The sequence below is a fragment of the Leucopleurus acutus genome, assembly GCF_964270905.1.
Source record: "Leucopleurus acutus genome assembly, chromosome: 13".
Classification (NCBI taxonomy): Eukaryota; Metazoa; Chordata; class Mammalia; order Artiodactyla; family Delphinidae; genus Leucopleurus; species Leucopleurus acutus.
This window is the reverse complement of record NC_139155.1, coordinates 57,484,809-57,628,987: the sequence shown is the minus strand read 5'-3', so window position 1 is coordinate 57,628,987 and position 144,179 is coordinate 57,484,809. Positions and strand designations below refer to the sequence as shown.

General features: G+C 43.1%; 1 protein-coding gene across 15 annotated transcripts; it reads left to right on the top strand.

Moving 5' to 3' along the window:
* Positions 1 to 47,601: 47,601 nt before the first annotated feature.
* Positions 47,602 to 131,155, top strand: EPB41L3 (erythrocyte membrane protein band 4.1 like 3; the record flags this gene model as incomplete). Of its 15 annotated transcripts, none has more annotated exons than XM_082853178.1 (21): positions 47,608 to 47,790; positions 50,666 to 50,863; positions 82,699 to 82,803; positions 84,328 to 84,370; positions 89,540 to 89,615; positions 91,625 to 91,843; positions 92,199 to 92,286; positions 97,856 to 98,008; positions 102,271 to 102,368; positions 103,072 to 103,247; positions 106,514 to 106,680; positions 110,392 to 110,955; positions 115,835 to 115,888; positions 118,772 to 118,807; positions 119,516 to 119,707; positions 127,634 to 127,756; positions 128,375 to 128,758; positions 129,550 to 129,681; positions 130,164 to 130,262; positions 130,691 to 130,771; positions 131,045 to 131,155. In XM_082853178.1, the coding sequence occupies 21 exons, from the start codon at positions 47,608 to 47,610 to the stop codon at positions 131,153 to 131,155; spliced, it is 3,282 nt and encodes a 1,093-aa protein (XP_082709304.1). The 15 variants fall into 15 exon arrangements, with proteins under 15 accessions (XP_082709303.1, XP_082709304.1, XP_082709297.1 ...); XM_082853171.1 differs by having other exon boundaries at positions 106,460 to 106,680; XM_082853181.1 differs by lacking the exon at positions 110,392 to 110,955.
* Positions 131,156 to 144,179: the final 13,024 nt, after the last annotated feature.

The window sequence follows — 144,179 nt, the reverse complement described above, 5'->3', positions numbered from 1 at the left end:
AGGAGTAAATGCAGAGGCCCTTAACATTTTAATAAATGTGCCTTGGTTACTTGGTTAGAGTTTAGATTCTGTGAGAGACCAGGAATAATTTCTTTTGCCCGCAAGTCGTTGTGCACCACCCCGCCCTCCATTTCAGTGGGAAGCGTTATCAATAATGACTTCTCTTTAGGCTGGGAAGCCCAGGAGACCACCTGTAACTGCAGGTTTAGGGTGGGGAAGGGGGAGACAGTGGGGAGGCGGGGGCTGCCCAAAGACAGGAAACCTCCTCCCTCAACCTTCAATTCAGATCTTCTCCATTAATTTAGTATTTCTGGGGCACCCACCCTGTGCAAAACGCCGCCAATTTGATTTCTTTTTTTCTTTCAAAAAGGGGGGGAAGAACCCCTGCAGTCCCTAAGCCAATAAATAACTCACCTGAAGGTCAGAAAACCCTCCCCCCACTCTCCCGGGGGTGCCTGGGAGGGATAGAGAGCCGGGCAGAAATCGCAGTGGAAATCCAAAGGCTAACGCGATTGGCAACGGTCTGGAGGCGTCGTCCCCGAGCGCGACCCTGCGCCACGATGGGGAAGGCAGCCGCGGCGCGACGGTCCTGAAGTCCCGCGGCGCCCCCTCCCCCGCGGCCGAGCGCCGTCCCTGGGCGTGTGCCCCGCCGCAGCCCGCGGAGCCTCCGTGGCTCCTGCAAAAGGGGGCGGGGAGCGCGGCGAGCGGCCCGAGTCTGCGGCTTCCTCCCCACGCCCGAGCCTCCGCGCAGCGCCCAGAAGACGCGCGCCCGAGCCCGGTCCCTACGCCGCGGCGCGCCCGGGCCCCCGGCCCAGGCCAGGTAACTTTTCTGCCTGCGGAGCTAGGGGATCCGAGGGGGGCTTGGGGTCGCGAGGTGCGCAGGGCGGGCCGTGGGCGGGCGCGGGGCGGCCCGGCGGACGCGTGGCTCCGGCGCCGCTCGTCCGCCTGAACCGCGGGAGCCTGGCGCCCGCCCCGCCCGGACCCCCGCGGGGACCCCCGCCGGGCCGAGCCCGAGCGCCGCGTATCGCGCCCGGGGACGTGCCCGCTCCGCCGGCCGCGCTGCAGCATCGCGGGGCCGGCGCGCAGCCTGAGCCCTGGCCTCCGGCCTGGGGTCCTCCCTCCGAGCCATGGCCGAGAGGGGCGGCTGGCTCCCCACGCCCCGGCTCTGTCAGTTTCCTCGCCCCCCACCCCCCCACCGTCCCGGGCGCCATGTTTTGAGTTACCCCTCGGGGTAGGGTGGGGGAGGGGCGCGGGGGCGACATTGCGGCGCCGCCCGGGGCGGGGGCCGGCCGGCGGAGGGGCCTGGGCGCGGCGGCTGCAGGCTCGGCGCGGCCGGGCGCGGCGCGGGGCCGGTAAGGTGTGCTCGCACAAAGCATCCCCGTTCGGGAGCGGCTGGCCGCTTTTATGTAACTTGTCCGCTTCCCCGAAGTGGGGCGGCGGCCCCCGGACGGCGGCAGGGGCTGCAGCCGGGCGGCCGGGGAGGAGGGGGCAGCGTCTCAAAGGGTTGGTTCGGGGCTGGGGCACCTGCGGGGCCGAGGGGCCAGGGGCGGCGCTGCTCACCTGGCGCCCACGAGGCTCCGCTGCCTCGGGAGGCGTGTGCGCGGGCGGCTCTGCGGCGGCTGGGGGCGGGGAGCCCGGGGGGTGGGGGCCGGGGCTCGGAATCGCGGGAGTCGGGGTCTCAGCCAGTTCCTGGCGGGTGCTTCCCGGCTCCTTGCCGCGGGGGCCGGCTTTCTGGGGTCTCCCCTCGTCTCTCGCCCTCCTTTCCCTCCCCCTTTTCCGTCCCCTCTCCAACTCGCCCAGCCATCTCACCGCCGCCCCCCCCGCAACCGCCAAGTTCACGGCTTCTGCAATGCGGTGGGTGTGGTTACCTAGTAAATTGACACTGTGGTCCTTTGCCGCCGGAGCGTTCTCTCCTTTTCGGTTTTCAGATTTCCGGATACAAAGTTGTCTAGGGGTTTCTTCTCCAGTTCCAGCCTAGGGTTAAAGTTAGGGAGAGATTGTTGCAGAACAAATAGAAAGATAAAGAGAACATGTGGTTTTAATTACGCGTGGAGGCCGGCCTGAGAAATCCTGAGAGGGTCAGTCACTCCTGCTGATGCGGCGCTTGCATTACGTGTTTAAGTTGGGGTTTCAGATTTTTTACATTAGGCTTGCGGAATTGCTTTTGCAGATATCCTGCCCGTCCCTTTTTTTTTTTTTTTTTTTTGGCCCATTTTAGGCTCTCTGGGGCGGCCAGGTGTGCGTTGGAGTTTCTCCTGGTAGCATTAACTTTCCTAGCAGTAGAGTCAACAAATCCAGTGCTGAAAACGTTCTTTTTGAGTTTTACACTGATTTTTAATGTCTCAAGGAAACAAAAATGATAATTTATGGTCATCCATTTATGATCTGGGAGCCCTGAACGCAGCACCAATTGCAGAAAATTAAGCAGAAAAGCCCTATTAAGAAAAAAGAGCACATCAAAGCTTGAGTGAACTCTGGGGAATGGGAGGTGATTTGCATCGTGGCTCAAACAGTGTTTTTAAAAAATGCATGTTAATTTTGGTAGCAGACTTTTAAAATTTTAATTGGAGTAACAAAGTCCTTGTGAGAGGAAATAAATTCTACATTGAGAAGGCTGACTTTATTAACTTCAGAAGGCATTGATGAAAATAAAATAGCTGAATAGTAAATAGTCTCATTTGCATTATGATTTTCTGGTGGTTTAGAAAAGCAAAATACCAGATGCACCAGTTACTGCATACAGTTTATGGAACTAATACACTTTAGGCAAATAATTTTGGCAACACAGAACATGTTTTGTGAATGATTTATCAAGAAGCAGAAGAGAAGCCACTTAATTTAATTTGTAGACCCCTTTGAGGTGAAGGATTGAGAAGATAGAGGTCAAAGGTCTGTCACAGGGAACTGTTTACATTTAATTTTTTTTTTCTTTTTTTGCTGCACGCGGGCCTCTCACTGCTGTGGCCTCTCCCGTCGTGGAGCACAGGCTCTGGACGCTCAGGCTCAGCGGCCATGGCTCACGGGCCCAGCCGCTCCGCGACATGTGGGACCTTCCCGGACCGGGGCACGAACCCGTGTCCCCTGCATCGGCAGGCGGACTCTCAACCACTGCGCCACCAGGGAAGCCCTACATTTAATTTTTAAGTCATTTCCTCTGCACGAATGCAACTTAGGTTAAAAGTAGTTTGTGTCATTTCTTGCAAAGTGCTTGGACTTGGGCCAACTTTGAATTGTGTTCAAATAGATCTGGGATTTTTTTACTTGATCAGATGCTATTTTATCTAGACATTGGTCTTGAAACATCGGTTGGTCAGATGCATCCAGGGGCCACTCAAGTAGAAGAGGGGCAGCCCTTCATGTCCCATGAGATGTGATATTGTCAGTACTTTGTGAATCATTCTGGATTTACTGTTTGTTGGTTTAGGACAGGCATATGCTGTCCAGTGTATTGTCTTCCATGTTGTAAAACATATTTATCTTTTAAGTTAGTGATTTTTTAAAAAAGCCCTAAAATTCACGAATTAGAATTCAAGTCCTCTCCAGTAAAATAGAACTCCAAGGGTAGGCTGAAAAATAAATACATGTTTCTTTTCCATGAGAATTTGACTGTAATGGAGAGAGATTTCTTAAGTCCTCGAGTACCCTGGTCATCTTTCCTCCCCCGCCTCTTCCAAGTATCCAACCACAGTCTTCCTCTAAATGTCAGCTTTATTATGGAATATAGACTTACTATTGAAAACCATGACTCAGATTTCTCTTTGGCACGACTTCATTTGGAGAGAGATCTTTGACGGTGCCACTGCAACATCTCTCTCTTTCGAAAGGCTCCGTAGCTACTAGTTTCTTGGGAATTCATCAGGCACTCCTGGAGGGCTCTGCTGTCATTTGATTTGCCTGGGCTTCAGAGAATTGTGTGTTCAGAAGCAGGGGCTGGAGCAGTGAAGTCACTACCCTGCCTGGTGTTGTGACATCACAATGGCTCCAAGGAAACAAGGGTGGGGCAGGCAAAACCAGACCATCTGAAGCATCTTGCTGGCTTTAACTTTGCCTGATAAATGAATGAGACTCTCATTTCTCAAGTTGGACTGCGCAGTAAGTTATTGTTTGGAGAATTAGACGTGGATGCAAGCCTGCATGGGAAAGTGCATTTCATAGATCAGGGAAGAGGAGGTTTTTTTGTGTGTGCAGTAGTAGAAATCATTGGATATTCTTCTTACTGAGGAAAATATTGTTTAAAGGGCTACTTAAAAATTGTATTTAAGTAACGAGTCTATATTGATGCGAAGTGTCAGTATATTTCTTACTCTCCTTTGTACCCAAATATCTTGCTATATTCTCGGTTTAGGTTATTGGTGTTGTCTTTCAAAAGTATGTGTTGTCTGTCAAGATACAGTCTCTTCTGGGTAGGCAGTGTTCTTTCCGATTTATTTTTAAGTGATGTGTTTGCAGTTGGCAATTAGAAAAAATGGGGGGGGGAAGCGAGAGGTTTCACAAGTGTAGAAGATATCTGCAGTGATTTGGGGTAGTTGATTTCTGTTTACGTTTTTGCTTTATTTGCAAATTATTTTATAATTTAGCATTTTAGAATTCTCTGAAGTGAGAATTCTAGTGCAGAGATGATCACAGACACGTTGCACCCCAATTAATGATGAGTCAGTTGCAAAAGGAAGTCTGAAATTCGGAAGCTGTAAAGCAAATTTCGTGTTTTGAGTCCAGAATTGAATGTGACGTGAGCATAAAGAAGACCCGAGAACGGCCGCAGCCCGAGGTCTTCTCTCCCCCTCCTTGGTTGGATGACTGTCCTTTTTTCACATGAGTGTATTATGTATGTGGGACCTCTGGGCACTTCTCACTTAACCATGTCACTGTCCCAAAACACATTTCCAAAGCAAAGGGAAGGAAAAAAGAAAAAGGGAGGAATGGCACAAATAGAGAAGTTGAAATTAGGTACCAGACCTGCAGCTTGCTTGGTTGAAATGTCTTCGGTACTGCGTTTTTAGACTTTACAGTGATTGGTTAAATTGCACACTTTAGAGTTGTAAGCTTCTATTAGCACCAAACCCTTAATTCTTTGGTAATTTGCAGTACAGAGAAAAAACCGACAACTTAATTTTTAGGTGGTTGACATTTTGATACACTGTTCTTTTAACCCTTCCTTATAAACTTAAAAAAGAGAAAGAAAGAGAAAACAGAAAGGTTTCTATTAAATCTAGAAAACAGATGTGATGTTTACTCTGCCGTGTGTGCTTGTTTTGCTCTCCACTTACATTGAGCGAGTGCTTGTTGTTTGGAGGAAATTATTTCCCTTGGAGTTAGATCCCCAGACCAGTATGGGTCTCAACACTTAGGGTATTGAGTAAATATTTATGGAATTGAATTAAAAAAAGAGGCCGTGTGTGACTTAGGCTTCACTACAGAAAATATTTGAAAAGGCTTAAAAAGCACGGCCCCTTATTTAAAACTGAGCGTTATCGGACTCGCGTATGCAGTTGTTACTTTTAAGGGCACCATCCTCTTCATAACAAGTTTGCTCCTCTGTCCATAGCTCAGATTAGACAGATTCTAGAGGTTTTGTCCGATCCGAGAAGAGAATACTGCAGGTTCCCTGAGAAGAAAGAATGGGATCTTTGAGAGAAGATGTGCAGGCGGGCTGCTTCCCTTCCTGCCAGCTCTAATTGGTGTCACGGAAGACATCAGTAGAGGGGAAATACTCAGAAGAGGAGGAAAGGGATCAGATTGGGGAGTGACAAAAGCTGAATTAGGGCTGGGCCGTGATATTGATCTTGACGTTGAACTAAAAAGAGAAAAACTATTTTCCCTTGTAGATCTCTCTTCTTTGGTCATTTTCTATGTAGTGTTTACATTCTCCAACAGTGACTTTCTGTGTGTTTTAGTCAAGCCCCACATTTCATCCTTTCTAAAACAAACCTATTTTTTTTCACATTTGTACATCTCTGAAATTGGGAAATGTCTTACAGTTGCTCTCAGCCATATGGCAGAGAGAAAGCTGGCAACAGAATTCGTTGATGGGGCACACGCATCAAAAATTGGAGATTGGGTGTCAGTTGGTTGGAAGAAAATCTTGGAGACAGTAATGGAGCACTCGTAAGAAATAGTGCATCACCCATGAAGAAATATAGATGGGATTGTGTAAAAACATAGAGCACAGTAACTGAGTCGGCATGCAATTCAAGAGAGTTGGATTCTGACCTTGTAAAGAATTATTTTGAATATCTTGGCCAGTATGTTTTGTTCCTCTTTTCTTTTGCATGCACAGAATATCTAAATAAATCTAAAAGAGTTCTCTAAATAGAAAATTAAAATTGCAACATTTGAGTTACCTCTTAATTAGCAGAGTGCTACATATCTCGTTATTTCTTACAATTAACGGTATCATGAATTTTATGAAATATGGTTTGTCACTTGGCTATGCAAATTTAAGAAATGTTTTATAATGTTCAGTGCTTATTCACATGGCCCCTTCTATGTATTGGTAACTATGTTTCTTATGTGCATCCCTTTGTAGGAAAAATCGATTGAGCGGTCTTCATTTTCTGTTTTGGCTTTTCCAATTTGGTCCCTGGAAGATGGTTGGACTTTGACTAGTCATTGAGCAGACATTCCAGATAGAACACTCCAGAAGTCAAGAGACCTACATTTAACTGGAATGTAGCCTTTATCCTGGGGAGTACTAGGAGATGAGTCTAAGGAGCGTGGGGCTTGATCGTGGATATGAAGCTAAGGGATATTTTGGACTTTGCTAGGTACTGGGGAGCCATTGAAAGTAGTGGAGTCGGAAAGAAGATGCTTGGTGATAAATGTAGGGTGTATTGGAAGAACAGGAGTCTGGAGACAGATGGTCTTTTGTTAATGGAGTAATCCAGAAAGTTTCAGAAATTGTAACGCTAACTCCTCTCAATGATGGATATTTTGGCAATTCACTACATATATTTTTTGTGGTCATATTTAGTTGAAGGTTAAATATTTCTTAAATATTACTAAATACTTCATATTTAGTTGAAGATTAAATATTACTTTTGGACCGTTGAGGGTGGAAAAGGAGATGTTCAGAAGATAGAATGATTTTCAATCCTGTTTATCCTTCCAGTTAAAACATCTTTGTTATTTCAGGTGTTAAGAATAATCCATACTCGCTGTAAAATATTTTCTAATATCGAAAAACAAGAAGAAATCTTGTTGTCTAGAGACAGCTACTGAAGGTATGTTGGCAAAAATCCTCCCAAAGCTGCCTCTTTGAGTGTGTAATAGACTCTAGCGGGTCTTGGAATCAGACAGACCTGGGTTGGGCTCCCAGTCTTCCTATGTGGTTGCTTTGTGTCATGGGTCAAGTCTCTTGACTTATTTTATTATTTTTTTTTTGCGGTACGCGGGCCTCTCACTCTTGTGGCCTCTCCCGTTGCGGAGCACAGGCTCCCGACGCACAGGCTCAGCGGCCGTGGCTCACGGGCCCAGCCGCTCCACGGCATGTGGGATCTTCCCGGACCGGGGCACGAACCCGCGTCCCCTGCATCGGCAGGCGGACTCTCAACCACTGCGCCACCAGGGAAGCCCTCTCTTGACTTCTTGAGTCTAATCACTTACAAAATGGCTGCAGTGCCTAAACCTCAAGGACATGAGGATTACATATATAATACACGCACAGCACTGGGCATAGTACCTGGTACATCACAAGTACCTAGTTAATAGCAATAGCTTTGTTCAACACAAGTACAGATTTGTAGACAGTTACATATTTGGCATGAGGAGACTTCTGACTTAAATACTAATATGTAACCTTTTTCTTTTTTATGCAACAGTATGTTCTGGGGAGCTTTTTCATCTATACCAATCTTTATCTGCATCATTGTTTTTAATGGGAGATAAATACTTTCTTTGGGTCCTGTGCAATACTGGTAAAGCATCATTACCTTGACGATGACGATGGGAAACCTTGTCATCCAGTCCCTCCCCCTCCCGCTATGTACTGCCTACACTTTTCATCATTGTCCTGCAGCACAGCCATCAGAGAGCTGTGGTGAAACAGGACATTCAAGCAAAATTAAAGTCCCTGACGATGATTGTGTACATCTCAATGTCGTGCGTAAATATTTAGTCTTAACTGAAACAACCAGCCTTTAGCCATCTATTTCCCAGTTTCTTAACTGGAACTGTTGTGTAGAGGCTCTTCATGGGGGGCTGGTGCCCACCGTTTCCCACGTGCCTCCTGCACGTCCCAAGGGGCAGCAGACACCGCAGCCTGAACCCAAACCAGCCTGAACTCAGAGTCGAGACGCTTCAGAGGCTGGGATATACTAGGAGTTACGGGGGCGCTGGCCCAGAGATAGAAAATACTAAGCTTCCTTTGGCCTTGTTCTGAGTTCCAAAGCCTCCCCTTCTCCTCTGCGGCAGGGGGTCAGCAGAGGTCAGGCTCACCTCACAGATTCCACGCAGATTCTCCAGGCGCATGAGCTGCTCTGTCACGTTCTTGAAAAGCACATGGTTTGGATGGACCTTAGATTTACCTGAAATCCAGTCTTGTTTTCCCCCACGTTCATGCAGTTGAGGAGGACAGCTTTATGAACCGAAGGTGACGCTGTGGGGCATGGTACCTGGAATTCTCCTAGCCCCCGCCGTTGTGGACTCTGAGCTTCAGCACGGGCTTGGGAGTGGCCGGCTTTTATGCAGTTTTCATATGGAGAATTACATCACAGAGATATAGAGAGGTTTTGGTAATATCCTTACAGAGAATTCCTGGTTTTTTCCCCCCCACTTGATACCATTCTTTTGTGCTATTAGATTTTGACTTTTATTGACTTGAGTTTAAGAGGGATACTCTTAGTGGAATGCGTATAAAGTTGGAAAAATAGAGGTTGACTGATTTGTCTGCTCAGGACATTTGGAAAGTTTCTCCCCTTCATTCTTAAACCCTGGGTAGCAGTCATTCATGGGGAGGAGCTGTGTTGTAGAACAAAGGAAATACAGCGATTTAGAAGAGATACATTGAAACGTCTGTCAACCTTCAGGTGTGTAACTTTGGACAGGTTACTCCATTTCTTTGGGCAATGAAATGGTGTTGCTGGTGCAGCCTCAAGGTTGAAAGGAAACTTCTGTGTTGGGAGACATCTAGAGCAGTGTGGAGTCCAAGTAGGCATGTCATAAATGTTCTGCCATTTCAGCTCATAACGTTTACCTGCTTTGCAAGTTCCTAGGGACCTACGTTGAATGTGAGGCTCTAAAGGTAAATCCTCAAGGGGAATATGGAATTTTGTAACATTCCACCACAAGCTCCATCATCCAAAAGATGACCCTCAATGAGAACACAAAATTTTATCAAATTTGAAACTGCAAATAGCAATAGTTGAAGTTTTCAGAGAATTAGCCACAAGCGGTTTTCAAATGTTCATGTGAAACAGTGTCACCTGGGGAATTTGTTACAAAGCAGTGTCCAAGGACCCATCCACAGTTCTCACTCAGTAGACCTGGAGTTGGGTCCAGGCACCTGTATGTCCAGCAAGTTCAGTGGGTTTTGATGCAGTGGTCCCTGGACCGCATCCTGAGATCACTGTCTTGAGGAATCATCTCAGTGACTTTCCAGCTTACTGGCTAGTGTCTGGTAAACATCTGGAAAGATAATACACTGCAAATAAATGGTACTAGTGGTCGAGAGAACGCTTAGCATAGAGGAAAGAGCCTTGCCTGGGTTTTGCTATGGTTGGTCCATCACTTACCACTTTTTTTTTAAATTTATTTTTGTTTTTATTTATTTACTTATTTATTTTTGGCTGCATTGGGTCTTCATTGCTGAGTGCGGACTCTGTCTAGTTGTGGCGAGTGGGGGTACTCCTCGTTGTGGTGCACGGGCTTCTCACGGCCGTGGCTTCTCTTGTTGCAGAGCACGGGCTCTAGGTGCGCATGCTTCAGTAGTTGCAGCTTGCAGGCTCAGTCGTTGTGGCTCGCGGGCTCTAGAGCACAGGCTCAGTAGTTGTGGTGCACAGGCTTAGTTGCTCCGTGGCATGTGGGATCTTCCCGGACCAGGGATCGAACCTGTGTCCCCTGCACTGGCAGGCAGATTCTTAACCATGGCACTACCAGGGAATTCCCCACTTACCACTTTTCTGGCCCCAGGAAATTATGTAAAATTTAAAAGGTTAAGGAAGTAGGATTAAAGGTTAGTTTTCTTATCTGTTAAATAGGGATGATAGTAATTATTTAGCATAAAGGTTGGGAGTATGAAATGAGTATCTTAAGTGAAAATATGTGGCTCTCTAATACATCTTCAGTTGGGGTTAGTTTTCTTTCCTTATGATTGATAATAGAAAAATGGAGTGAAATCAGTGAAGAAGAGATGCATCTATGAGTAAATGTGATTCTGCTGATCAAAATCATACCGAGTACTTTGGATCTTACAGATATTTTCAAGATATTATGAAGTTCTTAACTTTCATATAGGGGCTACAAAACAAAACCGTTAAATTGCCTCGATTTCTTAGGACCCAAAGACAAATTCAAGAGGGAGCTTCCAGTCTTTGGAGCTCCAGTTGCATTGCAGCTTAAGTCTTCAGAAGCTTTCCTGAGAGCATGGCCCTGTCTCGGTAGAGAGCCAGTAAGTCAGGTGAATTATCAAAACCCCATCAGACATTGCCTTCCTCCCTCTCACTGCACCTTCTCCAGTCACCTTCAGACACACATCTTGGAGTCACCTCTCAGAGTGTTTTAACATTAGGACAATGTATGTAAAAGGTAAAGGATGTAATATACAAATAGTAGGAAACTAAATTTCGTAATCTCTTTTTCTACTCAGTTTCCGGCAGAATGTTCCTCTGAAACAATCATCAGCTTCATCGGTTTACCGTCATACCTGTTATTTCTAAATGCTCCTATTTAAGGGTTGGATTGCAAGTTGGTGATCTCCCTGCCTTCGCCCTCCTCCTGGCTAGAATTGTAAACACCCTTGACCTTGCCGTTTTAGTCCTGAAGAGCTTGTGTTGCTGGTCAGATGGAGGACGTCCCCCCACCCTCCCTGCCTCAGTGACTGTTTTACTGGCCCCCAGGATGGATGCACATCTTCTCCATTCAGACCAGCTTCTGTCCGAATTCTCTCTTTTCCAAATGAATCCAGTTCCAGTGTCTCCCAGCCTCACAAAATAAGCAAAACAAAACAAACCAACCCATCTTTTTTTTTTTTTTTTTTTTGCGGTACGCTGGCCTCTCACTGTTGTGGCCTCTCCCATTGCGGAGCACAGGCTCTGGACGCGCAGGCTCAGCGGCCATGGCTCACGGGCCCAGCCGCTCCGTGGCATGTGGGATCTTCCCGGACCGGGGCACGAACCCGTGTTCCCTGCATTGGCAGGCGGACTCTCAACCACTGCGCCACCAGGGAAGCCCCCAAACCAACCCCTCTTTAACGCAGCTTCCCCCCAAAGCTTACTGCCAGTGTTTCTTATCTACTGCTTGGCCATGAGCGAGAGACTTCGTTGAAATTATGATTTTTTTTCCAGGCATGATATTCATTTGCCAATAGCAATAATTTATTTTAAAAGAGTCACTAACATATACCAAAATCCAGTTCTAAACTGGAAAGACTGATGATGTGACACCTTGAACCTTTGTAAAGTTTTCTTCCTTTTTTCATTAGCCATCTATCTGTTTATTCCACAAATACTTACAGAATGCTTCTTAGGTACCTGGCACCTTGCTCGGTGCTAGGGTTATAGCAAAGAACAGGACTTAACCAAGCCTCGGCTCTCCTGGACCCTGTATTTTAAGCTGGGCGATCAGCAATAAACAAATAAACAAATATGATTTCAGATCAGGATGAATGCTCTGAAGCAGGACTAGGTCACGGTGTCGATGGGTGTAGAGGGCTACTTCAGATACTGTCATTTGGGGATGTTTAACATTTTATTAAGTCCTTCCTTCTCGATTGTACCCCTCCTCTGCAAGTGTGACATCACACCTGGAAACGTGTTTTGGAAGGAGCAGTGCCCAGGGCTCCCGGGCACCCAGGCCCTCTCTGTGCCTGAAACACCTTTGGTTCAGCTGCTGTGATGGTGGTGGTCTCACGGTGAGGGGCGTAGAGTGCGGGACCCATTTCCCCCGGGAGCACCTGCTGCTTCTGCTTGCTCACTTTCCTGTGGTCCTTAGGATGGAGCAGACTGCAGGAAGTAGGGGAGCCAGTGCCCTCAGGGATCCCTCAGTGAAAAGCCCTGGATACACGGCTGCTTTCCCACACGCTGGTGAGCTGCGAAATACACATGTGTATATGATATATGATGTCCTTTTATCCATGGCATTTTATTTTTTTAAAGAAGTATATTGAGAAGCAAAGGTGACATTGCTAAAAATACCTCCCTCCTATGTAGATAAGGGGCTGTGTCTAAAATGGTGACAGGCAGCTCAGTTTAAAGCACTAAACATAGATTTGCCATTTTTTTCTTTTATGCAGCCTTTTCTGTAGACCCTAAACGGTTCTAATGTGTAGTTTCAGAGTGCTAGAAAAGTGATGACAGCTTTTTCATTCCGTTAATTTCTTCCCTTTTTCCTCGTACCAGAAATGATTCCACCGGTGGTACAGTATTCTTAATCACAGCGGAACAGAAATACTGGTGCCGCCTTGTCCGTTATGCAGAGGTCCATGTCAGGATGACCCACGGATGGTTAACTAAGAGACCAGAGGATGCTGAGATAGGGTTGAAGATTCCTCTTAAAAAATAGTGCAAAGTATTTCTGATACACGAAAGGTTGAAAGGTAGTATAATGACCACCTATGTATACAACATCCAGTTTAAGAAATAAAATGTTACCCCAAATTGCTTATCTCCCCAAGTTCTCCACAGTTGTACCTCCCTCCCTCCTAGAATCGGCCATTCTTCTGATTTGGTGTTTATCGTAACCATGAAATTTCTTTATTCCTTTCCCACTCACTCTTTATAGCATCACTAAATTATTTGTGGTGTTGTTTTTCACGTTTACGCAACTTTAAACGGTGTCCTGTACCTGTCCTCCTGCAGCTTGCTTTGTTCATGCAGCACATGCTGGAGTCTCCTGTCTGCTGACACCTCCGGGAGCCCACGGTGTAGTTCTTATGTGTGAAAACCGATGCTTTAACCATGGTTCGTGGCTTCCTCCCCAGGCCTTGAACAAGGTTGTGCTTCCCACCTCAGAATGTGGTGCAGCCGGCTGCCCTGTATCCTCCCATTCTGCATCTCTGGATTCAACCAACCATGGATTGAAAAATATTTTTTTAGAATGTTCCAGAAAGTTCCAAATAGCAAAACTTGAATTTACCCCATCAATTATTTACATAGCATTTGCATTGTATTTACAACTATTTACATAGCGTTTGCATTGTATTGGGTATTGTGAGTAATCTAGAGATGGATTTAAAGCAGGGGTCGCCAACACCCCGGGCCACGGTAGCAGGCCAGTTAGAAACTAGGTAGCACAGCAGGAGGTAAGTGGCAGGCGAGTGAGCGAGCAAAGCTGCATCTGTATTTACAGCCGCTCCCCATCAGTCACATTACTGCCTGAGCTCCGCCTCCTGTCAGCATTATGGTGAGTTGTACCATTATTTCATTATATATTATAATGTAATAATAATAGAAATGAAGTGAACAGTAAATATAATATACTTGAATCATCCCAAAACCACCCCCCACCCCGGTCCGTGGAAAAATTGTCTTCCACAAAACCGGTCCCTGGCGTGAAAAAGGTTGGGGACTGCTGATTTAGAGTATATGGGAGGGTGTGCAGGGGATGAAGCAAATACTACGCCATTTTACCTATGGGACTTGAGCATCGGGGACTTGCTACCGTGGATTTTGGTATCCGAAGGGGTCCTGGAACCAAGACACCAAGGGACGACCGTCCTTGCTGCCCCTCAGCCTGGACATCCTCCCCAGCAGGTTTACAAAGCTTGCTCTGCACACACGCACCCACCGCCTCTCACCCCGCCCAGCACTGTTCCCCTTCCCTGCTGCTGTTTCTTCATGGCACTACACATTTTACTTATTTATGTTTATTGTGTGCGTCCCCCAACCAGAATATCAGCTTCATGGGGACAGGACTTAATCTGTTTTGTTCACTGTGGACCCCAGCTCTGAGAACAGTGCTGGACACGTTGTAGGTGCTCAGTAAATAGTAAATGAAGGAGTCATTTAAAATGTGATGTGACCTTATGAAGGAGAATTCTCAGTCCACTTTTAACTTTCATTTAGTGGATATGATTTTGTGAAAAATGATTTAATGTCGAGTTGTAAATATAACCTTAACAAGTGAGACTCCCTGATGAGGTCACTTGTGTGGCCTGAAGGATCTTTCTGGGATGTGAGAGAATTGGTGTGTGCACCAGATCAAGACCTTCCTGCTCTGATCAGTGGTGAGTTCGGCCATGCCTCCCAGAGTGACAGCTAGTTTGGACTTGCAATTCTTTACGCTCGTTAGAGTATAGTAATTTTTCCCCTCCCCAGGAATTAACACTTAAGCATCATCAGTATCTTCCCAGACATGCCATCTGGCCTGCCCCCTTCGTTCCCTTCCATTTTTAGCACAGTCAAAGGTAAACAGGTTTTTTTTCCCTTCCTTACCAATGAATATTCCATTTTCTTGTAATTTGGAAGATAATTTGCACACCTCTCATTTTCACTCTTTGTATTCAGTGCTGGGAAAAATCAAAGCATGGTTGGTTTTCTGAGCTCTTTAAACATGAAGTAGATAAGAGAGGTTTTGATTAGGTGTGCATCCTAATTAAAGAAAAATGAATGATAAACGTCCACTTGGACCGCCGTAGATAATGACTCTGACATATAAGGATGGATAGTCGTGTTGTCCTACTGGCAAAATCATTTATAACTTGGTTTTGAAGAATTTCTTATCTAAAAGAAAGTTTTCATGACTGCCTTTTTTCTACTTCTTTGTAAAAAATGAAAATTTTCTCTAATTCTGAGTATTCTGCCTAGACTTCACGAGGGTAGAGGTCTGCAGTTTCCCTTTATCTACCTCCGGGTACTCAGGAAGCGTTTATGTACCTCCAGGTGAAATGGAATGGTTTCTCATCGTTGTTAAATTTGTTTTCACTTCTGTTCCTTTCTTCTCAGTGTCAGTGGTGACTTGTTCTTGGATGAGCCTTTGCGATCTGCGAGATGAGTTGAACGTGTCGGTTGATAAAGGGGAGTTGATTGAGTGGTAAAGATGATAGCAACTTAGATATTCTCTAATAACTGAGGATGTTGGACGCCTGTACCCCCGCCGCCCCCCCCCCCCACCATCATCCTTCCTCGTGACCTGCTTCAGTGCACGACCCACAGGCTAGTTCGGAGCAAGATGCACAGGTGCCCCACCTCTTGGGATCCGTCTGTCTTTGGCTTCTCTGACTTGAGGAGGTCTAATGACAGCCAGGACTCAATTTGAAGCCATTATTCCTGAGCGTGGGCAGTCAGGTTTCTGTCTCAGGCCCAGATCAGCAACTTTGACGTTCTGAAACTCCTTTTAAAGAGTCTGTAATGACGGAGATAATTGTTTTTATGGCTTTCTAGTGAAATGGATTACCTGACAGAGCAGTCTTGTTTCTTGGCATTCTTTATCTGATACTGGAAAGAGGATGAGGTGGAAAACCGTTTCAGTAGAAATACCAGCATCATTACAGTCCTCGTAAGCATTAAATGTGCACTGACTCTTTCTCCTATACAAGGTGTCTTCTTGGAGGATGTACCGAGGACAGTGCAATGATTTTAATCCAGACGTCTGATAAAGGGAGGATTGCATGGTAAAGTAAATATCAATTTGGGTGTTCTCTAATAGCAGAAGAGTTAGGAGGCTTGTATGCCTTCTAAAACCATTCTCCTCACGTCTTTAAGTTCTGAGAAGATATTTGTCAATCTTTATTTCATATATTTTTCTTATCTCTTACATATGTAAGAATATATAATAATCACTGGTATTTTGCATATATGTGTTACGATTATAATTAGGTGTTATAATCAGTGTGGAAGTTTTAGCTCAGAATTGTGATATGCAGTAAATTACCTTTATATGTTATATGATGATCCCAGCTCAGTCACTTTTTACAGTGCAGTCACAGGCAAGTTCCTTAATGTCTCTTCATCTCAGTTTCTTTGCCTATGAAGTGTGGCTGGTAATACTAGCCTCGCTGGGTGCATGTGAAGTTTATGTGCTGCAAAGTGCAGCTCCAACATGGGAATCGTGGTGAAGTTGACCTCACTGTGTTACTGTGAGGATTGTTATTAATATTCCTAATACTTTGCAGAGTTGGTTTCAGAATGCCAGTCCCCAGGACTGTGCTGGTCCATGTGAAAGCTTTCCTAGGCCATGGTGCCCCTCTCGGATACACTCCCCGTGGCTGTGGTTGACTGGGCCTTCTGCTGACCGCTCAGAGCAGGTGGCCCCAGGGCCGTCAGGCCTTCTTGGGCCCAGCAAGGAGCAAATGTAGGAAAGGGCACAGAATGGGGGGACTTCTGTTGCTTGGCTGCTCTCATGTTTGTGTCTCACTGTACATGGAATGAAATGAAATATGGCATATCTGGGTTAAAACTGGGTTTCCTACAATGAATGATTTAAAGGTAAAGAAGTGAAAAAAGCTGGGTGGTTGATCTCACACCGTCGACGTTCATGGTGGGCATCTTTCTTTCTGACCGACACCTCCTCCCAATGGCTTTGGAGAACTGCTCCTCACTCCTTTCTCGGTATAATTTGGGGCTGTCAGTACTGGCCTCCTGCTCCCTGGCTAAATGAGAGGCACGTGACCCAGGCCTTGGCATTGGGCTCCTTCTTTCCTGGGTATGTGATGTTCCCCTGGGATCTTCCATTTGGCTAGAGGAAGGTGGCTTTAACTTTCTGAGTGGTTGAGATCGAAGAAAGTGACATTATTGCTTGGCCAAGAGAGCGTGATGTCAACAAGAGAGGTGAGATTATGTGTTATTAGCAAAGTAGAATCCCCGAGGTGTTTGGTGAACTGCTCTGTTTCCTGCAAATGACCAGTGGAAATGGCCAAAACTTTTTTTGTTAATATCTGCTAAGGATAGTAGGAAAACAGCTGCTAACAGTATAATATAGTATACTATATATAATCATAATATATAATATTAACTATATAGTATAGTTATATATATATTATATATAGTATATGTACACTGTATATATGTAGAGTATATATACTATATATATATATACACACACACATATATATACACACATACACTCTACATATATATAGTATATATAATATAGAGCCCAGCCAGTTTCTATCTGCATGACCAGAGGAAAGTTAACCTCTCTGTGCTTCACGTTCCTTAATTGGAAATAATGGAACCCACATCATAGGTTTGTTGTGAGAATTAAGTGAGTTAACATTTTTAGGGCAATATGTGTGTGTGTTGCGTGTGTGTACACACACATATATATGTATATACATATTTCATATAAAGCACATTTAAAATATGTATTTAAATATTTGGGGGCATTCTAAAGATGCATGCATACTTAAAAAAAATTTTTTTTTTAACAAAAGGTTTTAAAATTAAAAAAGTAGTAAGGACATGATCTTGGACAATCCTTCTTCCAAATGTTAGGTTATCAAGCTTATACCAACAGGTATTAAAATTTTTAAAAGCTGGATATATTTTAAAAATTCAAACAGAAAAATTACATTCTATTTTGCAGCAAGATTATACATAATTTATTTATATCCGTTTTATAGTATTAATCCTTTTCCGATTTGGGGTGCTGGTTTATTGTTTCAGTTGACAAAAGCCCAATTTATATAGTTTGAGGAATAAAAAAGGAGAATTCACAAGGAGGAGGCATGGTAGCCCCGAATCAGAGGAGGATGAGGAGGGCACGGGAGAACTTGAAGGGACCCACTTCTGAGCAGCTTGTATTCGGAAACCATTACAGGTGACTTTTGGTTCAGCAGCTACATCTGACACCGTTTCATGTTCAATAATGGCAGTTTCCGATTTGTGAAATCAAAGTATGGAAACCACTGCTTTCATGACATTTGTGGCCCTTGTATGATGCGTATGGTATCTATGTCTGTCCTTATCAAAGATTTTAATGGGAATTACTCATTTTGTATGTCCCTGTTTGCTAAACCTATGATGTTTTTGACGCTCGGTCCTTACTATTACTTATCTTTCAATATTGAAATATAATGTGATTTATGATGCATGTAGTCAAATAGAAAACTTGCCTGTTATTTTGTATCTGTCGCTTTGCTTTGTTATGTTTCATTGTTTAAGATTTGGCCCCAGTTGGGATGACTTTTAAGAGCAATTTTAGTTATTCATGTTTTCAGATCACTGAAATTAGGCCCGGGTCGAAAACTAAAGGAATAGGTGTGTGCTCGGAAGGCTTTGAACTCTAGGGAAACTGTGTGATGAGAGGGTTGATGACTTTTGAAGCTAAGTAGAGTGCAAAACGACAAAATGTATACAGTCTCTGAAAGGTAGTCTGTTGAGTATACTTTGCATGACCGATACCTTCTTTCATCTCGATCACCATTTATATCTAGAGATATACATTGATTATTTTATTATACCGTAACTATAAACATCTGTTTGGCATTGAAAGGAGTATGTTTCTGCTCTACAAAGATAACTCTTTTACTTGTAAACAACCTCCTGAGGTCCCCTGTTTGATTGTTTAATTGCATTCTTGCTACAAGTTAATTTTTTAACTGTTAATATTGTATATTATGATTAAGGGGTTTTTTTATGGCTAATGTGAGAATAGTTGCCAGTATTTCAATATTTTATGACTAAGTTAATCCCAGTAATATTTTGAGTGCCAGCTGTGTTAGTCATCTACTTTCATTCACCCATTCATGGAACATTTCTTGAGTACCTATTATTTGCCAGATACTTTTCAACTTAGCAGTGAACAACGCAAACAAAAAACATAGCAAACAAACAAAAAAACAAACCCAGAAAATCTCTGCCTACATAGAGCTTATAGTCTAGTCTAATCTTCTGTTATCTCTAAGCCTGCAATACCTTTCTTGGACAGGTATTACCCCCTGTCTGTAAGTCTGGAGTGGAAGTTCCAGCTTTATACTTTTTTACCCTGGGGTGGGGGAGGGGTGCATGGGTGATGTTACGTGGAAGAGAAATAAAATCAAAGTTATTTAGTGCAGGATTTTCTAATTTTGTTCCCCCCAATAATATATGTCAAGAAGAACATCATCCTGTGTAACATAGTTGGGGAGGAGCTAGTTTAAAGTGTTTTGACCTATTTTATTATTAATCGGATTTCACATTACCAGTTTTTAGATATTTTTTTTTAAGTAGCATTTTGATCATGGAAACATCGGGTTTAAATTCCTGGAAGATATTTTAAGTGGAAGAACACTTTATTACTTATCTTTTCTTATTTAATGGGCAGTAAACTTAATAACAAAACAGTATTCTGATGGAAAACATATTACTATACCTGGGCATTTTCTAACCAGCAGAATTTAACTCCCAGGGAAGTGCTTACCCACCCTGACCTGGATCCGTCCTCTCTTTTAGGAGGCAAGCAGCTTGACTGTCTCTCCTTGATTAATACTCTGTGACTCGGTAACACGTCCAACTTTTTCAACTCAGGAATAAATCTACTGACCTAGTTTATTTGGCCTTGCTACTCTCTCCTTGAGTTAAAGCATATTTCTTTTGGGGGCATCTCTGGTTTGACACCTTTGAAACATCGTCGATTACTAGATAGTATTATTAGCATCTCATGATGCCCAGCCGGGAAGTAGGAGTTGCAGCCAGGGATCACGGACAGGACCCTTGACTTGCCTCAAAAGGCAAAATGATCCCATTACTGAGCCGCCTTTGCGGCTTTGATCCCTGAAGACACGTTAGGTTGGGTTGTGCTCGTTTGTAACATTTGTGGTGCGTGGTGCAGGGATGATACTCGCCCTCCCAGTGTTTCCCTGAAGACGGAAGAGCGAAGCTGGGGGATAACTAACCACGGGAGGAAGGGAATCAGGGATGCTCAGCTGAATCCACCTCAGTGCAGGGAAAGGAGGGTAAATCCTTTCTAAGGAAGAACAAAGACCATCCTGTGTGTCAGATGGACCTCGAGGTTGAAAGTAAGACGATCCCACAGTCACGTGCAGCAGAGGTCCAGCAGTAACTCAGCGAGGAGACACCTGCAGAGGCATCCTCCGAGGGGGGATGTCCCCGTGGTGCTCTGCAGAGCCTCCTTAGGGACCCCGAGTTGGGCAGGACACAGATAGTGGCTTCGGCACTTTCTCTTGACAAAGGCGGTCAGCAGTTCAGAGGCACCACCCTCTGCTCTTAAATGTATGTGGCGCTAGATTTGTTCTATTGCAGTTCTTGGTTATAAGTGACTGTTTTCCCCGAGAATGTTTGAAAAGGAAAACAAGGGGAAATGACATATCAGGAGTTAACTGAGATGTAAGATGGAGAGGAGAACAGGGCTGAAGAGGAAAGGGTTTCGTCATCATCAGTCCCCTCTTTACTGGAAGTTCTGGGCTGTGTTACCATCTTCCCAAGGACATACACGTGCCGTCTGCATCTGGACCTGCGGACGGGCTGCGCCGCACTGCCACATGGACTGGCTTTGCTAGGAACATGCTGTGTGCTTTCACCAGAAAACAACTGTTGAGGGTCTGTTGTTGTTTCACTCCGGTTTTCCTCTCTCAAAGCCTAGTGTGAGTCATCTTCCCTGCAATTTTTCTCTCTGATCAACCCTATAATTTTATTGTAATAATTCTCTGTGGGCTGTCACTTGACCCACATCTGAGCTGCCGTCTTGGCCGAGCAAAAACATTGCCTGCTCGTTTGCCCAACAAGTGGGTTCAGACACTTGAGCGAGCCTCTGCTTATTCGTGTTACCTTTTGAGATATTTGTACCAAAAGAAAAAGCTCAACTCTTTTCATTCTAATCTTCCTTTTAATCTGCAAATGTGTCCACATAGAAGGAAGTTTAATTTCTAAGTAGCGAAAGAATAAGACACCCTAAAGGTCCATCCAGAGGGGACCGATTGCATAATGCTTACCATCCCTGGGGGTGGGGAACGAGGCAGTGTTAAATGTTAAATACATGGAGATCATTTTCTCCACCTAATAAGAAAACTGTTAAGAAATAGTATTCAAAACATGTTGCTTATTCATTAATTCATTCAGAAAAGATTTACCGAGTGCCAGGCATTATTCTGGGAACCCAAGACAGAAATGGGAACAAGCAAATAAAAATTCTTGCTGTCCTGCAAGTTATACTCTAGAAAACAAACAAATTAATAAAGGGTATTCGAGGTCTGTTTAGTGTTACGGACAAAACACAGCAGGCGAGAGGAGACAGGAAGGGCGGGTTGGCATTTTTGAGAGAGTGCAGTACTCAGGGAAGGCTTCAGGGAAAGAGGTTGCATTTGAACAAAGCCTGAAGGGGACACAGGGAGGCCCGTGGGTGTGGAGGGAAAAGCATCCCAGGGTAGCATCCCAGGATGGTTGAGCTCTTCACAGACTGAATGTAGGTGGAGAAGAGCATATTTCTAAGGACTGAGCCCTGCAGCTCTCCATTGTCTGCAGACCATAGAGCAGTCAGAGAGGAAGGGCAAACCGGGAGCCTGGGGCCAGGAATCCTAAAGGAGCAAGTGTCTGGAGGGCGGGGGGGGGGGGGGGGGGGGGGGGGGTTGGGGGGGTGGGGGGGTGATGACTGTGCCCCTTGCGGGTGATGGATAAAGCATGGTGCAGAGTCGTGTGTACAAGATGCTTCTGTTTTGTTTAAAGGGGAGGGGTTTGTATCCATATTGGTGCTCCATTATGCCTAGAACATTTCTGGGGAAATACCCAAAAAACTTGACATTGTGTCCCCTGTGGAGGCCTACTGGGGCTCCAGTGAGGGGAGAGAGACTTTTTCAGTTTAAAAGTCATAGCTTTTAAGCCGTTTCCATTATAAGAACGTGGGAGTTGACGGCAACCCTTGGCTTTCTCTCCTCTTTTCTTTCCTTGGCTCTGCTTTGAGGTATTCTTCTTGTGGGATCATGCCAGACCCTCACCCTGTCAGACTCGCGGGTGCAGTTCATTCATTCACTCATTCACTCATTCACGCTGCCACAAATACTGTGTGCCTGGTATGTGCCAAGGACTGCTTGAAATGTTTGGTGATGGAGCCGTAAGCTAGAGGCACAGCGACATTTCTTGTCTTAAGAGCAATACCCAGCCCTCCTCCCCCATGACTCATCCCATTGGGTTTAAGGAGTCCCACGGGTCTTTGGGATTCCACCAAAATACAGTTCTCTTGCGTGTTCTGGCTTCAGACTTTTACAGGCAGTCCTTGAAGCCTAACTGTAATTTAAGACACTAGTAATCTGTGTGGAAAACAGGATTTGGGGCTTTCGGCAACCACTGAAACCACCACTTTACAGGTTACATTTTGGACTATAACTAACTGGCAATTGGGAAATGCCCGTACTCGAGTTTTAACTAATCTATTCAGCAGATTTTGTAAAACAATCCACTCTTGGTTATCTCTGCTTATAGGCGTACGTAGTAGTGTAAATGCATGAATTTTGACCGCTGCAGTTTAAAAAAATAAAATCTGTCTCAATTGTTTTGCTTAGGCAAATCTTTTTTTAAAAATTTTTATTGGAGTAGAGTTGCTTTACAATATTGTGTTAGTTTCTGCCGTACAGCAAAGTGAATCCGTTATACATATATCCACTCTTTTTTAGATTTCCTTCCCATTTAGGTCCCCACAGAGCACTGAGTAGAGTTCCCTGTGCTGTACAGTAGGTTCTCATTAGTTAGGTAAATCTTAAGCTGTGTTTACATTCCCCAGATTCACACGATCCGATACCCAGGACAGTAGTCTAGCCACATGCTGTGGAAAGGGGGTCCCGGCAGTTCAGTGTTGAACATTTCTGGTTTAGGGAGTCATGGATTATAAGGAACACTGAGAGTTCTTAACATCAAAGATGGTTTTAAAGCCCTTTTTTGGGACTGGAAGGAAAAAAACCTCAGTTTATGGAAACATTCACATGGGAAACAGCTGATAATGTCAGGAACCAGCATGGACATTCTAGTGTTTCCTTGACCATGTGACTTCCGGTCAGTAAAGTGAGTGGAACAAGAATTTCCAGATGCCTTCTTCCTAGAACAGAGGTCGGTAGCGGGGTCCTTGGTTGGGTGGGAGGGCTGGTCCTCACATCCATTCTTTCAGTACGTCCTTAAAGTATCCTTTTAATTTTGTCTTTGGCATTTCAAAAGCCCACAACATGGATGAGCCCTTGGTCTTAGTTGTTGTCTTCTCGTGCTTTCAAGTTGAAGAAGCCGGTAGTGAGGTGCGTTCCCAGTTGTGCCCGGGTGTCAGTCGCCCAGGAGGGATAGCATCCATAGATTGTGTGAAATCCACCCCTGGGCCTGAGGCTCTGAGGGTGGTCCACAGACCAGAGGCATCTGTAGCATCCGAAATGTTTGTGAGTGCAGAGCATCTCACTGCCCGGAGGACCCTGCCTGTATCAGTCATCAGCTCTTGGGGTATCTGACTGTTTATGGGCATTTGAGTTTCGGTCCATTGTAATAGTCATTTTTCTCGTCAGGGAAACAGTGATTCCGTGAGTTTGAGGCTGACCCTGGCACAGGTCTCCCTCTGCAAGGACAGCAGGTCCTTCTCTGTTGGGAAAATCTACTTCTGTCCCTCAGTTTCCTGGGAATATTGGAGTAGATCAGAGGGGGGGTGGTGGATGGTGCTCTGTGTTTTGAAAATGTTCTCATTTTCTTAAAACTCAGGCCGCTTTTTGTTTGAAAGACTTACTTCAGCTTAAAGCTTGCTGCCTTCCTTTACTTTTTGACTTACTATTCTCGTTTCTAATGCTGTTGGCCTTGAGGATTTTGAGACAGGGTGGGATTTTTGCCTGCTTTCTCTTAGTTCCTCCTCGCCGTGCTGTTTTGGTTAACCTTGATGATGGTGCCTGGAAAGGAGAATTACGTAAAAGGCCAAGGAAGCTGTCGCAGTGGGTTCAGTGCCGGTGCGCTCTGCAGCTTTGAATCAGGAAGTTTCTCGTATGGTTCCGCACTTCCCCATTTTTCATGCCTAGTCTCAAGTCCCTACCCACATGGCTGGCTCAGTGCATTTTAAAGCAGACCCCGCTCGTAGCACAGATCTGTCCCATAGCAAGCGGTGGAAGAATGCTTCCTTGCTCTCCAGACCGAATTCCAATCCGTGTTCTTCCAACAGCACCGTCTTGAAGGGGACATTTTAGGGACTTCTGTACGGCACAGCTCTCTGAGCTCCCCTCAAGCAGCCTTGAGGGCAGCAGCTGGAAAGTCTAATTATAGGCTGGGAAGCCCCTGAGGAATTACAGAAAGTATTAGCAGAAGGCCTGCATGTAGATGACAGCTGTTTGCCTTGGGCACCGGGGAGCCACAGTGCAGAGAGAGTAAAAATAAAGTGTCCTGTCCAGCAGATGTTGGCCTTAGACATGTGAAAATTACCCTCCTTAGTGATAATACATCGGTGGTCCATCACTGTAGTAGTTTTGCCTCAAACCCTGTGGGCAAGAGAACATGTCCCTTCCTTTGAGTGTCCAGAATTGTGTGTTTGAGACACTTTTCTGTGTCTGTTGGTTTAAAGATAGCGGAGGAAGTCAACATTCTAGACCTGTGATGTGGAATATCAGAATCTTCTGGGTGCAGCTGCGCCCTGCCTGCACTAATGGATTCTAGGACCGAGGAAATCCCACCTTCTTGTCAGAAACATATGGTGCGAGAAATAGTCCCTCTGTTTTTTTTAAAAACAACCCACCAGCACCAAAGTCATACCAAGAAAGTGCTAATGAGTCTTCGGAAGGAATACATTGCTTGGGCTTATTAGCATTTTTCATAGGAGGTTCATTTGAAAATATATTGTTTCTTTGTAACTTTCCTTAATGTGTTGACATTCCTTGATAAAAGTAAAGTGGATGTGTACATTAATAATGTGCGGTGCAAGTAAGGCTAGGTTTGTCTTTTAAAGAGGAGAAAACTACTTTGGAAATAAAAGGAATAATTATTTGCAGGTGGACTGTAATGCTTATGCATAAATGGAGGGAGAAGATGTATTTCAAGAGTGATCTTTTCCTATAATGTGTATTTTTACCGTTTACGTGAAGTGATGTCTTACTTTGGTTATGTTGTCAAATTACTCCTGTAAAAAGTGCAAGAACACTTACGCCATTTGTGATTGGCCTCAGATATCAAAACGCACATCAACCCCACTTCTCTTGTTGCTTTCTCCTGTAAAGGGAAAATGAACCTCGCAGTGTAATCAGTGGTGAGGATTGTACTGTGCCAGCAGCAGCTCTGGCGTTCTGTTTCAGTTAGGTTGGGGCAGGAAGGAAGAGTGCCTCATACTGAAATAATCAGCGCATAAGTGTCGGTGTCAGCAATGTCGCTGTAATTTAATACACAAGACGCACTGAGGGAAATGCTCATTTTCTTCCACTTTTGCAACCTTGTAATTATGCTTTTGCCTCTGCATTAACCAAACCAAAGTCATTATTACTTTTTGATTGAAGTAAGTTTCGAGTTTAAAAATGCAGCTTCAGTGTTGCCGTGTCTTTTCTATCATCCGATTTCTGCTAGGCCATACATGAAAATTATCTTGTTTTCTACTTGGGATCAGCTGTTATAACTGTAGATACTGTATTCTGTACAGATTGGGTTTAGAAATCTGAAATATAAATGACAGATAATGGCTAATGTTTGAGTACCTAATGTGTACTTATATGTGCCAGACTGTATAAATCGTATGAATTATCTCAGTTAATTCTCGTGAGCTGGTGAGATAGGCAGATCTGACTAATATTCCTATTTACTAAACTAAGACTCAAGGAGGTTAAGTAGCTTCCCCAAAGTCACACAGCTGATTAATCATGGAGCTAGTTGAACCCAGGTGGTCTGACTTTAGGGTTTTATACCCTCTCTGTTGTATTGTGTCTTCATAACGCATAGAGACCAATAAATGGTGTGAGCAGTTCCCTGCTGCAGTTGCAGAGGAGGTGCTCACCCATAAGTATTTGAATGAGGGAAAAGTTTTTCCATTTGCTAGGCTGCCACCTTCAGTTTTATCTGGTCATGCCACCCTTCCATCTTCCTGGGTCCTTGAAACCCAGCGCAAACATACCTGGCTTTCTCTTCCCTCATTACACCAGACGTGTGGCCTTCATGCTCAGACAGTTAGGGTAGGTAAGGTGATGCTGCTATAACAACCCCAGATCTCTGCACCTTAACGGAGCAAAGATTCACTTCTTGCTTGAGCTGTACGTGCATTGTGGTTTGGCAAGAGGTCTTTACTCAAGGTAGTAACTGAGGGACCCAGATGCACAAGGATATGCAGTCTTACTATGCACCTGGAAAGAGGTGAACGAGAGTTAGTTGGGAGAGAGCTCTGCTAACTGCACAACCAAGTTCCCAAACAGGAGCTCCACACGCACCATCCACTGAGGCCCGGGCACCTTGCCTGTTGCCGTTTCCCTTGTCCCACTGTATCTGTGGATCCCTTCTCTGCAGAATACACTCCTGTCCCCTGACTGGCGGCTCCAGCATTTTTATATTGGGGTGGTGTAACCAGGTACGCTCTTTGGAAGTGGGGAACTAGAAGATTTGTCTTGTACCTGCATTTGCATAGCCAGCCCTTTTCCACTTAGATTATTGGGGGGAGGGTGTGGCGGGAGGTGGCTTGTGGGGGGATTTGTAAATGATGGAGATGAGGGGGCGAGCTAAAGCTCCCCGTCCTTCCTGCTCTCCCCACCCCAGACCCTTCTCCACTTCCACGATGCTATTATTCAGGCCCTCCTCTTTTGCCTGGATCGCCGTTAACACGTCCTCACTGGGCTAAACCCCAGGTCTACTCCCTAATCCATTCTGCACCTTCTAGCCTGTGTGATGTGTCTAACACACCAGTCTGGCCTGTCTACTCCAAGCCTTCAAACCTCGAACTTGTCCTCCTTTGATCCTGATGCGCGCTGAGTCAGCCCCCTTTGTGCTCCTGGGGCCTCCTTAGCCTCCTCGGTTTCCTCACCCTCAACCCCCTGCCCAAACCCAGACACTCTTTTCCTGGCCTTGCTCTCTTCTTCGGGTGTCAGATTTCACTCTCCCTGGAAAGGAATTCCTGGTCTCTCATCAAGCTGGGTGCCCCTTCCCCACGTCTCCCAGCATCTGGGACGTCCCCACCGCGAGGCATTTCTCAGCTCTGTTTTAGAACTATTTGCTTGTCTGTGTTCTCTCTGGACTGTGAGATCTTTGGGGGCATTTATGTCCATGTCTTTTGTGTGTATCGTTTGTCCCCCGCGCGTTAGCACATTGTGCAGAACTGGTTGAAGGAGCTCTGAGCAGGCAGTGGAATCCAGTTGGCTAGCCCCCTCGTTCTTCTTCCAAAGCTGTGCCTCTTTTCCTGTATTGCGGAATTTGACTGAAAGAAAGTTCTAACTCCTCCAGGATCTCCTTGTCTTCCTAAAAGCTATTCTCAGATATTACTTTATTCAGGAAACCTTTTGAAATGATTTGGGTACAGATTAGTTTCCATACATTCTTCATCTCTAGCCAGGTGGCCCTGTCTGATTTTTCAGCCCTGTTCCTGGCATACATTTCTACCCGGGGGGCATCCTGTGTGGGTCTGGAAGGCTGGGATGTTGAGGGCCCTTAAAAAGTCAGCACTGGGAGTCACCACTTTGAAAATTAGTCAGTGTTTCAGATGGTAAATGTGAAAAAGAAACCTGAGAAAAGCTTCAGTGTAGTATTGCGAAATACAGATTACATATCTGACTAAAACGTATCCTGATTTTGTTAGAATCTTTGTGAAAAAAAAAAAACTCAGAAATCTCAGCCAGAGCCAAGTCTCCTCTCTTCAAAGACGGGAAAGACCAGAATTGGATCCTCTGATTATGTCTGCAGATAAGGGAACGTTGGGAATACATAGGGAAAAAAGCCATTGAAAGAAAAGGCGGGGACTTCTCTGGTTGTCCAGTGGTTAAGACTCCATGCTCCTGCTGCAGGGGGCACGGGTTCAATCCCTGGTTGGGGAACCAAGATCCCACATGCCTTGCAGTGCAGCCAAAAGAACCTAAATTAAAAAAAATAAAAATAAAAGGCGGACAGAAAAAAAAAAAAAAGGTGGGACTCAGTTCTTTTGTCTCTTACTGTCTCTTCAACTCAGTTTTTCTGAGGAGATATTGGAGAAAAGTCAGATTAATTCACTTGATTTTCACACACTTCCTGTTTTTTCCCCCCTCCCTTATAATGGAAGTGCTAGTACACATCAAACTCAACAAAAGGTCCACAGAAGGCAAGCACTGGAGGAGGCACGTGGGTGACAATCCACTGTCTGCCCCTGGGTTTATTAGGAGTGAAGGTCTTTGGTCAAAATAGATTTGTCAGTTCTTTGTACTTTCACTGTGTAAGAAAGTACAAAGTACAAAGTAAGTACACTGTGTAAGTACACTGTGTAAGAAAGTACAAAGTACAAAGTAAGAAAGTACATTTGGGTTGTGGACCCAAATTGTTGTCCACTTACATAAAGGGACAACACACAAGTATTGTCCCATCAGACACTCCTTTGTTAGGAGATTGATGCCTGCAATGAATGTTTCATTCCTCTCCTAAATGAATAGGTGAATGGAGTTAACATTTAAGAAAAAAATATTGATATATATTTAATACATTTTATCAGATAAAATTTGAGGGTAAGTCTACTTTAAAATAAAACAACTGGGGCTTCCCTGGTGGCGCAGTGGTTGAGAGTCCGCCTGCCGATGCAGGGGACACGGGTTCGTGCCCTGGTCCGGGAGGATCCCACATGCCACGGAGCGGCTGGGCCCGTGAGCCATGGCCGCTGAGCCTGCGCGTCCGGAGCCTGTGCTCTGCAATGGGAGAGGCCACAGCGGTGAGAGGCCCGCGTACCGCAAAAATCAATCAATCAATCAACTACTAGAATAATTTTCATTATACATTTACTGAACAAATACGTGATCTGGGTACGAAGCACTGGAATAAAAAGGTAAAGCTGCTTGTTCCTGCTGAAGAAGAGGCTGTGGTCAGGGTGGGCACTAGGTAAGGGCAGAGCAGTTGTTGTAAGTATGTGGGCGCCACTCCTGAGCACAGGGGAGGGGCTCCCCAGCTGCCTGGGAGTTGGGCTTGGTTTTATGTAAGGGCTGATGCTTCACCTGGGTCCTTAAGGAAGGAAGTTGGGACCTCTGGGCCCTCTTATCACTGTTCCTGAGCACAGTGTGTCAGATCTTAACCCTCCTTGGACTACATGACATGGGGCCTGTAGGTAGACCAGATAACCTAGAGATGCAAGCGTCCCCTAGGTCCTCAATACTAGTTTCGTAACAAAATCATAGTTCATATGTAGTCACATCACATTAACACCTTTCCTGATGTGAAAAAGAGTTTTTTTTCAGAAGTACAAGCCCTCAAATATTATTTTAAAACCGATATTACAATACCAGCTTTCCCTGGTTTCCATATTAAAGTACTGCCTCTGTATTAAGGGGTAAGTATGTGTGTTCTAGGAGTACAGGTACCTCCTGACCTAGGTCTAGGTTGATGATGGTTAGCTGTAAGTAACTTGTTTGATGTATTTAGCTGTTTTAACGATTACCGTGTATGTATAACATGTTGTTTAGTGGTAAATATAAACAATAGGCCAAATCGATATGAAAAGATGTTCAACATTGCTAATTACTAAAGAAATGCAAATCAAAACTGCAGTGAGGTACCACCTGACACTGGTCAGATTGGCCATCATTAAAAGTCTACAAATAACAAATGCCGGAGAGGTTGTGAGAAAAGGGAACCCAACCACACTGTTAGTGGGAATGTAAATTGGTGCAGCCACTGTGGAGAACAGTATGGAGGTTCCTCAGAAAACTAAAAATAGAATTGCCATATGATCCTGCAGTCCCACTCCTGGGCATTTATCCAGGCAAAACTATAATTTGAAAAGATACAGTGTTCATAGCAGCACTGTATACAATAGCCAAGACATGGAAGCAACCTTAAATGTCCATCGACAGATGAATGGGTAAAGAAGGTGTAGTATATATACACACTGGAATATTACTCAGCCATAAAAAAGAATGGAATAATACCATTTGCAGTTACATAGGTGGACTTAGAGATTATCATACTAAGTGAAGTAAGTCAGAAAGAGAAAGACAATTACCATATGATATCACTTACGTGTGGAATCTAAAATGTGACAAGATGAACTTATCAATGAAACAGAAACAGACTCACAGACATAGAGAACAGACTTGTGGTTGCCAAAGGGGAGGGGGTGGGGGAGGGAAGGATTGGGAGTTTGGGATTAGCAGATGCAAACTGTTTTGTATAGAATGGATGAACAATGTCCTACTGTATAGCACAGGGAACTATATTCACTGTCCTGTAATAAACCATAATGGAAAAGAAAAAAAATAGCCAAATCAAAAATAAGATATCAGTCTCATATTTTCAGGACCCAGCATATAGCATATAAATGTTGCTGAATGATAGACTGAAGGCATGAATGGTTCAGAATGAAGGGTGACTCTAAAGAGAATGATTAGAATAATTATTTTAGAAACAGAGCAGAATAATAGCAAAACAACAAAAATCCTATTAGTCGAAATTTGCCCAAAGTGCTCTGGAAAAGCAGGTGAGCAGAGCCATCTGAGGCTGTTTCGCGGTTTCTCTGTGTGAGTGCTGCCCCTGGTCTAAGCACATCCGGTTGGGGGCCTGCTGACTTAACTTGCTGATCTCCTTCGACTCCTTTCAGATTAGTGTGATTCCAGAGTAGCAAACCGTGCAGTAGGAAGATGAATGTCTCCACTCCCGTTTACATCTCCAACTGTTCCTTTCTTCCTGCCACATTTAACTCTCTTCCCTCAGATCTCTGCTGTCCTAGGCAACTGCCATGGCTCTGACGGACCAGGTGTCACCAGGAGGGGACGCCTTGCTGCGGACCCTCAGGACCCAGTCCTCCATCCGAGGCAGTGAATGCTCAGGAGGAGGTCGGGGGGGGGGGCGGGCTGCTGGGCCAGGTGAGGACCTGAGCCCTCCTCCGCCACTGGAACAGCCTCACGTGTCCTCTGGTTTATTTGCTCTCCTCAGAGTTAAAGCGTCCTCTCGGGCGGTTCGAATGTTTGTGAAGAATTTCTCAGCACGGCTGGTCTCTGATTATGAAATTTATTGCTTTTATTACCTTGAGGTATGTTTGCCTGACCGGACTCTGAAATCTGGCCTCTTCTAGGTTGGTCTTTGTGATCCTTCCATGGGCGACCTTTTAGCTCTCCAGGGCTGATGGCGCTGATTAGAATAAATATCATCATTGTTCTCGCGATTGAGCGCCGTGTGCTTTTTCATGTTTACATGTGATCTTTGCTTCACTAGTCTGTGTCTTGCTATCAGACTTAAGAAATGGACACATCAAATAGCTGTGGTTCTTCTTAGATACGGTTCTGCAGAAGAAGCAGAGACATGGTGATGGGGAATGAGTGAATGTATGGGGAAAACAGAAAGGTGGAAGACAGGAATACTTTGCAAAAATTTTAGAGCAAACGGAAGAGATTTTAGTGGGAGGTGTATCTTCCGCTGTGGACAGTGTTAATAAAAAATGATACTGCAGTGAATTGTTCTCTTTTCCCCATCACCAGGGGGAGAACATAGCTTGGAAAGTGGAGTACGTTTTTTTGTTTGTTTTATCATGGCGTTTGGAAGCTGAATGAAAAAGACAAAATATTTTTAGGACCAGATAAGGATTAGACTCTAGTAATTATGATTTCATAGTTGTGGTTCCTGGATACCCAGAACATTTATTTTCATCGTCTTCCTGGCTGACCCAGGGCATCATTGTTCTGTGTAACCTTTGTCTGAACTCCTTTTCCTTATCTCCCTCCTGAGAGAGTCCTGGGGTGGATAATTATCTCCCAAGCTCAGATTTGCAGCGGAGCTCATGTAAGCACATTACTGGAAATGACAAGTGCACAGAAGTGATAGATGCGGCTGTGATTTTTCTGACAGAGTAGCCAGGAGAGAATTGAACCTGTCCCTTAATTTGGTGTATTAATTATGAATATATTAGCACTAGCGACCCTATGAAACTGTGAAGGAGGAGATAACATTTCATAAGTTTTGAGGAACTTTGCCCAAATCATCGTTGGATTTTATTTAACAAAATGTTCATTTTTTTGCCTCACTAATATTGGAATAAATTCTAACCAGGAGATAGTAACAACAGGAATTGCTCGACTGGTTTCAAAATGATGGTCCATTTATTGCATGCTCTCTGTGTGTGTGGGACTGTATTAAATGCTACTCTATATGCATTATTTTACTTAATTCTCAGCAAGCATGAGAGGTATTTTACCTACATTTTACAATTGATAAAAATGGATTGTTAGAGAATTTGAGTAACTTACTCCAGTTCACGGAGCTGGTAAGTGACAAAGCTCAAATTTAACATAATCTGTTGGGTTTGAACACCTTGTAGGAGATCGGTGACGGATCCCAATTGGCCAGAGTGATTAATTGTGCTTATTAATATCTCTCAAAATATCTTAAATAATAATGTCCTTTTGCCTTTTATTGTTAATCCCCTTGAAAGAGAGGAGGCGTCTCTCAAACTGTTAATGCTGAATATGGGCAGGTGGGTTATATTCTGCCTCTTGGACCTCACATCGATATTCTCTGTGTCCTTTGTTTGCTCTGTGGTTCTTTATGAGTTTGGACCAGGAGTGATCTGCCTGTGTCCTAACCGAAACTGGGTCAGGACCTGGGATGGATGGCTCACTCTTTATAGCGTTTTTCTGGGTATCATGGACACTTTTGCCTTATTGATTTTACACAGACAGGAGTATTCCTCTTCAGATAAATGTGGAGCAGGTGGTACGTTCTGCATGAGATAGGGGTCATGGTTAGTGTACAAGGACACTTCGACCCTGAACAGCGTGGGTTGGAAGTACGCGGAGTCCACTTACATGCAGACTTTTTTGAGTGGTACATACTACTCTTTCAGCCGAGGTTTGCTGAATCCAGGGATGCAGGACTGTGGATGCACGGGGAACCAGGTATACGGAGGGCTGACTGTGGTTATGTGTGGGGTTGTTGTTCAACCCACGTTGTTCAGGGGTCAACTGTGCTTTTAATTCCAGCTACTCCCTGGGTTGTCCAGTGGCCTGGCCTCCTTCAACGCATCCAGACTGCCCTGCAGCCTCCAGGCATGTGGGGACCATCCTCAGAGATGGAATTGAGGAGCACGAGCGTCTCAGTTCTGGAGACCCTCATGCTGTCTCTCAGGCCTGGTCCAGAGGGGCCCTAAAGAAGGAACCCATGCCAGTCGAGGAAACGTCTGTGATTCTGCGACATGTCTGGAGGAACCGGCTCCGCTCCTCCAATTTCCAAGGTGTCGCCACTAGATCTAACAGTGACCGTGCTTTCTCTGGCTAAGGACCCAGATATATTTTTCTCTCACACTGGACCAAAGCTGCTTTTAAATCCAGACTTTTGTCCCACGCCCTGTTCTATTAAGGAGTAGTCCACAGTGGGTAATTTCCTAAGAACATTCTGAGAAATTAGTAAGAGAAACAACAACAATAGCTATAATGTACGGAGGATTGGCTGCACGCCAGGTGTTGCACAACCTCATAAGGTGGATGTCTGCTCATTTAAAGATGAAGAACCTGAGATTCGGGCGGCCATGCAGCCCAAGCACACACAATTCACAGGGCCTCGAGCTATAATCCCAGCCCATGGCTGGTTTTCTTGACATTCAGGCTTGGGTAAATAAAAGGTTTTTGGTTGTGGGGGCTTTTTTTTTAAAAAAAGACCCTGATGTATCTGTTACCTCTTCTATTAGATGACCAAGACCCTGACTCAGGGGTAAGTGCTCAGCAGTTTATGTGGAATTGAATTGAAAACACGGGCTAAAGGCTGGTAGGTGTCCAGATTCCACTACGGCGGAAACTGAAGGAGGCCTCTGAATTTTAATGAGCAGGGTTTTCCTTCCTCCCTTTTCTGTCCACTCCTCGTTCATCCTTTCCTCACTGGGAGCCCATTTCAAGTTAAGGGAGGTGCTTCTTTGGAAAGAAGAGGAAATAAGATTTACTCAACGTTAAGCAAGTCAGATGTTCTCAACCTTGTTTCAGTAATCGTCATCGCTAATACAGGTGGATAATACTCGTTCCATCAGTTACTGCTTAATCGTCTGTTAGGAAGAAGACTGCGTGTGACTGAGACGGAAGAACATAACTGTTGTGAAATAGAGCTTGGAATGAGCCTTGCTTTATTATCGAAGTGGAGATCTTAACGTTCAAAAGCATATAGTCTGCATATACCTTTTGAGTAAACTAGCAAAACCAAAATGGCATATACATACGTGAGACGCAAAACACAGTAAGGTTGCTGGGCCGATTCTGTGACCGTAATCAAAGTAAGCAGAAGCTGATGACCTTGACCAGGGCCAAGGAGTTATTGTGATCTACTGGTCATTTCTGTCTCCAAATGCAGTCGCTCAATGACTTTCGGGCTGTGAATTTCCAGATGGGCCATTGATAAGCAAACTTCAGTGCAATAATCACCTGGGTGCTTATTAAAAGTGCAGAAATGCTAATCTCACTCTTCTCAATCCAGTCTGCATTTTAGAATCCCAGGGTAGTTTTTAAAAATTAACGAGGTTTTAAGACCTGCCATCAGGGATTCTGGTTGAACTGTGGGGGTAGAACCCAGGCATCTGTGTGAGGAAGATTCTCTGTACCTGTGGTTAATTCTGAGGACTGTGGAAATTTACCAGAGCCCCAGGCGATGCTGATCCAAGTGGTCTGAGTACCAACCTGTGCAAACCTTAAGCCTTCACTGGTTTGCTCTCGCCGCTGAATGGTGGTACCAAGTTATATTAGTGACGGATAAATAGGCAGATTTCCGAAGTGTTGAAACAAAATTATATTAGAACGAATCCATTTTTTTTAAATAAACTAAAGATATTAGGATAGTCACCTAGATAAAAGAGTATTTTAAAGATGTCATAAACATCTCTTTAAGAAGCAATATTTTGTTGATTTGTTTTCTTCTGGTTATAAAAATAATACTGTTGTACAAAAACGGAAGAAGACAGAGTCACCCATGTAGAAATGATCTCTCCTAACATTTTGGTTTATCACTCAAATATGTCTTGTCTTGGTGAGTCTGGATGTTGAAAACCCCAGGCTTAACCCATAGCCTTACCAGGGCTAGTCATTACCGCTACCCTCCCCAGCTGTCTGGGTTCCACGGCTCGCCCACTCCTTCCATCAGAAAGCATTGTTACCTCCCCGACCTCAGAGAATACTTTATCTTCCTCTGTCCCTTCATTTTTCCTACTGTAGATCAGAAACATCACTGGGAGGCCGGAAAGCTCTCATTCCGTCCCGAACTTGTGTGACTCTTTCCAGTAAAGATAGAGCTTCCTGGTAAACGTGTTAGAACCAACGTCATCCTCTCTTCTTATTGGTCCATTTTGCTTTTGTACCCTGGCTTGAGACCTTTATCATCTTCACAGCCGGACCCTGGCAGAGTCTACTTTGAGGGAGAAAACACCCTTTCCCAGCCTATTTGAGTTTTAAAGTAAGGGCTTCCTGTGGCTTCTTTAACTGCATATAAAGCTGCCAGCTGGAGAGATTTATTTTGCTTTCATTTTAAACAGACAGGTTAAAGGATTTAAAAGTAATTTCATTGTGAAAAGTGCAGTCATTTTAAAAAATTATCAGTGTTTGAAGTGAAGCAGGTTCTGCCGTGATTAAACCTTTTCTGAAAACCTAGACCGTAAAGAATGTACGAAAATTTTTAAAGATGAACTTCATTTCAGCCTTTCTGTTTTTCTTCAAATTTATTTTTGTCTGTAAGGTTTTAAGTTAATCCCCACTGAACTGGAAATGTGTGGATTTAAAAATTGAAAGAGCTATTTGTTGGCTTACTTCCCCGTTAGAGAAAAAGAATATGAATGGAACATCACCCCTGTCATTTTTAGTACATTGGGTGGGAAATTCAACCCCCCAGTCGGAATATCTGATTGGAAGGCGGCTCCAGCAGGCTGCGTTTTTATCTACTGAGTCACCTGGAGCGGGGAGGTGGGGGATGTGTGCGGGAGGGGAAGGCGGTGGCTGAGCCAGTCTCCTAAAGCTTTAATTACACAGGATTTGTGGTGCAGATGGAGAACCCTTTCAGTGCTACAGGCACCCAGGGAACAACAGCCCTGGAGTAAAGAGAATCCTCTTTATCAGCACCTTCAGAAAACTGGACCAGGCACTGTCTCCAAGCAGCTCATTTGTGTGCCAGCGAGATCTTTTAAGAACGTTCTTTGTAATCTTCATCCATTGCTAGCATGGAGATAAAAGCTGATGCCTTACGGTAAAAACAGAATAATTAAATACCTGGCCTCACATTTGTATTGAAGGATGAAAAAACTCAACAGCCTGTCAGATCCCAAAGTGCAGAAGGATGCAGAATGCCAGAGGAGCGCCCATTTCCTCCTCCCTGTTAAGAGTTGGGAACATTTAGTTAATTGTGCGATAGCAGAGACTCCATGATATGGAGCTGTGGTGAAAACCGAATTCTATTAATTTGGCTTTGGAGTACATATATGTCCCAGAAAATGTGAGCATTAAAAGGGAAACTGATCGAATTTAGCATATTCTATGCGGGGAAGAGTTGAGAGCTTTTAACCTGTATTCGTTCCTGTACATTGCAGTAAACCGCAAAAGAGCCCAGGGGTTTAGGAGTCGGACTCAATTGGATCTGAGTTCCCAAGACATTATTTGTGGACACGTGACTTAGGGGACATTTATGTTAAATGAGGCTGATGTATTCAGTCATTCATTCATATACAGGCATTCCTCGGAGATATTGCAGGTTTGGTTCCAGACCACCGCAGTAGAGCACCATCACACAAGTGTTTTGGTTTCCCAGTGCCGATAAAAGTTATGTTTATACTGTACTGTAGTCTGTTAAGTGTGCAGTGGTATTATGTCTTTAAAAATATGTATAGGGCTTCCCTGGTGGCGCAGTGGTTGAGAGTCCGCCTGCCGATGCAGGGCACACGGGTTCGTGCCCCGGTCCGGGAAGATCCCACATGCCGTGGAGCGGCTGGGCCCGTGAGCCATGGCCGCTGAGCCTGCGCGTCCGGAGCCTGTGCTCCGCAACGGGAGAGGCCACAACAGTGAGAGGCCCGCGTACTGCAAAATAAATAAATAAATAAATAATAAACAAAAATATGTATAAAACTTAATTAAAAATACTTCATTGTTAATAAGTGCTAACCATCACCTGAGCCTTCAGTGAGTCATAATAGTAACATTAAAGATCACAGATCACAGCGTTACTGAACTGAGGCTGGGCTGTTTGCTGCTCAAAAGTCAATAATTCAAGAGGCAAGTGTCAATAGAAAGGAAACGTGCTTTAATCAGAAAAGCCGGCCCTCTGGGGAGAAGGTAGTCTCGTGTCCAGAGACCAACTCCCAAGATTCTGCTCAGCCATGACAGTTTTTAAACGGAAGGATGGTGGGGCGGGGAGTGGAAGAATCTCAGTGAATCATCCAGGCAAGAGGTTGGGGTCTGCATCATTCTCCGTTGCGCGCAGGCTGGCTGACCCTCTCTTCAGATGTTGTCTTAGCCATGTGATCTACCTGCAGATTGCTTAGTGGGCTGTTGGGGGAAGAGAGCTAGTCATTCCTGAACTCCTGAGTTCTTCATTCATCTTTTTATCTAGGAAAAGAATCAACAGGTTAATTAGGTTCTTTCAAGGTTAGAAGGGAATAGAAATGGGCAAACAGGAAATGGGGTAAAGGGCTGCTTTCAGCAGATCACCCTACAAATATAATAATGATGAAAAAGTCTGAAATACGGTGAGAATTACCAAAATGTGACACACAGACACGAAGTGAACAGTTGCTGTTGGAAAAATGGCGCCAACAGACTTGCTTGATGCGCGGTTGCCACAAACATTCAATTTGTAAAAAAACACATTTTCTACAAAGCCCGACAAAGTGAAGCAATACAGTGAGGTCTGCCTGTATGTAATGACCACGGGGCTGACAATAATGGTTACTTTGTATGATTTTGTAAGTATTGAATGGAAACAATAGTGGCTTGCCGGGAATTTTCCCATATGTTTGATTTCCTTTTCTCAGCACTGGAAATGCCTTTTTTTCTCCTTATGTCTTTATTGATTCGATCAAACATTATTTGTGCCCTGTGAGTCTTCAAACCCCTACCACCCAGGCTCCTTTAAAAGGCAAGATACAAATATTTACAGGCAGCTTACCTTCCGGGTCCTTAACAGCGTCTACTTTCCCCTTGGTTTCCCGTCTCATTCTCACCACGTGTCCCTCTGGTGACCATTCCCTCTGGTGCCTGCATGAAGCTTGCCATTAGGAACTAACCACAGAGATAAAAGCCTTGAGACATGCGTGCAGTTTGAGAAAATGAATCTGCCAGATCCGCATTCTGTTGCTCATCTGAGTGTTCGGGGCCCTTAGGTGAAAGGAAGGCCAGCCTTGTATTCACGAGGCCCAGAAACACATACTGTTCGTTCATTCGTTCATTTTTTCAACATCTGGTTGTAAGCATTTTCCTGGATAGACAGGCGATCAGAGCACAGGTTTTGTTCTCGGGTTGTTTGAGACAAGCCCTTTTTGTCCCAGCTGTCCTCAACCCTAGCCTCTAGAGAAGCCTGAACCCTGGCTTCTCGACCAGGTACCCCCAGATACCAGAGGGGATGCTGCCCCTCACTAAGGTGCAAAGGTTGGGGGTTTTGGCCATAACCTTGCCCCTATTTTGAAAATGAATGGTTCTGTGGGAGAGAGACCCATTTCAGAAAGAGCCAGGCAGCTCTTGTCGGTGGTGGACGACGACACAGGGTCTGACTCTGTTTTAATTTATTCACTCTCTCTGGTTCACACCTCATTTCTCACAGATGCAGAGTCAGATGCTGGGTAATAGAGAAATATGCTCCTGCATTAAGGTGCCAAAGATATATTTTTGCTAATAAGTTCTTCGCCAGAGGTAGAATTGGCCAGCAGTACAGAAGAAACACATCTTCTCCTTTTCTCTCCTCTTTTAATTTTAGCCATTGAATTCTTGAAAATTTTAAACAATGGAGTCGGACAGTTATAACTTGAAATGTATGTTGATGGCGTCTTGTCTATTTGAGGCCCTCCACAAACAACGCTTTTAAAGTTGGAGCTGGTAAAAATCTAGACATCCATTTGAGGCTTAAAGCCACCATCAGTGGGAAGTTATGATTGTTGAGGCTCTAGAAGCAGGGTAGGTACCATTCGTATTTTCTCTAGAAGCAACAATGATCATTTTGTTTGTTTTCCAGAAACTAGCTGGCAACCTGCTATAGAATCTCAAGGGCTTGCACTAGATGAGAAACTAGCATTGTGATGTTTTATATTTATATAGAGAGATAGAGAGATAGATAGATTAAGTAGTAAAGATAAGTGCATAAAAAAAGTAGGTAGTAGGGAAAATAGTGTGTAAAACAATATAATGTTACAGAAGTTTAAATTTACTCATGTTTGATTTACATTGAATAAAAGAATAAGGTAGCGTATCAGCATCGTGAATTATAGATGATCACATAAGACAGTGATTTTGAAAAGCTGTCTACTTCTGAAATAAGAACAGGAGGTTAAGAGTAGGTTTTATTGCTATTACCGAAGCACAGAACTTGCGTGGAAGAAAGAGCTCTGTTATCAGAGGCAGAAACTCAGATTTAATTGTTGGCCTGTGCTTGGACAGATGGACACCTACTGACATGGAGAAGACAGAAGTGGAGCAGATGGGGGGCTGGGAGGGCGGGGGCGGGGGTGGGGGTCAGTGCTTTGGATGGAGAAGTGTTCAGTGTTAGGTGCCTCTGAAATACTCAAGGAAGCGAGGAGAGCAGTGGAGTCCTATCTGTGGATCTGAAGCTCAGAGAGGTCAGAGTGAGGAACCTGTATCTTGGATGTGCCGTTGTATTTGAAACTGAGTGAAGGAGCTCTGATTCTAAAGACCTGCAGAGTTTAGAAACAGGATGAGAAGGTGGGTGTGAAGAGCAAATGGAAGTGAGGCAGAAGGAGGAGGAACATCAAGAGTGTGTCAGCAACACGGAGAATTCAGAGATGGGAAGGGACGTCACATGGATTTATTGCCGTATAGGGAGGTGGCCGGTAACCTTAGTAAGATTTACTGAATAATGGGGAATACTCTGAACGGTGAGTAGGAGGGAGGGCGTGGTGACAGCACAGGGAGGAAATTCCTTCCAGGAGTATGGCTGTGAGGAAGAGGAGAGAAGTAGGGCCATCCTGGAGGGGTGGAAGTGGGGGTTGTAGGAGGGTAGAAGGCAAGGTCAGGAGCAGTTGTTTGGGGTGTGTGGTGTGGTGTGTGTGTGTGTGTGTGTGTGTGTGTGTTTAATGGGTGAAGGCAAGGTCAGGAGCAGTTGTTTGGGGTGTGTGGTGTGTGTCTGTGTGTGTCTGTGTGTGTCTGTGTGTGTGTGTGTTTAATGGGTGATACTGGGGCTTTTTTTTAATGCAGATAGAATCCGGTAGAGGGGTCAGGGGATATTACTGTCTTTTACTTGCTTGATGTTGGTGGTTTTGGTGGATCAGTGGGTGATATCCAGGAGTCACAAATACTTAAGCTGAGTATATAAAGGTCTACTAGCCTCTCTTCTGTACATTTATGTTTGAAATACAAAAGGGGGGAAAAAAGCTTGTGTTTTTTTTTTAAAAAAGAATCGTCTGTTAGTCTTACAGTCCTCTAGGCAGGTGACTGGTGTGAAGGGTTTTTCTTTATGAAGTGCCTTGTTATTCTGTAGGAATCCTGTTTTATATGTAAAGGACAGAGATTTTTATGGAGCATTTTCCTGCACTAAAGTCCTAGGTCTGTGTCTTTTAATAGAATTTTCCTGTGTCACTGAATTTTCTTATCTGCAAGAGAGGTAGATACGTAAATTTGAATGCAGAAGCTAATTTAGCAGTCATTTTTTAGGAGATGTTAAATTTAGAGATGCTACTTCTAAAAGTGGAAAAGATGAGGATAAACTGACTTTTTTCTTCTGCAGAGTAAAAAATTAGAGCTGAAAAGGAACAAAGCCTGAAACGCATGCCAATGACCATTTTTTATAGGTGAAATGAATTGGGAATTGGGCATGATTTCATTCACACCTGCACAATGCCACCTTTTAAGCTGACTACCATTTCTTTTGGTAGTCATTTAATAAATACATCCCTGAGGAGAGGCATAATGAAATACAATTTATGTTTCTTGAAAAGATAAAGGACTCCTCTCGCCATTATCCCAGTACACGTAGTAAATGTCCTTACACCAGCTTTTAGGGTTTGGAGTTCCTGGGGTTCCAGACCTTCCTAAGCTGAAGCAAAACACAATTAACAAGGTAAGTTTAATATAAAGAAAGGGCACAGTTTAAGCCAAAGCTAAGCATAAGCATTTTGTGTCACTTTCCGTTTGTGATTGCAGGTGATGGTGTTACTTCCAGTAACAAATGACTGACAGTTATAGGTAGTCCAGAGTCAATCTATCAGAAGAGAAGGGAACATTGGAAAATAGTCACCTGTAGTGAGTCGGAAAGGAAAATGCGCAATTTCAAGTGGCAAGGGTCATCCAAGAAAGCAGGGAATGAGTATCTTAGAAAAAAAAAAAAAAAAAACCAAAACAATGTAAATATGAAAATCTCATTTTAAAAAATGTTTTGGCATTTGGGTATAAGATTGGAGGTGTACACTATAGAATTATTAAAGTAATGAGTTAAAGTAAGGACTGTATTTAGATGCTTATGATTTTCATTGTGTGCCATTTAAAAATCAGTTTATTGCTTGCTTATATCGGCCTGTGGGTAAGGAGGAAGATTATTAAAAAAAAATGTTTTGAAATTGAATTTACCGATTGAGGCTGTCGATACTGTTTACTCATAGGTAAACGTATGCCCTTTCAGATATGTGGAATTAAATATTGATTCTAGTGAGATTCCAGAATTTAAAAGCCTTACGTTTTTAAGGTTTCTTACTTTACTCTCTCTCAACATCAAGGGAAGTTTTATTTTATTACAATTAGTCAAAAAAACAGCAATGATTTTTATTCCTCGTATTATGCATATAGTGCTGGGGGAAATGATATACCTGGGAAATATTTGACAAGGGCATAGGATTTTATTTGAGGTTTGAGGTTCTGTGATTTATGTGATGTGTGACAGGTAAGGTTTTATACGGTGTATTCATAGGTAGAAAATAATGGTAGGTTATTTTACTGTTTAAGTAGTTGATAGGTGGCTCCTGGGCTACGTCCATTTTGCATTTTTATTCAGCGTTTGTAGAGCTGGCTCCCTGCCTTCGGGACGACGTATAGAATTAAAGACAAAAGCCAGGTACTGAATGGTTTTATAGTGAAAGTCAAAACTGGGATTATTCCTTTACTGATTTTGCCCTTCTATTTCATATATAGTGAATCCTGGGGCTAATGTCATGTTTAGAAAGATTTTTATTTTAACACGTATTTAACCACATTTTCAAGTTTAGAGTGCACTGATGTGAGATGTATAATACCACAACGACTTTTGTGTAAAAAGTCCTTAGGTTTAAAAAGTAGTAAGGAAATTGGGAGAAGATGGTGAAAGAGGCAACAGGTTTGTCAGCTTAACCAGAAAGAAGATCTCAAGTTTCCGGCCTTTCACTGCCCCCTGCACCACCCCCAGCCCGTCCCCTACCCCCACCTCACTTAGTCATCACTGATTTCTAGTCCGAACCCCTTGTTTTATGGAAGGGGAAGTGGGAGAGTAAAAAAAAATTAGTCACCCAAGACCATACATGGCAACTTATTTGCTGCTGATTATTTTCTTGTATTGTATCTATAAAGATTATACATAGATTTTAAAGTAATTTTTTAATTTTGAGATATGATTCTGGTTTTCTGCTTCTGTGACACTTTTGACATGTAATTACTAAGTTATAGCCATTATCTGCTGAAACACAGATAATAACAACAGAGAACCCTAAGTAGGATATTCATAGAAGATAGAAAATATTGAAGGTATTCAAATTTCTTCAATAATATGATTTATATGCTAGAACTGTCCTGTCTAGGAAAAACTAAGCATCTTCTTAAAATATGCTTTTTCTAATAGTCATTTATGTTTTACTTTGTAAATTCATGACCTAGTGGCTTTTAGGTTACTCTTTTATAGAGATTCTCTAAACCACCTGAACATTTTCTTTTTTGTGTTTCTGGAAGACCTTTACAACTACTGATAAAAGCATTAGACTGTGAACAGAACAATAGTGTCTATTACCTTGAGAGATTTGATTTTGAAAGTTGTAACTGAGTTCTGTTTTCTATTTCTAAAGAGTAGAAATATCTACTCTTTACCCATCCACTTAAGAGAGATCTTACAGTGGTTAAAAACTACAAGGAAGAGTTATTACACTTTTAAATGCATAGTTATATAATAAATGGGGTTGATTTTATTTAGGCATTCATTAAATTATTATTGAAATACCCACTATGTTCTAGCTTTCAGATATAAACAAACATGATTTCCCCCCTTGAGTATATGGGGAGGAGGTTGAGAGATGGCTGAGTAATAATAAAATTTGATGCATTATGGGAAGGAAACAATGAGGCACAATTAGGATAACTGTGCAACAAGGGAAAGCCTCTGTCAGCCAACACTTGAGGAATGAGGAGTCAGGCGCTTGAAGAGCAGAGGAAAAAACGTTCTCAGCAAACAGAACAGCGTGTGCAGAAAACCCTGAAGCAGAACAAAGGCCTGATGTGGTTTACACACTGGAAGGAGACCACGTGGCTGGATCTCAGGTGGATGGCCGGATGGGCATGCCGCTGGGTGTCGATAGGGTGTTGAGGCCTCAGCTTAGCCATGAAGGCCATGGGAATTAAGAGTTTTGATGTTAACTTCAAGCACACTGGGAAGTTATTAAAGGATTTTCTGTGGTGAGTGACGTGACTGGATTTATGTTTTATGAAGGTCACCAGAATAGAGGTGGATAGGAATCGAGGCAGTGAAAAGGGAGTTATTGAAGGATGCAGAACTTTCTGTTGTATATTAATAAGGAAGACAAGGGAAAGGAAAATGTCACGGGTGACTTCTGCAATTCTGGCTGGAAGGAATGGCCTTGCCACTTATTGAGGTGGGGAAATTGAGGAGGGGAGGGAAATCAGCAGGTGCCTGTGAGGTGTCAGTGAGGAGTGTCCAGTGCACAGCTGGACACTAGTCTGAAAGCTCAGGACAGAGGTTTGGACCAGAGTTGTGAATATGCGAGCCATTGGCATGTGGGAAGTATTTAAAGCTCTGGGAAAAAAAAAATAGAGAGAAGAGAAGAGGGCCTAGGAGTGAGTTTTCTGGGACATTCCCACATTTAGAGGTTGGATAAGGAGTAACCTGTAACAGTGAATGCAGAGGAGTCGCCAGAGAGATAGGAGGAAAGCAGGAGAGTGTGGGGTGTTCTGAATCATGTTGACAGGTAAAGTCTCATCACCTGAGTTGGGGCTGCTATGAGGTCAGGTGAGACAAGGACAGGCAAGAGTGGATTATCCTCTGTAGTGGCCGCAAGAGCAGCCCCGATGGAATCAGGCTGGAGTGGTGGCAGAGAAAGAAGAAATGAGGAAGTGAGACAGGGTCGACAAGACTTTTGAGAAGTTATGAGTAGAGAGCAGGGAAATATGGTGGTAGCTGCCAGAGGATGTGAGATCAAGAGAAGGCTACTTTGTTTTAGTAAGATGGGAGCCACTCAAGTCTGGGTTTGGGTAGAATTTTAATCTGTGGAATGTGTATTAGATTCGGTGTTGGCTGGTTTACTGAGGTGCAAACAAGACAGAAGGATTCTGCCTTGTGTGACCATCCAGAGCAGGTGGGCTGCCCTCCATGAGGTCATCCCGGGACCCCGGCTGAGGGGGGCGGCTCTGGCATCTTCCTCAACTTGGGGCTTCCATGATCAGGTCTGTAGTAATGACATCAGTCAGTATTTTCCAGACAATGGGAAAGGGAAATCTAGGGCAAGTGGCTGTCTTTTTATGAAGATGACCTAAATGTTGAATACATTTTCTCCACTGTATCATGGGTCCAGACTTAATCACACGGCCCCAACTCACTGTGGTCTCCAACTGGGTGGAGGCGTGCCAGCTGAAACGGAAAATTTGATTACTAAAAGGAAGATGGAAAAAGTAGATTCTGGAGAGAGCCTATTTCAGCCACAGACTCTGGGCTCCTTGAAGGTAGGTAGGGTGTAGGGGGTTACAACATATTTATCTCTGCCTCTAAACCAGGAGCAGTGCTTGACTTATATTTCGTACTCAGTAAGGGTTGGGTGAGTTGAACTGATTATTAAAATTAATCCTCCCCCTCCTAAATGGTAAAATTCAACCATAGGCTCTGAATTACACAATCACCACCTCTGCCTCCCCCTCCACTGTTTTTTCTGTAGACTTGACACTTTGCGGTATAAGCATAAAAATGCGAATATCATATTTGCCTTCAAGATTTGCTTGAAAATGTAAAATGTAAGAAGGAAAGAGAAAATGTTTTAGTTTTATGTAGATCCCTATCTGGCTTTGCATTTGGACTTGATATTTACATTTACATTGGGTAACTGAGCACATGCCAGGTTGACAGGTCTTTTATTCAACAGACAGAATAGCTGGTGATTGTAAAAAGTAACCTTAAACAGAAAGCACAGATACCACATTTAGTTTATAAGATAGATTGGTATTTGTAATGTTTCCCTCTTCAAATTATTAAGCATCTTCCAATGTGTATTGTGAAAATAGGAACTAACTGGTAGTTTTACTATGGAGTTGTATTTTTCATAAAAATTCTACTCATACTAACGGGTGTATCATTTGCTTAAAGTATTACACTAGCCCTTTGCTCATGGTATTTTTACCATAAAATTAGAATTAGGAAGGGAAATTATGTGATTATCTGAGATATTCATTTTTGAGATATTTACCACATAGCTAAGATGAGAAATTACTTAAAATGACATGGTGACCACTGGTATAGCAGCTCTCTTGCTGCTTAGAGCAAAAAATGGCTTTAATTATAGCGGTATGTCTATTAGTAGTAGGAAGAGGTAACAGCAAGAAATAGGTTCTTGGGCTTCCCTGGTGGCGCAGTGGTTGGGAGTCCGCCTGCCAATGCAGGGGACACGGGTTCGTGCCCCGGTCCGGGAAGATCCCACATGCCGCGGAGCGGCTGGGCCCGTGAGCCATGGCCGCTGAGCCTGCGCATCCGGAGCCTGTGCTCCCCAAGGAGAGAGGCCACAACAGTGAGAGGCCCGCATACCGCAAAAAAAAAAAGAAATAGGTCTCATGTGAATATCATCACATCTCATTTGGCAGATGTGGAAACTGAGGCACAAAATACTTATGTCTTGACAAGTAAGTTATAAGGAGATGGCAGTTATATTTTAGGGCATCCTTTTTAGGATGTAAGAGCAGATTATTCTATGTCAGGATCTGTTGTTTGAGTTCCTGATGGGATATGAGATGGACAAACTTCTTCAACACTCACGGGAAATAGGAGGGAACCAGGAAGAAGCCTTTGAGAGTGAACTTGTGATGAGCGGGAGAGGTGATGCTACCCGGCTTCCCTCCGCCGTGGCCAGGGGTGGTCCAGTGCGGGACAGGTTCCTCGACACCGAAGAAGCCGCTGATATACTGTGGTTACTCGTTCAAAAGGGAATAACAGGGACTTCCCTGGTGGTGCCGTGGTTAAGAATCCACCTGCCAATGCAGGGGACACGGGTTCAAGCCCTGGTCCGGGAAGATCCCACGTGCCGCAGAGCAACTAAGCCCGTGTGCCACAACTACTGAGCCTGTGCTCTAGAGCCTGCGAGCCACAGCTACTGAAGCCCACACACCTAGAGCCCATGCTCCGCAACAAGAGAAGCCACCGCAATGAGAAGCCCGCGCACCGCGACGAAGGATAGCCCCCGCTCGCTGCAAGTAGAGAAAGCCGCGTGCAGCAACAAACACCCAATGCAGCCAAAAATAAATAAATAAATAAATAAATAAATTTAAGAAGAAAAGGGAATAACATTTATGGGAAACTCACAGAGGGGGAGGGTGTTTGTTCACAGAAGAGTGGATGGATTCACGGGTGTGGAAGGGCAGAGCAGGGCCCCTGGGAAGGGGAAGGGGAATGAGAAAGAGCATCCGCTTCCATTACTAGATCATCGTTGCCAGAGATTGAAATGTATCTCCAGCTGATTCAGAAAATTCATTTTTCTGAAATTAAACGTATCTAAGTTAGGTGATTATTATGACGGTAATGTCATTTCACGGTCATCTGTGGCAAAAATCTAATAGGGGTAAAGCCTGTGATCGTTCCAAATTAGCATTTACTACTAAATGTTCCTTTTGAGACGTCGACGGGCACCCGTCCTTGTGGTGAATTGGACAAGGCTGTTGTTAGGTATGTGTGGTGGGATCGTGTTTTGGTTCTTAGCGTTTCTCCATCTTTCCTCTGCTGGTTTCCTTCAGCCGTTCACTGTAACCTCCCGCCTTTCTTGCCTGCCTGGGGGAGGTCACGGCACCAAGTGATGGGTCCTTCCCGTTTTCTGCTTGCAGAACAATCGACCATGACAACCGAATCGGGATCAGACTTGGAATCGAAGCCGGAGCCGGAGGCCGAGCCCCAGGAGGGTCACGCGGGGGCACAGCTGGGGGCGCAGCCAGGAGCTGAGCCAGGCAGTGAAGAGCAGCCCCAGGCACTGGAGCAGTTGGAGGAGGCGGCAGCGCACAGCACGCCCGTGAGGAAGGAGGTGAGCCTGGACCACCCCGCACTTGCGAGCATCCCCCCGCCAAAACCCATGAAAGAATGTTTGCTGAGCTTTTCCAGGCTCTGCTCTGACCTTGGCCTCTTAGCACTAGAGGGAACCACCAGGGGTCATCTGCTTGGCCCCTTCTGGTCCTGGGCAGATGGAAAGTTAGGCTATTTTAAGGCTTTCAGTGAATGACATTCCACAGCCTTGCTTGGTGACGCCTTCCTTTGATGAAAGCGTTTGAACTCACACTGAAATCTGGACTGCAGGTCAGTGGTTTTTGTCTGGGTTGACGGGGAGGCTAGACACTGCTCTGGCGGCTCTAATTATGCGCCCGGTTGTTTGTTTAAGCCTCGGGTTCAGAGCTCTTGTGATTTTTCCCTGGGGCCACTCTGACCCTAAAGTTGCCAGCTACTTATAGTGGGTGTTCGTGCCTCTTTCCCTCTCCCGTGGACATGTCTATTTTCAACTCTGTTACCTAAACATGTTTAAGTTGTCATGGATATGTGATTATTCCTTTTAAAAGCTTTCCTACAAAATATAAAGCACGATTTATACCTGGGCCTTGAATGAATCCGTGTTTAAATTCCTTTGGCTTGAAACTTCAAACCTGGAATCAGCATAACCCGACTCATGGGCTAAGGAAATCTGGGAGTCCCTACACATGGTTGACCTCTTACAGGTTGGAAGTATTTGTGTCAAGCCAGAAATTCTAGAAGATGTTAAGAGACATGAAGGAAGTGGCATGTCTTTGGAAAACACAACACATTGGTATAGCCTTAAACTACTGTGTGTTTACAGCCTGATTATTTTATTTCTTTTCCCATGGTATTTAAGTTCCACTTTTAAATGGTATAAAGAGTAATGTTTATTTTCATGCTCTGTAAATAGATGCTCTGTCTGATCTCAGACATTTTGTGCAGGGAGCTGGGGGTTATCCTTCAACCTGTCAAACAGAATCAAAGGAACAGGTGCTGTCATCATGGTTTTCCTTTATCTTTTCTTTTTGTGGAGACGTGATGGTGGTAGTGTTTTGTTTGTTAATTTTCAGATCTTCAGAAATTTAAAGTTACTAGACTGGATTTTTCTCTCTTCTTTCCTCTTAACTCTGAAATGAAATAAACGTGAAAGTGGGGGAAATTGGAGAGAAGGAAGAGTTTCCATACCCAGGCACGATTAGACATGTGTATTTAATAAATGGATTGACTTTCTGTAGTCAGACGTTTGAAACTAAAGAGGAGTGACTCGAAGCCACTGGAGGGAAAGGTGACTGGCGGCAGAGTCACGAGACTTTAGCCCTGCCTCCCCCCTGGTTATCTCAGTTGTCTCAGAACTCTTTCGAGTCCTCTGGACCTCAGCTTACTCATTTACAGAACGAAGAGATCAGAAAAGATAATTTTCTAAGATTCTTCCACTCTCAGATTCTCTCATTCACACCGGGTGCCCAGTTATGTTCGAGGTAGAATGAAGTGTGCTTTGGTATCTCGTGATGATTAAAGTGTGGGCTTTGGCTGGATCTGAATTCCAGTTGACGAGTTTGGTGACCTTGAGAAAGCTGCAGCTCTCAATATGGTCTTACTCTCCAGCCCATGAGCTTTAGCCACCAGGCTGGTGGTATATTCATGAGAGAGGAAATTTCGTGCTTATGTAAGGGGCCCAAACTGAGTTTCAAAACATATCTTCCTTTGGACTTTCAGAGTGTATTTGCAGACCATGGAAGCATGGAAGCTGTGGTCTGGCCCTTGGGTTGAATGTGCGTTGATGGTCATTTAATACATAGAAAAAGGGCAGAAAAAGAGTTGTTGGAGGGGAGTGCACAGGGAGACTGCCAAGGGGACTGACTGAGGGGAGGACTTTATTGTTCATAGGATGTCCTCTGCAGTTCTGAGTCTAGCTTGGACTGGACTGTTGTGATTTGAAAGCAGATTAAAGCTTTTGGACAGGTTTGATCTGTTCTTATACTAGCTCATTACAGTGAAGGGGGAAGCAGACTTAAGGGATTACTTTGTAGTGAATTTCAGTGCTGCTGGCTTCATTGAATTGAGTTAGAGCTAAATCAAATATTTTAACAGTTGTAAAATTACTGAGATTAATACTTGAATCTATGTAGGCCTTACAATTTATAAGATACCTGGTATGTTTATGGAACAGTTATGGCTCATGGAATAAAGGAGGATCCAGTGAATGAAAGAAGCAGAATACATTAGGTTAAATCTTAGATGCTTTATTTGCTTTTAAGGCTTATACTACCCAGTACCTTTTTTTTTTTCCCCCAATTGAAGTGTAAATGCTGTGTTAGTTTCAGGTGTACAGCAAAGTGATTCACTTATACATATATATACATATTCCTTTTCCGATTCTTTTCCATTATAGGTTGCTGTAGATAATATAGTTCCCTGTGCCGTGCAGTAGGTCCTTGTTTACCTGTTTTATGTATAGTAGTGTATCTTCGTTAATCCCAAACTCCTAATCTGTCCTTCTACCACCCTTTCCCCTCCAGTAACCATAAGTCCTCTCACTGTGTCTGTGGAAGCCGATGCCTTTTAGAAAGTCAGGAGCCCACTTTTGTACCCGCCTTTGCCTAGTGGAACCTTGGTGGCATTTGCTAAGAGCTTAGCACTGCTAATGTAAATCCTTGAGTCAAACTGAAATAAGGCCCTATGGGTACTTCTAAACTGCAGGAGTTACTTAAGTGTAACTGTTAGCGTTCTAAGTATTTGTATATGTATATCCAGTCCTAATATCCTAATTCAGACATCCCTCATCCTTTAGGAAATAGGAAAACCTGTTTCTAAAGTGTGCTGTTATTGCCTGAGCAATGCAATATTTATTTCCTGTCTTGCAGTGAAAACTGTCCATTGTTTGCTCTTCGCAGGTCACTGACAAGGACCAGGAGTTTGGCGCCGGACCTGCCAAACAGCCCGAATATCAGCAATTTGAAGACGATAAACTTTCCCAGAAATCATCTAGCAGCAAACTATCTCGATCTCCATTAAAGATTGTCAAAAAGCCAAAAAGCATGCAGTGCAAAGTGATACTTCTGGATGGATCAGAATATACCTGCGATGTAGAGGTAAATGTATATTTTAAAACTTTTTTTGGTCCCAGATATTGAGAGCTGGGAAATATTGCTGTAAAGCATACAAGATGCCTCTTTGTTTTTCCAGAACTCTGGAAAATTACTCAGACCCAGTTTCTAAACACAAAATTATTTCCGAAGTCTCTCACAGAGGATCAAATTACTGAAAATACTTATAAAGTCCCCAAAATGTTACAATCGAGAAGAGAAAAATGTGGTCTTTAAATAAATAAAAAAAGAAGAAGAAGAAGAAGAAGAAGAAATCTCTAATACTTTCCATGGTAGGAAAAACATTTTGGAGGCCTTAAAAATCAAGTGTTCTTTAATATCCTGACTATGAGCTAACATTGAAATGAATTTTACCTTTTCTGTTTGCGTAACTTACGGCCAAGTTGTTAATTGGTAGAAACTTGGAGATTTCTGTATACAGGAGCGGTAGGATGATTTGAACTGTGAATGTCCTTTTCTTGCTTGGAGAATGGGTAGTTTTTAAAATGCACGTGGTGGTGGGCATTGCAGCTCGAGTGTAAAGGGGTGTGCTCCTCTGTGTTTCTTTGTAAAGAAAACAAAAATTCTTCTGAGAGAAGGGGCAGGTGAGTGACTCTTGTCAGAGATGTTTGGCCAGACCAAGTTAACAAGTGAGAGCGACACAGGCTGTTGAGAGTGGCGGCAGTGGATGGTTGCTGAGCTCCCAGGTATCACGGGGACACAGGCCGGGTGTGAACTCTGGCCGGAGAACCAGGTCTGCCCTGTCGACCACCGACCGCGTCTTTTTCCCCCAGCTGGGAGGGAGCATCTTGCTCTTTCTGCAAGTTGATTCCATTTCAGATTGAATATTTTCATTCAGAGAGCTACTCTCCCGCCTCCATCCCCTTGCCCTTGGTCCTACATGGGCATCGCACATCCCTCTGTGCCAGCCCCGCCCACCACATGCCTCCAATGGTCCCCTCTTCTGCCCGGGGTGCTGAGAGTCTGCTGGCTCCGCAGCCAGCGTGCATCTGTGTGTGGTCATGCATTTCCTTTTCTCTTTTCTCAAGACACAGCCAGCAGCAAGCCCACCTGATCCCGCATGGTCCACGTTCATTTGTCTCCTCCTTCTCTGCCTACAGCCCCCGTTTCATTCCTTATAGTTTGCATAATGCACTCATGCACCAGTGCTTTTCTTGGAACAGAAGATTCAAATCCATTTCACGTTGATAACGTCATTTAGGGTGGGGGTGGGTTATCAAATTATTACAGATTGCAGGGACGTAGAAAAAAAGTTTTAGATAAACTCTTAGATCAAAAGAGATTCAGTCTACCATGTATTAATTTAGAGAATTTTTGTTCTCCTATAACCTGACAAATATTAGTGGGTTACTACAGGGAATAAAATACGCGTTCTAAGGTTTGCAGTGCACAGGTCCATTTCTTGCATTTCACTGGCTCTGATTTTGGCTAATTTCTTAGCCCAAGGTGTTCGATTATTGATTTAGATGTTTATTCTGGAAATGAGAAGATCCAATAATCTACTTTTACCTGGGTTTTACTATGAAGCTTAAAGCACTTCTGTAACCTTTAGCGAGGTTGCATTTTTCCAGTATGGATCTCCCTTCCGGAAAAATTCATCGAAGTCAAGAGGAGCTTTTTTCCTTAACTTGGAGGCAAGTCTTTCTACCGATTGTATTTATGTAATGGGATAAATAGGGTTCCCTAGCAGTCCTCTGGTCACGACTACCAGAGTTTTCTAAAGAACAGTCTAGAAGAAAGTTGATAGTGTTTCCTGTAGGGAGAATAAATGCCTCAGGGCTGACCCCAGTGCACGTCATGCTGATCCTTTTGCTAAATTTATTTTATATCCCGTGCTGCAGAGTCATTCCAGCTAATCTGTGTTTTTCAGTACAGCATTTTTGGTTTGTAATTAACTCTGGGTACCATTCAGTGTTACTTTTAACGTCACTGTGAAGACTGTGAGTGGCATGGCAATGTTGGTCAGCTATTTTCTTTTATAATAAGGTATTTTTATGAATTGGACAGATTCTTAAGAGTAACTTTTTTTCTGGGACACACAAATCCTTGTCAGCAGAATATTCTCAGTGTCACAGCAGAAGAAGGTGTGGCCGCTACTGACATCCTGACAGCCATGGAGAAGATGGAGAAACATGGAGATGCTAAAGTGAAATGGGTTTGTCTGTCACCTACTAGCTGGATAAGAAAAATGGGTCGTGAATCGGTGACGTGGTTCTCAAGGTGGCAATGAGATGCTAGTTGAAAAAGCAGATTCAAAATGCTGGACTTCCCTGGTGGCGCAGTGGTTAAGAATCCGCCTGCCAATGCAGGGGACACGGGTTCAATCCCTGGGCCGGGAAGATCCCACATGCCGTGGAGCAACTAAGCCCGTGTGCCACAACTACTGAGCCTGCGCTCTAGAGCCCACGAGCCACAACTGTTGAGCCTGCGTGCCACAACTACTGAAGCCCGTGCGCCTAGGGCCCGTGCTCCACAACCAGAGAAGCCACTGCAATGAGAAGCCCTCACACCGCAACGAAGAGTAGCCCCCGCTCGCTGCTACTAGAGAAAACCCGCACACAGCAACGAAGACCCAACATACCAAAAACAAAACAAAACAAAACAAAAACAAAATGCCTCTGCTTTTAGATACAAACTATGAAAAGTAAAGCTTTGCTGGCGAGGTACACGGGGTCTAGCAGGTAAACAGAGGTTGAAAAACATTGTCCTAGAGAAGGTGTCCTTCAGCCTTTACTCTCCTCAAAACTGAGCTGTTAACTGAATCTTGGGTGAAGGCACAGCACACACGCAAAAACAGCTCGACAACTTTTTTAAGTGATAAGGGCTTTAGAAGCAAGGAACAGCCCATGTGTCAGAACCCAGGTTTCTTAAATGGATGGTGTGGACACTGAAGCAAAGTAGCAAGATAACATTTAGCAGGAGGGGAGGTAAAACTTCTCTCTGTTTTTAAAGATCAAGTGCAAAACAGAAATAGGTTTGGAGGAAGGGCCAGGCAGACTTAGTAACAGTTCGGGTGAAACTCAACTTTGGGTTTCAGGTGATTACAAACCCAGCAGGAACCAGCAGTGCAGTGTGGCTGTCAGGAATGTTCTGGAAATCACAGGCTGCTTCCAGGGAGTGTAGTGTCTAGTTTGTGGAAGGCAGTGAGTAGTCCCCGTCCCACTGCTGGGAGGTCCCATTTGTGTAATTCACACGTGGTACACATGCTCCAGAGCCGCCAGACTGGGGAGTGATTTCCAGGAACTTCTTAAATCTTCTGAACCTCATTTTCCTCACCCGGAAAATAGGGGTGAAATAAGGCATTGTTGGGAAGATGAAAGCAGATAACTGATGTACACTCTCTGGGATGTAGCAGATTCTTGATAAATGGTACCAGTTTAACAACAACAATAGTAGTGAACTCCGACTTAAGCTTATTCAGCAGAGAATTACAGGATGGTGAGTAGTTTGAAACCTTCCCATGCGAAATGATTCGAGAAAGAATGTGTTGAAGATGGAAAAAAGGTTAGGAGGAGACAGGATAGCTACTTCCAGTTACTTGGAAGGGTTGTCATTGAACGTCATAACATTTTTTAACGTATAGGGAGTAAAACTTAGGAAGAAGCTACAGGAAGTCAGATTTTAAATAAGCAGAAAAAGAATGTTTTAAAGTGGTCATTGTCAACCTCGTGATGATGTGTGCTCTGCTGTTGGGATTCCAGCAGAAAGCACAGGTGCATCTCTGGTAACCAGCAGCTCCTGGGTGTAATCTCAGCCCCAGTGGCTTCTCATACCCCTTCCTGCTCCAAGATCCCGGAGAGAAGAGGCACCAAGCTCTGAACGAAGAAGCAGGATGGCCTCCACGACCCCTGCCCCCAACACGTGCGGTTGTGAATTACGAACAGGATGCAGGAGACCATAACAGGCATAACGTTTGTTGCATTGAATAAGGCATCAAAAAAAGGCATTTTATTTTAATGAACTCTCTATGCCTAGCTGTTATTCCCCTGTGGCTTATTTTATGCCTTCATTATAGTTCTCTTTTCTTTTGAAAGCACAAGGTAGCATTTCCCCTTGCCCAGCGGTGCTACTGCGGTAGAAAGCCAGGACCCTGAAAAGCAAGACACAAGAAGCAGTTGTTTTCTGAGAGCAGTGACTGGACACTGATTAAGTCTGCAATTCCCGCCCCTGGTGTTCTGATGGGAGGACCTTACCGATTGTCCTGGAGTTTTCGAATTTCCCTCTAGCAATAGGCTTAGATCATTGCGGCATTCAGTGTTTTTCCATTTGAGAGATGTTTTTCCTCAGTAATTTTTTTTCAGACTCTTAGTCTTGATTATCTAAAATATAAAAAGATCTTGCAGGACTTTCCTGGTGGCACAGTGGTTAAGAATCCGCCTGCCACTGCAGGGGACACGGGTTCGAGCCCTGGTCCGGGAAGATCCCACATGCCTCAGAGCAACTAAGCCTGTGCGCCACAACTACTGAGCCTGCGCCCTAGATCCCACGAGCCACAACTACTGAAACCCGCGTGCCACAACTACTGAAGCCCTTGAGCCTAGAGCCCGTACTCCGCAACAAGAGAAGCCACCGCAATGAGAGAAGCCTGCACACCACAACAAAGAGTAGCCCCTACTCGCCTCAACTTAGAGAAAACCCGCGCACGGCAATGAAGACCCAACGCAGCCAAAAATAAATAAAATTAATTAATTAATTAAAAAAAGAAAAAAGATCTAACTATGAGTAAAATACAAGAAAGGGTCTTAACAATAAGTAATTTGATATACACGTTTGGGCAATGTTTGCAGCTACCGGATTGTCACATACGCCAGCATAATCGCTAATACTGCTGTTCCCTTCTTGTCATTTTTACTGGACCATTAGAAAATGCAGGCTACTTCCTATGGCCAGTTGGTCATCATCGTTGCTGTTTATTTCTTGAACATGAATTTTAAAAGAGAAAATAAAAGTACCCCCTTCACAGCAGCAGTGGAAGCAGTGCTTACCATGTTTATTTCACGTTTATTTCAATCCCATTACTTCTGGGTTCCTGGACTTGTCTGAGTCTGATTAGAGTATGATGAATTTCTTGATGACCATCCAGTTAGAAATGTTTCATTCATATCTAGTCTGATATGGGTTTAGGAAAATAAGTCAGGATTTGAAGTTCGAGTCCATATTTCCTAATATAGGTGTGCAGCTGCACATAGAAACATCTTAAGCCATTCTTGGGTGTAGTTCGGTTTGTTCTCCATAAGAAACCTAACCAGTGGAGGAGGCTTGAGCGTAACTGCAAAAGAGACGGAAGGTGGACCAGGTGTTTCTCACAAGGTTCCACCCTGTTTCTCTGTGTGCGGGGACCTGGGCTCTCTCTCCTGAGCCCCGCACGTTGCCGTTTTAGTAGTGAGCGAGACTCAGTGCTTCTGAGCCCCAGGCGACCCCACGTGGGCCTGGAACTCCAGGGGAAGTGCCAGTGACTCAGCCACGCTGGAGAGACCCTTGCATCCAGATTGGGGCAAATCTGAAAGCTACTCAAGTGCAGCAGTAAAACCTTAAAAGCCTGTCCCACCCCCTCCCTCAGGTTTGGCTGTGTCCAGAGGCCTGCTGGTTGATGGGCTCCATGACTGAGTACCATTCAGATCCTGCCGGAATCGGAGAAACGGTGGCGTTCACTCCAAAAAGCACTTCTGGATGCCACCCAGAGATGTTCCCAAGGGGCCAGAGAGGAGAAGGGAGTTTATGGCACTCCGTCCCCTAAATGTGCTTGTGTCACCTTTTGACTACTGGTCAGGGAGGGACCGTTTAAAAAATCTCTAAATGCTCTGCCTTGCCCGTGATGGAATTGGCGTTTCAAGTCATACTTCTATTTCATGTATTCCACTAACTGGGATTTGGTTGGAAAAACAAAATCAGTGTCTGAGTTTTCCAGCTTCTCTAGGTTACATGATTAAAATGCCTTATGATCCCTTCAGAAGTTCTTGACTAGACAGCAAATAGAATTGCCATAATCCAGAAAGTTGACTAGAACACCTATTGCCTTTCATGGATTATAAGAAATAGTAATTGTAAAACATTCAAAATAAGAATTTTTGTTGTTATTGCAAGTATTGTTCTTTCAACAACTACATAAGTCAGAGGTTTTGATTCTGTGTAATTGTATAAATTACGATTTAACCTCTCAGTGGGTCTGTGCTCAACTTTATGTCTTTACTACACCAGACCGTCTGCCACGTGCTGTAACCGAGTGGCCCGGTCCTGCAGCAGCAGCTTTCCTGCGAAGATCAGGGCCCCCGGGGACGCCCGACCATGGCAGGGCTTTAATCAACTCGGTTCCCTTGTGTGATGACTCTTTGGTGCAACCACAGGAACAGTTACACACAAGGACAGTTAACAGGCACCTGCTTATTTACCTGACATAGTCAATGTTCAGCCTTCCCGAGGTGTTCAGATATGACCTCGTGAAGGTTTGATTAAGAAAAACAAACCCTTTTACTAAAATTGTTAAAACTTTTCTCCTGGTTTTCATTTTCAAAAAGTAACAGACTGATAATCCCTCATGAGTGCAGGCATGGTCTAGTAAACACCCTACATAGTATGAAGGTTAAAAACAAGTATAAGGGGCTTCCCTGGTGGCGCAGTGGTTGAGAGTCCGCCTGCCGATGCAGGGGACACGGGTTTGTGCCCTGGTCCGGGAGGATCCCATGTGCTGCGGAGCGGCTGGGCCCGTGAGCCATGGCCGCTGAGCCTGTGCATCCGGAGCCTGTGCTTCGCAATGGGAGAGGCCACAACAGTGAGAGGCCCGCGTACCACAAAAAAACCACAAGTATATTTGTCGAGAAATAAAACTAGTAAAACCCTGAGGCGTATCACATACCATGGGTTATGTTTTGGAAGCTGAGTGAATTTGAACCTGAGTGCGCACTGGGGTGATTGTTTATCAAAGGTAATAATCCCTGGGGAGTTCTTTTTGACTTCACTCTCAGTTGTCAAATGGAGTGAAGGCCCAATGGGAGATTTGTTTTCCAGGTGTTAATATTTCTGACATGCAGTGCCGAAACCCCAGGTTTGCTTTTTCACTCCGCTGTTCCCTTAACTCTTGACTTTCTCGTTGTATTTTCCAACTACTTTGTGTTGCTGATTTGATGAAATGAACTTCCGTGCTCTGCGTTCAGGCAGAGGGACTTCGTAAGCGAAATGTGCATGCATAGTTTTACCTGTTCCAGTGTGCAGTGTCTTATTTATCTTTGTCCTTCGTATAACATGGTGGTTGACTTTCACATAGTAGGTATTCATTACCTATTTGGTGAAGAAAGCACTCTTCCAGGTTTAAGAATAATCCAAGTTTTCTAGTTCTCACCATCGTGTGATTGAACTTTGAGGTTTTACTTGGTATTTTTATATCTAGTTGACTTGCTTAAAATTTGCCTCCTTCAGCATCTTCCCCCTCTGAGAGTTTTCACATGTGCTCTAGAAAAAAATCTTTTAACTTCCTTTACTCTGTTTGTGGCCTTAGGCGATGATGGATCAGCCACTGACACCTTCCCCTGGGCTCAGCGGAGGAGGGTCCTGCGCTCTCGTGGCTGCTTCTCCAGAAATATGTCCCCTTAGCACACCTGGGTTCAGGCTTAACTTGAGGTTTGGGGAAAGAGCATATAAAAGACAGAATTACCTGTTCGTGTGTGGAAATGTAACAGATTTCCGTATTTTAGTTTTGTGTCCAGCAACTTGACCAAATTCACTGATGAGCTTTAGTAGTTGTCTGGTGGCGTCTTTAGGATTTTCTGTCTGTAGCATCATGTCATCTGCACTCAGTGACAGTTTTATTTTTTCTTTTCCAATTTGGATTCCTTTTATTTCTTTTTCCTCTCTCATTGCTGTGGCTAGGACTTCCAAAACTATGTTGAATAAATGTGGCAAGAGTAGGCATCCTTGTTTTGTTCCTGATCTTTGGGGGAAAAAAAAGAATACGTGTTACTCCAAGTGCTATTCTTAGGTGCGAAGGACCGAAACCCTGCTCCTGAGTTCCTAATCAGCATCATCCTGCCTGGCACCATTCTGCTTCACATGCCAGGTGCCAGCTCGTGTCCACTCTAACTCAGCCATAGCCCCAGAAGCAAGGGAAGTTCTTCCCTGCTTTAGTCCAAGGCATTTCTCATTCCCCAGCTTGTTGGACGGCAGCCGATCCCTCATATAGCGACCACAGCCTCGCATTCACACAGGGCCAAGCCGGACAGGAGTCTCTGCCACCAGTGAGCTTCTTCAGCCTCCTTCCTAGAACTGGACCTTTATTACAGCTTCCAAAAATCTCTTAAGGTGTTGTCTCCACCAGGCACCTCATTCAGATCTCTGTATTTTCTTGAGGACGTTGATCAGTTTGTACGTGGCAGGCACCGAAATAGTTTTTAACAAGGGAGCGCATCATTCAAGTTTTAATTATGATTTGTCTTAACGAACCTTCTTTTTTCTTGTTTACAACAGTTCCGGTCCCTAGAACTGACATCACACAGTGTGCAAAAGATGCCAAGGAGTTTTACCAATTTTGCAGAGGCTTTGATATAAAGTATTTCTTGAGGGCCTGTTACGTTCCAGGCACTGAAAACCAAGAGAGACAAAGACTTCAAGCTTAGATAGGGCATCGTCTTCCTCATAGGGTCCACGGTCTTAGGCCTGGAAGGGACATTGGAGATAACTTTGTCTCCTACCTCATTTCACTGAAGAAGAAATAGGCCCAGAGCCGTTCATGGTGTGCCAGAGGACACACAGCCCAGAAAGGGCCGAGAAGGGCTAGAACCCACATCTGCTACCCTCTGCTCCAGAACGCTCTTTACTGGGGGCATCAAAACATCCAAAGTCTGTAGCAGCAGACAGAGCAAACCGAAATACAGTATTTACTGCCAGCGTGGACTTGTGAAATAGTAGGACACAAAGAGAAATAGAAGGAGAAAGATCCGCTTTTCAAATTAGTTAATAATGTATTTAACTGTCTACCTTAGTTTTAATTCTGTGAGCATTTGACATCAAATGGACCAGTTTAAATTTTGTGATGAAACGTTCAAGTTCTACTTTATGTTTTTATATTAGTTATGCATGTAGTTTGGGGGTAAGGAGAAGGAAGTGAGGCCACACTGGGCTTCCTCCTCTGTTCACTTTCTCATCTCCTTTCCTTCTCCCCCCCTTCACCCCTACATCCTTCCCTCTCCTCCCCTCCCCTCTGCTGGCAGCCGGAAGCAGACACGCTAAAGGGGCTCTCCTTTTAATAAATGGGGCAACTTGACTCTGGCCTGAAGTGGTGTAATTAGGCCTCCTCCCTGGAAACAAAAGGGCCCTGAGGTTACGGGCAGATCTTATCCAGGAGACAGACTGAGTCAGTGGAAAGGATGTTACCTTCTCAAGACTTCTTAAACCTAATTTCGCAAAAAGATTGCCAAGGCTTTGCTTTCGGCTGTACTATCATGAAATAAGATACTCTGTGAGATACATGCACCCTTATGTTCATAGAAGTGCTGTTTACAACAGCCAAGACATGGAAACAACCTAAGTGTCCATTGACAGATGAATGGATAAAGAAGATGTGGTATTTATATACAAAGGAATACTTACTCAGCCATAAAAAAAAATGAAATGATGCCATTTGCAGCAACATGGATGGACCTAGAGATTATCATACTAAGTGAAGCAAGTCAGACGAAGACAAATATCGTATAATATCACTTATTTGTGGAATCTAAAAAAAAATGATACAAATGAACATTTACAAAGCAGAGAGAGAATCACAGACATAGAAAACAAACTTATGGTTACCAAAGGGGAAAGAGGGGAGGGATAAATTAGGAGTTTGGGATTAAAATATACACACTGCTGTATATAAAATAGATAACCAACAAGGACCTACTGTTTAGCACGGTGAACTATATTCAATATCTTGTAATAATCTATAACGGAAAAGAACCTGGAAAAGAATATATGTGTTTATATGTGTGTGTGTGTGTGTATACACGTAACTGAATCACTTTGCTGTACACCAGAAATTAACACAACACTGTAAATCAGCTATACTTCAATTAAAAAAATAAAAAAGATACTCTATGAAGAGTAGAAAAACAATAATATTTTGAGTAAGAAGGGGAAGACAGCTGGGGAGGTATGATGCAGAAGCTCTTCAAAGTGGGGAAGGGAGCAGAGTTCCGGGCTCGACTCCCCTCGCTGCCTTGACACAGGATGACCTGAAGCAAGTTGTACAGCTGTTACACCATCCTGCTCAGAGTCTGAACTGGGCCAGAGTCTCCATGCCTTCTGGAGAGAAGCAGTTTTCACCAGTGATGTTTTTTTCTAATTTTCCTGATCAATTGCCACTTCATTTCATAATTACAGCATTTCCCCCGTGAAAGACAGGTTGTAATTTTCAAGATAATAGCATCTCCCTTTAGTTAGCATTTAAATAGATGCCTTTCTTTTCACAGACGTCGTCTTGGCTCTGCAGAAAGTTTAGGAAGAAGACCACTGGTATCGGCTACAAGATGGGAAAATCATTTCAAAGTTAGTTAATAACCTGAGAAGATCTCTACATGGTGGATCATCTCTTGAATTTGATATTACCTTTTTTCTTGTTGTTACCTTCAATTTCAGAGGCAGGTGTCTTTGACCTTGTCTCAAAATTCCACCACCTACGAACAGCGCCCATGACCTCCTTGACTACAGAGCTGAAGTCTTGTAGAATCACAGGTTCTTAGGGTCGGAGGAGGGCGTGAACTCTAGTTCAGTCCTGCAAAATATGTACATGGTGTGTGTGTACACACACATTCCAACAAAATACAGAGGTAGTTTCAGGAAGCCTGGAGGACAGTGTGATGATGTTGAGGCCCTGTTATAGGGACACGGTGAAATAGCTACAGAGAACCAGCTTGCACACACTTACTGGCATCCACGCACCAGCTGATCTGGTCTAAAAGGGAAGCGCACACAGGCAGCAGTTAGCGTCAGGATTTAGCTGCCACCGACGCCTTATGGTCCAGCGTCTCATTGGCACAAGAAAGGTGGTGAATACGGACTTCTTAGTTTGAAAAATGTTGTAACTTAAAAGGAGATATTCAGCTGCACTCATGAATACCTTTTGTGGTATTCCTATGATCATGTTAATGTCTATAGCAAAGGAAGAAGGGAAAATCCATCCTAGTGATATTTCAGCCCAGTCGTCCTGCTGTTTGGATATGGCAAATAAATAATAGGAGATGGGAAAGTCAATGAGGAAATACAGAGAGGGAAAAGCTCTGCTAAAATGTTACCTAGTGAAACTGAAGAGCCTCCTTCCCTGCTTTTTTGTTAGTAACACATATGCCATGCCTGACATTTATTGGCCATAAACTAATAAATTACCTTGGCCAGTCTGGGCACTTATTTCGAGGCTAATAGTGTATTAGCTTTAAATGCAAGCTTCCTTTGGGGATATCGATACATGGAAAAGGTATTATTAATCATTCTTGCCAGGGTTTTATATTTTCCTTCTATTAACTGATTCTCTCAAGGTTTCTGTACCAGACAGACATGCTCAGATCATCTATAGTTGCTCCAGTAAACAGAGGGCCATTTAAAAATTCAAAATTAATTTAAAATTGGTTACAGCTGTGTCAAATTTTTAACTTTCTTAAATAGCTGGGGACTTCTGCTAAGACACTTGTTCTGTCAGTTTCTTTTTAAATTTTTATTGAAATATTGTTGCTTTATAATGTGTTAGTTTCAGGCATGCAACAAAGTGATTCACTTATACATATATTGATATATATGTATATATATTCTTTTTTAGATTCTTTTCCATTATAGATTATTACAACATATTGAATGTAGCTCGCTATGCTATACAGTAGGTCCTTGCCCTGTCAGTTTTTAATGCTGCAGTGCTCGAAATATGCTGCACTGCTCGAAATACGTCCATGAAAGAGTAGTGGAAATGTTGAACTCTAATTTTAGTTTTAATCCCTTCATCCAGCAGTGGAACCGGCATGTAGTGTTTTAGTAAAAAGGATCACTCACACCCAGGCTTTTACAAATGTGTTTATGAAACTCATAATGTACAGGTGTCTTAATAATTGAATATATATCAAGGTATCACAAATCAAAGCAGACCAGAGAGTTGTTGTACAGTAGAATACGTTTTCTCAGTTGACTCTCTAAAAAAGTGAATTAAAAAAAATTTTTTTTTAATTTATTTCTTTTATTTATTATTTTTGGCTGTGTTGGGTCTTCATTGCTGTGCGTGGGCTTTCTCTAGTTGCAGCGAGCGGGGCCTACTCTTCATTGAGGTGCACAGGCTTCTCACTGTGGTGGCTTCTCTTGTTGCGGAGCATGGGCTCTAGGCGCGCGGGCTTCAGTAGTTGTGTCACGTGGGCTCAGTAGTTGTGGCTTGTGGGCTCTAGAGTGCAGGCTCAGTAGTTGTGGCGCACAGGCTTAGCTGCTCTGTGGCATGTGGGATCCTCCCGGACCAGGGCTCGAACCCGTGTCTCCTGCATTGGCAGGCGGGTTCTTAAGCACTGCACCACCAGAATTGCGCCCAAGAATTGAACTTTGAGCCTAAGGACATTAAACTGTGGGAGGCGGTATGTGATAGTAGCGCCAGCCTGGGTGGCATCTTGGTTTGCCATTTGTTTGTAATGTAGGTCCCTGCTGGACCTACAGTGACTGGCTAATTTGAAAGGCTCGCTAACCTTATGGAACTTTCACGCTATAAAGCATTAAGGCAGATCCTTCTGGACCTTGTCTCTAAGAATATAAATATAAAAGACTCTGTATAGAGAGTGGTAGGTTTTTAACATAGAAACAGAGTCATAGCTTCATACATTTTAGAGGTTTGCTTTTATCCTTCAATAGGTAAATAGATAAATAAACTGTGTTAGAACCCAGACAATGGAATAGTATTCATCACTATAAAGAAATGAGCTATGAAGCCATAAAAAGATGCGGAGGAACCTTAAATGCATGTTGCTAAGTGAAAGAAGCCAATCTGAAAAAGGCTACATACTGTATGATGCCATCTACTCTGGGACATTCTGGAAAAGGCAAAACTATGGAGACAGTAAAAAGATGAGTGGTTGCCGGGGGTTGGGTCGGAGGAGGGAGGGATGGATTGGTTGAGCACAGAGGATGTTTCAGGCAGTGCAGATTCTCTGTAGGATACTGTCGATACAATGATGTTATTACACATTTGTCCATGCCCATAGAATGTACACCACCAAGGGTGAGCTGTAATGCAGACTAGGAGCTTAGGGTGTGTTACGTGTCAGTGTAAGTTCATTAATGGTAATAAATGTACCTGGTGGGGGACGTTGATGATGGGGGAGGCTGGGCACAGGTATATATGTGAGCTGGGGGTATGTGGGAAATCGCTGTACCTTCCCCTCAGTTTTGCTGCAAACCTAATAAAACTGCTCTAAAAATGTTAAGTCTTTTCAACAACAACAACAAAACCACAGGATCGTAGCCTCCACACTGTTTAGAGATTTCCTCTTATCACCTAATAGTATATTAGACACTGGAAAGTATTTCTTAAATGCAAGAAAGTAAATTTCAGCTTGACTCTCCCTTTCTAGGGTTTTTTCCCCAACCTGGAAAGAATATTATCAGTGCTTCCATATCAGCTAATCATTCATCTGACAGTTCGGGAAATGCTGAATGATCGTGTTAAATAGGAACAGGAGGTAACTGTGCTTGTGTTTAAGATTTAACACCCATTTACCTAGAAGCTTGTTAGGACTAAGACGCTGAGCTAGAAAACAGGAAATTTGCTTTTCTCACACTGTCCGGCTTACACCTGCTGAGATCAGACAGAAGATGCAGCTAAGGGTCTGTTGCTGTTGTGTCAGAAGCAGTAGGTGTTTAACAAGCCTGAATATATACTGAAAATAATTATACACACCCCATTGCTGGCTTTCAGTGCTAGCTTCTTTTCCTGAGCGGACTCCCACTTCATGGTGAGTGAGGAGGCAGTGGTCCTTGGCTTCGGTGATGAACTCCTCGAGGTGTGTAGGAAAGTATTAGAGAAGGGGTCTGACGAGGTCACACTGCTTTTCCTTCACGCTCGTTCCCTTCTGAAGTCCCTTAATGGTCTTTCTAGTTCCACTAAGCCTTGATTCTTTGTATTTTCCGGTTTCTTTCATAGCCACTCTGAGTAGTGTATTCGAAGAGGCTTCTTTACTATTCGGTTTTAAGTGTCTTATAAAGTGCAGGTCATCCTGTATTTGCCCTTGTGTAGCAAGTAGAGAATAGGGGAGTCTTTGACTCTTACCCTATTAGGAGTTTTGTGATGTGCTGGGTTTTAATAAAATAACTAGGGACACAATAGGAGCCACTCAGAAAAAGGAAAGAGTTGGAAATCTACTCAACTCACTTCCATTTCATGCTGGGACGGATCCTCTGCTATTGCAGAGAGCTTTCTTGCCTGAAGAAATTGGGAGTGGCTGTTTGAGGCACGTTTCTTGGATTCTTCTTTCTTGTTTAGGATCTAGGTTTTGAAATAGGGCTGATGTATAAAAAGCATGACTCCAGAGCTTTAGCTGTCTGTAAATACTTCCTTACAAGCAAAGATTCCTCAACAGGGGTTCATGCTGTTAAAAATGGTGAGCACGTGTCCAATCACTTTTTGGCAGATAGATATTTATTATTAGAATATGTTGGCTGACTTTCCCTGCAGTGATATTTAAGTCAAGCGGCATTCCCTTATTTACTTATTTTTATATTTCCAGAATAATTCTAATTACACTCAGGATATTTACATAATTCTCTTTAGAATTTGGGCAGATAAGGAGATGTGAAAAGCACACAGGGAGAATTTGAAATGTCAGGAGCAGCTGAGGCTGGAAAGGAAGACCAAGGGCGCATGAGGGAGGATGGGCTTGACTTGCCAACAAGGTTGGGTATCGTTTGTATATGTTGGTTTTCTACTGCTGTGTGACAAATTACCATAAACTTAGAGACGTAAAACAACACGTATTTATCATCTCATAGTTTTTGGCTAGTCCTCTGCCCAGGGTCTTATAGAGCAGAAATCATGTTGTGCACTGGTTACATCTTCGTCTGGAGGCTGGTCTAGGGAAAGATGCATCTTCATGCTTTTAGATGCTGTTGGTAGAATGTATTTCCTCCTGGTTGTAGGACTGAGGTCCCCACTGTCTTGGTGGCTGTCAGCTGGGGACCACTTGGGGCTCCTGAGTTGGCTGTCCGGTCTGTGAGTCTCCCTCCATCTTGGCAACAGAGAACCTCACTCACCTTAGAGCCCTCTACGTCAGGTCTCTCTGCCAACCCCACTTCTGCTATGAGCTGGAGAAAACTCTCCGCTTTTAAGGGCTCAGGCCTGATTAGGTCAGGACTGCCTGGATAATGTCCCTATCATAAGGTCAGCTGTGCCAGCTAATGTAACCTCATCATTAGATTAAAGTAAGATCCACTCTATCCGCAGTCCCAGGGATCATGTGGGGCGTGTACACCAGGGAAAGGAGAAATCACAATAGGTGATGGGGTGCTTCTGAGGGGAGCTGTTTGGCCATTTGTGTTTTGAAAATGTACTTCTACTAAAGTGGGACAGAGGGAAGAGAATGGATTTTAAAGAACTGTCCTGAAAATGAGCAAACTTGATTAATTGGATGGGTGAGCAGGGATGCCGGCAGTGGAAGAGACAGTAACTGATAATGGCGTCCACATTTGTGGGGGAAGATAGTGAATCTAATTTAAACCTATTGAACTTAGGGTGCTTGGAATATGAAAGTAGCAATCTGCTTTTGCAATTGGATACATTGTTTGGCCTTTGGAAGAGAAGTCAGGCTGGTAGGCTCTGTGGGAGCCAGTATCTCTCACACTAATTCACATGCACGAGTGAATGAGATTGTGCAGACGGCCAGTGAATGAGTGCGAAGAGCATGAACAGCAGAGCTCTGGGCAACACTGATGCTTAGAGTTGGGTTGGGGAGTGTACCCCAGCTTAGGAACCGGGCATGCCTGACCCCATGGGGACATTACAGCAGTGATTATGGTCGAGTGGGTCTCCTTCAAACAGATCCAAGAGAGAATCTACACAGGCCAGCGTTCCCAGTATCACTTTCTAACTGCCATCCAGGTGTGGCACTATTGAACGTAGAAAACAGGAGGCCGGGGATTGCCGCAGGCGCTGTCCACCGAGAAATGATTTAGCGTCGTTCATTGTGATGGATTCTCGTGCCACCCTTTTATTTCTTTAGTTGGGCTTTTTGCTGTCTTTTGTACATTAGAATTTCAGTTATACAAAGTGTTAAGAACTGTAACATTAATATTTCCTGTAAGGAACGACTGATCCCTGGTTTCTTGGAACAATGTAAGAAGGCTGTTAGGACTAATTTTACATTAGCATGCTGTGTCATCGTGATCTGTAAGTAACTGTGAAGGGGATGGTGTATTCGGAAAGTTTTCTTGAACGTTTTAATCTCAGATTAGAAAAAAATACGTGCCCCCCCACCCCCATACGTAGCCGCCGGCAGTTTTCCAGTTCGGGGGCTGTGGTCACGCCCTGCTGTTCATTCAGGAAATGCCACCCCCTTCCCCACCCTCCGCCTCCTTCGGGTCCGGGGCCGAGGGGCATCTAGTGCTGAGCCCCGGGTTCCCTCTCTCGACGGCCGAAAAGCCAAGGACCCTTTTTCTCTTCAGTTTTGTGGGTCGTATTGACCAGCCAGAACACTTTCAAGTTTTTGTTTCTTCTAGAAGAGGTCACAGATTCTAAGTTACGGGATCTTTTGTTGGAACACATCACACTTCCATCAAGAACATTAGCTTCCTATAACCTGGTGCGATTTCCCTTGTCACATGGCGATTGTGGGTATTTTATTTCTAGATAAATGGAATTTGGGTCTTCCGTTTGTTTCTCCTGCCAAGACCGATCTGTTTTGTTGGTGTTGCCTAGTGACTGTTTCCTGCAGTTCGGGTCCAGGATGTCTCTACAAATGGCAATTTTAAATGGCCGGGTTGGGTATTAATTCATGAAAGGCTTTGATCAGTGGGGGTTTCTTCTCGTTGACAAACAAGACATCTTGGCTGTGTCGGACACGTGACAGACAGCTGTGTTTAGCTGGTACGCACATTTGGGGTCACTTTCTAATACGGGTGAAAGAAATTCTGATCTCGAAGTCATATTTACACTTCGAAATGCACCTCATTCGCCCCGCGGCTGCCTGTAGGCATGAGCGATGGTATGCGGACGTACAGCCAGCACAAGAATGGGTTCTTAGGATGGTGTTTGGGAAACCGGAAGGAATAAAGAGACTTGTTATTTCTTATGGGATGCCATGGTGACGGCAAATAAAGTCACTGAAAGAGCCACCACGTTCTTTAGGGAAATGCCCCTATACTGAACTTGTAAAGCGCCCGGGATGGTTTTCAAGGATTACCCCAAGCAAAATGCTTCAGTTCATATCTCCAGTTATTCCTTTAAAAAAAAAAAAAAAGGCACCATCGGGAATATCAGGTTTTGCTGAGCTTCCTTAATAGTCAAGAAGTCGTTGTCATAGGGGAAAAAACCCCGTCCAAATTGTAAAGGTACTTTGTTTCAGAAATAACATTTGATTTTAACTTGGGGCTTCTACGATGTATACCCAGCCATGTTCTCACGAGGATTTAAGGTGTTTTACAGAAATACACATAATATAATGAGAAGAAGATAAATAAGCAGAAGGCGGGGCCAAGAGAAAATGAGAGGAAGAAGCCAGAAAGAGATGAACCCACAGAACGTGTGTTCAGAGCGCTCGCCTCACAGCGTCCACACAGTAAAAGCACTCCACTTGCTGGCTAGAATTTTCACTCCGGGTCCTGCCGTTTGAGAGAAGCTCTCTGTCAGCTTCTTCTGGGAGATTAGGAATAGCCGTCAGGAAAGTCTCAGTGGTGGTCGATTCTCTCAGTCAGACCTTTAAGAAGCGCTAACTGGGCTTCCCTGGTGGCGCAGCGGTTGAGAATCCGCCTGCCAATTCAGGGGACACGGGTTCGAGCCCTGGTCCGGGAAGATCCCACATGCCGCGGAGCAACTAGGCCCGTGAGCCACAACTACTGAGCCAGCGCATCTGGAGCCTGTGCTCCGCAACAAGAGAGGCCACGACAGTGAGAGGCCCACGCACCGCGATGAAGAGTGGCCCCCGCTCGCCACAACTAGAGAAGGCCCACGCACAGAAACGAAGACCCAACACAGCCAAAAATAAATAAATAAATAAAATTTAAAAAAAGAAACGCTAAGTAACGATTTGTTTGAGATGATGCTTCTCTTTAAGTATCTGAGATGTGCAGCTTTCTAAGTTGCCAGTTCAGTGGAGAACTATATTTTTTAACAGGAGAGCTAGGGATGCTACTGACATCTCAGAAGAGGTGAGGGCTTGATGAGAGCGTGTTCGCAGAAAGACCATCACCCACCTTCTCCAAGGACGTGGCCACAAAAATGCCTGAGGGTGAGGTTTAAGACACACCTCAAACATTTGGATCTAGGCCAGTGTGGAGACAAAGGGTGCCCAGGACCCTGACACTGTGGGCAGAGCAGGACTTCAATGATTTCAGCTCAGAAAAACTTTAAAGCTTGAGCAGTATAAGTTCCTCTGTACTCTTCAAGGTAACCTCACAGGAGAATCTGTGCCTAGGTGTGTGAATGAGTTCATTCCCCTTATAGGATTATTAACTGTAAGCCCGTTAAATATTGTGACTCCTACGAAAATATTGACTTCAGTTTTAGAAAAGTTTTTAGGTGGCAGGACCAATTGCACGCTTAGTAGTTAACTCTCTAATCTGCTACTTAACCAGGCATTTTAAAAAGAACTTTTAAAGGAGAATCCAGGACGCATCCCTGTCCTATGCATGGAACTGCTCTCCACGTTCATCAGACAGACTTACTGAGCAGGTGCAGGACTACCGATACCTGGGAGTTCAGGCTGATCTCATGCAGTTTAGTCATGGAAGGTCCTTAGAAACCATAACCCACCTTGGGTTTTTCTATTTCAGCCTGAGGGGTACAGCGTGTATCAAATGAAAGTAATGGAGTGAAGCCCCAGCTCAAGACCATTCGCCCTTCAGGAGAAATTGAGAAATTTATCAGGAAGTTAACCTGCAACATTTGAGGTGGGATTTTAAAAGCTAATAGGTCTTAAATGTAAGGCCAGACACTATGAAACTCTTAGAGGAAAACATAGGCAGAACACTCTACGACATAAATCAAGACATAAAGCAAGATCCTTTTTGACCCACCTCCTAGAGAAATGGAAATAAAACCAAAAATAAACAAATGGGACCTAATGAAGCTTAAAAGCTTTTGCACAGCAAAGGAAACCATAAACAAGAGGAAAAGACAACCCTCAGACTGGGAGAAAATATTTACAAATGAAGCAACTGACAAAAGGTTCATCTCCAAAATATACAAGCAGCTCATGCAGCTCAATATCAAAAAAACAAACAACCCAATCCAAAAATGGGCAGAAGACCTAAATAGACATTTCTCCAAAGAAGATATACAGATGGCCAACAAACATATGAAAGGATGCTCAACAGCACTAATCATTAGAGAAATGCAAATCAAAACTACAATGAGGTATCACCTCACACCAGTCAGAATGGCCATCATCAAAAAATCTACAAACAACAAATGCTGGAGAGCGTGTGGAGAAAAGGGAACCCTCTTGCACTGTTGGTGGGAATGTAAATTGATACAGCCACTATGGAGAACAGTATGGAGATCCCTTAAAAAAATAGAACTACCATATGACCCAGCAATCCTACTGCTGGGCATATACCCTGAGAAAGCCATAATTCAAAAAGAGTCATGTACCACAATATTCATTGCAGCAGTATTTACAATAGCCAGGACATGGAAGCAACCTAAGTGTCTGTCAACAGATGAATGGATAAACATGTGGCACATATACACAATGGAATATTACTCAGCCATAAAAAGAAACGAAATTAAGTTATTTGTAGTGAGGTGGATGGACCTAGAGTCTGTCATACAGAGTGAGGTAAGTCAGAAAGAGAAAGACAAATACCGTATGCTAACACATACATATGGAATCTAAAAAAAAAAAATGGTTCTGATAAACCTAGGGGCAGGACAGGAATAAAGACACAGACGTGGAGAATGGACTTGAGGACACGGGGAGGGGGAAGGGTAAGCTGGGACGAAGTGAGAGAGTAACATTGACATATATACACTACCAGATGAAAAATAGATAGCTAGTGGGAAGCAGCTGCATAGCACAGGAAGATCAGCTCGATGCTTTGCGACCACCTAGAGGGGTGGGATAGGGAGGGTGGGATGGAGGGAGATGCAAGAGGGAAGAGATATGGGGATATATGTATATGTATAGCTGATTCACTTTGTTATAAAGCAGAAGCTAACACACCATTGTAACGCAATCATACTCCAATAAAGATGTTAAAAAAAAAAGCTAATAGGTCTACCACCTGCGGGGATGAAATATTGTCTTCTTGCAGAAATTAGGAAAAAAATCCAACACTCTAGATCTGGCCAGAGCACATTATACCCACGTGGTACAAAAATATAAATAAACTGATCCTGAGTAAATTTCAAAGAACGTAGCAGGTTTTTGAAGAGCTTTGAAACAGGAAATAAACCCCAGATGCACTTATTTCGCTTGATTTTCTTTCCTGTTTCAAAAAATATTAATTTTGCTCTCTGCCAGGCTCAGGGGTACGTGTTGGGAATCCATTTGCAGGTAGAAACTGCTTACCTGAGAGGCTGGCATTACCGTTACTCAAATTAGAACACAAAGCAGCGTGAAATTGCCACCCTGACAAGTGCGATGCAGAAGATAGAAAAACACGTTCTCTGAGACCTGGTCCTGGAGGTGGGGGGGTGGGGGTAGAGTCCTGAGGAAGGGGTGCTTGAGGAGAGATCAGAAGGCTGGGCGGGTGGAAGGGTCCAGGGTGTGAAGGTGGCTTGTGCAGGAGGAAGCCTAGGGAGAGGGGCTGGAGGAAGGTTGTGTGATGGAGTAGGGGGTCAGGGCAGGCCAGGGGGCACCGCGGGGGGAGCCAAAGAGGCAGGCGGGACCTCCCCCACCGTGATGATGGGGTCTGACCGCATCCTCAGTCTGGCTGGCTGTGCTCTCACTGCTCAGTCTGATAGCCAACTTCTGGTCTTCCCACATGGGTATATTCTCACAAAGAGTTTTTGAATGTAAAGACAGAAGTGAAAGTACATTTGATAAAATCTCGGGGTCATCTCCTCTGAATTTCACTTGACATCCTCCTGAGCCCCCAAGATCGCAGGCGTCTTGCTGCCCTCAGTCCTTGTTAAGCCAGGAGGGAGCTGGCAGGACTGGCTTAGAGGCTCAACCTTCAGAGAAGGGGGAGCATCACTCAAGTCCCGAAGAACTTCCCAAAGTCCCTCAGCCCCGAACCTCCCAGTTCAGCTGTGGACACCGATAAGGTCCAGGAAAGACAGTGGCATTCTTGTGAGCCCAAGAAAAATCAGAATAATCTGAGTGTGTCGTACTTTACTTTTTGCTTGAACAGAATGGTTTGAAGTTTTCCTGTCAGTGAAAGAACGTTACAGCTGTTTGTTAGGGCAAAGGGCTGTACCTACCTTGAAAGCCCTTTGTCTTCTGGATTCAGTTTGCCTAACCATTTCAGTTTTTTATGTGAGTGTTATTTACTGCCATTTGCTGATGCACTTCGTGCTTTAAAAGTAAATAACCACAAAGCTCAAAGAAATCACCATCTGAGATTCCGGAGTCAGCAGAGACCAACATTCCCTCGTGGTTAAATGAGCTCTTGGGACGGCTGCAGTGAGGGGACCTTGTGCTGACCCGAGGGGGCGAGTCTGCTCTGGTTCTAGAATGAGGCCTGGGCCTCGCTTCTTCACAGGGCAGAGCAGGCTCCTCCCACCCCCACTCCCAGGTGTGGGAACTGCTGGGCCGATAGGATTAATGCTGGCTCTTCAGGATTGCGAGCTCAGGAGCTCAGGATGCCCCCGATAGAGACAGCGAGGTCCAAAAGCAGTCCCAACCTCGGACGTGTAGACCTGCTGGTACCCCAGGTGGTCCACACCGGCTATTGCACGTGTCCGACAAAGCTGGAGAACATGTAAGTAGAATCAAAAAGTTAGATGATTACAAAGGCTTTTTCTCCCCAGCCACTGGATTTTAAATACTAATCCAAAAGATGATATGCTTTCAGTGAAGGCCAGACCGACCCTAAGTGTCATTGAAAGTGTCATCAGCTGTCCTATTTATTTTATTTATTTATGTTTTCATTATAGGTCTTTCATAGGTTTTACAATTATTTTAATTTAAAACCTCTATTTTAACTAGCGAAATGATATAATTACATTTTTTAATTATGTGAGTAGTTTGCATAATAACCCTGAAATCCTTCCTCTGTGTGCTTACGCACAGCCTTGTCCTGTTAATAAGAGGAAGCAGCTGATGGGCACTGGTTCACTTAAGACTGATTTGTTTAAAGCACTTACTGTTAGTATATGGTTTTGATCTTCAGTGCCTTATAGGACTGAAAAGTGGCCGTTCTACAAATTCATACTCGTTAAATGTATATCATTAAAAGTTGTGTTTTCACTGTCAACATTTGCATTGCCTACAGTGCTTTATTTGACCAAATGACTTATAAATCACAATTTGGGTTTTGTTTGATTTTTTTTTTTTTTTGAGAATTGTCTTGGAAAGGAGACATAAGTACTTCCTCTCCCAGGAAGAATTTCACGAAGTCCCGCATCATTCTGAATTAGGCCCTGTGGTTCTTCTACAAGATTCAGGTTTAAGTCTGTCTCTTTCAAACATCCCTCTTCCCGAGGGCTTCCTTTTCTGCATTCATTCGGCACACATTGGCTTAGTGACCTGAATCCTTAGCAGATTAACAGCAGGAAATGTTGTCTGACCGCGCGCTGCCAACATCTCATATGTGTGATGTGAAACTCTTTGTGAAAAAGCGAGCCCAGTGTTTTTGCCAGGAAGAAGCACGCTTCACTGAAAAGCTATCATCTACCACGGTACATGGCTCTGAGCACAAAAGTCTGATTTCAAACAGAGGCTGAAATGGTGACAACAAATGAAGACAGGAACAGATTGTGGCTGAAAGAAAAAGGCATCTTTCTAAAAAAAGGCGGAGGGGCTTCACGTGCGCAAATGGACTCTTGCCGTGTCTGTGCTAAAAGTATTTTTTCAGAGAATCTCTGTCAAACCTAGGTCGACTCTACTGCATTTGAACTCTGCCTTCTTGTTTTGGTTGTGCTGCACGCCATGTCTATGATAATATGTAACTATCATGTTTTGGCCTAGGATGTACTAAAATGTGCCAGTATACCCAGTGCCTGCTGAAAACCATTTTGTATGTGTTTGCAAAGGATAATTGAATGTACCCTTGGTTTACTGATAATAATAGTTTTTTCAACCGTTTCTCCCTTTTACCTGTACAGTGAGATTTATTTTTCACAAGAGACATGGGATGATTTCACTGCAGATGAAATAGGCATCGGTGGTATGTCAATCTCTATACCAAATTTCAGCATTAGAAAACCTAAATGTATTGGGCTTCTTATGAAAAGGGCCTACTAATAATCGCCAGCATTTATTGGTTATCGTTTCCCATGGGCTAGGCAATATGTATGCTTTCCTGTGTTTTATTTAATGCGACAATCCTATGAGTAAGGACCAATATTATTTCCATTTTTTAGTGAAGGCAGTGAAGTTCAGAAAGGTTCAGTGACCGTCTCACCTCACAGCCAGCTAGTTGTAGAGCCGGGGTCCAGCATTGGGGTTGTCTGATGTGGCTCACTTAGAATAGAATGGTGGGAAAACCAACTTGAACTGGATAGGAATAATATCTTTAAAATTACATTTTGAAGATATTTAAATAATGCTAGATGAATTCTCAGTCTCTAGACAGTTGAGACATGGAAATAAATCACTGTTGTGGGACTTCCCTGGTGGCGCAGTGGTTGAGAGTCCGCCTGCCGATGCAGGGGACACGGGTTCGTGCCCCGGTCTGGGAAGATCCCACATGCCGCGGAGCGGCTGGGCCCGTGAGCCATGGCCGCTGAGCCTGCGCGTCCGGAGCCTGTGCTCCGCAACGGGAGAGGCCACAATAGTGAGAGGCCCGCGTACCGCAAAAAATAAATAAATAAATAAATCACTGTTGAGTTTAAAAACTTAGTAAGACCAGGAAGTGGTCCCAGGTTCATATTTTAACAGGCCACTTCAGATCTTTATTGCTAACTGAACTGAGTTTAAGAAAGTGGCAGAATAATCATTGATTGACTTATTAATAATGTGAAAAGAACTATTATGGTTTTCTAAAAAGCTGATTGCTTGTGAATTTAAAGAAAGAGCTAGCAAGATATGTAACATCTAGGCAGAAAAAAATCATCTCTGCTTCTCACATCAGCCCTCTGAATTCACTGCCTGGATCACGCTTGGGATTTAGTACATAGACTAGGTCCTGCCCCTCTGGGCATGGATCCTGGCAGTAGTGATGGGGATAATGGACTTCCTACTGTGCTTACTAAACTTGGCATTGAAAGTACACTTGAGACAGAAAGCCCCAAATGGAAGTAGATGCGCACAGGGCAGCTGGGGCCATATATTGCTTCTTAGACCTTCCTGGCCTCAGATCTCAAGTGTTTATGGACTGTTGTCACAGACCAGACACCATCATCATCTTTTATTCCTCTTGGTATTTTCTAAGTGTAGATTTTTTTTTTTTAATCCACCTAAATTTCAGGGCAGACTGTGTTAGAACGTTTTTCTATCTGACAGAGCAAAAAGAAGACCCAGGAAAAAATGACCTACACAGAGTCCAGGTGTCCGATTTAGGCTCAAGTTTAAGCTTAGCTAGTTTGCTGAGCTCTCCACGTGCTCCTGTAACACCAGGCAAATTGTGTTGCCATCGTTTAGAAATGAAGAGAATTCCAGTTGACCTTGAGAAGTGAGGAGAATGGAAAAGCATTCAGTGTGGAAATATGCAATTAGGGAAGGAAGCATGAAAAAAAAATGATGGCATTTTTCATCGAGATTAATCGAAGATAATGTGAGGAGAAATTCCTCCTTCAGATTCATGCCCGGAGTGCTTATTAGGCGCATATGTTGAATGTCTTCTGTGTTTAGGACACTCTGTCGGGGGCATTAAAAAGGTTGCACAGTTTCCTGTCCTCAGGGAGCAGAAATACAAGTTCACAAAGTGCAACAATACACAGAAAGATATAATTTCAGAAGAAAATCAGCAGTCCAGTTGAAGAAGATACATGATGGAAAGAATAAAGTGCTTACGGGCTGGCGCTCCCTCAAATTTCAAAGCAGCTGAAATAAGGGTACGGAAGTGTCCGTTTCCCTGAAGGGTCTCAATATTATCTGTTTCCTTGTATTAACGCACGTGGTATAAGCCTGAGCCAATGTAACGAGAGGCTTTTTTTTTCAGTGACGGTTTAAAGAAATGCGCACATAGATCCCGCGGAGCCTCGAGGATATATCCACGCGGCCTGGTGCTGATGGCTTTGGTTCCCCTGCCCCTCGGCATTTCCCCGCCCAAGAAGTAGGGACCACTGATGAGCTCCAGTTCTCAGGCAGAACGACGTGCTCTGCCTCATTTTCTTTGTGATTGTGCAGCTTCAGATAAATAAGAACTGCAGCCCGTCTTTCTAAGGCGAGAAGATGATACTTGACTTTACAAATTTCTCTAATTTCAGCTTTTAGCCTTTCCCCAGGCTGATTCATAGCTTTGTGAGACTGAAAGAAAAGACAGATTCTGTTGAAGTCTTGTGCTGAGGTTTAGTACAATTTGTGCTACCTGCTTGTGCGCTCATGACGTGAGCACAGACCAAGACACGATTCCCAGGGACTTGAGGATCAAGGCGGCGCTCATTTCAGAGGACGCGTCCACAGGTGTGCCGTCTCCTGGTCAGCTGTCAATCAACAGCAGCTCCTCCCTCATCCTCCCCTGGGTTCAGTGCCCAGTGTTTGTTCCTCTCCATCACCTCCCTAACCTGCTGGGGAAGATGTGAATTCTTTTACTTGTTCACAAAAGAGGAAATCAAGACATTTGTTAACCTACCTGGGTCATTTTTTAGTAAGGTAGCAGGTTCTTGAGTTAAAGTCTGTATGTTTTAGCTCTACCGAGGGAGAGCTAAAAAAAAAAAAAAAAAATTCGAACTCAAAAACATTTCTGTTTTGTGTATTTCGTTCATAGCTTTAAATGCAGGTTCATTGTTTGGCTGGTTTATTGGTTGGTTTTATAGTTTGGTGGTTTATCATTGCTCATTTGTATCATTTTATTTCAGCATGTGGCTCGTTTTTCATTTCTTGAGAAATTAACGTTTCTTAAGAAAATTTGTTGGAAAGGGTGTCTTAAGATTTTAAGACTGTGTGTGTGTGTAAATAAAGTTGATCGTAATGCAGCTATCAGTGTTGGTACAAGAAGGCCTGAAAGAAACTGGTGTGGATCTAAATCTGAAGAAGTTACACATTTCCTCAAAAAAAAAAAGAAAAGAAAAGAAAAATTGCTTTAGAGTCCTCCATTTAAGAATTTTTAAGTTGTAAACTTAAGTGTACCTTTCAACCATGCCTGCAAATGAGATCTTGAAAACATACAAAGGCCTTGTGCCCACCTTCAGAAATTCTGACTTATTTGACCTGAGGTGGGTTCCTGGATATTGGCATATTTTAGATGCTCCCAGGATCCACGGTTGAAAAACCACTAGTTTAAAATTTTGCTTTGGCAACATTGGTTATGATATGCTAGTGAGAAAAATTTTAAGTTTCATCACGTTACCTTTTTATTCTCTTAATGGCCTTTGACCAAAATGAGGCTCCATAAAAAATAAATATAGGAGGCACGTTGCCACCAGGAGTGTCTTTATAGTCAGTCGGGATATAAGGCGAGCGCACAGAGAGACAGCTGTGACAGAAGGCAGAATATAGAAGGTGCCCTCCTGGTACCATAACGTGCTCTAATGTCCAAAGGTGAGAGAAGTCACAGTTGGCTGGGAGGACAGGAAATGCTGTAAAGAAGTGGGACTGGAGAAGCATTGTGAAGGATGCGAGTTGACAGGCAAAATGTAAGGCAGAGCACTTGGGGACATTTAGAGCATCAATATGGGTAACACCTGTAATGGACTGAAACACGTCAAGCCTGATTTAGCCCGTGGGTTCATAGTGATGATATAAGACAAAAATCCTGATTGGTGACTCCTGGGTGGTGCTAGAAAGCCAACTCGTTATCTTGAAATTGGATAAAGGAAAAGGTGTGAGCATTGATCCTGGCTTCCGTCATCAGACTGTGTCACTGGATAAATCATTCTGACAAAGAGAAGTGTCTCTTCATAGACATACTCCAACTAATAAATGGGGGAGCAAGGTTCGGATTCGAATATCCCCATCTTGCCACCTCAGATTAATGGGTCTAGGGCAACGATCGTTAGTGACTGCTAATATCACAAAAAGGCAAGAGTTACTTTATGCCTCGTGGTGAAATTGCACAGCATCATTTACGGAAACCAGTTGAACAAGAATGTGGTCAAGCTTCTAGATTTCACTGTCAGTTTACAGGAAATACAGAACACAAAAGAACATGTTAAATTACACCATGGAGATGCAAACAGCAAGTCTAGACTGAGCGAACTCTACAGGCAAATGACCTGGTCTCCTAGACAAGTTAATTTCAAGGGGAAAACCAACATAAATGGAGAACTTGCAGATTAAGAGAGACCAGAGAGATATGTCAGCCGATTGCGGTGTATGGGCTAATCAAAGAAAATGAAAAAGAAAAAAAAAATCTTTGAAATAATTGGGGAAATTAAAGTCCTGACTAGATATTTGGTGATATTATGAACTGATTGCTACTTTTGTTTAGATGTGATGAAGTTATTGAGATTACATTTCTTAAAAGAGCAGAGTTACATACTAAGATAAATAGAGACACAATTACTTGCTGAGATGCTTCAGAGTACCCAGGGGGAGGATGAGTGGAGCAGAACTCCAGAGGAACCAAAATTGTCTTCAGAGGCATTTGGTAAAACTGGGTGATGAGTATGCAGGCTTTCGTGATGCTGTTCTACTTTGGGAAATGTTGGAAATTCTCCTATCCTAAAACATTCTGAAATTAGTTTTTTAAAGTTGTTAGACAAATAAAAGTACAAATAAAAAATTTAATGTCAACTTTCAGGTGATGCCGGTTGATAAGACCTTGAGAACCAGTGTTTTACCAACATTGTAAAAATCTTGAATTATCTTGGACTTGCAGGAAGTTTCATTAATGCTGCAGAAAAGCTTATTTCATCTCCTGTGTTTGAGTGGTGATGATGGACGTATCCTCGTCTTCTCTATTTGAAAGAGAAACCCAATTTTAAGTGGAAAAAGAGGGTAGAGAGAGGGCAGTCCACCATTGGTTTGTTACTCCAGGAAAGCAAAGTCCACTTTCCTTAACGTCCAGGTGTTAAAAGTCAATGGTTACGTAGACTGCGAATGCATCTGAGTCAGAGACGTGACTTAACAACTCACAGGAAACAGCAAATGAGACTAAAAGCTGTTCATCGTCTCCAGTTAAGTAAATTACCCATTGATTTTAGAATACCTCTGTCCAAAAAATGTTTTTTAATCTACTGAATTCTTTTTTTTTTTAACATCTTTATCGGAGTATAATTGCTTTACAGTGGTGTGTTAGTTTCTGCTTTATGACAAAGTGAATCAGTTATACATATACATATGTCCCCATATCTCTTCCCTCTTTGCATCTCCCTCCCTCCCACCATCCCTATCCCACCCCTCTAGGTGGTCACAAAGCACCCAGCTGATCTCCCTGTGCTATGCGGCTGCTTCCCACTAGCTTCTACTGAATTCTTGACTCATTATAGCTGTTATAAACATACCCAGTGAAAGTAAGATGCCCAGATTCGATGACTTAATGAACATCCTATCTTTGGGAACCGAATATTTAACATAAATTCTCTAAAAGGCCCAGTGACGGTTGAGCTTTAGTCATATTTTAGATGTTACTACCTAAAGATGCACACAGTGTCAACATGTAGAAATAATTGACTTGAAAAGTTAGATAATGCACTAGAAAAAAATGACCTGAGTAAGAAGAATCAAGAATCTGGGGGAGTTGGGAGTGATTGCGGAGGGGATCCTGTCTGGGGCTGCAGGATAGTCCCATTTGGTGTCCTGTGCCGACTCCGTCCATCGCCAGGGTCTTTCTCATCACGTGTGCGGTGGGGCTCTGAAGCCGCATTTGGGCTGCACGGGGGAGTGAGCTGTGATCATTAGTGATGTTGGCCATGAGCACAGGTGCCCAGTTACAGCCTCAAGCCCGTGATCACCTGGCTCCATGGAGTCATATATCCTCACTCAAGGATGAGAAGGTGAAGGCCCACATAACGTGAGAGACCTTTCCAGTGTCATCCAGCTGGCTGGCGGCCGTGGGGATGTTTGGCAGATAGGAATTTCATTGTTTACGTATAACCATCTATAGCGGATTCTAGACAACCCGTCTTAGTTCTTAGGGCCAAAACAAACAAACAGAAACAAACCCAAAAACCCTTCAGAGAGAAGAATGGACCACTATGTTATTGTCTTAAGGACTGTTTATAGTGTTCAAATATGTTTAAAATAGTAAGAAAAAATCTGGTCTGTTCAAAAAAAGAGAGCTGTGGTTCATTAATAGTAATCAAATGGTGAGAAGCCAGAAAATTAAGAACCAGTTAGTACAGTGGTCTGTGCTTGAGCTAATCATTCCACCTGTTAGACAAAAGGAAGAAGACAGCAGCCAGAAGACAGCTAATAAAACAATGCCCAAGGCCGCCGGCAGCATGACCAGAATAATTCCTCCACTGAGGGCCTGGCCGGGGTCTGCTCCTGGCTCGGAGGATGTGGAAGGCTTTGTAGAGGAAGGTTTATTGTATTTATTTTGTTTTGGTTTGTTTTTACTCATTGAGAAAGTACTTGGCCAGACGCTGGTATGTATTTGTGTGTGTGTGTGTGTGTGTGTGTGTGTGTGTGTGTGTGTGTGTGTGTGTTGTGTTGTAGTTAAAGCAGTTAGACAGTAAGCAGATAATTGATATCTGAAGAAAGAGCAGGGCATATTAATCCTAAGGATGCTTATTGGTACCACAAGGAGCTATATATGTGCTCCTACCACAAAAATGCCTAGTGAGTTCTGTATTACGTATTCTGCCATTTATCAATCACGTAGGCTGATAATATCAATGGCTGACGTTTGTGGGATGCTTGACGTGTTATCACTGGACCAAGTTGGAATACTTTGTTTCATTTTAATGTCAACCATTACAAAGAAGTAGATGGTTTCATACCGGTTTTACAGAGGGAAAGCTTCGAGGTCCGCACAGCTGCAACGGACATAAGGAAGACTCAAAGCCAGGTTTACCTGTTAAAGCCACCGTCACAGGCAGCACTAAGACTGCCTCTCCCATGTAACTCCTCTGGACCTCTGTGTTCTTATCTCTAAACTGCAATGGAAGCATCAGAAGAACCAGTTTTTTTTGGTGCAAACTTTATAATTTGTTAAGCGTTATTCAGAAGCAATATGCTGTTATTTACAAATAAAGGATTTAAACCAGCGAGCAGCATTTCATTGTCATACCATTTATTTATATCCATTGAACAATGTTACACAGTTTAGCTAACATGTAATTTATTTTCATACATTATTAAACTTCTTTCAAATACAACATTGATTATTCAGCTGGTTACAATTCAGGCTTCAGTTTTGTATCTTACATTTATCTTTTCTCCTAAATAGTCATGCTTGAGGGGACTAAGTAATTTCCAGTATATTTGCGGTTGCACAGTAATACATACCACTTACACGTCTTCTGGATACTTACTCTTTGGTATGCCCATTGTTTATCAATTTTCTTATTTTTCTCTTACTACATTAACTCTTAAAGACAAATACACTTAAGGTACGAGATGTGAAATGTTGGTACTGCACAAACAAAATGTACTTTAGCTTAATTGCTTCCAGTTAATCCATCTCAGACTCCAAGGCCAAGTTTAAAAGACCTTTGATGAAAATATGATACTGTATATCACCATAAATTAAGCTGATGGATTTTTTTTCCCCAGATGACTGCCTTTTTTCTTTCTCCAATCGACTGCTTTATGGCCAAAGATACAGCACATATGTCTACATCTTACATTTATAAATGATCATTTAAATCTTTAAACTTAATGAACATGTTTGTTATGTTTAATAGAAAGGATTTTCTCTAAAAAAAAATTCAGAGAAAGTTGAACTCTGTGATACAAAATTGAAATTTGTGGCTGTAAACAAAAACTAATGAAGTTTAACGGGCTCCAGAAAGTGATCCACAGCCAGACTTTCTCAGTAAGGACTGGGGTAGAAAGTTTGCAGGGGACTTCCGCCTAAGACTAGGAATGGGGTTGATTCTTCTCAGGCTCAGAGCCTGATCACGGAGGGGAGTGAGCGTGGGTATTCTGAAACACCGCTGTGGTCGGCCGTTTAATGCTCTCACCGTCAGGATTTTTGTGTTTCACAATATATTTGAGGCTTCGAGCACCACTTCATTTCCCCAGCTACTTCCGTTTCGAAAGCATCCGCAGGTCGCCTGTACTCACTCACTGACAGGAGTTGTTTTTTTATTTATCTGTTTGTTCTGTAGGAGCTGCCTCTTACAGGATTAGGTCCACTTTATTGAGCCTTTTTTCTAGTTAAAAAGGAGTTGGTAAAGTGACCAAACCTGCTTGTTGTTTACTGAACAGTTACGATGAGCAGTATTTTAAGTTTTACCCATTTTTGTTCGTGGCAATTGAGAGAACATTTTTGGTGTGTGTTGACTTGTTTTTCTGTTTTGTTCTCCACAGAAACGCTCCAGAGGCCAAGTGCTATTTGATAAAGTATGTGAACATCTGAATTTGCTAGAAAAAGACTATTTTGGGCTTACATATCGAGATGCTGAAAGCCAGAAGGTGAGTGGTTGAAAGCAGTACAAAGTATTGCGGCTTCAACTGCGCTTCACTGCAAGAAAGTGAACTGAAACTGAATTGGTAAATCGTTTTCTCCACCTCCCCTCGTGCTCCCACGCCCTCACATTGATTATCCAAGGCCCTAAATGCTGTTAATCACCTTATTTCTTCATGAAGGAAATTATTGACAACTTCCTTTAATCTTGAGTCTTTTGGAAACAGTCAGTCAGTCAGTGTTTCTGCTTTTCATGCTTGAGTTCTTTATGGTTCCAGAAAAGCATTTTATATGGTGCTTTGGGGGGATGATACATTTCCATGGATTTGAGCCAATGGGAATCACATAAATTGATAATTATACAGAAAACATGTTCACTGGATGCCGTCTTATTAATTCATCTTATTACACTTTCATATTCTTGCTGAATCACAATGTGAGATGAATCATGTACAGACCTGATGTACGAGGCAAGCAGTTAATGTATTCAGTCCACATTTAATGATACACGTAAAACCTCTGTAGACTCTTATACCTGCTACAGTCTCTTCAGGCCTTTATCTCACTTATCCCCCCAACTGCCTGAAAGATAAGGAGGAAGAAATTGTTTCCTTAATGCTGGAAACTGAGCCACAGCAATTGTGCTCATTAAATGTCGCTTGTTCTGTTGTCGTTTGTTAGTGGATCATACTTTATCTTTACTGAATTCCATGGATGATGTCTAACTTCATTATTAAACACCTGAGTGTTCTAATGAGGAAAATCATAAGTGGCAAGTGTTCGTTTGTTAGGAAAGCATTCTAAGAAGGTGCCTTAAAATCTATAATCACAGAAGTCGCTGCATGGGACTGAACGGCTAGGACGTCAGTGGTCAAGTTACATGCAGAGGCAGCTCTCTGTGTTCTTGGGTTCTGCATCTGCAGATTCAACCAACAGCAGATCAAAAAAATTTTTTTTAATTCCAGAAAGTTCCAAAAAGCAAAATTTGAATTTGCCCGTGCACCAGCAAGTATTTACATAGCATGTCCATTGAATTAGGTATTATAAATAATCTAGAAACGATTTCAAGTATATGGGGGCGTTGCATAGATTATATACAAGTACCGTGCCATTTTATATAAGGGACTTGAGCATCCTCAGATTTTGGTGTTACCTGGGGTTCTGGAACCAATCCCCTGTGGTTACCAAAGGATGACTGTATCTTTAGCTCATGCTTGTAACTTGTTTGAACATAGAATCCACCATTTTTTCTCCTCTGTTTCTGTGCTAGCTTGAATCCCTGAAGGCACTCGTTGTAAAAGAAAAGAATTTTGTCAAGCCTGAATTGTGTGCACACACATCTTCTCGTTAGACCAGAGCCTGGGCCCTCGCAGGACTAGCGAAGGGGCACCAGATGTAGGGGAAGGACCCAGCTGGGGGACCCTTCCGGCAGCCACTCCTTCTCAAATACGTTTAGTTCATCTCTACCCAGTCGACACTAAGTCATCTCCATTCTTCTCTGATTCATATTCAGACTCTCACTTCTTTTTCAGAATTGGTTGGACCCTGCTAAGGAAATTAAAAAACAGATTCGAAGTAAGTTCTTTTGGATTATTATGTGTAGACATAGGAAGATTTTCAAAGAGTGTGGTTATCTGAAATGGTAGCTCATACCCACATGGCTGGTGTGAATACGGTATTTTGAAAAACAGATTAAGATCTCAAATTTTATCTTTGGCAGGTTGGTCTCGCTCAGATACCCATTAGCAATTATTGCGACCCGGGAATAAAATGACATGACACTTGACCTATTCCCTTGCCTGTTCAGAGATGTGAGATATGATTTAATCAAGTGATGCCCCCGTTGACAATCATCTAAAAGTTTCAAACTTAATTATTAATGTTGTATTAAGCCTAACTGCCACCAAAGTATACAAGGCAAGCAGTAAAAGTAATAGTCACGTAACAGCTTAGAAATGGGGTAACAAGTCAGACTGAAGTTTACTGTCTGATGGCATCTTCTTTTCTTAGCCCTAAAGGCAATTTAAGAAGTGGACATTTCCTAGCGATCGAATCAATTACATGAGCCACTCAGAAAATTTAAATACAGGTAGCTAATAAGTATTAGAAAAGGTGCTAAGTGTTAGTAATAATTAAATGCTAATTAAAATGTGACATTTTTCACCTATTCAGATTAGCAAAGATTTTAAAAGTTTAACGATGCCCTACACTGGCAATTTTGTACACAATTGGTAGAAATATAACCCTTTAAGAAGGCACTTTGTGTCAGATTTTATTAAAATTTAAAATGTGCTTATTCTTTGACCCCTGATTTTACTTGTAGAAATGTATCCAGTGTCTGCTTAAGAGAGGAGTGTGTACGTATGTGTCCATGTAGGAAAGTTCATTATCATACCATTGGCAATAGAAGAAGACTCAAAGCAACTTAAATATCCATTTATAAAGAAATGATAAAATCAATCGTGAAGTAGCCATACCTTGAAATACTAGGTAGCTGTTAAACAGAATGAGGTAGAATAAATATGTTTTAGCTCTCATTAGTGAGACCTTAGAGAAGTAATTCATATTTGTTTAAAATGAGTTACGCAAATATAGGTATGTGGAAATACCTGTACCTCCAGAAGTGGCACTGCAGGGTAGGGGGTTGAGAAAGAGGAATTTTTTCATTTTTATTTTTAAGCCTTTTCTGTAGCTGTTGCTTTTTACTATGGATAAATGGTAAAACATGGATATACTTTATAATTTCAACTAACTAGTTAATTTTTTCAAGCAATTCATTTTTTATCAATAAAATCTAGTTTAATTTTCCAGAACAACTGATTCTATTTAAAGATTAAATTTAAAACCAATTTATTAATAAGAACAGCATTCCCATCAAAGTTACTATTAAAAGAGAGAGCAAATCTTTCTAGTGCCTTTGAATGTTCTGAGGTCTCAAAATACCCTACATGCTAATAAAAAGTAATTAGTAGCGAGCAGTTTGAAATGGCTTAATACTAGATAATATCTCAAAAGAAGCAAAAAATTCACTGTGCTTCTAGATATTAGAGAGTCTGATGATTCTTTGTACAACGAAAACATCTTTACCATATTTTTGAGAGGAATTTGGTGTGGTCACTAATCAGAAACTTGATAGTGAAGTAGTTTGATAGAACTAAATTGGGATTAAAACCAGGGACAGCTGCAGTTGTGATAAGAAGGTGAAAACTTCAGAGTCCTAGTAAAAACTTTAAGATGATGAATATGTTCTAAGGATCTTTTTATGGAGTTATTAAAAGCAGATGTGCTGAATATCTTCACATTTCATGTGCTTTAAGTCCTCTATATTCACCTAATTAATAAAACGCTGTTCGTACTTGGTTGATTTTATAATTACAGAGCACTTTGAAAATATATTACATGTTCAAGGATAAGTCATTATACTGTTACAAGAAAGGCTGTAACAACAGTTAATTTTCTTTTCTGCTGTTAATGGAATTCTTTTTTTCCTTCATTTCCCATTTATGCTGTCTCCGACCTTCCTTTCTAAGAGATGAAGTTTAGGGGACAGCTGGAACATGAGATTTAAAGGATATCTTCCTCATGTAGATTAGGCAGTGTTTGTGACAGCAACATAAAGAAAACCAAGTGACAATCATGCAGATGAAGGAGGAGACAAGAAAAAATTGGAAATTTTTAGGAATGGAATTTGGTGTTTTTATCTATATTCCTTATTGTTTCCCATGCACAAAATGCCTTCTTTCCACAAAAGGGACATTCTGTCAAGGCAGAAAAGTATTATCAGAGCTAATGTAATTATGGTACAATCACCTCCTCTTTCTGAACATAAATACCAACAATAAAAGGATCTTTCCATTATTTTTATGCTGTAGGTCCACAGGTCTCTAGAATGAGGTCTGCAAGAGAATGGCAAATGGCAGTCAAGCTGAAGAAGATTTTAAGTTATGAATTTATGAGAAATAGAAAATCCTGAGCCTGAAGAGTTTGTTCTTATGAAAAAAATTCTTATTCCAGTCATCTTTTACGCCTAGCAGATCTAAAATTTCTAAAAATATTCTGATATAGAGTATATTTATGATATAGTAACCTCATGATATAGAATATATGATATATAGTGATTTATGCTATAACTGTAGTATATTTAGAAATTTTAAGATTTGGCAGGCATAGAAGACTAAAATTAGAACTTTTTCATAAGAATGAATTCTCTTCAGTGTCACAGTTTTCTGATTATCATGAATTTAAAATCCTATATCAGCATTATAGATGTCATTTTAATGCATTCAAGCTCTTGCATTTCCGTCCCTAACCAGAGCCGTCATCTGATCAGACACAGGCTCACAAACCTATTTATGGCATAACTATAGCCTCCCAGTGATACGTTTCCACCAGATTCTTTACGAGGATATGTATTTCTGCTTTAATCTGCCTCTCTCGTTAATTTCAAATGTTACACCTCATTTCACTGGATTTTTTTTTTTTCCTTGATTGTGGTGTAGATTGTGTTTTCCATAAACTTTCCCACCGTTTCAAAATAATGTCCTGCAAAACCTCATATTTGATTGGGTTATAACCTTAGGAAAGTAGATTCCTTGGGACTAGTGATTTTCAAAGTACGGTCAAGTGTATTAGAACCATTAGGGTGTTTATTAAAATCACAAGTTCCTGGACCATAATGCACATCTCTGGAATAAAAACCTCTGAGTAGAGCCTGGGGACTGGCGTTTTTAACAAGCCCCTCCGATGCTTCTTAGGCCCACGATCATTTGAAAGTCACTTTACTGTAATGAGGATTTTTGCATTGAAATATCTTTCTTCTATTTTTATTCCCTCTTAGTTTCCAACTTCGAGTGTTTACCCTGAATTTATTATGAGTTTAATTGCATTGCTAAACGATTCATTGGATTCACTTTGAAGTGGATAAAAATTATAAAAGAGCAATAAATTCATTTCCCATAACGAATCCATTAGCTTTCATTCCAGTTGCTTGCGGGGAGACCAGCTCTCATTATGAACTTCATGGCTGGCAGGCATTCCATTTTAGCAGGAGGTGAATAGGAATCAATAGGAAAGTAAAACCAAATCAGACTTGTTAATTTTAGAATAACAAGAGGATGTTTTTGAGAACAGTGGGAAGAATAATCGCTAGAAATAGGTTTGATTGCCAGATATTTTATGGCTTGTAATTCTTACAGCCCACGTTTTGGGAATATTTTCTTAGTGGTTTAGAAATGACACGAAACACCCAGTAATACCCGGTCCCTATACCAAGTCCTTTATAAGGCAACTCAAATGGTGTCCCTGCCAGGTGGACCTCTACGTGTGATATGAATAGTGGTGTGCAGAGTAAACCAGAATCAGTGAACAGGCTATGCCATGGATGACAGGAATACAGGTGACCTCTGCAGCTAAGTATTTGCTACTCAAGCAGGAGACCAGTTCAAAGGAAGGAGCCGGGAGGTACTTAGGATGTTGTCCCTTTCTTGTGAATGTTTGGGAAGGACTCGGGGAGAGAATGGAGCTTCCAGGAGTCACTGAATGGGAGAAGGGGGTGTTTGGAAGTCTTAGGAGGGCATCTGAAGCATGAGGGCTGGACCACGAGGTCACGAATCACAGAGCAAAAGGAAGACCACGGCTCGGAGGAAAGGCCTCCAGCACCGAAGCTGGGAGACCAGGAGGGTCCTCCAAGCCGCCGTTCAGAGCGAGCAGGGCCTGGGCCCTTGGAGTGTGCTTACTGGGTGGGGGGAAGAAATGGAAACAGTTCCCGGCGAAGGAGCCCCCAGGCTTCAGTAATGTACCGCATTTATTGAAAGGCCAGACAGAGAGACCAAGGTGAAAATAAGTGACAGGGGTGATCACAGAGAGAGTAAATGTCGAAAAGAAGAAAAGGTGGGTTTTATTCTCATTTACGGTGATAAACATGGTTAGGTATACACAACTAGAGAATGCATGGATAAAACGGAGCACTCAGGAAGGCTTGTAATGTCTCACGTTTACATACGGACGGTCTGGGGAGCAGGTGCCTGTGAGCTGGCGTCTGGGTGACCCCCTTCCCCTCTGGAGAGGCCATAGGAGTTGCCACAGGAGGAGCGGCGGCCGCGTGCAGTGAGGACCGTCCTGATCAGGGGCTGAGGTGGAGGGCTGGGTTTGGTAATGCACAGTACATACCCCCACTGTCTCTTCCATCAGAAATTTCCCCAAGTAAGAAAAGAACTTTCCGAATGGCCCACAGAGCAGCTCATCTCTTAATATGACAGCAAACCTTTCCCATAAAATAAATACATCCTTGACATGTATTATTATGGGATCTGACCTGTCATAACAAAGCAGAAAGGACAAAGGAAATGGGATTCTGTCTGTAATGTTGGTATGTGAGCTCTCCAGAACTTCAGAGAATAGGTCCGGTGAGCCCTAGACTCATCTGATTGAGGCTTATCTGTCTCGTTTACTTTTTTCCCCTCTTCCCAAGGCCCTTGTCCCTGAGAAAGGGAGGAAGTTTAGTCAATTTCCTTGCTAGTTATAAACCCCAGCAAAGGATTTGATGGGGCAGAAGATTAGAAACTGGAGGAAGTTTCAGAGTTACCTGTGAATTTCACTGAAAGGAGACTTCCCTGTTTTCCATTGATGATTAAAAGTTGCCTGGGTGCTAGTGACTGGGTTTAGGGCTGTTCTAGCCACCGCTTAGTGTAATAAGTACAAAGGGATCGTCTGAGACTTTATTCTGATTTTTTCTGCTCTCCGCAGGTGGTGCTTGGCACTTTTCATTTAATGTGAAATTTTACCCACCAGACCCTTCCCAGCTCTCTGAAGATATCACCAGGTATTTGAAAGTTGACAGTGAAAAAGGCAGGCATGTTGGGAGTCGTGCTCCTGTTAAATTCTCGGGCGGAGGGCAGGCTTACATCTGGTGACCTTACAGTCATCCATGCCGAAATGGCAAACAGAAGGCAACTGAATGAGAGCAAACATCCGATGAGAAGATTTGCCAGATCGTATCTGTTCCCAGTTGAATCTTTGGTGCTAAGCTGATACTTCCCTCTGCCTGACCCTGGTGGGAAAACACACAGAATTGAGTTGCTGTCATCTACCCACCACAGTCAAATTCGACGGGATTCAGCCTTAAATGATACGACAGTTCCTAGTGCTCCTCCTTCAAAACTTAGAGCGAAAGTGTGTCTTCGGATGCTTATGCCTTTTCATATAACCAGTCTGACACGTGGTGGCTGTTTTCAAAAATCACACAGGCGTGCACACACACACACAAATGCACATAAACACGTGCACTCCTAAGAGTGTACCTTCCACACCTTCTGTATACAAGGAAGATGTTTCATTCGTTCTAGAGAAAAGGCATCAAGAAAGGACTCTAACAGTCTGGCCTGGTGACTGAGCTTTGAGTATAAGGAAGAATCTCTTTAGGAAGCCATTCTGGGTTTGCTGTGTGTCCCTCTAGGCCTCTTCTAATGCTTTCTACTTTGGAATCCTTGGCTTTTTCACTGTGTTTCGTAGTCAGTGTATAGCCAGTCAGAGTGATGCTGTGCAGTGTGGCCTTACAACCCTTCTTGGCAGGCTTTTCAGGAAAGAGAAATCACTCAAAAAGCTTTAGTCACTTGCTAGGATGAAAAATCGTTTCAGCAGACATGTCAGGAGAAGGGGAAAAACTAGTTCCAGAAGATTTCTTTTATATTCTCATTAAATCAAAAAACAGTTTGTAATTTCTTATATAAAGATACTTTTTAGTAGTTGAGGGACTATTTAATTGTGGCTAATTTATGGTTAGAGAGCGTATATACACTTTGAGTTGGAATCTAGTGCATGATTCCTTTCCATTTGTGTCATGTGTGTAGGGCCTATGAAATGTATAGGAATTTTTGTATCTGGATTACATGGCATTTACTTACATCATCAGCTTAAGACCGTATTTAGAGGGGACCTTAACGCTTTATCATATAGTCCTCAGCTTCAACAGATTAACGGTTCGTTTCTTGTGTGAAAGGTACAAGGTATATTTTATTCTTATACTCGTATGCTGGGCCATGAAGACTGTTAATAAAATCCACCAATGTTCCCACTTACCTTGGAGTCTTCTACTGTTAGTATATCTGTCGCTCTTAGAAGCAGAATAACAGGGAAGGTAAAAGTCAGCTATTAATGGAGATATTTGCATATGATATTGGCAAAATTATATGGAAAACGTTTCACAGTCCCCCAGTTTAGAATTGTGTGCTTTTAGTGATGAGATTTTAAGGTAATAATTCTTCAAAGTTAGTCTTCGTAACGGTTGAATTCTAGGAAGTTATCTAAAGAAGAAAATGAGACCTTGACCCAGGAGAAAGCTCCTCTCGTCAGGAACGCAGGAAGTGGCAGGTAGTGTTCCTGACGGCGCAGCCGTTGAGTTACCTGCAGTTTGTCTTGGGCGTGTGGCAGGACCTTTCGTCTAGATAGCAAAATGAGACTTCCTTTAGGTAGTTGGGGCCTAATCGTTATATTTAAGAGCACCATTTTTATATTATAACTTCCCCCACCAGAGATTTTGTTTGACTTTCAACGTTATCTTAATGTTAGAGAGATAGTCTGTAGGTTTCTTTTATTCTGTGTCTCATCAATGAATCCCTGTATTATTATGAACTTGCCTCTATATGCCCTTAGATATTGTATTTTGTAGCTAAGTATCTTCCCCTGGTATATAGATCCAGATACAGATGCTAGACAATGTGTCCTAGTGGATTATTCTGCAGGGAGAGCTTGCTTGCCGCCCACTTTGTACTGGGCAGTCTCCTTTCCAGTCTCCTAACGCTGGCTTTCTGCCCGTCCTCTGGCTCCTGGAAGGTACTACCTCTGCTTACAGCTGCGCGATGACATCGTGTCTGGCAGGCTGCCCTGCTCCTCTGTCACCCTTGCCACGTTGGGCTCGTACACCGTCCAGTCAGAACTGGGAGACTACGACCCAGATGAGTGTGGCAGTGACTACATCAACGAGTTCCGCTTCGCGCCAAACCACACAAAAGAACTAGAAGACAAAGTCATCGAGCTGCACAAGAGCCACAGGTTAGCGGCAGGAACCCCGAGAGTGTCCGTTTAAGCTGTGCTCGGTGGGTGGGCATCCCCTGCACCACCTGCTTCTCCCGGGACTGAAGTCAGTGCCTTAAGGGTGGGACTCAGCAGAGTGAGGTTCTGGACCTGGTACAGTTCTGGGTAGTCTCACTCCTACTCGGGACGTCCTTGTGATGTTTCTGCTAAAAGCCATTTTCCTGGTATTCTCCCCCCGCCTCCCCCAGAGTACAAATCTTTTGGTGCCTCTGTGGGAACTTGCAAGGGAGCTAAGTGGAAAATATTATGGTTCCACCAGGTTAAAAAAACCCAAAAAACCAGCATTGTAATACCTCTCATTTTTCCTTATCAGAGGCATGACGCCCGCAGAAGCAGAGATGTATTTCTTGGAAAATGCCAAAAAGCTCTCCATGTATGGGGTGGATTTGCATCATGCCAAGGTATGCATGTTTTAAACTCCAGGCCTTCTATCTAATTTTATCTAACAGTGTCCAGGACCCAGTTGTCACAAACGTTGTATGCCAAGTACTGTGTATGCCCCATTGTGACGCCCACCAGGCACTCAGAAAATTCATGTTCAATTTTAAAAGCTCTCTATAAAGTTTAGATACTGTGACAAATCATCAGTGCTTTGAAATAAGATGGTTATTTTGAAGTTCAGTTAACATTAACCAGCCAGGCTAAGATTGCCTGGTCTATCACAGTGGTTCTGTGACTTCTCCTGGGGACAGCTTTGATCCATCTTCTGAGCTGATAAAACCTCTGAGTTCCAGAATAGCCCTGCTCTCCATCTCATCACGGTCACCATTTTATTTTATTTATTTTTTTGCCTAACTTGTCTTTTAAAGAAAGAAAAAGAGGGAAGAGATAAGATAAGAGAGCAGAGAGAACTGGAGAAGCACTATAGTTTTGGGTTTGTTTTGTTTTGAACTTTCTCAGTCACTGCGTGTAATAAAACGGATTCTCCATCCTTACATACAGCACATTCATTGTAGTGTTTGGTCAGTTTATTTTCAGGACATTCTCTGTAATAAATAATTCTGCTACAAATAAATCCTCTCCGCCTGTCCAAAAAAAACAAAAAGAAAAGATTGCCTAGTCGATGGGTGAATTGTTGAGGCTGTATCTTGGTTCCAGAGTCTTGCAAAGAGAGAAGTCAGGATTGGGCTGGATTAAGGTTGGGAGGATGTGTCAGCAGCTTCTACTCCATGTCACACTTCTTCCAGAATCTCTGTATCTTTCAGCAGTGAGAGAGTGAGCGTATGGACTGTTAGTCTATTATCTGAAGAGCTGTGAATAGAAGTGCCGTGGAAGCAGAGGCAAGGTTTCCCAAAAACTTCTATCAGCAAAACATAGGAAGTGTGTTAGGCTCTTAGGGATAGGTTCTGGTACTTCAGCAGCACTGAAAAGATCAGTACTTGAAGTTCGGGGACAGCTTCTGATTTGGGCTGACACGAGGATGTCGCTCCTGGGTGGGGATGTGGCTTTACTTCAGGTGGACAGAGTGGTCATGATCACACAGTCCGGGGCTCACAAGAACATGCACTTAACGGGCTGCCAGCCGAGCGAGTGTCTTACACAGTCAAGTTTGGGGCCAAGAAATGAAGAGGGTTTCAGCCGGCTTTGTTTAGGCAAACGTCTCAACAACCCTGGGGACCCCTAGGAGGAAAATCTGTGATGTCTACGTTCTGTTGCTGCTGCATTTGGGGACCTGACAGATTGAAAGTGAGTTTGGACAAGGCGATGGTGAGGATCACATGAGCGCAGGTCGAATTGGTTGTGTCTGTGGATCATTTTGTACATCACTCAGGGTGAGCACTTCTGAGGCCTGAAGGCCTCCGCAAGAGCAGAATCTCTGAGGATTGGCTCTCACCAGGGGTGCTGGCACCGGAGAGCCAAGTTCGTTGACATTTGTGTGTAATTACAGCAGCAGGTGTAGCTCTGTTTACTTGCCAGTTAACTATTACATGTTTTCACTTACTTTGTGCTCGGATAACATAGCATTTTTTAGTTTATGCCAGATATAAGGTAGGATGAGGATTTAAAAAGAAAATAAGGACACGCACTGGGATTGTGTTTCTCTTAGAGTTTTTCCCTACGTGGCTAAAAGATAAGGAAACAAGACAAATGAAGGTAGCCTGGAAATTTGCGTGACTCGAAAGCTGTTTTTGAGTTACATTACACACGACGACTCAGTTACTGCCCAGGGGAAAATAAATAAATAAATAAAAGGTGAGGGCCTCCATGTAGGAGAAGGGCAACTCAGCATGTATCTGCGTTCCTACCAGGAAAAATGAAATCACTTAACATGGCTACAGCGACTGAATTAAAATAGATGGCTGCTTTGTCATTCAATAATGTGATTTGAAATTATGCCAATTAAACCAATTAAAAAAGAGAGAATTAAGGAAGTGCCAATGCAGCCTGTGATAGGATTTCATGTGGATACTAAGCATAACAAATGATTTGGTTATGGACTTCATTTTCTCATGCAGACGCCCTCCATCATTTCAAGAAGGAAGTTTACTGAATTAAATTAGAGCTAATTTCCAGTTAATAAGTGAGATACTTCTCTTCTGTTGATAGTATTGAAAGGCCCTGAGCTCTAGGACCTAGTTAGAAATTCTGAACTGTGATCTTGGACTCCACAGCTCTGTATGAAGAATAAATATCCATGTTAGGTGAAGAAGGTCCCTTGGTTTGGAAAACCTGTTCTAAATGCTTTGCTTTTTCTTAGGAAGACGGTCTCTGCTTGTTTGTCATTTAATGTCACTCTGAATAGGCTCTGTCGGAGTCATTTATTTCATATAAGACTCTGAAATGTAGTTATAAATCCATATCGGGTATCCCGTGGACCAGGAGATAATAAAGGATGGGAAAGTTGGAACAGCGATTTTAAGTTAAGAGAATAGTACCTTCGTTTATTTTAATTAGGATAGGCTGAGGCTGTCCAGGGCTTCCTTCAATGCTCCCTGCTAAAGGGAGCATTAAATATGTTTATTGATAGGGAAACACATGTCCCCAAGAAAGACCACGATGATAGCTTTTTTTTTTTTTTTTGCGGTATGCGGGCCTCTCACTGCTGTGGCCTCTCCCGCTGCGGAGCACAGGCTCCGGACGCACGGGCTGCTCAGTGGCCATGGCTCACGGGCCCAGCCGCTCGGCGGCATGTGGGATCTTCCCGGACCGGGGCACGAACCCGTGTCCCCAGCATCGGCAGGCAGACTCTCAACCACTGCGCCACCAGGGAAGCCCCGGTCATAGCTTTTGATACAGAAGATTTATCAAGCTACTACCTCAATGCTATGGGCTGTGGCAGTAACCTTGATATCAAAAGTATCCTTTTTTTGGTTGCTGTGCCATGAGTGAAATGGAAGCGATCATCAATTTTAAGCTCCACTTATTCCTGCCATTTTCTTCTTCGTTTGCCTTTTCTTCCGGCAAACAAGTAGTGGCTTAACACGTGCTAGGCAGGCGCTGTGCTGACCATGTGGCCAGGTCAGCAGGATAAACAGAGGCTGCTCTCCACCAGCCTGGGTCTGGAGAAGGAAGAGGAATGGGGTTAGTGGCAGCACCGCTGGCTCGGGCTTCAGGCTGTGCTGACGATATTAATGCTGTGGGGACCCAGAGAAGTGTGTGTGGGAGACGGCAAGGGAGGATGCATTGCAGGAGCCTCCCATCTTCCCCACAAACGGATTCCGCTTTCTTGTGATTCAAAGATACTAAGGAGTGATTTAAAGTAGATAATAATGGAAGAGGTTGTGAATGCCCAGAGTGCTTGCTACACTTATGTTCTTCATCACAAAGAAAGTGACTCAAGGAGCCGTTACTCCAGCAGCCCTGCTCGCGCAGACATTTCTGCTCAGGACCTGGGGGGTCACCTGTGTGGTCCTGGGAGCAGGTCGGCTAGATCTCAGGGTCCATCGTGCTCCCCACCCACCGCCCTACTTCCGGCATCAGGTCATAGCTCTGTAAATTGCTCTTTCAGGTTAAAGCCCTTGATAAATGGTGGCGGAGCCTTTGAATTCCCCTCAAGTCTGATTATGTTGTAATATCCTGCCGTCAAGTCCTTCCACTTCCATAGAGTGATTTTCGTGTCTAGTGGAGTGATACATTTCCAAGGAAAAATATTTCATTTTAAATCAGTTAAATTGTATGTGTAACCTCACAGTTCCCAGAGAGGGACCAAAATATTTATTTCTGATTCTGGAAATATTCGTCTTGTGCTTTGCACTGGCGGGATTTAGGAAGTCGGTCCCTCCCACTCCCGTACAGATGAGTCAGAAGCCCCCTTCTGGATTCTTTCATGTCTCCCTCCCCACGTTTGCTGGCGCTGCAGTGACTCAAAGTGGGACAGCCCCGCCGATGATTGTGTCTCAGACCTCAGCTTCGCCTCCACAACACCCTGCTTCCAACAACCAGTGAGACACGGGGGGTGGGGACCGCACATCACACACAGCACCGCCTTCTGTCCTTTGTTCTCACCCCACTCAAGACCACCACAGATGTTCACTTTACCCTAATTTCACTGGGACACAATATTGAGGGGGCATAGACTGCTCGTGGGGTATCTCCTGAGCTTTATATAACATCTCTGGTGACCTCTGGGACCCCTCATTGCACATTCCTAGGAGATGACCCAAAGATGGACTGTGCGAGCAGCAAAAGAAAGTTGCAAATATAGCATGATCCCACTTTTGTTGGAAAAGAAATCTATATGCATATATTAAATGCATCTATATTTATGTATGTGAGCCAGGTGGTTAAGTGAGCACCACTGGGCGGTGAGTGTGTGTTGGGGTCCTGTTGGGGAGTACGCTTGGACTTTAAAAAGACTATTTTATATTCAAATTTTACTCTGACAGTAATGGTATACAAAAAGAGAATCCAGGGCTTCCCTGGTGGTGCAGTGGTGAAGAATCCGCCTGCCAATGCAGGGGACACGGGTTTGAGCCCTGGTCTGGGAAGATCCCACATGCCACGGAGCGACTAAGCCCGTGTGCCACAACTACTGAGCCTGCGCTCTAGAGCCCGCCAGCCACAAGTACTGAAACCCGCGCGCCTAGAGCCCGTGCTCCACAACAAGAGAAGCCACCACAATGAGAAGCCTGCACACCACATTGAAGAGTAGCCCCCACTCGCTGAAACTAGAGAAAGCCCACACGCAGCAACGAAGACCCAACACAACCAATAATTAAATAAATAATAAAAATAAAGTTAAAAAAAAAAAACGCAGACCTCTCACTGTTGTGGCCTCTCCCGTCGTGGAGCACAGGCTCCAGACGTGCAGGCTCAGCGGCCATGGCTCACGGGCCCAGCCGCTCCACAGCATGTGGGATCTTCCCGGACCGGGGCACGAACCCGTGTCCCCTGCATCGGCAGGCGGACTCTCAACCACTGCGCCACCAGGGAAGCCCCCAGAGAATCAAGACTTTTTGAAGGAACAAACCCCAAAACACTCATCGGAAATGATGGGGGTCTCTCTATTAGTGTACGTATTAGTTAAAAGCCCTGCCCCTGGAAGCAGGCTGCCCATATTCAACTGGGATGGACACTTAACCTTTCTGTGCCTCAGTTTTCTTGCCTGTAAAGTGGGAACCATAATAGCAGCTATCTCAGAATTATCCTAGTGAAGATGAACAATGTACGTAAAGTGGTCAGAGCCGTGCCTGGCACTCAGTAATAAGAACTGAGGCTCTGATCGTTACTGTTACTAACACACCTTCACCTGGGTGACCTTCTCTGTGTGCAGTGTTGACATGCTGTGTAAGTCCAAGATCCGTGGATGAACAGAGTTTACACTAGCAAATCTCCACAGTGATAAATATCTTCATTCAAAGGCTATTATTTAGTGGGAATATTTTTTAAAGTGCTACAGTGCTTTGCATATTTAGATGAGAGCTGCAGGTAGCTAATTATAGGTTCTGACCTGGAGGCTTAAATCGTGTACCCGCCACAAATGGAAACAGGTGAGATGCTCATCCAGCGTTTCTTGCTGCCATTTTCCAGGATTCTGAGGGAGTTGAAATCATGTTAGGAGTGTGTGCAAGTGGCTTGTTGATATATCGTGACCGACTACGCATCAACAGGTTTGCCTGGCCAAAGGTTCTAAAGATTTCATACAAACGGAGCAACTTTTACATTAAGATCCGGCCGGGAGAGGTAAGTAGACCCCAATTTGCATGTACGTCGGGAAGAAAGTTACCCAAGAGCAAACAAATATGTAAATTACCTGCTCACATGTTCTGAACATGGCAGGACATAATGAGTTATAGCTAAATGCCTAAGAGAACTTATTGTAGGTTTGTCCAATAAACAGTAATAAATAAGATATTCTCTTCTTTTTTATTGTGTTGTTCTAGGTTTTCCCCACTGCATACATTAATTGAAAGGCTTTCCTTTTTACATATTTCAGCGGAAGATCAAGATTCATGAATAATGTTTTGTATTTTTCAAGCTGCGGTATCAAAGAAACTCTTAGTTGCTAAACCTCTTTGTGAATAGAGAATAGGTTTCTTCCCATCGGTCCTGTTGATCTGTCTCCGTGTCCCCTCTCTTGTCCTCCAAATCTGATAGTACCCTAAAGGGAATAGCTTAGAGGTAACATGCATCAAAGTATAAGAAAGATTAGAACAAGTGACACCGGGTATAAATTATGCAAGTTCTGTAGCCTAATGTATTTCTCCCCTTTGTTTTTCAATCAAGAGAGGCTAATGAAAGAATCAAAATTGTTAATTAATCCTTGCTCCTTAGGCAGAAGCATCCATCCATGGTCAACTTATGTCCTCCTTAGTGGTTTGACATAATATATAGTAAATATCTGCTGTTTTCTCATAATAGATAATAAATAATGTCCACGTTCTAATTAGTATAGTTAATATAATGGAGGCAGTTGAAGCTCTAAGACTGCAGCTCGTTTAGTTTCTGAACATTTTCTGGTACAATATAGAATTATCTCCTGTCTTCAGAATTAACCTCACCACTGGTGGAAAACACAGTTTAAAAATCACTGTATGGAATATAATGTACAGCATAGTGACTGTAGTTCGTAACACTGTATTGTGTATTTGAAGTCGCTAAGAGAGTGGATCTTAAAAGTTCTCATCATAAGAAAAAAAATTCATAACTTTGCATGGTCATAGATATTAACTAGCCTCATTGTGGTGGTCATTTCACAAAATATGCAAATATCAAAGCATCATGTACATCCGAAACTAATATAATGCTATATGTCAGTTATATCTCAGTACAAAAAAAGTTTAAAGAATGCGACTATAAAGCAAGCAATCGTGTTTAACGTAAATATAAAATCAAACTTGTCTATGAAGACTGAAATATTCTACGAGCTATCTGAAATTAAAGTCATTTTTTAATATTTCCTAAAGATTGCATGTCTTACAACCAAGATATGTTTGATTTATAAAACATTAAGTGAGCATCTATATATTGCCAAGCACTGTGTTGGGCATTGAGAATAGAAAGATAAATACGACCTTGTTCCTGTCCTATAGGGAGTTTGGTTCAGCAGAGAAGACTCACACACTTGCAATTACAGCATCACAATGCAAGTGTGATAATATTCCGTAGATGTGAAATGAGCGTAGGTGTTGTGAGGGGCCAGAAGGGGAAGTTGGAGCAGTGCATCATGAGACCACAGTGAGCCGTGGGAACTTTAAACTGGGATGTGACATACTCGGTGGATATTTTGGGATGAAATTCAGCAACTTAGTAATGTGATGTGATAGGACCTAAACTAGGGCAGAGGCTGTGGGAATAGAATGGAAGAAGCACATTTGAGAGAGAGGTTTCAGAGGCAGAACCAGTAGGTCCTGGAGACAGGATGGGGCAAAGAACAAAAGAGGAAAGAAGAGGGCTTCCCTGGTGGTGCAGTGGTTGAGAGTCCACCTGCCGATGCAGGGGACACGGGTTCGTGCCCCGGTCTGGGAAGATCCCACATGCCGCGGAGCGGCTGGGCCCGTGAGCCATGGCCGCTGAGCCTGCGCGTCTGGAGCCCGTGCTCCGCAACGGGAGAGGCCACAACAGTGAGAGGCCCGTGTACCGCAAAAAAAAAAAAAAAAAGAGGAAAGAAGAGTCCAGGATAATCAGAGGGTTTTGGGTTTGCATGAGCGAAGTCAATGGTGATGATATTACTAGAGAGAAAAAGGGAGAATTTCAGAAAAAAAGATTGAAATTCCTTTTGGGACAGAATTTGGGGGGGTGGTGATCCTTGCATAGTAAGAAATATAAGATTTAAACAGTGTCATCAGCTGTATAATACATTTTATTCAAAGCCTTAGGTCTTGAAGAAATTACCAAGAACAAGGAAGTTAGAGGGGAAAAAACTCTTAAAACAGAAACTCTGGATAATACCACTTTTTGAGGGAGGGGTAGGCAGAAAAGGACCAGAGGCAGATGAGGAAAAACAACCAGAGAGGAGAAGAAGGGCCAGAAACAGTCATGGATGATAAATAAGGAAGATGAGATTCAGGGAGCCTGGTTCACTCAGATGAGAACTAAGGAAAGTGTGCTGAACTTGACGATCAGGTCTTGTCGCGGCAGTAAGGGTTCAGGAAAGAGCTAGAGCCCCCGGCGGGTAGCAGCAAGGTGAGGAGTGAATGAAGTAGCAGCGGCTTCCCTTCCTGACACTTAGCAGTGATTCTGGTTCCGCAGAAACACGCTCAGAGAAAGTCGTTTTCCTCCCCTTTTTTACAACCATATTCATAGGCTGAGAAGAATGAGAAGGAGAAGGAATTACTGGTGGCACGAAGGCTCTGAAGCGGTTGGAAGAAGTGGATACAGAGCACAGAGAGAGAGAGATAAATGTTCAAAAAGTGCAGGGATCTCTCTCATCTTTGTGCTGAGTAGGACAGAGCAGTAAGAGAATCTTCCCGGCTTCCCGCTTCTTCCGGGAAGAGCTAGCTGACTCTTCTGTAAAACCCCTGGCCTTAGCATGGCGTGTCGTCCATGTGAGATGCAGGATGAATAAATGGAGGATGGTTTAGTCAAGGCCCCTTCCTCTGGCTTGTCGGTTGACTGGGTCCATTGGACGGGGGTGAGTTTCATGACCGTCCCTGGACAGGAACGTCAGAGAGAGGGAGAAAATGGGGAAGGCAACTGCATTTAGAGCCACCCGTCATGTACTTTCCCTTCTCCCCCTGGCCAGTCCCACTCAGTGAACAAGAAACAGAGGTCCGGAATAGCTAAAGTTCACATACCTCGCACAGGACCCCTCCCCTTGGTTCTTTGCCGCTTAAATTACTTTTGCTATCGATTATACCAGTAGTCTGGGGGGGTTGAGCTCTTTGGGGAAGCCTTTTACTGTTTAAGATGATTGCCCTCTGGTGGCCTGATGTATTCTGTCTTCAGAAAATAAAAAAAATTTCTTGCGTATCTGCCATATTATATTAAAATATATTACTCAGGAAGTTAGCTACCTCACCCTGAAAAAGCAGATGGCTGATGGAGTATCATCTGAACTCTAAATGCTGAAAAATATGAAAATGTGTTCTCCCAATCCCTGACCTTATACAGTCGGCCCTCCGTATCCCAGGGTTCTGCATCTGTGGATACAACCAACTGTGGATTGAAAATATTCGGGAAAAAAATTCTAGAGAGAACCAAACAGCAAACCTTGAATTTGCTGCATGCAGGCAGCTGTTTCCGTAGCATTCACATTGTATTTCAACTGTTTACCTGGCAGTTACATTGTGTTAGGCATTATAAGTAGTCTAGAGATGATTTAAAGTATATAGGAGGGCTGCATAAGTTATATGCATGTATAGTATGCTATTTTATGTCAGGGATTTGAGCATTCACAGGTTTTGGTATCCACAGGGGTCCTGGAACCAATCCCCTTTGGATACTGAGGGATGACTGTGTAATATTGAGAGACGTTAGCATTTAACATGATAATCCATGTTAGAATGCACAAATAAAATCAGCAGCATCTGATACCAAGTCATCAAACACCTAGGATATGCGCATATTTCCAGACCAGATGCAAGGAGAAAATGTCATCCTGAGAATGCTGTTCTATTCATTTCTTTGCGTTCCAGCTGAAGTCATGATGTCAGAGAGAAACTATGACGATTAGGCTTAGAAATCAGATCAGGACAAACTGGTCTCTGGAAGGAATACAAATATTCTTCTTTTTTTGCATTTAGTTTCCATAAGATTCATCCTTGTACATGAAACTTTTACTACATGCATAATGTGGTTGTCTGTACCTGCAGCATTTTAAGGAGATAGATAGGAGATTTTTTTTAACGAGTGAATGTGTATAGCATGAAATCTGTGTATAGCAATTGATTTAGGGAGTAAAGAAAAAATTTGTGGGTGGCATTTTGACTTTGTCTATTATTTGCTTTCATGTTATTTATGATTCCAAACTTCACTCTACTCTTCAATATGTCTTTTAAATTTAGTTTGAACAATTTGAAAGCACCATCGGGTTTAAGCTGCCCAACCACAGAGCGGCCAAGCGTTTGTGGAAGGTGTGTGTGGAACACCATACATTTTTCAGGTGGGTAGAGATCACTTTGGTCTTTCCTAAGGAAGAATTAGAATGGTTGGAATCACCTACACTGATAAAAGGTTGTTGGAAAGAAGAATGTGACCACAAGATCCTTTCTATTCCTTCAAGTTTGTTGCCGCCAGATTTCTTGATAAATCCTAAAAGAACTTCTGACTAAATTTGAAGGATTTTCCTTAATTTGTTGCATACTTATCTGTCTCATCTCCCCTTCATTATCTTGAGAGGTTTTTCATTATTTTTCTAGAACATCCACTTCAGATGTCCAATCCCTTCCTTACTCTTTCAGTAGCTTTTCAATACCATGCACCCCTTTGCCCACATCCAGTAAGTACTAAAGCCCTCAGATTTGTGTCTACAAAGTAATCAATGATCACTGTTCTTCACTACCATCCCCTACTTAATTGCTCTCTGGGTTTGTAGAACCACAGACTCTCCAGTTCCATAGGATGTTCAAATTCATCTAGTCCAGCTCCACCCCTGTTGTGCTTGTAGCCTCTCTACAACATCCCTAGTTGATATACACTGTGTGAAGTGATTTTTTTTCCTTATAAAACCAGGTTCACTGAATGGCAGGTTGGGGGTTCAACCTTGAGTACACAAAGCACTTTACCTTTCAGGACAGAGTAATAAGTTAGCCTTCTTAGTATGTGGCTTAATAGTCTTGCTGATGTTTTTCCTTTAATATCTCCAGACTGTTGTTACCAGAAGCACCTCCAAAGAAGTTCCTTACCTTGGGGTCCAAGTTTCGTTACAGTGGCAGAACACAAGCCCAAACCAGGAGAGCTAGTGCACTGATAGACCGCCCGGCCCCTTACTTCGAGCGTTCGTCCAGCAAACGTTATACCATGTCTCGCAGCTTGGACGGAGGTAGGCACTGCTCCCCTTAATGATTGCTAGTGGCTACCGAGCAGCGAGAAACCATCGTGAGCCTTTGATGGACACAGGTGCTCTGCGAGCGCATGAAAGGAAGAGCACTTGTTGCTCTTCGGCTGAGTGGCACATTTTAACCAACCCCCCAGAAAAGGTGCCTGTGGGAGTCCTATGTCTGTTCTTGGTGGGTTTATATAAAATCACACAAAAGCATGGTACTTGGGGAATGAAGTAGCTTTCATAAGCTGGCACCCTGAATTTGGAGAAGGGTGCTCTCATTCTAAATATAGTAATCACATACTTATAAGTAATTTGTTTCTCTTTTCAGCAGATGGTAAATGATTATCAGGTTGGTTTTAGATGATTTGTTTCGGAAAGAAAACTGCATTAGATTTATCTCTGTTTCTTTAAAAATGCTATGAATAAAACGTGACTTTTATCAGTCAGTGAATAATAGCTGATAGAAAGGATGACATTCAAATAACAGAGCAAAGGGCTCTAAGGAAGTTGTCCTGGTTAATATTAATTACTACACCAGCTGGACTGGGAGAGCGTTGCTGTGTAAATATTCTGTACCGTGAAGTCAGATGTGTGAGTACCACAGGGAGAGTCCCTGCATCACTTAAGTAGCATTTTTAAGGCATAATAATGAGTTTTTTGCAGGCTTTTGTTTTGTGGAGCAGTCTTCTGTGGCTGTCCAGAGGTACATGCAGGTGTACTTTCTGCTCCAAGACATGGATGGCAGCTGTAGGAAAGTAGGAACCTCTGTATCCGTAGCTGTGAAACCCACAGACACCGAGGGCCAACTGTATTCATTGTACGACGTACACCATTTTGTGTAAGGGACTTGAGCATCCGTGGATTTTGGTTATCCACGGGGGCCCCAGAACCATTCCCCCCAGACACCAGGGCACGACTGTGGCCAGACCCCTGCCTCCTAATCCAGAGCTCCTTGGGGGTGAGATGTTTTATAGGAGACTTATCCTGGGCACATAAAAAGAGAAGTTTCTAGCATGTGTGTACAATTTTAATAATAAGCAAAAGCATAAATAGAAACAAATAAAAGTTACAGGTGCCTGGTATCACCTCCCTCCTGGCCTTTTTTGCTGCCCACTCACCATGGAGTCTCGGTTCTTCCTTCCATTTCGCCAAACCCCGATGTGGCTTGTAGGGAAGCGAACTCCCTGGATCGCCGGATTTAGAAGACTTTACTGTCCCAAAGGGATACTTAGAGGAAGTAAAAATTGTGTTATTAGTGCTGTATCGTTGTTATAGATTATATTAGCGAAGTGGGAAGAATGCTCGCCTAGCGTAGGTAGATAAGTTCAGACCGATGTCCAGACCGTCTGTCTGTACAGCGGTGGGTGGATGAAGTACTGTCTGCAGGTCCCAGCTTTAGTCTTCATCTGTAAGGTGGGATCGAGGCCACCTCTGACAGGTTGTTGCGAAGAGTGAATAAGGCGTAGGTGAAAGCAGTCTTGTTACAGATGTAATCATAATGATCTCAGTAGGTAATGTTGATAATCATTCTTTAGGCTTTTGTGAGCTGGCCTAGGAAGTCAGTCTTACCATTCTCTACCTTCTATAACAATGTCCCGTTTTTAGAATCTCTGAGAGCCAAACTTTTGGGGAAAACTGTTTATTAGGACCATTTTGAGTCAGATTAAGATACTGGAAAATTCACATTGACAATGACTTTCTTTTGGCGGCGCCTCATCTCCTCTTCCTTGAAGAGTGTGTGTAAACTGGTGTGTGTTCCCTAAGTCAGCGCTGGAGGAGCTGGTGTAGAATCACAGCTTTTCTTCCCGAATGTCATCCACTCTGTCCTGCGATGTGAACCCAAGGGGACACATTTGTTGTGAATGTTGTTTTCCTTGTGACCTTCTGTGTGATAATGATTGCTGAGAAGACAGAAGACAATTGTGAAATCAATGTACTAATTCCATGCTGTCTCTTTCTCCCTGCCCAAAAGTGATGTTAGTATGTGTTGTCTCTCACTCCTTGGGGTCCTGCCAATTCTCGTATGTTTTCTGAGCTGCTGCTCGGGGGGGGGTCATGGCTGCATGTTGGAATAGAAACTGCTTTTTGCAAGGTTGCATCGTCTGTTAGAACAGCCTAACGAGCCTTTTAGGAAACTGTGTCTCATGTGAGCTTTTTCATCATCAGTAAGAGATGTAAAATATCTTAGTGAAGGTATTTTAGTAAAACGGTTCACTATTCAAAGGATTTCAGAGCTTTTTCTTACATTTATGTTTTAAACTTCCTAAAATATGAAAGCAGATTAAATTTTGCCTACGATTTGAAAAGCAGCCTTTCTAAATTTCAGTAAATTTTATGGTACCTAAAACCTAAAAGAATGAGTACCAAATTTCAAAAGTCTAACTAAATTAAGCATCTCTTTCACTGAGACATTTTAGCTGGGACGAAAGGCTGGGTGTTCTCTCTTACGTTTGCGTGCTTTGCACTTGCATGAATTTCATTAGCAGCGTTTGTCTTGTTTTCCCAAAATACTAGAGATGAATGAATGTATGCATATCGTGGTAGTCTTTTTAAAGCACAGTAGAAATTAAAACATTTCTGCACTTCAGTTGAACAGAGTTACCATCTGAATTCTATAATCTCTGCCCAGTAAATGGTTACTTTTCATTATTACTTATGTAGCTTTTATATTGTAGAAGTGATAGACTTTCCAAGCACTAATAGTAGTAGTAATAGTAATAATAATTAAAAAAACATTTCAGTGCTCCTTAATGAGTGGCACTTGCAAAGCTCTGTTTAAAGTCAAGTGCACTAGGGCAGTTGTCTGTCTACTGTTAGTTGTGGAACTTGCCCCAAGCGTCTGGTGCTGGTGCCCCGCCAGTTACTCTGTGGGTAACAGCCTCGGTGGCCACTTAGCCCCCCATCCTTCCACTCACCTCCACCCTCACACACATCCTCACCAGAGAGCCTGAGAAGTGGATGGAAATTATTCTGGTGGCTTTGAGAGATGAGCATTGAAATCACGCTTAAACGCAGTTATGGGTGACAACAGAAGGATGAATCTGTGGCGTTGTTTAGATGAGAGTACCTGCAGGGCTGACCTGTCTTTTGAAGAGAAACCTGGTATTTTATGGGGGGATTTTTGCTGTAACGGGAGCAATCGGTGGTGTCCGTCTGTCTTCTGACTTAACTGTTTTGGTCTTTATTTCTCCAATTGTATTTGCTTTTAGCATCAGTGAATGAAAACCATGAAATATACATGAAGGATTCTGTGTCTGCTGCAGAGGTTGGTACTGGCCAGTACATGACAACAAAGGGCATCTCTCAGACCAACTTGATCACCACTGTGACTCCGGAGAAAAAGGCAGAGGAAGAGCGGGGCGAGGAAGACGACAGACGGCAAAAGGCCGAGGAAGCCACACCCGTCGCTGCCTTACGGCCCGAGGGAAAGGTACATCTCCCCGCTGTCTCCCCGACCTGTGCACTCTCTAAAGAACTCCTGAATAAGACTGAGGACGTAAGCCAGGAATGTGAATAAGACTTAGGCTAATTCGTATCTCAGCATTAGTCACCTTCATGTTGTCAACTTTTAAATTAGTATGTCCTCTGTCAACACTTTTCCTCTGCAAAAGCCCTTTCTAACTTTCGGGAAATTCTTATTGAACAACTGAGGTGCTACGTGAGACTTTCAGGACAGCTGTCCTATCTGTAGATCTTAGAAATACGTTTGGTAGTGAATTACACTTTTCTGTTTGGGCTCACAATTCAGAACTGTCACTAAAGCTGTTTTCTTTGTTTCTGGCCCCATCCTCCTACCCAGGGCTGTGTATTTGTCTAGATGCACAGTAATTGCTTTGCCCTTCTTCTGACCGCCGGTAGCTGAGTGACCACAGCCTGCATACTTATACACTGTTTCCACTGTTTCTCTCTCTCAGTCTTATCATCTTAACCTAACCATCAGAGTAGCCAGTGGATGTGTTTTGGAAAAGGGATATTAAGGCCGAAGTTTGCAAGGGAAGACGGAGGGCGAACTTGGCAGTAATTTTTCCAGGGTGTTTTATTCATTGAACTTGGTCACTTCATTTCATCCAAAAGTCAATTTATTTTTAAATATTATGTTTATTTCTGGAGGTCCATCACTATAAAGCAACTTTCCAGGAAAATGAAAGTCAAAAAACATGTAGACAACCTGCTTCTGGTTCGGGATTTTGTATGTCGCAGAGCAGCTCCCTAAAAGTCAAAGAACATGCCGGGAGGTTTATACATAATAATAATGGAAAAACAAGAGTGGGTCTTGGAATGTACAGAGTACAAAGTGAAAGGAAACAGCAGAATAAAAATGCCGTATAACTTAGAGGTTATGCTAAAACTTAGGTAAATTTGATTCAGAAGTGCTCTTTTGCACGTGGGCTCTTCAAATGCAGAGTACGGGGCAGAGAATCAGCTGGGACTCTGTAGAAAAATGCTCCTTTGGATAAGAATTTAACAGTGACCTCTAAATGGGCAGATTGGCAAACGTATCATCATTCTGTTTATGTTAGACTATCCCAATGACCCAATCCATCATCCTTTTTTAGGGTAAGATTATTTATTTGCCAAACACAAAAATAAAAACAGGATAGGACATAATGGAAGGATATTTGGATCACTTTTGCTGTTAAACTGCGCTTTGTTCTGAATTTTGTTTTTACACTCTTTTCGTTTAAGGTGGGTTCTAACTAGGTCACGATCAGAAGATGATATACTTGAAAAGCCAATGTGTCCCATGATTTCTGAAAGTTGCCCAGGCCAACACTCCATTCTGAGGGATGTGTAAATATGATTAAGTGCCCCATAAAAGTAAATGACTTGTCGTTTGCTCCATAAACGCTCCACTCCCACTTTGTGTGATTTTAAAAGATCAACGATTTGTTTACATGAGATGGAGCCCTAAGCCAGCATCACTGGGTGCCTTTTATGCCATGGGAGATTAGAAAGACCAAGAAGACTGTTCTCTTAGAGTCGGAGCCTCTGAGAAGCCAGCACTGTGACCCTGATGCCTTCTGAGAGGCCGTGGCTGAGGCCTTGTGCTGAAGGAGCTGAAGGGCTGTCTACATCTCCCCCGCTGCAAAGCTGTCTTTAAAAACCACTCTAGGGCTTCCCTGGTGGCACAGTGGTTAAGAATCTGCCTGCCAATGCAGGGGACGCAGGTGCAAGCCCTGGTCCGGGAAGATCCCACATGCCGCGGAGCAACTAAGCCCGTGAGCTACAACTACTGAGCCTGCGCTCTAGAGCCCATGAGCCACAACTACTGAGCCCGCGTGCCACAACTGCTGGAGCCCGCGTGCCTAGAGCCCATGCTGTGCAACAAGGGAAGCCACCGCGATGAGAAGCCTGCATACCACTACTAGAGAAAGCCTGGCGTAACAACGAAGACCCAACACAGCCAAAAAATAAATAAATAAAATTAATTTTTTTTAAAAAAAGCCGCTCTAAAAACCACTCTAATCAGCAACATGGAAGATTAAACCGTCATTTCATTCTTCTTTGTCTTCAAAAAGTAACGTAGAGGGCGCTTATTTTTTAACCAAGATGAAAATGTATTACTGAAAATAGCTCTTAAGCGACTGGTCCCTAGATTCCTTTGAGAGGAGGTGTGTTTCCCCACTAACGATCACCCCAGGTGACGGGCAGCCTCCACGGGCAGAAGGCGGCTTGTAACTTGTACATTGTTCTCAGCTCAGTGAGATTTGTGCAGCGTCTTGTTTAAGACACAGTGTTTAATGTCAGATGTGAGTATTAGGAAAAGACATACTTGTCTGATACCGAAAAAGAGACACTTCTACATTCTACTAGATCCATGATATAATTTTATTTGTGCATTTTCTTACCCTCTGTCTCTATATTTACCAAGTCAGGGTTGGATTACCGTCACGAAGCAGACCAGATAATGTCCATGCTCTCAGGACACTAGGCAGAAACACGCATGTGAGTACACACACACACACACACACACACACACACACACACACACACACGAGCAGAAGTTCAGTCATCTTCAGGCTCCAGGTGACCTTGTCTTGAACTCGGCTATAGCAGCTTCCACGCTGGCCCTGGGTCCTGTTTGGCATTTGCTTGTCTCTCCCACCCCTCTCGCTCAGCATCCCTCCACCACCTGCAGAGAAAGCTGGCTGTGGTCACGGAGACTGCGGGGACCAGGAAGGGTGTAAAGAACCTTACTTGCCCTGCACAAGCCTGCATGCCCCTCCCCAGGAGCACTATTGTGGGGTTGCCTGCCTTGATCGTCCCCTTAAGGATTCAAACCAGGCGGCTTAAGCCTACGGCTCCTCTAAGAAAAACCGGAAGGTGGGGAAATTGTATCTTTCTGTTATTTATGGACCACAAGTAGTACAAAGTAAGTGCTGGTAAACCACATCACAAGAAAACACGTTCTTTTTTGCCAGTTAGCTTGTTCGAAACCACTTCTTTAAGCTCCCCGTGTACATCATGGGTAAGGGGCCAAAATAGTCGTTTTCCGAAGAGCCTCGGTGCTTTATGGAGAGGTAAGGTTCCTGCGGCGTTCACTGTGGAATTCCCTAATTGGAGCTGCTTATGGGTAGGAGTGGGGTCAGAAACTTGGTGATTTGGAAACCCACCTGCTTTGGCTATAACTGACTAACCAAGGAAAAGTAATGCTAGAGATTTTGTTTTTAATAATCAAAAATTGGATTCATTGTCATTTTAATCTAACTGAACCCTAGTAACAGATCTGGTAGCTGGAGATCAGGAGAAGTTATTGAAAGTCTTGGTTTTAAGTTGTCAGAGAGTTACATTTACTCTCAGCATCCTAAAAATTTCTAGAGTTGTTGGTCTAAACAGAAGTTTTGGATCATATGAAACGTAGTCATTGAGATTACCCACAGATATCTTCAGTTCTGATTTTTTTTCAAGCCCACCCTGTGTTTGACTTGAGGGTCTAATGGGAAGACGATGGCCATTCGTGGCAGCATTGGCATGCCGCTTGAATACTTTAAAATTCCCCAACAACCCTAGTGCTGAAATTCTTGTTTGATGATTTTTTTCTCGGTACCCATAAGAAAATTAACTAATTGCAGTTTTCTTTTTGTCCTTTTGCACCTCTGTTCGCTGCTTTCTGTCTCTCTCGCTGTCTCTCTCACATCAGTCACCCGGGCTTGGCACTGACTCATGTCCCCCCTCCCCCCCATCAGCCCACTCTCCCCCTGCATCTCCCACAGGGCTCCGCAGGAGGTGTAAGGAGAACGGGCACCCCCCGCCGGGGGTCGAGCCGGCCAGAGACCCCGGGCACCTGTATGGGGAGCCCGCCTCGGACTCTGATGGCCGAGGGAAGCCGTGCCTGGGGGACCACGATGTGGCTTTTAGCTGCAAACAGCGGCCGGGCAGAGGGGCCACGCTGTTTTCCTTCTCCTTGCAACTCCCCGAGTCTTTCCCCTCTCTCCTGGATGACGATGGCTACCTGTCCTTCCCCAACCTTTCCGAGAGCCACCTCCTGCCCCAGAGCTTGCGGCATTACCTCCCCATCCGCTCGCCCTCTCTGGTGCCCTGCGTGCTCTTCATCTTCTTCTTCCTGCTCTCCGCCTCCTTCTCAGTGCCATACGCCCTCACTCTCTCCTTCCCTCTGGCTCTGTGCCTCTGCTGCCTGGAGCCCAAGGCGGCCTCCTTGAGTGCCTCACTAGACAATGACCCGAGTGACAGTTCAGAGGAAGAGGTGTGTACCGCGGCATAGAACACACGTCCCTGTCGTGCTCGGGGCCGCGGTCCGAAACAGTCTCAGACGGCTGCTGCGATAGTGGTCCTACTTTCAGAGCCTCATTTATCGTCTGTGCCAATCTGTGCAGAGGTTTTGTGTGCAGGGGGTGCGACCCGGCCCCGGGGTTAGGCACAACACCATGTGGATGCAGCAGGCTGAGCCCGGCCCGGAACCGCACTGCCAACCCACCGACTCCAGCGGGTGGGGAAGGACTCCGCCGTGAGCCAATTGTAAATAAATAACCCGTTAGCTACGTAAGAACTCAGGGTCGACTTAAAGGCTCTGTTCAGTTCTCATTCGATAAAGGGAATGACACAGAAGACGGATGAGTAACTTTCAACTAGATTGGCGGCAAGTTACCAAAATGTACCCTGCTGTAATGATGCACAGTGGTGATACGCACCAGGTAAAGATGCTCAGGGCGCGGCGGGAGAGAGCACCGCCGTCGAGGTGCATCACCACCCTCGGGGCAGCTCTCCAAGACTGTAAATGCCTCCCTCTCCTCCCTGGAGATTCTGAAATGCCCCGGCTGCTCTTTGATTGTCATTGCCAGACCGTCATTGTTACTCCATGAGGGGAGCCCGATCCCGTGGGTGTGTTGGGTCAGAAAGAGGGGCTTGAGCAGTTTAAAACGCTCCGTGACATTGGTCATTGGCAGGGCCAGAAACAGGACCAGAAAGAGCGGCAGTTGAAAACAGCAGTTTCCAAACACAATCAGGAAAGACTCCTGTTAGGTTTCCACACGCTGTAAAAATGGGCTGAGATTTCATTAACATGAGCAATGCCAAGGCATGTGTTGGGCGGCACCCATTCTCTCAGTTCCGGCGTGAGGCTGGGGAAGTTGGATGGGCCTCTGCGGCTAGCGACCAGGAAAGGACCTGAGCCTTCAGCCTCCATCCGTGAAAGCAGGCTGCCTGTCAGTCCCCCGTCCCTCATCCGAGCCATTGGGGGAGGTGACATCCTAGCAGGTAGTGTTTCCTCTTAATTGCTCCCCTTTCCCTCCACTCCATTGCCCTGTGAAGAGCCCAGCGGTTTCCCTCTGTGCAGCCTTTAAATAGAACGCAGGGAAAAAGAACAGAAGTGCCAACAGGCCCCTGGCTGAGACCCACCCTCCTGCCTACGCCTGCCCCCCGCTCCTCCAGCAGTTCTGGAGGGTTTTGTGTCTAGGAGCCAAACCCAATACACCTAGCATTAAAAAAGAAAATCGCAAAGTCAAAGCAACACTAAAAAAGGAAAGTCTATTCAGTTCTATGCTCAGCTAGAAATGGTAATCCGAGCTGCACCTGTGAGTAGATAGCATTGTGAGGTACGTATCTATATTTAGTGGTATTATGACTGTTTCTTTGCAGCAGCAGGAAAAAAGTGGGAATGGTCTCCAAGACGTTCCCAAGAAAAGTTTAGGCTTTTCAATTTGATGTTGCCTAAGAGCCCTTTGCAAGGTTCTTGGATCCTCTGTGACTTAGCTCCAAATCTATCTATGTGTAACTATTTTCGTACGTGGAAAATATTTTAAGAGAAAAACCACTCTAAATCCTAGGTTTGAATATCACCGTTTCTCATAGTAGCAACATAATCAAATAACGTAGGTCCAAACCTACAGTTATGACGAACGCAGTATTATCTACAAAAACTGTTTATAATATTAGCTGGTTTCCAACCTGCTCGTCTTTGTTCCTTTAGCAGTGGAGCTAGGCATCAAGCTAACAGAAGGCGAAAAGATTGCCATTTTATGGTTTTCTGCATTTTAAATAACTGAACTTTTATGTAGCAAACCACACAGATCTTGTGCCTAATCCAGGGTGTACATCTTGTTGTAATCAGTGCATGAAAATTAATGTTCAACTTGGGCATGTCTGCATTACATCAGCAAAACAAATCACAGCAGTTACTCCTCGCAAGCTGGAGGCCGCGTGGCTGGTGTTCCCCACATGTAAACCCTCCTCTGAGACCGTGAACCAGCTCTGGCCGAGGCGGCCTTTCTTGTCCTCCGCTCCAGCCTCGGTCACCCATGACGGCTCTTCTGCCACATGACTTTGTATTTGGCCATCTGTTCAATGTCGTCTCAACCCCAAGTGTTAAGAGCTGTGAGCTCTGGTTCAAGCTGAGCTAGAGAACTCAGATGTAGGTCATTCAGGTAAAAAAAAAAAAAAAAAAAAAAAAAACACTCACCATTTGTTGACACGGCTTGTTTTAGTCCCTGGGCCTCAAGCGCTTTGGCAGCTAAACCGGGTGACTCTGTAACATACGGTTCAGCTCCGTCACTCTGGTTTTGCAAAATCACTAATGACTCTAATTCTTTTTAAATATTTTATCATCACTGCTTACATCTGTCACGTGTGGTAGTGGCTTAATTAGTCCCAGCCCTTCTCGAGAGTGAAACCCAGTGCAGAGAGCTGTAATCATTTCAAACTACAGAGCTGTTAGCTTTTTTTTTTTTTCATTTGTCCTTCTAGAATTTTGGTCAGATAAGGAGGGGCCGAATGCTAAATCATCTACATCTGTCCAGAGACGTAAGATGAATTTAGCTCACCGTAATTATGTGTCAACTTATGAAGAATTTTTTGATAATACCAAGAAAGGAGGTGGATGAAGTCTAGAGGAAAAGATTGATCACTTGATTTAACATTTTAGAGGGTGTAAACACATTATATGATAGTCCATGGCATGCCATACATTTTGCAGTTTTTCTTAGACATAGGATATATTATAAATAAAAGTTGCTCTAAAAGCTGCTTTATTCAGCCTTTAATACTTCAGTCATTAACTGTATATTGATCAGGCACTATGTTTGTTGAATGACTGACTGACTAGGTGCTGAGTAGGGGATTGAGGGAGTTTAGATATGGCCTAAGCTGCTATTTATTTGTGTATAGCTAGGAAAAATAATAGCAATACTTAGGAAATACTGTTTTGCTATCAATATTTATGATTTTTATAGGCATTTTTAGCTGTGTGTATGTGTCAGGCATCGCATAAAGACTTAGTATCTGTTACCTGATACAGTTAGGGCTATGGTTTTCCCCATTTTCCAAGAAGGAAATTGGGATTAAAATATGAAACCTGCCCCCTGTGCCACAGAGTTAAATAAATAGCAAGGATTTGAGCTGATGTCAGTCTGTCCTGAGACCCCCTCACTCTTAACCATGGTGGTAATTCCAGTGCCAAGATGCCTGGAAAGCTGCTGAAGTGAATTCTAAAGCCATAAGGGAAATAATCAAAGTAGGAGGAGAAAAACTTACAAGAACTTTCGAGGCCTTTGACACAACTAGTCAGCACACTGAGCCCAAGGCGTTCTTATTGGTTCTTGAAAGCCTGAGGTTTCCTCGGGTTATCCCATACCCTTGAACAGTGACCTGCTTCTCTTCCTAAATCAAACTGGCCTTGCCCTAGACTGTCGGTTGGTGAAGCCATGCTAATGCCCTAGCAGTGATCACCCTGATAAGAAAATTAATAGCCACCCCCTTCCAGGTGTTGCCAAGGTGGTCGGGTCATGAAAACTCTCAGCATGCTTTCTTTACCAACCTGCTGAAAAGGATTTCCCTCTTAGGCACAGGTCTGCCAGGATGGAGACCTCAGGTGCACAGGCCAAGCATGAGTTCCAGCTCCTTTTCTTTTAGGAATATAGAAAAGGAAAGTTTGGGAGAGGATCAAGAATCCAACCCAGCCAGAGTCATGTAGACATAAAGAGCACTGTCTCAGCCCTCCCGCTGGTAATCCATGGTCTTTGCAATGAGAGATTATTTTAAGAGACAGATTCACAACCTTAGAGCCCCCAGTATGGATTTTTGTTGACAAATTACTAATTGCACAACTTTGCTCGAAGGACTTTGAATAATGACTAGTTTGAGAGTTGAGAAGGGAAAGTCAGGTAATATTATATAGGACGTTGAGATGTCCCAATTTCAATGGCTGTGGCTCATCTCTCCTCCAGAAAAAAAAGAGTTTTTGTTGTAAATCATAAACCGCTATAAAAACAGATTAAAAATCAGTCTTGAAATTACTATTGTAATTCTCCCTTGAAAACCTAGGCTCTGTCAAATGCTGTGCTTTGTTTTATTTGTGTCCAAGTAGATGTCTCTCTCCCTCCTCCTCTCCTTATTTTTCATTACTATTATTTGCTTCATTTGAATGTTTATTTTGGAACGAGATATTTAATTACATACTTCTCTATACCTCTTTCTATTGGAGGGTGGGACGAAATAAACAACATATAGTCTTAAAAAATATCTAGTTAGCAATCCTACTTGAGAATTGAGTTACATTTTTCATACATAAAACATATGCCTGTGAGTCACTGGCATGTGCTTTTTATAATTAAAAGGTAATGCAGACAGCCTGATGGTCTCAGACGGATGCAAATTACCAAAATGGTGTAAATGAGGGGCTGAAAGTCCAGTGACTGTTAATAGTAGTTTTTTATTTAAATTGACATGTTAAGTTACTTTTCAAATGTGACCTATTCCTAGAATTTTTTTAAAAATCTATAAACAACAATTTTATTTGCATTAAACATTTCTAGGAGCTCTTTCTAGGGGTTTCAGTTAAAAATGGGGGAAAGAATGACATGGCAGCAGACATGTCAGCTTGGCTAATACACGTCCTGTGGTTACGCAGGCCGTGTGCCTCTGGTCTTCCTCTGAGTGTCTCTGCTGATGGAACCTAGCTCTGGCCTTTCTTTGGCTTTTGTTTGAACCTGCATTCTTGTTGGGAAGGTAGTGCGATACAGATCACAGAAAAAGGGACTGAACTGTAGGCCCCAGGCTTGCCCGCTTGACGAGATGGTTTGTTCTCTCTTCCTGCCTTCCTCCTGGAACCTGATCACCTCTGTGATCCACAGACCGACAGTGAGCGCACGGACACCGCGGCCGATGGGGAAACCACCGCCACTGAGGTTGGTACAGTCACTGTGGGTGCCGCCCGTTGCCTAACAAAAATGCTGGTTCTGCCTTTAGGAACTTTGCCTGTTGCCTTTTAGGGTGGAGAGAAATTCTACTTTTAACAGTAGGAGTTAAATATATTCTGCTGCCTAGACCAGTGGTTCTCAAACTCTGGCCTGCATCAGAGTCATCTGGCGGTTCCCATCCTCCTGTTTCACATTCAGAAGAAGGTCTGGGGTAGGGCTGGAGAATTTGCATTTCTAACAAGTTCCCAGGTGACAGTGACTCTGTCCATTTCAGGGTCACTTTTTGAGAACCCTTGGCTAAATTGGTAATACTTTTTAAAAAATTTTTATTGGAGTAGAGTTGATTTACAATGTTGTGTTAGTTTCAGGTGTACAGCAAAGTGAACCAGTTATACATACACATATATCCACTCTTTTTTAGATTCTTTTCCCATATAGGTTATTACAGAGTATTGAGTAGAGTTCCCTGTGCTATACAGTAGGTCCTTATTAGTTATCTATTTTATATGCAGTAGTGTGTATATTTTTTTAAATGTATTCCCTTATCCCAAATGTTTACGCATGATAGCCATAATTGGGGGTGGGTGGTACAATTTATGTAATTAGCTTATTGACTAGATACAGATATACTTTAAAATCCCGAATGGTCAAAATGCTTGTTAAAATTATACTACTTCTCTTAACTCATTTTTCATAGCCTGGATGTAGTCTGGGTCACTCAAAAGAAATGAATTTTCCAAGGAAAAGAAAATGAACAAATTACTGTCAGTACTTTATTGGAAAAAAATTATCACATTGACCAGGGATACTATGCTCTTATTTATCCTTTGTTAATTCTTTAGGGTTCATTAAATATGTGTATGGCTTACGTTGTTTTCTAAATCTTCTCTACCAGTAACTAATTAAAATTTCTGTAAAAACAATATTTATCTATAGCAATGGAAGTCAAGATGTTCATTTCCTAAAGTGCTAATAACAGAATTTTTTTTTACTTTGTGATAGTGTTTAACATTAGGTTGTTTTTTCCATTATCCAATCATAACAATATTTTCTAGTTGGGTATTTAGGAAGAACTAAAAATGTTATAGGTATTATCTATACATCACTTCATTGAAAATATGTTCAGAAAAACATTTCAAAATGGAGTTTAATTCTTTCTTCCTTTGGAAATGCCAGAGTTCAGTTCAAAGTTTGGAAGTCATCATTTTTTAATTTAGAGATAATACTGTAAAACTATCATACTGGTTCTTTTAAGCAATCACATGTAAACTGATTACAGGGTAATCATTTTCTATACCAAATATAACAATTGCATCTTAATTCTGTAAGAATTAGTTATATGTAACTACTGATACATTCAGTAAATTTCATTGTAATCCTAAGGTATGCTGTAAATGAAAAATATTTTAATACTACTACTTTAAATTTCTCTTAATTGGTCCCAGCCTCTCATCCCCTCCCCCTCCCCGTGTCCACAAGTCCATTCTCTACGTCTCTATTCCTGCCCTGCCACTAGGTTCATCAGTACCATTTTTCTAGATTCCATCTGTATGCGTTAATATACGGTATTGGAGGGGGTAGCATTAACATATATACACTACCATGTGTAAAATAGGTAGCTGATGGGAAGCTGCTGCATAGCACAGGGAGGTCAGCTTTGTGCTTTGTGCTCTGTGACGACCTAGAGGGATGGGATGGGGCGGGGGGGGGAGAGGGAGGCTCAAGAGGGAGGGTATATATGTACACATATAGCTGATTCACTTTGTTGTACAGCAGAAGCTAACACAGCATTGTAAAGCAGTTATACTCCAATAAAGATGTTAAAAACAAATGACTCAGCTATGAGAAAATAAAATACTATAAATTTCTCTAGCAGTTTTAAACTTTGTTATACAACATTTTAAGCATGCAAACGAAGACGTATAACATAGGTAGGTTATGAAGCTTAAAAATAAAATGAAGAGCTATGAACCCACCACCTCTGTAGAATCAGCATGCCTCCAGCCCTCTAACGCTTCTTATAAACGCTCCTCCTTCTCTTTTTTCCAGAGCCAGTGTAACAGCAGTGCAGGGTGGGGCGTGTAGGTTAGAGAGTCTGGTCCCCATTGAGACCCAGACAAAGTGATCCATTTGCTGAAGGCCATGTGCTCTGGCATCACCCACTTGTCACCCATAATTTCACTCTGGACCGCGTCTTATAGTTGATTTTTGTAGTTGATGGTAGTCTATTTAATTTCCTCACTTACCCCATCCGTATCAGCCCTCTCCTCTCCCAAATTTGTTTTTAAGTAGGTGTGTTCAAGAAATTCAAAGATCCAAGAAATTTTTTAATGTGGGAACCTCTGTGTTAAGTTCTTTGTGCTTCGGTTCTCTGGCCTCTGCGTTAAGTTCTTTGTGCCTCAGTTCTCTGGTCTACAAACTGGGGATCATAATAGCTAACTTCATAGGATTATTGTGAGGACTCCTACACTCCAAGGGAGCTCTCATCATTGGGTATTCATAGCCGTTTTTGTGAATTTTAATTTCGATGTTGGCTTCCCCCACTTCCTGAACCGTTGCTAACGTCTTTTAAGGACAGACCGCCAAGTCCTAGCTGTCCTCCCAAGCACACGTGTGGGCTCATCGTGCTTGGAAGTGTCCAGGTTAAGATGTCAAACACCCAAGGGGCAAGGAATCTTTTGCTCCTGTCTTCTTACTAAGCTTCACAATTTGTGTGTGAGAACGTTGTGGTTTATGTATAAGAAAGAAATGTCTTCTCCCATAAGAGCAAACTAGCGCCCCCATGTAGCTGGCTTATGTAGACCCATCCTTCCATCTTAGAGTCGATGGCATGGTAAGACTTTATTTCCCACTCTCTCTTGATGCTGGCAGTCGGACCAGGAGGAAGATGCAGAGCTCAAGGCACAGGTAGAAAATTCAAAACCAAACACAAAAGCAGAAACCAGCGTGTGATAAGTCATTGTCTGTGGTGTTCAGATCTTGCAGCATGCTCCGTGGTGGTGACTGTGTGCTGGTGCAGTGTGGAGGATGACACTTGTTCATGTGATGATCATGTCCCTTACCTTCCTTTCTTCTCCACTTTTTTCAGAATAGTCTGATTAAGCGAATAAAGGGTGAAAATGTGTATGTCAAACATAGTAATCTTATGTTAGAGGTTGGTATTGGTATATACCAGTGCATGCTTGTGTGTGTTGGTTTTCCTTTAGTGGCTTAACCTGTGGGCCCGTACCATGATGCATGAAGGGTGTGTTCTCACCTGTGAATACGTGCGGTTGACTTCTCAGCTTCCTCTGATTCCTTCCTCTCTCCTAGATGTAGATCCCCTTTCCTCCGTGTGTATTTATTTTAATTCTCTGGTTACATGTGAATTACACTCTTAACAGTTGACCTTTGAAACTTTTGATTTTTATGCTTGCGTGAACTAGATTTTGTTTTCCCTCGGAAATATCACATTTTCACCAGAGTGTTTGTGGTAGTGTCATGAGCCCTGATCAGAATTCTTTTATTTTGACTACTAATGAGATAATGACCTAACTTTTAAAACGAGAGAGAGCACGCAGAAAGGAAAACAAACGTAAAACGTTGACTGTTGGATTCTTTATGTTCTGAATATAGGAGCTAGATAAAACCCAAGATGACCTGATGAAACATCAGACCAATATTAGTGAGCTGAAAAGAACCTTTTTAGAAACCTCCACAGACACTGCCATCACGAACGAATGGGAAAAGAGGCTTTCCACCTCCCCCGTGCGACTAGCCGCCCGGCAGGAGGAGGCACCCATGATCGAGCCGCTGGTACCTGAAGAGGTCGGTATTCAGGCTTTGGGTTGCACTTGTCTTCTGTTCACTAGCCTCGCTCCTCTGCAGGGTCTGCAGGGGAAGGATGTGGCAGGCTTCTGAGTAGAGAATCTCACCCCTTGTCTGTGTATAGCCAGTACAATGTTAGGTGGCCAAGGAGTGAGTAATCGCATCCCGTGGTGCTTTGGAACGAACAAGGAAACTCTGGTTCAGATCTGCTTATTCTAGATTCACAGCTGGGAGACATTGACCTACTGTATTAATGAACCAACAGTTTTTCTGAACGTACTTCCGCTACTTTAAGAAATGCCTTGAAAATTCATGACTGTTTCTCATCAGTTGCAAGATGAGCATGCCTATTGAGATTGTCTAATGTTTGACTAAACAGTGTTCTGAAGTTGATAACATTTCAGGGCATACTTTACTCTGGGACTACTACACCAGGTTTTTACGGGTATACTCAGTTTTTTATTTCATTTTTATTTATAGCATATATATATTTTTTAAAAAATTGTTTATTTTAACTGATTTATATATATAAACATATATATCATATTATGACTTATAATCAGTTTTTATTTGGTTTTTAATAGGGAAAGTAAAGGCCAGAATGTCTTTTTGAGTAAGTCTTCCATGTAGGAAATCGCTCTTTAAATGTACAGCAAGATAGTGGATTCAGCTGGTGTTACTTCAAGGCTCCCATCGTGTGGGACCCACAGTGGCAGTGGTACTAATCTTACTGTCAACTGTTACACATCATCTTGCTTTATCTGTCTTTCAAAAGAAGTAGTTTTTTAAAATGGCATCTTTCTAGTATAATATTAACTTCTTTCTTCCCTTGAAAGCTGTTTATCTAAAGTGACCACAATCATGATGTTCATGACAGTTCCAATCCCACTTAAAAAAAAATGACAAGGTATATCACCATTTGAATTACTTTGTAAAGGGCCTTTTTATGCAGAATAAATGAAAAGTCCTGTGACCAAAGTATTCCTGCACCGTTAAACATCGGTTTCATTCAGATTGTTTGAGTTTCAAGACACAAAAATTTCAGATTTTCCTGATTGATTTAAGTATTGTAGTTCCTGCATTAGTAAGACTGCCACTTACGAGTTATGGTCAGATAAGTTTTATTGTAACTGGTCAAGTTTGGTTTACCCTATTTCTACGAGGGCTGGAAATAAGGAAGGACGTGCTGGCTCTGAAGATGGCAGATACTGGATTACGTTACAAAAACACAAAATAAATAGCCACTGAAAAAGTCAGGCCTCTCCTCCCCTGCTGTCACTCAGGGACACGCGAGGTAGCAGCCCTTTGAATGGAAGTTCGGAGAAGTTAAAGGTGGTGATAATAAACAAGGGACTGTCGAAGTCTAGGTCATTAGACTAATAAAAGAAATTGTTTTCACTTATTAAATCCTCTGATTCTTAGAGAATAACGGTGATGACCCCAAAGAATGTTAATAACTTAAGAGGTGATGCTTTGAATACGCTGAACTTACCCTCGATGTGGATGCCTTATCCCTGTCGGTGCAGAGAGACTGCAGTAGACCTAAGAAAGGATTGTTTTAAAAGGATTAAAGGATGGAGGAAAGACGTCCTCTGCAGAAGCACAAAGTGGTTTGGTTACGTAGACTGGAGACCAGCAGCTGGCTTAGTAACTGCTTTCAAGTGTCTGCTGAGTGGTGAGCAGAAGCTGTACCTTAGGACTCCACTGCCACCGGCAAGGGAGGAAATTGTTGGGAGACTTGCTAGATGTAAAGAAGAGCTTCTTAAAAACAAGGCTGGCTAATAACCCTGGTTATCAGAGGGGCTCTGAAAAAGCAGCTCCAAGGAGCTTCAAGTCCCAGAGGAAGAGAGGTCCCTTCTGGGAGGTCAGGGCTATGCGCGCTTCCCTCGCCTTGGGGCTCCCATCTGACCCTTCTCCCGGAGCCCTTGGTGACACCCAGTTTATCCTCCATTTGAGGGCCCTGGAGACAGCCCGGCAAGTTCTTATGCTCCAAATTCTTGTTCATTTCTATATTAAAACTTAATATTGGCTTTTGTTATTGGTTTTGTGAAAAGCACAAAAGATAATTTTATCCTCCCAGCCAGCTAGGCATACACAAAGCATATTTGTTTAAAAACACCTAAACAAAAGATTTTCATTTTAGAGGGGAGGTGTTTTTCTAAGTAAATTACTCATTTGATGTTATCCTTTTATTTAATATGACCCACTTTAAATTAATTAAACAATAATTGGCCAGTTTAGAAAGAGGTCCAATTATTTCTAAAAGAAAATATGTAACTTAATTTTTTAAAGTGACTTCTCAAAGTAATATTGCTTGTGTCAGAAGGGTAAAGAAACTGATTCAGTGACGCCACACTTAGTTGGATTTTTTGGGGAATCTCAGTGATACAATGTTGTTTTGAAAAAAATGTGATGACTCCTGATTTTTTTTTTTTTTAAAGATGATGTTGGGGGTAGGAGTTTATTAATTAATTTATTTATTTTTGCTGTGTTGCGTCTTCGTTTCTGTGCGAGGGCTTTCTCTAATTGTGGCAAGCGGGGGCCACTCTAAATCGCGGTGCGCGGGCCTCTCACTGTCACGGCCTAAAAAAAAAAAATTGCTCAAGGCACACCTTCCCAGGTAAGGTGAACAGGCAACAGCCTGTTCAGTGCCACATTTTTGCTTTTTTGTGTTTTTTGTTGGTGATTTTGCTATTTAAAATGACCTCCAGGCATAGTGCTGAAGTGCTGTCTAGTGTTCCCAAGTACAAGAAGGCTGAGATGTGCCTTATAGGAAAATATGTGTGTCAGATACGCTTTGTTCAGGATAAGTTATAGTGCTGCTGGCTGTGAGTTTGATGTTAATGGATCAATAATAGATATTAAATAAGGGGTCTTTAAACAGAAACACACATAAAACAAGGTTATGCATTGATCAGTTGACAAAAATTTCATGACCAGAAGCTCCCAGGAACCTGACCCTGTCTTTCCCCTAGGAGCTATGGTTCAGTACTCAGTAATTCAGTGTTCACAGCAACTTTATAGAACACAACTGCCATGAATAACTGGAATCCACTCTCTTTATGCATTTTTCTGCTTTCTTGTCCAGCTTTACTTTTGCTGTTCAGGTCTTGGATGGGCCTTAAATTGGGCAAAATATGCATTCACTGTGGATCATCTATTCATGGATAGAGAGGATTATCTCCATTCTGTGAATCTGACTTCTGTGACTTTCCATTCAGACCCTGGGGTGCGACTCTAGACGCGTATTACAGTCACCTACAAGATTTATAAAATACCGATGCCCGGGTTCTACATCAGAATCTGATTTAATTAGTCAGAGGTGCACCCCACACATTACTCTTATTTAAAAGCTCTCCACATAATTCTAATTCACAGCCCAATTTGAGAACCCCTGGCCCGAGCAGAAATGAAAGTCACAGCCCCATAGAGACCCTTAATCATCTGAGCAAGTAACACCTCTGTGAATTTTGCATGCCACTGTAGGGCCTTGTGTCCCCATTGCGACACAGGCATGAACGCTTAAGGAACTAAATGAAATAGTCAGGGTGTGCATCTGACTCTGTCTTAACCCCTAGTAAATGTTTCGATTATCAGCTTTTCTTTATCAGTACCTCTTAACTTTAGCAGAACTCACTGGATTGGGGTTGACAGTATACAGGATTTAATGATAACATCTATCCCCTTATGTTACCCTTTTCCGTTATTATGGGACATGCACAGTTCTGGATGCAGACAGTGTGGACATTTTTACTTACAGACACAGACGTTTTTAAAATTAGTTGATGTCAGATAACAGGATATGCTGAAAACCACTGCTGTTGTTTTTTTAAGCTCTCATTGTAGGAAAATATTTAGTTCAGTGATTATAATTAGAGGCCTAGCCGTGGTATTCTGAAAAGTGTCTATAATTTTGACTTCCTGTTTCTTATTTCTGTTTATAAAAGAGGCTATGATTGAAAGTTTAAAAAATAAATCCACATTGAATGATTCCACATGGTACATTTTGTCTCTTGCAATATCTTTCTCCAAAATGGGACAGGACAGGGATTTTTTTTCCCCCTTTGAAATGTCTTATTTGTTGCTCATTTAAAAGGAGCATATGAGGACGATGCTATCAAAATCTGTCAGCAGGTCATTCCAGATAACATTCCAGATGCTCCTCTATAACCTCTTGCAGGCAAACGATTAAATATAGTACTGATAGCTTTGTAGATACACACCTAGGAATTTTAAATACCTCTTATAAAATTATATTGCTTATCATCAACAAGAGGGTTTATTTTCAAAGTTCCATTCGTCTAGAAACTTTGAACTTTTCTATTATTATTTTTAGATGACTTTACCAAAATATCCTTTTGTTCACTATTCTATGCGGTCGTGTGCTGTACACAGAGACAGGCTCGGTAGCTAACGTATTGCCCCTTGAATTATGCCTATTTAATACTAAAGGAAGCGATAAAAAGATGAAAGGAAAAAAACTGTTCTAACATAACATACTTAATGTCCTTTTAAATTTTATATGTTAAAGACAAGTATGACTTCAAATACTTAATTCTTCACCAAGATATTCTGAAGTTGACTTTTCAGGATTATTTGCCATGTTATAAAAGTTCAAATAAAGCTATAACCTTATGCTTATTTGTGGAATAAAGACATCAATCTAGGCATAACTGGGTTGTTCAGATTAGTAGCTAATGCAGTGACCCACGTGTGTTTCCTTTCTCTGTATCAGGCGGCACTTCAGTAGGGAATATGATCAAGAATTTGTCAGACATGGAAGTGAGAATTTATTCCTCACTTAATTTTTTTTAAATCTTAACATTTTCATTTTAATACTCACTTTTACAATATTGCAGATCACTGACATATGAACACTACTGAAATGCCAGAAAGCTCTTTATGCCACTCTTGCATATTCTGTGTTTGTAGAAATGAGAAATGTTTGAATCCTAAAAACACCGGAGATTCAAAACATAATCTGTTACTCTTTGGAAATAATTGTTAAATGTTGAGATGGCTTCCGACCATTTTCCAAATTAATAGGTACTAATTTACTTCTTCAGAAAAAAAAATGAATGAGTATTATATGTGTAGCACAAGAAAAGAACTCTCTTCCTAACTTGCCTTTTTGGAAACTGTCTGCTTCCTCTTCTCCAACCCAACCCCCTTTATTCAAACAGACCAAAGAAGAAAGAGAGATTTCTGAAAAGGTTCTATTTTTGCAGCAAGGAAGCTCTCCATTCTTTGAGTCTCAGGTAAAAAACAAACATTAAGGAATTTTCCAGAAGGAAATTGCTCTTCAGATTTCAGTGTCATTAAAATGTCTGTAGTTTTTCCTTTCTTTTTAAAATTTACCTTGTTTGCCACTAAGGTAGGTATATCATTTTTGCTTAGATTCTGGGGAGGGAAGTAGGGAATTTTGTTACTAATTTAGTTATCCGTTAGCTATCATTTCTTTGTGGCTTTTGCTCCTAGGTGATTGTATCTGTGTGTGGTCATTGAAGCATTATGATTATACTTTGTAATGATATTACTGGACCTTTTAGTACCTCTTTCACCCATAGAGTGATGCTAATTTAGATGACCTTGACTGATTTTGAAAGTTCTGAACTTTTATTCGTTTTCCCACTAGCCGAGTGTGATAAAGAGAATTCAGGAAGGAGGCTCTGTGGTTACCTCTCGTCAAATCATTTTCCAGAAAACTGTCCCATCCACCCTAGAGGTTATTTTTCAATTCATTTTGTTTAATCCGGCACCAGCCTATAGATGGATCTGTAATCCTTTTTCTTAAAGCCCACCTGTTTCTAGATTCAGGCTAGGATAAATACGAAAGTAGCAAACGTCCAAGTTTAAAATGTAAACCAAGGTGCTCCCTTGCTCCTGGCTTGGTTTCTCTTCCCTCTGTAACCTGTTAGACTAGTTACCTCCTAACGTCCTGGTAGGCTCCCCAAATACAGAAGTTTCATAACTTGCATTTCTTCTGCCTTATTGGAACTAACACTAAGGAAACTGGCAAAGAAACTCCTGAGATGATGAACTTCGGTTGTAAGTAAAATCGGAACAATGTACAGACCACTGTGACCTGTTTCTAAGAGGCTCCGACAGTGTCCTAACAGTGGGAAATAGTTCATTACAATGCCTGGAACACAGGTGCACTGAATACTTATTGGATAATAAGTGCTAGAGTGGATTCCGTCTCCCATATAAGGAAGTATAATTCACAAACATGGAAAATGGTTTTCACAGAAATTTGTGGAAATGCTGGCACGTTCTTTGTGAGAACAACAGATATGAAGTACAGTGTTCTATTTCACATGGAAAACTCTCTTTTCTATGTCCACACAAGTAAAGCTAAATAACTTGTACAACAGCTTCAAAAATGTTGTTTAATCTTGACATACAAAATGATCAGACATTTAGCATAAGATCAGATATAGTCTTTGCAAAATTTACCGCCAAAGTATTTCAAGAAATCTGAAATTGCGAGTGTACACGCAGACCGTATTCCAAGTTGCAGGTTAGAGTTAATAAATTGCAGATGGGAAGAGATTGTAGCCATAATTAATAAAAATAACCCCAGCCCTGTGCAGTCACCTCCCAGGCCTGAGTGTAGCTCTCACCCTGATTGCCTTAAAGGATTCTTATTTTAGAAATGAGATACCATCAGAACTTCTAATTTAGCTTTTATATTCCAAATATAGGGCACAGAGGACTGGGTTATTGTAGACAGAATACCCACTGAGGTAGTTGATGGTGATTCGAAAAAGATTGTGACGTACAAGGTGGTGACCGTGAGCGCTAGAACCGATGACATCCCCGCTGACTCGTCAGGATCTAGCGCCACTGAAGCGCAGAGCTTTGAAGACTTGGCCCGAGAAATGCACTTGAAGGAAGAGAACAAACAGAAAATATACACACTCGGAAAGTCCTACGATACCGTGTCTGGAAAAATTGTCACTATGACAGGAAAAGTCAAAGAAGGGGAGAAGGTGGTGTCCCCCTCCCCTCTTGAGCCAGGGCTAGCCGAGCCCATGAAGACCCCCCGTGTCCTGGCAGAGTTTGAGGTCCTGGGAGTCCTCACCGAGGACAGGACCAGGAGGGGGCCTGAGGTCCACACTCCAAAGCGGAGGCTGTCGGAGTCGCTGGCCCCCATCAGGGAAGCCGAGTCCCGGCTGCAGAGCCCCGAGGATGATGCTCTTGAGAAAAGCCACGTGCCCGGGAGGGATGCCAGTCTGGAGGGCGAGCGGCTGGGCAGAGCGGAGCCCGAGGCCGAGGCCGAGGCCGAGACCTGGAAGGTGGGGCCCTTCAGTCCCCGCAGGAAGAGCCTGTCCCAGTGGAGATACTCCCAGGAACCGGCCATCACCGTCGCCACCGCCCAATACGTTGTCACAGAGTCGGCCACGTCCCAAGTCGTGGTAACCGGTGCTGCCTTTGGGCCGCCGTTTCCGATTCCAGCATGACGTTTGCCAAGGCAGCCCTTCCACCCCGAGCCTTTCCATTTCTCTTGCTGTTTGGCTTATGTTGAGAGCCGCCAACCCAAGCTTTTTTGTTGTTTTCATGGTTAAGTCACTACCGCGGTCTGACGTGAGCATTGAGATACCTGCCGTTTTATTTCCAGCTCTTGTCCCCGAGGTGGGGTGGTGCTGCCGGGGCTTGAGGTGCCGGTGCCGGGTGAAAGGATCCGCTTCACCCAGCACCGCCCTAACCCCAGGAACTCTCTCCGCTTTACCAAACCAGAGCCCCTGCTCACCCCGATTTGCTGTTGATTTCCCATCCCTATGTGTTTCCAAATCTGTCTGTAGATCCCTCCATCCCTCGCCCTGGGTCCCGCGCCTACAGTTCTGTCTAACCAGCTGTGAATGAGTACATGCCCTCCTGTGTCCCGACCTCTGTGCTTGACTCTCCATTTCTCTGTTCACTCAGACTAAACAGTCTTCTGGAGAAAAGCTCATGGATGGCTCTGAAATCTTCAGCTTATTAGAGTCTGCGAGAAAACCGACAGAATTCATAGGAGGGGTTACTTCCACTTCTCAAAGCTGGGTGCAGGTGGCCATCTGTTTCCATCCTCGGTGTCTCTGTCTCTGCCTCTTTGCCTTTTCTTTGTGCCTTTTTGGGGTGTGTGTGTGTTGCATCCAAGTGGCTTTGCTTTAAACACCTGAGAGGGGTCTCCACTGACACCCCTCTGTGCCTGTCCCACGTTTGCATCACATGTCTTTAGTTCCATTACAAGAACATACTTCAGATGTTCAGAAAGCAATCGTGCTGAGACGTTTTAACAGCATTTAATTTCTTAAAGCATTTTATGTCGCCTGTTAGGTCTAAGGAAGCAGCCAAAACCAATATGCATGTGCTCCAATGCTTTCATTTTGTTTTGGTTTTTTAATTGCGTTTTATACTGCACTCTTGTTTCTTTTGCAACATCCGAAGAAGCAGCACAGGTTCGAGGCTATGTGTCAGGCAGAGGGCAGGCATCAAAGACTCTGGTGGGGGGAATGAAAGCTAATTTATATTTTCTCTAAGCGTTGCTGGTTATAAGCACTGGTACTGGCTTTAGGTACCCTGGTGAGTGGCTGCTTTTGTTGGTTTTTTTTTTTTTTTTTTTTTGCTTTCTGACCTTTGCTTTGTGGAAAGTCACACTGACACCACAACTTTTTTTCCATGCAGAAAATGGAAACCAAGATGGAGTCTGGCAAAATAGAGACGGAAACAACCCAGCACCCCCAGCCACTTAGCACCCAGAAGGTTGTGCAGGAAACGGCATTGGTGGAGGAAAGACAGGTGATGAATGCGCATGCAAGTGGGGATGCTTCTTACGCAGCTGGAGATGACATGGATGCTATGACCCAGGCAGCATCTGCTGATGTATCTGATGTGAAAGGGAAGGAGGTCTCTGCTCTGACTGAAGGAGCGAAGGAGGAAAAAGGGGAGGTGGCCGACAAAGCTGTCCTTGAGCAGGGAGAGATGGCAGCTGCTTCCCAAGAGCCAGAGGAGGAGCAGAGTGCAGCCATCCACGTTTCTGAAGCTTCGGAAGAAAAACCTCATTTTGAGGTAACTAGCCGTTAATGTTACTTTTAGTGCTGAAGTAAGTCCCTGAAATTTAGTTAAGCATAAAGGCAGGGGTAGGTTTAATTTTCTTCCTTTTCCAAGAGCAGTTTGTTTCTCCTCTGGTTGCCTTTTTGCATGGCAATTATGGGGTCTCCATGCTGGTCTGGGGTCCCATGCAAACATATATAATGATTATTCACAATCTAAAGTTCCAGGAAATGGTTTCCACTCTCTTTGCAATTACCGTAACTGGCAATAAATCTGGGAGATGCATAGCCTGCCAAGATATTAGAAAACTTGATAAATTTATTTCTGATCAGTGTACTTATCCACAAGGACCAAAACCAGGCTTGCCCAGGCACCAAGTGCTAGAATTTATTCTTTATTCTCTTTTATTGAAATTCCTGAAGTACATGGGGGCGGGTGAGGGGTGGTGGTTCAATGTCTTATTACTTGTTCCTTCTGTCTAAGAAGTTTTTCAATAAAAGGCTAATTTATGATTTTTTAATCTATTAAAATTAGTTTATGAGATAGAGGAGAGGGAATGTAAAAAAGTGGTTTTTTTCCATTTCCTTCGAAATATTTTCTTGTACCTGAAACATTCCATATGAATTCTGGGAGACTGACGTGTATCTGTTGTGTGCCTCATTCCCCAACTGCCCCCCATGTAAAATGTAAACATTTATTTCATACCAACCTGTGCTTATATATATCCACCAAGAGGGGAGGGAAAAAAACAAAGGTATGTGTTTGCAAAATTTAATAGCCACTCTGCCTGCTTCCCATTGGTATAGTCATCTACTGTGAAGACAGAAACCGTCAGCTTTGGCAGTGTTTCACCAGGAGGAGTAAAGCTAGAAATTTCCACCAAGGAAGTGCCTGTAGTTCACACAGAAACAAAAACCATAACATATGAATCATCACAGGTAAGACAGTCTATGAAGGCCAGAGCCCTGGCACCTGTTTTACCCCTTGAATGGCTTCATGCATTTAAGTGTCACTACATGATATTTAATTTGTGAGACTCAGAGGACCCAACTGTCTCTGTCAAGAACGGTGCAGTAATTGTAATTTTATTACCGATCAAGGAAAAGCAGGTGACTTAAGCAGGTCTTCACATAACTTGAAATGTAGAAAGGGGCTCAGAAATCTATCTCCCCAGCCATAGATAAGGAAGAACACTAGCCAACCAGCCCCTGCTCACATTTCTGAAGTCCCAGCTTTTTAATGAGGGTTAACAGTGGCCAAGTTTGATTCGGTCCCTAGTCTGTGGCAGCTCCCGGATGCTGATGGAGCAGCACAGTGATTGTGCAGATAATTAACTCATCGCCGTGCCCTAACCCAAGACAGCAGACGTCTGGAGAGGTGACATCGATATTCAAGTGGCGTCTCCCCTTTGCTTGCTTAGGTTGATCTTGGTGCCGATTTGGAGCCAGGTGTGCTCATGAGCGCACAGACGATCACATCTGAAACCACTGGCACCACGACCACCACCCACATCACCAAAGTAAGTGGAGTGGGAATGGGTACAGGAAGGTATCCGTTCAGAGCTTCTGGGTTGGGCCGCACCAGCGGATAGGTGACTACCAGGATGCCAGGCAGCTGCACTGGAGCTCTCACGGCTGCTGTATTTGTGGTGCCTCTGTCCTCACATGCCAGGTTCCGTTTAAGAATATGCATTCTGATGCCCTTTGCATAACCCTTAACTCCAGTGCATAGCATATGGTAGATGTTCCGGAAACACCAGCCAGCCAAAACCCGAAGGACTCTACTCTGGCTTCACTTCTGAAATGAACCATTGTGAATAACTGCCATAGGATTCTGTTTCAGTTCTTAAAGAATGAATGACGCAGCTTAAAGCTGGGTCGGCATTTTCCGCCGTTGCCCCCGGTCAACAGTGACGGCAAATTCATAATGCTTATGTGTCGCTTTCAGACTGTGAAAGGAGGCATTTCAGAGACGAGAATCGAGAAGCGAATCGTCATCACGGGAGACGCGGACATTGACCATGACCAGGTAGCGTGTGAGAGAGGGTAGATACCCCGGCAGGGAGACAGAGAAACACTAGCTGGTCGTACTCTTCCCAGAGCTGTCCTTCTAGTCCAGCCTGTAGTCTAAACAGTTTTCTGAATTAACTTTGCAGTATGCAGCGTATGACCCCCTTTGCAGTCCTTGTATCCCATTTGTAACTTGTGTATATAGATCTTGCTCACGAGTCTCCACCCGGCTCTGATCTTGCACGTCCCGCCTCCTTTTTGTCTTTGCCCTTCTGTGATTTCCTGGGGATAGGCACTGGCTCAGGCAATTAAAGAGGCCAAAGAGCAGCACCCTGACATGTCAGTGACCAAAGTAGTGGTCCATAAAGAGACAGAGATCACCCCTGAAGATGGAGAGGATTGAGCCCAGGTAAGAGGTGGCGCTGGTTCTCTAGGCTTGGCCTCGGCTGGCATGTGGCCCAGGGCTTCCCTCTCTCCCTCCCCCTGCCTCTTCCCTCTCCTTTTTCTCTCACTGGCATTTGCAGGGCTCTGGGTATCAAGAGGATGGAAAATTGGTTTGCGGCTGCTGCTGTCTTTCATATTTGGAGGCTCCATACTGTGGACTTTTTACCTCCCCTGCCAGTTAGAGGATAAGGAGGAAGCAGAGTCCGCTTGCCTGGTCCTGCGCATGTTCCCTCTTAATGCATGCTCTGTGCTCCTCCCATTATCCACATTTGAAAGGTCGGATCTGGTTTCACTTGCCATGTAGCCTAATCAGAGCTAAGATGGTTTTGTTCTGAGAGGTGCAATTCGCGTGTTCCAAATACTAGGGAAATAAAATATAGCCTGTTCTCCTTCTGTTGGCTGCGTTATCCCGTTGTAAGCTTTCTCTTCCACCGTGTTTGGTGCTAGCCTGTTTATGTTTTTGTTTTTGCTTTGTTTTACAATTTGAGACCAGAGCACTCACTCTCATTGTGGATGTCATCTATTTCCTGTATTCTTTGGGATGACTTTTTTCCCGAGTGTAGTATCGTGTCTCAGGAGGAAGCAAAAATGCAGTCTTGTGGTCCTGCTTTCCTCCAGAAAGCGCGTGCCTTTCCAGCCACTGTTTGGCCGACATCATGAGCAGACAGCATCTTCTGTGTGTGCACAGACTTGTCATGCATACTAACCCGCCCCTCGAGAACTCGAGGGGCCCTGAGCATCCCTGGAAGGCTTTGAATGCTGAATGCAGCTCCTTGCACACTTGGTTATGTGATAAAAGTCTCTTAAATGCTTTACATGTATAAATGAAATAAGTACGTTCTCTAACGTTGGTTAAGTTGACTGATGAGTGGCTTCTCTCAAAGGGAAAAAATATAAACATCACTCATTATATTCAAATTAAGAAGGTAATTTGGAAGATAGAAAGCAAAAAATAACCAAAAGAAGGTTCTCTTCAGCGAGTTGAGCCACTTGGGTGACGATGTGGTTATTTCAGAGAAAGCCTGTCAGTGCGTACACTGGTGTTTTACAGTATCTTGTCAAAAAGAGCATTTCATAACCGTACAAGATACTTCTCCCATGACCTCGAGCTGAGGGAAACTCTCAGGTGTTTTCAGACGAGTAACTGATCAAATCTCTCTTCTGCAGGAATAACCTAGGCTGCACCTGAAGCCAGTCACGCAAACCATTAGAAAACCCAGAGTCTATGTGGAGTTTCCTCTTCTAACCCACTGATTTACATCTGCCCGTGGACAATTTCAATCCAGAAGAACTGACCTTGACCATTTAATAAAGACACTGGCAGAGACCTTCCCATAATAAAGCAATCTGAGTCAGCCTCGCTAAACTGACATTGCATGAAGCAACGATACAATTACAAAACAAGCAGCATTTTTACGTTTCACACAGTGTCTGAGTTCTCAGCTACACCTGCACGTTCATAACCAACAATAGAAACCGTGATCTCATGTAACACATAAAGCAATCCATGCCTTTCATAGCTGATTATTATTAAAGTCTAAACAAAATTGCAGTTTCTTAGGTGACAGATCTTTTGTTTACAGATCAACAAAGATTACCCTAAACTGCTAGAAGCTGTCTAGTCCCGTGTGTCAGGTTTTTCCCAGATTAGATGTGCCAATAACCGAGTTTATTCATTAAATAACTTGAATCTTGTACTTGTTTCCTCTGGTTTATTACTCTCACCTGTCAGCAGTAACGACTCTCTGATCCTCTGGAAATATTTAGCGCTCACAATCCTGCTTTGTGTCATCTAATTTAACCGTTAGAAAGTAGTACTGACTTTAGCGTATCAGTGTGATTTCTTCCCCGTCGTCCGCTTTGGTCTGCGTTCAGTCTGGAAGGCCTCCCAGAGTTCCCTAACAAGTCCTAAATATGTAAATTGTCATTATTTTGGAAAGAAGACCTGTATTTTTGTTAGTTCACCGTATGATGAAATTTCACTCCGGGAAAACCCGTTGGGCTCCTGTTGCTTTGTTTTCTTTCTTCATTTCTTCGTCCTTGTATTTTTTTTAATGGATTTTTCTTCTTTTACTTGAAAAAAAGTGTTTTATTTCCAAATCTGGTCCATATTTGCAGTCTAGTTCAGAGCCAAGCCTTAAACTGTACAGAATTTCCACTGTAATAAAACTATTTAGTGTTTAGTTATAAATAGCCTTCAAAAAGTTATATTCTCCACTTCACTGTCAACCGCATCGCACAGCCCTGGTGAATGTATGTTTCCGCATAGCAAAATAAAAATGGTAAATGCATTTAAACCTCTTATTCTCTAAGTGTACTACTTTCAGGATTGTACGTGTTTGGCCCAGAGCTAACATTTGCATGACATCAAAGGCCTCATTCATCTTCAGGGTAGAGAAAGCCTGTCTTTTTCCAGGATAAAAAGTGTAGACAGATGGGGAACAAAATACGTGTAGATAAATGGTTGGTTGCCTGTGCAGGCCTTGAAAAGTACAACTGGTATCACAGAATCTCATTTTCAAAGTTTTCGTTTTTCTGTTAGAAGAGAGGCTGTGCTCTAACCCCAGTGTTTCTGGGGGTTTTTAATTACCAGAGAGACACCTCTGCCTCACATCCTCTCCAGAGACGAGCAGGTTAGCAGCTGGGTCTGCAGGGCGGTGAGTGTTCCTGCAGCTCATTGACATCCAGCTGCTCGCATGCCGGGGACTAAGAATCAGCCTTTCTGTTACCAACCGCCCACCTAACGCCTAAATGCAGTCGCTGGCATTTCTTACCTCACTTCTGGACTTTTCAAAATCCCTAAAAAAAATGTTTTATTCTTCCTCAGAAAATTACTAGATTTGACCACAGAGCTTAGTTTTACTGAGGGGAGTCAGTCTTATCATTTATCTCTGAAGGAGTTCTCAGTTTGTCCTTGCTGTCAGTACTAAGTATTCATTTTAGGAACTGAAGCATCATTTTCCTTGTGTTTAAAGCCAATCCAAAGAAACGTGTTGAGAAAAATTAACACTTTTTTGATATGAAAATTAACCCTGCATTGATATGCCTGCATCTGATATGCTTACTTTGTGTCCAAAGAGTTCACTCTTTTATTTTTCTAAAATTTTTATTGAGGTATAATTGACATATATTATTTTCTCGGTACAACATAATGATTTGCTATTGTGTATATATTCTGAAATGATCACCACAATAAAGCTGGGTACCACGGTCACCATACATAGTCACAGTTTTTTTTCTTGTGATGAGAACTTCTAAGGTTTACTCTCAGCAAGTTTTAAATATATAATACGATATATTTATTTCTATTATTAATTATAGTCACCATGCTGTCCATGTTTGCCATGTTTACCAAACCTAGTGTTTTCAGGTTTCTCTGTCCTCAGCAGTGAAGGGCTCATTCTTTCTTGGGGTTTTTTTTTTTTTTAATTTTTTTTTAAATTTATTTATTTTTATTTATTTATTTTTGGCTGCATTGGCTCTTTGTTGCCACGCGTGGGCTTTCTCCAGTTGTGGCGAGCAGGGGCTACTCTTCGTTTTGGCGCGCAGGCTTCTCATTGGGGTGGCTTCTCTTGTTGCAGAGCATGGGCTCTAGGCATGTGAGCTTCAGTAGTTGTGGCATGTGGGCTCAGTATTTGTGGCTCATGGGCTCTAGAGCGCAGACTCAGTAGTTGTGGCGCACGGGCTTAGTTGCTCCGTGGCATGTGAGATCTTCCTGGACCAGGGCTGAAACCCGTGTCCCTTGCATTGGCAGGAGGATTCTTAACCACTGTGCCACCAGGGAAGTCCCATTCATTTTTATAAAATTCTACATTATCAAGGGAGTCACACATTTTCAGCTTTCTTTTGCTTCTATTATGCTCCTCAGAATTTTTCCAAACCACTCCCACATACTTGGGTGTTTGTGACAGCAGTGCCCTATTTCTAGAACCAAAATCTGTATCTTCTTTTCACTGCTTTAGTAACAAATTAACAGCACAAAACAGCATGAATATATTATCTCACAGTTTCTGTGGGTCAGGAGTCCAGGCATGGTTTTACTGGGTCCTCTCTGTAAGGCTACCATTCAAGGTGTCAGCTGGGCCTGGGGTATCATCTGGAGGCTTGACTGGGGAAGAATCCACTTCTTTTTTATTTTTATTTTTTTAATTTATTTTTGGCTGCGTTGGGTGTTCGTTGCTGTGCGTGGGCTTTAGTTGGAGAGAACGGGGGCTACTCTTCATTGCGATGCACAGGCTTCTCATTGCGGTGGGTTCTCTTGTTGCAGAGCACAGGCTCTAGGCGCACAGGCTTCAGTAGTTGTGGCTCACGGGCTCTAGAGTGCAGGCTCAGTAGTTGTGGTGCACAGGCTTAGTTGCTCTGCGGCATGTGGGATCTTTCCGGACCAGGGATCAAACCCATGTCCTCTGCATTGGCAGGCAGATTCTTAACCACCACACCACCAGGGAAGTCCCAAGAATCCACTTCTTTTTTTTTTTTTTTTTTTTGCAATATGTGGGCCTCTCACTGTTGTGGCCTCTCCCGCTGCGGAGCACAGGCCCCCGACGCACAGGCCCAGCAGCCACGGCCCAGTGGCCCAGCCGCTCCGCAGCATGTGGGATCCTCCCGGACCGGGGCACGAACCCGCGTCCCCTGCATCGGCAGGCGGACTCCCAACCACTGTGCCACCAGGGAAGCCCCAGAGAATCCACTTCTAAGTTCTCTTTGGTTGTTTGCAGAATTCATCTTCTTGTGGTTGTGTAGGACCCTCGGACACTTGCTTCTTTGAAGCCAGAAATGGAGGAGGACACCCTAGAGTGAGTCTGCTAGCAAAACACAGAGTATTATACAACATAACGTAATCAAGGGAGGGGCTTCCCATTACCTTTGCCATAGTCCGTTGATCACAAGCAAGTCACCGGTTCTGCTCACAGCACCAACAAATTTAAAATTCAGATTTGGAGATTAATCAGTCACTATCTCACATTCCCTAATCCAACAGTTTTAAAGCTAGATCCCACTAATGTATAAAACTGGCTTGTGCTTATTGCTAAACTCTTAGGTAATCTCAGAACATTTGTTTTTAGCCATTACTACTAATACAGAAAACTGTTGCATTGTGTGAGGTGAATAAAATACCCTAGTTACTACACTTGCAGAAACTGAAGATTTCTACTACAGTTAGCTCTTTGCCTCCCAGAAAAGAAATGTTTGCTTCTTAGTTTGCTCTAAGATTCAGGTCTAGAGTCATAAGAAAACAGGAATTTGTGGGTCTCTCAAATGAGCAGAAAAACAAGTACAAACCTAAAGGCTTTGTGGTCCAGCCTACTGGTGGCCTGCAGTTCCATGATAATCACACAGGGATCTGCAGAAACATTCGTTGTGGAGTTGCCAAGCCCTCAGAATCTTCATGATGTTTTCTCTGGAGTCATAGCGTGAATTATCAAGTCGAGGGAATAGCCCTCCTTGCATGCTTTCTGTCCACTGCGGCCAGCATGGAGCTCAACCTAGTAGTGAGGCCCCAGCCTGTGTGGACACTTCTGCTCCTTCCTCAGTATTGCGATTAATGGATGGAGCTACACTGATGCTGAGACATCACTGCCCCGGCGAGAGAAATGAGGGCAGCGCTAATAATGTGGAGATTTCATGCAGTTTCACTCTCCCAGAAGAATTTTCCCATTCTCTCTTCCCTGTTCCTTTCAGATTTCCCAGAACCACCATGTCCCTCCTGCTGGACACAGTGAGTTAGATCATGCACCTTATAGAATTGTTCAGTCCTTTTTTTTTTTTTTTAACAATTACTCTAATCCATTTCCTTCATTCCTTCTAGCACATCTATTTTGTTATTTTCTAAGTCAGGGTCAATCCTAGCTATTTTTTAAAAATCAACATGGAGTCTAGAACAGGGATCTAAAATTGCTCTAACTTACCAATGAGGGTTAGCTGTACCTCCACAAATGCTCTTTTATCTTTCTCACTCCAGTAAATTAACCTGTGTCAGAAGTGTCTGCTGTGACTTGCCACAGAGGTGGCCTCATGTTTGAATGAGCATTTACTCATTAAGTAAAACTGGGTTATTCCGTTTTTTTATAAATACATTTTTGTGGCAGGCCATTGGTGCATGTAAAATTGTATTCTCAGAAATGACATTTCATTTTGACAAATCGCTTCTTATCAGAGCTGATTAACTCTGAGGAAGAGTGTCGGAGTTAATGCTTCCCCACGAGTGTGGTTACACACACGCGTGCACACTCACAATAGCCTCTCACATTTCTTTGAGATAAATGTAATCTTTTAAGAGATTGGACAGGTTCTTGTATTGCAAGCTTATCAACCAAGATAACATGGGGATTTTCACAGCACCCCATGCAACAAGGAGGAACCACAGTATTTGGGGGCTGAATTTCCGGCTTACACACTCTCTTTGAATAATACTGAAATCTAAGTCACCTCGCCGTGACATGCATGTGGTAGGAAAACTGACTAATTAAAAGGATTTACCATACATCTTATGACTCTTTACTGGAGGCTTGGGAGATAGATAATTATGAATGTCATGTCTCAAGCAACACTGAAAACATGAAGTTTAGAAGACATTTGCTAAGTCAAGTCACCTCATGTTTGACTATTGACCACAAGGATGAAGCAGTAAGTGTTCATGATACCAGTCTCCAAAGCCGTTTGGCTGACAGGGTCTTGGTACTCTGGCCGGGTATCAGGCCTGAGCCTCTGAGGTGGGAGAGCCGAGTTCAGGACATTGGATCACGAGAGACCGCCAAGCCCCACGTAATATCAATTGATGAGAGCTCTCCCAGAGGTCTCCGTCTCAATGCTAAGACCCAGATCCACTCAAAGACGAGCAAGCTACAGTGCCGGACACCCCATGCCAAACAGCTAGCAAGTCAGGAGCACAACCCCACCCATTAGCAAAGAGGCTACCTAAAATCATAATAAGTTCACAGACACCCCAAAACACACCACCGGATGCGGTCCTGCCCACCAGAAAGAGAAGATCCAGCCTCCTCCACCAGAACACAGGCACCAGTCCCCTCCACCAGGAAGCCTACACAACCCACTGAAGCAACCTTACCCACTGGGGGTAGACACCAAAAACAACCGGAACTATGAACCTGCAGCCTGCGAAAAGGAGACCCCAAACACAGTAAGTTAAGCAAAATGAGAAGACAGAAAAATACGCAGCAGTTGAAGGAGCAAGGTAAAAACCCACCAGACCAAACAAATGAGGAGGAAACAGGCAGTCTACCTGAAAAAGATTCAGGGTAATGATAGTAAAGATGATCCAAAATCCTGGAACTAGAATGGAGAAAATACAAGAAACGTTTAACAAGAACCTAGAAAAACTAAAGAGCAAACAATGATGAACAACACAATAAATGAAATTAAAAATTCTCTAGGAGGAATCAATAGCAGAATAACTGAGGCAGAAGAACGGATAAGAGACCTGGAAGATAAAATGGTGGAAATAATTACCGTAGAGCAGAATAAAGAAAAATGAATGAAAAGAATTGAGGGCAGTCTCAGAGACCTCCGGGACAACATTAAATGCAACAACATTCGAATTATAGGGGTCCCAGAAGAAGAAGAGAAAAAGAAAAGGACTGAGAAAATATTTGAAGAGATTATAGTTGAAAACTTCCCTCATATGGGAAAGGAAATAGTCAATCAACTCCAGGAAGAGCAGAGTCCCATACAGGATAAATACAAGGAGAAACATGCCAAGACACATATTAATCAAACTATCAAAAATTAAATACAAAGAAAACATATTAAAAGCAGCAAGGGAAAAGCAAAAAATAACATACAAGGGAACCCCATAAGGTTAACAGCTGATCTTTCAGCAGAAACTCTGCAAGCCAGAAGGGAGTGGCAGGACATATTTAAAGTGATGAAAGGGAAAAACCTACAACAAAGATTACTCTGTCCAGCAAAGATCTCATTCAGATGCGATGGAGAAATTAAAACGTTTACAGATAAGCAAAAGCTAAGAGAATTCAGCACCACCAAACAAGCTCTACAACAAATGCTAAAAGAAACACAAGAGAAGGAAAAGACCTACAATACCAAACCCAAAACAATTAAGAAAATGATAATAGGAACATACATATCGATAACTGCCTTAAATGTAAATGGATTAAATTCTCCAACCAAAAGACGTACACTGGCTGAATGGATACAAAAACAAGACCCATATATATGCTGCCTACAAGAGACCCACTTCAGACATAGGGACACGTGAAGACTGAAAGTGAGGGGATGGAAAAAGATATTCCATGCAAATGGAAATCAAAAGCAAACTGGAGTAGCAATTCTCATGTCAGACAAAATAGACTTTAAAATAAAGAGTATTACAAGAGACAAAGAAGGATACTACATAATGATCAAGGGATCAATCCAAGAAGAAGGTATAACAATTGTAAATATTTATGCACCCAACATAGGTACACCCCAATACATAAAGCAAATGCTAACAGCCATAAAAGGGGAAATTGTCAGTAACAGAATAATAGTAGGGGACTTTAACACCCCACTTTCACCAATGGACAGATCATCCAAAATCAAAATAAATAAGGAAACACAACCTTTAAATGACACATTAAACAAGATGGATTTAATTGATATTTATAGGACGTTCCATCCAAAAACAACAGAATACACTTTCTTCTCAAGTGCTCATAGAACATTCTCCAGGATAGATCATATCTTTTTTTTTTTTTTTCTGTACGCGGGGCTCTCACTGTTGTGGCCTCTCCTGTTGCAGAGCACAGGCTCCAGACGCGCAGGCTCAGCGGCCATGGCTCATGGGCCCAGCCACTCCGCGGCATGTGGGATCTTCCCAGACTGGGGCACGAACCTGTGTCCCCTGCATCGGCAGGCGGACTTTCAACCACTGCGCCACCAGGGAAGCCTGATAGATCATATCTTGGGTCACAAATCAAGCCTTGGTAAATTTAAGAAAATTGAAATCATATCAGGTATCTTTTCCAACCACAACACTATGAGACTAGATATCAATTATAGGAAAAAAATGGTAAAAAATAGAAACACTTGGAGGCTATACAGTACGCTACTAAATAACCAAGAGGTCACTGAAGAAGTCAAAGAAGAAATCAAAAAACACCTAGAAACAAATGACAATGAAAACACGATAACCCAAATTCTATGGGGTGCAACAAAAGCAGTTCTAAGAGGGAAGTTTATAGCAATACAATCCTACCTCAAGAAACAAGAAAAATCTCAAACAACCTAACCTTACACCTAAAGCAATTAGAGAAAGAACAACAACAACAACAACAAAAAAAAAACCAAAGTTAGCAGAAGGAAAGAAATCATAAAGATCAGATCAGAAATAAATGGAAAAGAAATGAAGGAAACGATAGCAAAGATCAATAAAACTAAACGCTGGTTCTTTGAGAAGATAAACAAAATTGATAAGCCATTAGCCAGACTCATCAAGAAAAAGAAGAAGACACAAATCAACAGAATTAGAAATGAAAAAGGAGAAGTAACAACTGACACTGCAGAAATACAAAGGATCCCAAGAGATTACTACAAGCAACTATATGCCAATGAAATGGACAACCTGGAAGAAATGGTCAAATTCTTAGAAATGCACAACCTTCCAAAACTGAACTAGGAAAAAATAGAAAATATGAACAGACCAATCACAAGCACTGAAATTGAAACTGTGATGAAAAATCTTCCAACAAACAAAAGTCCAGTACCAAATGGCTTCACAGGCAAATTCTATCAAACATTTAGAGAAGAGCTAACACCTATCCTTCTCAAACTCTTCCAAAATATAGCAGAGGGAGGAACACTCCCAAACTCATTCTACGAGACCACCATCACCCTGATACCAAAACCAGACAAGGATGTCACAAAAAAAGAAAACTACAGGCCAATATCACTGATGAACATAGATGCAAAAATCCTCAACAAAATACTAGCAAACAGAATCCAGCAGCACATCAAAAGGATCATACAGCATGATCAAGTGGGGTTTATCTCAGGAATGCAAGGATTCTTCAATATACACGAATCAATCAATGTGATACACCATATTAACAAATTGAAGGATAGAAACCATATGATAATCTCAATAGATGCAGAAAAAGCTTTTGACAAAATTCAACACCCATTTATGATTAAAAACTCTCCAGAAAATAGGCATAGAGAGAATGTATGTCAACATAATAAAGGCCATATATGACAAACCCACAGCCAACATCATTCTCAATGGTGAAAAACTGAAACCATTTCCACTAAAATCAGGAACAAGACAATCTTGCCCACTCTCGCCACTATTATTCAACATAGTTTTGGAAGTTTTAGCCACAGCAGTAGGAGAAGAAAAATAAAAGGAATCCAAATCGGAAAATAAGTAAAACTGTCATTGTTTGCAGATGACATGATACTATACATAGACCATCCTAAAGATGCTACCAGAAAAAACTACTAGAGCTAATCAGTGAATTTGGTAAAGTAGCAGGGTACGAAATTGATGCACAGAAATCTCTTGCATTCCTATACAGTAATGATGAAAAATCTGAAAGAGAAGGAAACACTCCCAATTACCATGGCAACAAAAAGAATAAAATACCTAGGAATAAACCTACCTAAGGAAACAAAAGACCTGTATGCAGAAAACTGTAAGACATGATGAAAGAAATTAAAGAGGATACAAACAGATGGAGAGATATACCATGTTCTTGGATTGGAAGAATCAACATTGTGAAAATGACTATACTGCCCATAGCAATCTACAGATACAATGCAATCCCTATCAAACTACCAATGGCATTTTTCACAGACCTAGAACAAAAATGCTCACAATTTGTATGGAAACACAAAAGACCCCCAATAGCCAAAGCAATCTTGAGAGAGAAAAACAGAGCAGAAGGAATCAAGCTCCCTGACTTCAGAGTATACTACAAAGCTACAGTAATCAGGACAGTATGGTACTGGCACAAAAACAGAAATATAGATCAATGGAACAGGACAGAAAGCCCAGAGGTAAACCCACGCACATATGGTCACCTTATCTTTGATAAAGGAGACCAGAATATACAACGGAGAAAAGACAGCCTTTTCTGTAAGTGGTACTGGGAAAACTGGACAGCTACATGTAAAAAAATGAAATTAGAACACTCCCTAACACCATACACAAAAATAAACTCAAAATGGATTAAAGACCTAAATGTAGGCCAGACACTATAAAACTCTTAGAAGAAAACATAGGCAGAATACTCTGTGACATAAATCACAGCAAGATCCTTTTTGACCCACCTCCTAGAGAAATGGAAATAAAAGCAAGAATTAACAAATGGTACCTAATGAAACGTAAAAGCTTTTGCACAGTAAAGGAAGCCATAAACAAGAGGAAAAGACAACCCTCAGAATGGGAGAAAATATTTGCTGACAAAGGATTAATCTCCAAAATATACAAGCAGCTCAGGCAGCTCAATATCAAAAAACAAACAACCCAATCCAAAAATGGGCAGAAGACCTAAGTAGACATTTCTCCAAAGAAGACGTACAGATTGCCAACTAACACATGAAAGGATGCTGAACATCACTAATCATTAGAGAAATGCAAATCAAAACTGCAATGAGGTATCGCCTCACACCGGTCAGAATGGCCATCATCAAAAAAGGCTACAAACAGTAAACGCTGGAGAGGGTGTGAAGAAAAGGGAACCCTCTTGCACTGTTGGTGGGAATGTAAATTGATACAGCCACTACAGAGAACAGTATGGAGGTTCCTTAAAAAACTACAAATAGAACTACCATATGACCCAGCAATCCCACTACTGGGCATATACCCTGAGAAAGCCATAATTCAAAAAGAGTCATGTACCACAATGTTCATTGCAGCTCTATTTACAATAGCCAGGACATGGAAGCAACCTAAGTGTCTGTAAACAGATGAATGGATAAAGAAGATGTGGCACATATATACAATGGAATATTACTCAGCCATAAAAAGAAATGAAATTGAGTTATTTGTAGTGAGGTGGATGGACCTAGAGTCTGTCATACACAGTGAAGTAAGTCAGAAAGAGAAAAACAAATACCGTATGCTAACACATATATATGGAACCTTAAAAAAAAAATGGTTCTGAAGAACCTAGGGGCAGGACAGGAATAAAGATGCAGACGTAGAGAATGGACTTGAGGACGCAGGGAGGGGGAAGGGTAAGCTGGGATGAAGTGAGAGAGTGGCATGGACATATATACACTACCAAATGTAAAATAGATAGGTAGTGGGAAGCAGCCGCATAGCACAGGGAGATCAGCTCGGTGCTTTGTGACCACCTAGAGGGGTGGGATAGGGAGGCTGGGAGGGAGGCTCAAGAGGGAGGAGATATGGGGATATATGTATACTTATAGCTGATTCACTTTGTTATACAGCCACAACTAAGACAACAATGTAAAGCAATTATACTCTAATAAAGATGTTAAAAAAAAAAAAAAAGAAATCTAAATGATCCCCGAAGACAAGCAATGATAAAGAAATGCAGCGTTTAATGCAGTATGATTTTCCAACCATCAGTTGGCCAAAACATCATTGTAATTCTAAGCTTTGGGAGGATGCAAAGCAAAAGCCACTTGTGGTAGGATTGTAGCTTGGTAATTTGTCTGCGGTAGAATCAGTTAAGACATATATTCTCAAATATTTCACAAACCTTTTGACCTAGCAAATCCGCTTCTGGGAATTTTTCCTAAATAAGGCACAGAGCTTTACAGAAATTAACGTATAAGGCTGTTGAACGCAGTGTTGCTCATAGAAAAGTGTTTAAATATTCAGCACAGTGGAAAATTTATATAATGGTATTTACATAAGATAGTATACTGTGCAAGCCCCCAAAATTGTAGAATACCGACATGATAGAGGAAATAATCCTAATAAGTGTAAAAGTGGGAAAAGCAGTTTATACATTATGGTGCTAAGTAGGCAAAATTGCTTATCTGGACACAGAAAA